The sequence below is a fragment of the Musa acuminata genome, chromosome BXJ2-8, assembly GCF_036884655.1.
Source record: "Musa acuminata AAA Group cultivar baxijiao chromosome BXJ2-8, Cavendish_Baxijiao_AAA, whole genome shotgun sequence".
Taxonomy (NCBI): Eukaryota; Viridiplantae; Streptophyta; class Magnoliopsida; order Zingiberales; family Musaceae; genus Musa; species Musa acuminata.
In genome coordinates, this window is record NC_088345.1 from 13,432,317 (window position 1) to 13,546,234 (window position 113,918).

The window sequence follows — 113,918 nt, forward strand, 5'->3', positions numbered from 1 at the left end:
ACCTCGGAACCAACCGTGCCGACCCCAGGGCCATGACTAAAAAAGTTACTGACCGTACGTGATTGGCGCTAGAAGGAGGGCCTCCGAATGTCAAGCGATCAGCGAATCCACTTGGGCGAACCCTAATACGTCGGGCTCCCCACCCCGGGGGAACATCCCCCGCACGATGAAAATCATGACGAGCGCCCCGCAGCGGCGTTAGAACGTTACTGGCAATTATTCAAAGACCCAGGCTTGTCACCACCCGACGGCGCGCCCATTGGCCCGCCACCCGTGCCCCCCGAGGCCTTCCACGATCTCGCTCATCAAGTCCGAGCCCTGACGAACATGGTGCAGACCATCATCCTGATCGTCTCCCAACGGGCCCCTCAGCATATGGCTCGGCTTTTGCAGCAACAGGAAACCCTTGTCCACCCTCACGTACCCCTTCCCGAGCTCCCTGGTACGCCTCGGAACTCGATAACTCGGCCCGGGAGTCGGGAGGCGGAAGACACGGCTAGCCGCCCCGAGCGCGGGGCTCCATCCGCCGACTCTACGAACGCCCTACGAGCTCAGCTGCGCCTCATTAGTCAAAGGCTCGACGAAGTACAACAGGAAGTCCGCAAGTCGAAAGAAGAGCTCGGGGTAGACGGACAACAAGGATCCCCCTTCACCCCTGAGATCCAAGATCATGCGATCCCGTCCCACTTCCACCTCCCCTCGCTAGACGCATATGACGGCGCCGCGGACCCAGCGGACCACGTGGCCGCTTTCCGCGCTTAGATGGCGCTGAATGGGACTTCCGATGCCTTGATGTGCAGAGCGTTCCCAACAACCCTGCGGGGTCCGGCCCGCGCGTGGTACAGTAGTCTGAAGGCCGGGACCATCGCCTCCTTTGACCAACTCGCCAAGGAGTTCGAGCTTAACTTCTTAGCTTACGCCCGACCAAAGCCGTCCGTGGCATTGCTCCTCGGGCTCAGCCAGGAGGAGGAGGAACCCCTCTCCCATTTTGTGAACCGCTTTACGACGCAAATCCGCGGATTGTCGGATGCTAACCCCTCTCTCTTGATGCAGGCATTCATGACAGGCTTGCGGCCCTCCAGGTTCTTCTAGTCGCTCGTAGAGCGACCCCCCGTTGCGATCCCAGAAATGCTCCAGCGCGCCAGTCAATTCATCGCCGCGGAAACTTGGATGGTTGGGAAGCGGGAGGACCACAAAAAGGTCAAGTCGGAGCCACCCCGACAGCAACAGCCCGCCGCCTCCCGACGAAGGTTGGACAGACCCGACCCAAGGTCTCCTCTTCCCGCCTTGAATTCATCCCGAACTAAAATATTCCTGCACGAGAAGGGGAAGGGGCAACTCAAGGACCCTCACCCGATGAGGAGCTCGCGAGAGCTCGCAGACCGATCGAAGTATTGTCGATTCCATCGGCAGCATGGGCACGACACTGAGCAGTGCCGCGAGCTGAAGAGGCAAATCGAGGAGCTCATCCTCAGAGGTCACCTCGGCCAGTATCTCCGATCGAACAAAGAGCAGTCACCTTGCCCGGAGGGCCCCGTCGAGCGACACATCGATGTGATAGCCGGGGGTCCCGCATCTGGGGGAGGCTCGACGTCGGGCAGAAAGGCGTATGCCCGGGCCCGAGATTACCTTCCCAACCGGAGCTGCCGAGCGACCCGACCACGACGACGCCCTGGTAATATCGGCCAGGGTAGCCAACGTGCCGGTAAGAACGATCATGGTCGACACGGGAAGCTCGGCCGATATACTCTACTTCGACGCCTTCCAGAAGCTGGGCTTGGCCAGGGAGAGCCTGAGCCCGATGTGCTCAGCGCTCACCGGGTTCACGGGAGATTCAATATCGCCCCTGGGGGCTATTACTCTACCCTTGACTCTGGGGACCCCACCGAGGTCGAAGATGGTGATGACCACTTTCCTGGTCGTCGACCTTCCCACCGCTTACAACGTCATACTCGGTCGGCCGACCCTAAACAAGGCCAGAGCCGTCGTCTCAACCTACTACCAAACCATGAAGTTCCCGACAAGTGCTGGAGTCAGAGAAGTTACAGGAAGCCCCCGAGAGTCCAGGCGGTGCTACCTGACCGCCGTTTCTTTGCACAAGAGGGCCAGGACCAAGCCACCACTGGAAGATCCACGAGAAGCAAAAAAACCGGCTCCTCATCCCGAGCCGAGTGGATCCACCGTTGACATTCCCCTGAGAGAAGCTCGGCCAGACCAGACAGTCAAGATCGGATCAGAACTGCCCGAGCGGGAACAGGAACAGCTCGTTGGTCTCCTATGGGAAAACGCCAACGTCTTCGCCTGGTCCCCATCGGACATGACGGGCGTTGACCCGGAGGTCGCAGAGCATCATCTCAACATCCCACCTGACGCTCGCTCCGTGAAGCAAAAACCCAGGCGCCAGGCCCTTGACCGACAACGCGCCATACAAGAGGAGGTGGGCCGACTCTTAGCGGCGGGCTTCATAGAAGAAGCCAAATATCCACAATGGCTGTCCAATGTAGTCCTCGTGAAAAAACACAATGGAAGCTGGAGGATGTGCGTTGACTACACCAGTCTGAACGATGCGTGCCCTAAAGACTGCTACCCCCTCCTAAAAATTGACCAGCTGGTCGATGCCACAGCCGGGCACGCACGCCTCTCCTTTATGGATGCCTATTTGGGATACAACCAGATTAGGATGGCGCCCGAAGACAGAGAACATACGGCTTTTCTCACCGACCAGGGGGTATACTTCTACAAAGTCATGCCATTCGGGCTGAAGAATGCTGGGGCCACATACCAAAGAACGGTGAACAAGATGTTCGCCCATCAGATCGGGAGGAACATGGAAGTCTACGTGGACGATATGATTGTGAAAATCCAAGGGGCCGGAACGCACCTTGCCGACCTGGCCGAAGCGTTCGCCACACTGCGCAAGTTCGGTATGCGACTCAACCCCACAAAATGCACCTTCGGCGTCACCTCCGGCAAATTCCTTGGGTTCATCGTACACGAAAGAGGAATTGACGCCAATCCAGAGAAGGTTCAGGCGATAATCAACATGCAGTCCCCCCGGACAATCAAAGACCTGCAGCGACTTAACGGAAGGTTATCGCTCTGTCTCGCTTCTTCGCTCGATCGGGCGATCGCTGCCTCCCATTCTTCAAGGCGCTCAAAAACCCGAAGAACTTCCAATGGACGTCAAAATGCGAGGAGGCTTTCAAGTAAGTAAAGCAGCACCTGGCCAGCCTCCCCCGGCTCGCCTCTGTTTCTCCCGGCGAGAAGCTGGGTCTCTACTTGGCGGCCTCTCCACACGCGGTCAGCTCTGTCCTGATCAAGGAAAGCTCCGGCCAACAACTCCCGGTCTACTACGTCAGCCACGTCCTGGGTGGACCCGAGGAGCGTTACCCGCCGATAGAAAAACTCGCGCTCGGCCTGGTGCTCTCGGCTCGGAAGTTGCGCCCTTACTTCCAGGCATACACAGTGGAGGTCATCACCGACCAACCTCTTCGGCAGGTCTTAACCAAATTTGATGTTGCAGGACGGCTCCTCAAATGGGCAGTGGAGCTCGGCGAACACGATATAAGATACGTGCCCAGAACCGCCATCAAGGCTCAGGCAGTGGCCGATTTCATCGCGGAGTTAACTCAGATGGAGGACAAAGACCTCGAACAAACCCCCGAAGCTTGGACCCTACACGTGGACGGCTCAACCAACTCGAGGGGTGCTGGCGCGGGACTGGCCCTCCTCGCCCCTGACGGACGCTCGTTCGAGCGTTCCCTTCGCTTCGGGTTCAAAGCCACCAACAACGAGGCAGAGTACGAGGCACTCCTAGCAGGACTGAAGCTAGCCCTCGAGATGCAGGTGGCCGCAATACACGTCCTCACCGACTCGCAGCTCGTGGCCGAGTCGCTTAGTGGAGGATACGAAGCTCGGGACGCAACCATGGCGAAATACCTAGCGCAAGTAAGGGACCTAACCGCCAAGTTCCCTTACTTTACGTTGTCTAATATTCCGAGGGAGGAAAACGAGCGAGCCGACGCACTAGCCAAGCTGGCGTCGAAGCCGACCTCCGAAGCATGGCCAGAGGTTGAGGAACTTCCTGCTCGCGCCCTTGAAGTGGCGGCCACGGCCCCAGGTAGTGCGCCGACTGTTAGGATCGAAAGCACTAAGAGGGGGGGGTGAATTAGTGCAGCGGAAATCTTTCAGCGATTAAAAATGAAAGCTGCGTTCGTTCGATAAAAATGATTTCGATGTAAAAGCTGATTCTAAGATTACTTAAGATTGAGCACAGTTTACGTCTAAATACAGTTTACGTCTAAACACAGTTTGCGTCTAAATGCAGTTTGCGTCTAAACGCAGTTTTACGTCTAAATGCAGTTTTACGTCTAAACGCAATTTTACGTCTAAACGCAGGTTGCGTAGTTTATGTCTAAACGCAGTTTTACGTCCAAACGCAGTTTGCGTCTAAACGCAGTTCTACGTCTAAACACAGTTTGCGCAGTTTACGTATAAACGCAGTTTTACGTCTAAACGCAGTTTTGGAAAGATCTGAACTTAGAAACTCGTTTGTAAAAGCACAGAAGACAGTTTGCAGTTATAAATGGAATCAGAACGTAAACGTAAACTGCAATGTAAAGTTTGTACGAAAACACCGATTTACGTCTGAATGCAGATTCGGAAAGATCAGAACTTAGAGACTTGTTTGTAAAAGCGCAGAGGGCAGTAGCTATGTAGGAGGTTTGCAGTAATGATAAAGTGCTCAAAGTAAAAGCAAACCAGAGATTTAGAGTGGTTCGGTCAGTCTTGACCTACTTCACTTTTGGCTTCCTCCACCGACGAGGTCACCGACGTCAACTAGAGGCCTTCTTTCAATAGGCGAAGGCCAACTGCCCTTTTACAGTTTCACTCCTTTTGACGGGCTCAAGAGACAACCCTTACAGAACCTTTCTCTCCTCTCTTTACAACTCAAAACTTGAAGAATAGAGGGAGGAGAACTTTAGGCCTTAACCCCAATTTTGAGCTCTAAGAATCATAGAAAAGATCAAGATTTCGGTGTCTATCTGTCTTCTTTCTATGCTGAATGGGTCGGGTATTTATAGGCCCCAACCCAGTTCAAATTTGGAGCTCAAAACGATCAAATCCCGGAATTCCGGGATCAGGCGGTTGCACCTCCTGACTGGAGAGGTTGCACCGCCTGGTAGAGCTCGGAGACTGAGCCCAGGCGGTTGCACCTCTCTGTCAGGGGCGGTTGCACCGCCTAAGTCTGGCTCGGAGATTGAGCCCCAGGCGGTGCCACCTCCTGACTGAGGCGGTTGCACCTCTCCTGCCAGAGCTCGAAGACCGAGCTCAGGCGGTGCTACCTCTGTCAGGAGAGGTTGCACCGCCTAGTCTCGCTCGGAGACTGAGCCCAGGCGGTGCCACCTCCTGCCCTGGCGATGCCACCTCTTTCACTATTTCAGCTCACTTGGTTTGGCTCCAAACTTGGCCCAAACCAGTCCGAACTTAATCCTACTTGGCCCCTACTTGGGTTATAGGATTAACACCTAATCCTAACCTTAATTAATGTGCTAACTATGAATTTAAAGATATGTTCTAAGCTATTACAAAGTCCGCAAGTCAAGACTTCTTCTGGCGAGCTTCCGGCAAACTTCCGGCGGTCTTCCGATGAACTCTCGGAAACCATTCTACGGACTCCCGGCAAGCTCCTAGACTTCACGATTTGATCTTAGCGAGTTCCAATGAGCTTCTTCGGCAAGCTCCGATCTTTCTCGGTGAGCTTCGGTAGCATTCCCGACGAACCTTCGGACTTCCGTCGAACTCTCAAACTCGCAACAAATCCTTTGCGCTTGACTCCGACACTTTGTTTCGCTTTATGTCTTCATCGTTATCATATTTAATCCTGCACAATTAAAATAAAACTTCGATCAAGACAATTAATCCTAAGCAATTTAACCAAGTTGTCCGGCATGTCATTGGTCCCTCGACGCTTCGTTCGATTCTTCGGCGCATCGTCCTCTCCTGTAGCCTATTGCCCAATCGACCAGTTGACTCCGCAACTCTGATATCCTTGGCACAATACCCACTCTTCTTGGCCCGATGCCCGAGTCCACGACCCGAAGCCTTCTGTCGATACGTCGACCGATCCACCGGCCCGACGTCCAATCTTCTGACATGTTCCTCCGGCACAACATGGTGTTCCTGCTTTAATTGTCTCATCCTGATCGAAGCACCCTGCGTCACTCAAAACGCAGATTAAATCATAAACATATATCAAGTAGTTTCATCATCAAAATACGAGATACAACACCGACCACATGGGTGCAGGAGCTGCTGCGCTTCAAGCGAGATGGAACCTTTCCCCTCGACGAGGTCGCGGCTCGGCGCCTGCGCCGTACACACGCGTAGTACATCGAGGAGAGCGGGCGGCTTTACAGACGGTCCTTCACCTATCCCCTCCTGCGGTGCTTGGAGCCCGACGAAGCCCAGACGGTCCTAGCCGAAACACACGAGGGGGTTTGCGGCGAACACATTGGCGGGCGGACCTTGGCACACAAAATACTCCGCCAAGGCTACTACTGGCCGACCATGTGCTGGGACACGAAAACTTACGTACAGTAGTGCGGTTCGTGCCAGCAACACGCCCGCGCACCCCGACAGCCCGCGGTCCCGCTCAGCCCCATCGATTGTGCGTGGCCGTTCGCGCAGTGGGGCTTGGACCTGCTCGGACCCTTCCCACCGGCTTCTGGGCAGCGGAAGTACATAGTCGTAGGAGTGGACTACTTCACGAAGTGGGTCAAGGCCGAGCCGCTGGCAACGATCACGGAACATCAGATAGAGAAGTTCGTGTGGAAAAACCTAGTGACTCGGTTCGAGTTACCCAAAGCCATTGTTACAGACAACGGACCTCAGTTCGTCGGCAGATGGTTCCGGGAGTTTTGTGCTGGTCATAGCATCCAACTAAGGTTCAGTTCGGTGGCCCACCCTTAGACGAACGGGCTGGCGGAGGTAACCAACCGATCCATCTTGGACGGACTCAAAAGAAGAGTGTCCGCAGCCCGATCGACCTGGACGGACGAGCTCCCCAGCGTACTCTGGTCGCTGCGCACCACCCCCAAGGCTGCGACCGGAGAGTCCCCGTACAGTCTGACGTTCGGGACCGAAGCTGTCTTACCGCCCGAGATGGCTATCGCCACCCTCCGGACAAGGAGCTATGTCGAGGAAGTCTCGAACGAGGGACTTCGTGCCAGCCTCGACGTACTCGAGGAACGGTGCGCCGACGCGCACCTAAAAGCCCTCTCTTACCAAAGAGCCGTCGCGAGGGTCTACAATAGAAAGGTACGACCCCGACCGATCAAATTAGGCGATCTAGTCCTGCGGAAGGCGGAGGTCAGTGACCCGACCCGAGCAAGGGGGAAGCTAGCCCCCAAGTGGGAGGGACCTTATCGGGTCACCGAAATGGTCTGGCCGGGCACTTACCGGCTCACGACAATGAACGGCTCTCCCTTACCAAGAACCTGGAATGTCTGGAACCTTAAGAAGTTTTTTGTCTGAAGTAAAGAAATCCTTCTCGGAGGAAGCGTTTCGCCCGGAAGAGGAGAAGGCAGTAGTCGAGAGAGGAAAAGGTTTTCTCTTGCATAGAAAGCAAGCCCACTTGCAAGGCCCGACTTACAAAAAATCAAGAAGCTTATCGTCCGAAACAAGGAAGCTTTTTTTCAGAGAAGGGCCTTTTCCAAAGGAAAGAACCTTTTTGCCTAGGAGAAGAAGGAGACAAAACGAAAGAAGTCCTTCCTTTTATTGAAGAAAACAAGTCAATTTACAGGACCCGACTTACAGAACAGACCAGCAAAAACAGAGTACAAGGACCCCTTTTTCCTCACCGGGAGGCTCAAGGCTCCTCCAGACGATCGTCGAAGGGGACCTCCTCGGGCATGTCCACCCCTCGGTCCTCGGGGTGAGGAGCGAAGGGATTCTCCTCCACCTCGAGACTAGGGTGGCGAGCGCGGAAGCGGGACGTAGCAATTCGGTATCTATATTCGAAGGATACCCGTCCCGTCCGCGTCAGCCCGAGCTCGAACCCCTCCGACCTCTTGTACGCCTCGAGGAGCTCCTTGTCTCTCACGGGGCGAAGTCGGGCCTCCTCCACCAACACCTCCGAGGCCGTCCAGGCTTCAGCCCTCGCCTCCTCCAGCTTTTTGCCGAGGGTGCTCGCCTCAGCCTTCACCAGACGGAGCTCGGTCCGCTCCACCCTCATCGCCTTTTGGAGCCCCTCGTTCGCCTTCTGGGAGGCCTCGAGCTCCGACCGAAGCCGCACCACCTCCGCTTCAAGATCCGCCGCCCGCTGCTCGGCAGCCGCCACGGCCTCCGGACCAGCTTCGGCCCGGACCTCCTCGACCTGGCGATGGAGCTCGGCATTGCGGTTGACAAGGCCCCCAATGACGCGGCCGGCGTCGCGCACCCTGTCCATCAAGGCCGTCGTATAATGAAGCACCTGCGATTGGAAAGAACGGGTTAAAAAGGATGCAGCACCAGGCAAACAAGACTAGCCTAAACAAAAGAAGTACTTACCCAAATCAAGGATTGGGCGGACTTGTTAAGCAACGCCTCCGAGGGCATCACATATAAATCCCGAGCCATGTCGGGATGAAGCGTGCCTCGGAGGAACGTCACGGTGGGGTCCCCTCCGGCCCACACCCTGTCCCCCCGGGACAAACCACCCCAGCGGGCAACTAGGGGGTCGCTGGGTCTCCCGGGTGGAGCCTCCACAACCAGTCGAGTCAGGAACGACTCCCCGTCCCTGGCTGGTAGCCGACACAAATCACGTACGGAGGTCGGCCGCGGGTCCTTCCCAGCCGCACATCGGCTAGGCCCAGCCTCGACCCGACGAGGGCCTTCCTCGCCCCCCTTTGAAGGCACCACCTTCGCCTTCTTACGAGGGCGCCCGGCCTCGACCTCCAGAGGCACGTCCTTCGTGCCGAGCTGCACATCGGTCAGGAACGCTGGAAGAGAAGCCTGCGAGTCGACCGGAGGTGCTGAAGAAGGGGCCTGTGGCGCGTCGCTTCTGAGGAGTGACCAGAGGTTCACCATTTCTGCAAAGGATGAGAAAAGCGTAAGCGGCAAGAACCACACAAATACCCGAACCAGACGACAACTAACGTACCCAGAGGCACCGGGCTGAGGCCCGCCTCGACCAGCCACCCCTCAGTCATGTTCCGGAGGGCTTGAGACCTGGGGAGAATCTCCCTGAGCCTCCCCAGGTCAAGGCGCTCTGCTTCGCTCAAACATGGGGTGGTGTTGTCGATCACCCTCGCGGACCAACGAACTCCAAAACCCCAGTCCTGCGCACGGCTGACGTAAAAGAACCTCCCCTTCCACCCTTTATTATTAGAAGGGCCCCCCCCAACTCGGAAGCCCTTCCGGGCAGACAAAAAATAACCCCCCGAACCCTTGGTAAGGCGATAACAGGAGAGGAAAAGATGGAAGGTGGGGGCGATATTGGCATAGTGGCATTCCCCCAAGAACGCCACCAAATAACGCCAGGAGTTCGACGGCACTTGGGATGGCGAAATCCGCCAGAAAGACAGGCAGGATACAATAAGGGGGTGCAGAGGGAGGCGCAGACTCGCCTCCAGAGCGTCTAGGGTTAAGGCGAAGCCCTTCGGGACGGGGTCATACACCCGTTGTCCCGGCTCAGGCGCACCAAGAACGTAGTCCCCCAGGATGCCATAGCGCTCCCGGAGTCCGACCAGCGACGACTCACTCATAGAGGAGTCCTGGTCATGCAGCCACATCAAGGCCTCGAGGGCCCGTGCAACCTCCCCGTTAGAGGACTCAACAAGGGGCGGGAGAGGGCTTCCCTCCCTAGCTCCGGAGGAATGGACAGAAGAGGAGGAGGGGGAGGACACCATCCTAACTGACCTTAACTGGGGAGGGCGCTACGGGAGAGTGGAGCGACGCTGGAGGCGAGGAAGACGACCAGAAGGAAGATGGCGAGACCGGAAGAAAAAAACTCAGCAGTGAAGGACGGAGGGGAAGCCAGGCGCCCGCTATTTGAAGGGGGCGTACCGCCGGAACCTTCGCCTCTCGAGAAGTGGGCGGCAGCCCACTCGCATGCGCGCGTAACTGTCGCGTCGCATTGGAAAATACCCAAAAGCGCTCCACCTTAATGAAGGCCTGACGTGGCGACCCCGCCAAAAACAGCAGCGTCCAAACGCCTCGATCCCGGCACCCTAAGACGTGCGGCGGAAGCAATCAACTCCCCCTCAGGAGAGAAATTAAATGTGCAGCTCACTGACCCCCGCCATCGTCAAACTGGAGAGCACGCCCCCCGAGACCACACCAGCACGGTAACCCGCCTGCGTCGTGCTCCTCGGCCCTCGGCTGCACGCCCTCCGAGACCACACCAGCGCGGTCACCCGCCTGCATCGTGCTCCTCGACCCTCGGCTGTACGCCCTCCGAGACCACACCAGCACAGTAACCCGCCTGCGTCGTGCTCCTCGGCCCTCGGTTGCACGCCCCCCGAGACCACACCAGCGCGGTAACCCACCTGCATCGTGCTCCTCGGCCCTCGGCTGCACGCCCTCCGAGACCACACCAGCGCGGTAACCCGCCTACGTCGTGCTCCTCGGCCCACGGCTGCACGCCCTCCGAGACCACACCAGCGCGGTAACCCGCCTGTGTCGTGCTCCTCGGCCCTCGGCTGCACGCCCCCCGAGACCACACTAGCGCAGTAACCCGCCTGCGTCGTGCTCCTCAGCCCTCGGCTGCACGCCCCCCGAGACCACACCAGCGCGGTAACCCGCCTACGTCGTGCTCCTCGGCCCTCGGTTGCATGCCCTCCGAGACCACACCAGCGCGGTAACCCGCCTGCGTCGTGCTCCTCGGCCCTCAGCTGCACGCCCTCCGAGACCACACCAGCGCGGTAACCCGCCCGCGTCGTGCTCCTCGGCCCTCGGCTGCATGTCCCCCCGAGACCACACCAGCACGGTAACCCGCCTACGTTGTGCTCCTCGGCCCTCGGCTGCACGCCCCCTGAGACCACACCAGCGCGGTAACCCACCTGCGTCGTGCTCCTCGACCCTCGGCTGCACGCCCTCCGAGACCACACCAGCGCGGTAACCCGCCTGCGTCGTGCTTCTCGGACCACGGCTGCACGCCCTCCGAAACCACACCCGCGCGGTAACCCACTCGCATCGTGTTCCTCGGCCCCTTGTCGGCTCTGTGGTCGTCGAGTTCGACTTCGCCCGACCGGCCCACCGACGACATGCCCCTCGGCCCCGTGTGGTCAATTCACCAGAAGACAACAGCCATGCATCGAACCCCCTACAGGCAAGAACCGACGCATAGCTCCTTTCGGGGAGGGAATATGATAGGGGTAAAAACAAATAGGACATGAAACACTGGATTTGACGTGACACCGCCCGACGTCAGCCACCCCTGGATGGCACACTGCCCCAAGGGACGAGCATTAACACCAACGTAACGTGCACCCTCGCTCACGGTACCCCGACGACCTCATCATCTGACCCCGCACGACCGGACGAGGCAGGGCAGGGCGTCGACCAAGGCTCGCCATACCCTGCGGCGACTCGCCCTTCCACGCAAGGCCCACGACGACAATAGGCGCGATCAGGTGTACGACCCTACCGCGGCAGGATGGCGCATTAGGTAACATCGAACTCACCTATAAATACCCTTGGGGCTCCAAGCGGAGGAGGTAAGCAGACAAACACATGATTTCACCCCAAAACTCCCCTCTTCATCACTGACTTGATCGTTGGAGGGGTCGGGCCGAACCACCGACCCGACCTATGTGCAGGTACTCGACCGGAGCCGACCCAACACGGCGACACGAAGGATTCCAGCCCGATTCCTCGTAATCAACCGCCGCGAGTTCCCGAGAGGAACATCGCCCGATCCTGACCGTTCGAACCCCGGAACCAGCCGTGCCGACCCCAGGGCCACGGCTAAAAAAGTTACTGATCGTAACATCTCCAATAATTTCAAATTTATAACTCTTATATTTAGAATGCACACACACATATATATATGATTTTGATTGCTTCAAAGATATCAATTACAAGTTACATATAATTCTAATAATTTTAATCTTAATAAATACTAAACCACCATTGATAGATTGATCTTCATCTCATTCCTTATCTCTATGCTCACCCTATTGCCTATTTAAACGGGACAAAGAGATTAAGAATCTAATGAAGGGAGAGAAATGATGGGGATATAAATAGGAATAACCTTTGTATAGGAACAAATACTAGAAGACCAAAATACGCAGCGGAATAAAATGGAAACACAATCAAACAGAACACCATGATATACGTGGAAAACCCTTTTAATGTGAAGGGTAAAAACCACGGGGCAAACTAGAGATAATCCACTATGAGAATAATGAATGTACAAATCTCAATCTCTTGCCCAAAACCCTAGCAACAACCATAAGAGAATAACTAGGATATAAGGATCACGTCACTGCCCACAATATCTAAAACCTCCCAAGTAATCACAGCAAGAGCCTACTGTAGATTTGATCTAACCTGAGATGAGAACACTGCTAGATGATTTAGAACAGTCTCTCTGCATTGTCCTTGTCTTCTTCCCTTTCTTTCTCTTCCTTTTCTGCCTTGTTCTCCTTCTTCTCTTTGGAATCTCGTGGCTACCAAGATCTGCCTCGTTGCTACCTTTTTATAGCTTTAATCTGCATCTAAAACACAACCACCACACCCCCCTAATCTTAATTAGGGTTAGGTTAAGAGGGGGTGTGGGCTGTGGGCTGATAAAGCCCACATGGGTTGAATTTGGGCCATCAGCCCAACAACCTCCCCCTTCAGCCCATAAGGGAGGCTGTCACATGACTCCTCAATGTGAAGCCATGCCAACCAGCTGTCGGCATATCTCCTGTCTTTCTTTTGGTAAGGTCTTCGTCAACATGTCTGCTCCATTGTCATCTGTATGAATTTTCTGAAGCTGCAACTACTTCTCTTCAAATACATTTTGAATCCAGTGGTATCTGACATCTATATGCTTTGACTTGGAATGAAACATTGGGTTCTTACACAAATGGATGGCACTTTGGCTGTCACAATGCACCACATAATTTTCCTGTTTCAGCCCCAATTCTTGTAAGAATTCTTTCATCCATAACATTTCTTTGCATACCTCTGTAGTAGCAATATATTCTGCTTCTGTGGTAGAGAGAGCAATACACCTTTGTAACCTGGATTGCCATGACACAGCTCCCCCTGCAAAAGTAAGTACATAACCTGAAGTAGACTTCCTCGTATCTATATCTCTTACCATATCTGCATCTGTGTAACCTGTTAACACAGGTGGTCCACCTCCAAAGCTTAAACAAACCTTAGAGCTCCCTCTGAGATATCTAAAAATCCACTTCACTACTGCCCAGTGCTCTTTGACTGGATTTGCAAGAAATCTGCTAGTAACACCCACTGCATATGCGATGTCTGGCCTCGTACATACCATTACATACATTAAACTTCCAACTGCTGAAGCATAAGGAACCTTTTGCATTTTCTCCTTCTCCTCATCACTTGACAGACTCTGTTCTGAGCACAACTTGAAGTGACCTGCAAGAGGAGAACCAACTGGCTTAGCATTGCTCATACTAAATCTTTCCAATACCTTCTCGATGTATTTCTCCTGTGACAACCAAATCTTCTTGTTTTTCCTGTCACGGGAAATCTGCATGCCTAGTATTTGCTTTGTTGGCCCCATGTCCTTCATTGCAAAAGACTCACTCAGTTCCTTCTTCAACCTGTCAATTTTAGACATATCTTTCCCAAGAATAAGCATGTCATCAACATAAAGTAAGAGAATAATAAAATCCTCACCAAACCATTTGATGTATACACAATGATCTGAAGCCGTTCTTTTGTATCCATTTTCTGTCATAAATGAATCAAACTTTCTGTACCACTGTCTTGGAGCTTGCTTTAGCCCATACAAGCTCTTCTTCAACTTGTAGACAAAATTGTCTTTACCTTTGACTTTGAAGCCTTCTGGTTGCTCCATATAAATTTCCTCTTCCAAATCACCATGAAGGAAAGCTGTCTTCACATCTAACTGCTCAACCTCCAAGTCTTGGCTAGCAGCAATACCAAGAGCAACACGAATAGAAGACATTTTAACAACAGGAGAAAATATCTATTCAAAGTCAATACCTTTCTTTTGACCAAAGCCTTTCACAACCAATCTAGCTTTGTACTTTGGTTGAGAACAATATTCTTGAGTCTTCAACCTAAAAACCCACTTGTTCTTCAAGGCCTTCATTCCATTTGGTAGCAGCGCCAAATCATAAGTGTGGTTCTTCTGAAGAGCATCCATCTCTTCCTGTATAGCAACTAACCACTTCTCTTTCTGCTCACTCTCAACTGCTTCCTGGTAACTCTCTGGTTCATCTGCATTAGTAAGCATCACATACTCATTTGTAGAGTATCTTCTTGAAGGTTGACGTTGTCTAGAAGATCTTCTCAACTGAGGTTCTGCGGGAACTTGCTCTCCTACTTCTTCTTGCTCAACATGTCCTGCAGGTAAATCAACATCAGGCTCTACACTATTTTCCTGCACATCTCCCCTATCACCCTGATATACTGGAGGAATAACTGGGTCACAATCTGCTAATACTTCTGCAGAAGTCTTGGCTGGTGCATTCTTCTTCAAATCTTCAAAGGTTTGATCCTCAAAGAAGACCACATCTCTGCTCCTGAACACCTTCTGCTTTTCTGGATCCCAAAGCCTGTAACCAAACTGATCATGTGAGTAACCAAGAAAAATACATTCTTTAGACTTACCATCTAACTTGGACCTCTCATTGTCTGGAACATGTGTAAATGCACGACAACCAAACACTCTCAAATGCTTGTAGGAAACATCTTTCCCTGACCATACATGCTCTGCAACATCACCATCTAAGGCTGTACATGGTGATAAGTTGATCACATCAACTGCAGTCCTCAAAATCTCATCCCAAAATCTTCTGGGTAGTTTGGCCTGTGAAAGCATACATCTGATCTTTTCTATGATGGTGCGGTTCATCCTCTCTGCAATTGCATTATGCTGAGGTGTACCAGGAACTGTCATCTCATGTTGGATTCCATGTGACCTGCAATAGTCATTAAACAATCCCATATACTCACCACCATTATCTGATCTTATGCATTTCAATTTCCTTTCTGTCTCCCTTTCAACCCTAGCATGAAACTCTTTGAAGACATTAATAACCCGATCTTTGGTCTTAAAAGCATAAGCCCAAACTTTCCTGAAAAAATCATCTATAAAAGTGACAAAATAAAGTGCACAACTTATACCAAGAACATCAACAGATCCACCAGGAGTTTTTGTCCTCAAAGGACCACATACATCTGTATAAACACGGTCTAAGGCATGCATTTTTCTAGACAAAGCAGCACTAGCAAATGAAACTCTATGTTGTTTACCAGCCAAACAATCAATACAAGGGTTCAGATGTATACCTCTGAGATCTGGTAATACCTCTCTCTTGGAAAGAGCTTGCAGCCCCTTCTCTCTCATGTGTCCCAATCGCCTATGCCACAACTCTATACTGAAGTCTTTCTCTGTAGCATTTAACTGCTCACCATAAGCTTTAGCCTGCAACCTGTACAAAGTATGACATTTCTTTCCACTAGCTATAACAAGAGAACCCTTACTGAGCTTCCATTGCCCTCTGTGAAATCTGCTTTCATACTCTTCATCATCTAGTCTTCCAACTGAAATTAAATTCAGCCTCAAGTCAACCACATGCCTCACATCCTTAAGTACCAACTTGCAGCCAAGGTTGGTCTTTAAATGGATATCACCCATGCCAATGATGTCTGCTGTGCCATAGTTGCCCATCTTGACAACACCAAAGTTTCCAGACATGTATGTAGCAAAAAACTCTCTCCGAGGTGTAGCATGATAAGAAGCACCTGTGTCAATCACCCACTCAAGATCCTGACACACACAAGAAAAAATATCATCAGAAGGAGATAAAATCAAATAATCACCACTCTGCACTATAGCTGTAGTATTATCCTTTGACTCTGTAGACTCCACTTCTTTTCCCTTTTTCTTGTTCTTCTTAGGTTGCTTACATTAGTTCTTGTAATGTCCTTTCTCACCACAGTTATAGCAAATAATATCTTTTCTTGATCTTGACTTGCTCATACCCATACGTGAACTGCTTCTAGACTTTGACCTTCCTCTATTCTCTTAGATAAGTGCCTGTGAATCATTATGAGATGTTGCTGAATTCTTTCTTCTCAACTCCTCATTCAACAAATTGCTTGTTACTTGACTCATAGTGACAATACCATCTACCGCAGAATTACTAAGGGAAACCACCAATGTCTCCCAACTTTCTGGTAATGAATTGAGAAGTAACAATGCCTGCAACTCATTATCAAGAGACATTTTCATAGAGGATAACTGGTTAGTAATACTCTGTATTTCATTCAAATGCTCAGCAATAGAAGCACCCTCTCTATATTTTAGGTTCACAAGTTTTCTGATCAAAAAAGCTTTGTTGCCAACTGTTTTTCTTTCATAGAGACTTTCCAATTTTTTCCAAAGAGAATATGCAGAAATTTCGGTAGAAACATGGTGAAAGACACTATCATCGAGCCACTGTCTAATAAACCCAATTGTTTTTCGATCTAACCTCTTCCACTCATCATTTGTCATAGTTGTAGGTTTTGCACTATCCCCTTGCAAAGGTCCATACAAATCTTTGCAATACAAGATATCTTCCATTCTTGGTTTCCATATCATCCAATTATTTCCATTCAAACTAATCATGCGAGAAATATTACTGGCCTCCATGTTCAAATACAAAAATGAAATCACCAAAACCCCGCTCTGATACCAGTTGATGGGGATATAAACAGGAATAACCTTTGTATAGGAACAAATACTAGAAGACCAAAATACGCAGCGGAATAAAATGGAAACACAATCAAACAGAACACCAAGATATACGTGGAAAACCCCTTTAATGTGAAGGGTAAAAACCACGGGGCAAACTAGAGATAATCCACTATGAGAATAATGAATATACAAATCTCAATCTCTTGCCCAAAACCCTAGCAACAACCATAAGAGAATAACTAGGATATAAGGATCACGTCACTGCCCACAATATCTAAAACCTCCCAAGTAATCACAGCAAGAGCCTACTGTAGATTTGATCTAACTTGAGATGATAACACTGCTAGATGATTGAGAACAGTCTCTCTGCATTGTCCTTGTCTTCTTCCCTTTCTTTCTCTTCCTTTTCTGCCTTGTTCTCCTTCTTCTCTTTGGAATCTCGTGGCTACCAAGATCTGCCTTGTTGCTGCCTTTTTATAGCTTTAATCTGCATCTAAAACGCAGCCACCACACCCCCTTAATCTTAATTAGGGTTAGGTTAAGAAGGGGTGTGGGCTGTGGGCTGATAAAGCCCACATGGGCTGAATATGGGCCAACAGCCCAACAAGAAACCCATACATAAAGATATCAATGAGACAGGACGAGAGCAAGAAATGCTTCCACCATCTTATTTCGCCTTCTCATCTTCATCTTCATCTCATTCATCATTTAAATAGGACTAAGTGGGGATGAAGAATCCTCGTTGACAACGAAAAACCTACAAATAGGGATATGAATGAGGTGGGACGGGGAGAATGAGTGCATCTCTATCCATATTTAGATGAGACAAGGGTGGAGATGAAAAATCCCCATAAAGGTAGGGAATCCATGGATTTTCCAAATCATCATAATATATCCATTTCTATTTAAAAATAAAATTATTATCAAAATTAATTATAAATACAAAAATTTATAAAATTAAAACATAATATTGGTTTAGTGATTAATGTTAGAATGTTGAAATTAAATGTATTGGATTCATTTTTTATATATATTTTTAATAATATTATTAAATATATATTATATAATAATATAAATAATACGGGGATGGATAGTCTAACATGTGCTTCACACCGCCCGCCCCCACCCCCCCAACGAGGGGTGGGAGCCACAAAGTATATGTACTCTATGCGTAATTGACATTTAAAATCAATAAGTTTTTCATATTCTTCTAATTAATGTATTTAATTTGAAAAATAAACTTATAATCAAAATTAATTAACAATACAAAAATTTATAAATAATAATGATATTTTACCTATCATAACAATATTCAAATACAAATATCCAAATATAAAAAAAAACAAATAAATATATAGATTAATAATTTTCTTTATTAATCTTATTTTTTAAAATTTCATGCTCACATGTATGTGCAAAATGAATCCTACGTAAAAATGGAAATATATAAAATACCTAGCAATAAAAATTTAAAAAATATTATTAAAACTAAAATATATATTAATTATATCACAATCATCTTTATCCTTTTAAGGATGTGTCTATTAAATATTAATTAATTACATAAATAAGAATTAATATTAAATAAATAGAAGTTCAATTATTTTCACTCAAATTAAAATTCATATGGTGCATTTCATCACATAACCAATCTTGATGAAATATTTTATTTATTATTGTATTATTATTATTATTATTATTATTATTATTATTATTATATATATATGTATATATATATATATACAATGTTGAAATTATAGATATTAAGTTTAATTCTCAAATATAAATATATAAATATAAATATATAAAAATATATATATATATATATAATTAATAAATATATATAATTTATATATGATATGATAACATAAACGAGACCGGATGGAGAGTGGTCTGGTCCTCCGGTTGTCATCCCCGCTAATTATCCGACCCTCACACCACATTAAAAATATATATAGGAAAACGAAAGAAAATTATTTTTGACGTAGTGCCGCACACGTCGTGCCACGTCCATCGCGCCCGCGGCGCGTAATGGACGGATGCGGTTAACGGCGGCCTTCCGTTACACCCTTCCCAATCGAACCGCCTATAAAGTGCTCCTCCCTCTCCTCCGACTCACGCCTGCCGCTTTCCTCGTTCGTCTTCATCTCTTCCTTCGATCTCTCCCTCCTCTGTTCTTCTCGTCCTCGTTCGCGTCGCCTGATCGGTAGCCATGACGGTGAGTTCTGCATTCGAATCTTCCCCGATCGTCTGTTTGAAGAACCGTGTGTTTTATCCCAATGGTTTGATTCTTTTTGGTTGCAAATATATGGTTAGGGTTTCTGTCTTATTAGAATCTGATCAGATTGAGGTAGAATTTTATTTTCTTTCTCTCTTCCATCATTCTTTGGATCATTGGAGATTGACGCCATCAATTAGGATTATCGAGCACTTTATGGCTATAGGAATCGTACAAGTTGAGCTATTCTATTGAGATCGTGCGTTGTAGTTTGGCATTGGAATGATTGCTCCACTTCTCCGAAATTGACATCTTTGATCTGTAGATCATTTTTATGATTCTTTAAGCATTTAACCCAAAAGGAATTTGTAGTTTTTTTGGTCATATATCGATGCCGTCTTATAACCGTGCGTTTACCGCGGTATGCTAAGATCCGAGACACATTTCTGATCGCCGGTGTCTAATCTTGTTTCAAGTCACACCATCTTTGCGTGCCGGGTTCGTGGGCGTTCCATTTGTTGATGATGGATAACAATAGGTTGTTATTATGGATTTGTTGGATTAGTTTTCCCCTTTGCATGAACTTTCATGAATGAATTGAATGGCTATCAACTTTTCTGTTTTCCAGATTCTTTGTGTAACACCGATGACAACGTCTCCCCTCCCCGCACGAGATTGTATTCGTGATACACGATTGTTAGAGCTGATGAGGTGTCAAAAAGATGTCTGTGTAATGTGATAACAGAACATGCGATCTTCCCTTTTACTCTCTTAAGCAGAGTAGCTTACATTAGCTCCTTCAAGTTTGTTGTTTCTTCTACAACATCCTCTAATCTACCTCCTCGTTAACCCTACTTATGGAGCTAATGGTGTCTTTTAACTGCATTTGACCCATGATTTGTCTCCTAAACCTACCATGTATCCACCAATTCTCCAGATGTAGATACTAACTTCTCTATCTTATGATCAGTCTTATCGGTAGGTTGTTTAAACGTTTAAAGTAGTGTTGTTACATTCTCCTCTTGCCTCTCTTCTCTAATCCTTTTGTTCCCCTCCCACTTTCCATGCTTTTGGTCTAGCATAATATCATATATCTGTTGCTGTTTTCTCTTATTAACAAAAAGAATAGTTGCTACGATCTTTTGGTCAACTAGGTTACAAAGGAGGAATCTTATCATTGCACTAAGGTCCCTTCTCATATACCATCTCTGCTTATTATTATTGTATGAAAATATTGATCGAAGTATAATTTGAAAGGCATGCACCTTCTGATTTTACCTCAAACGAGTAGAAGAAGCACAAGTCGACTTCCAAGAACAAATTTTTTTTGGCATTTTCCTGGCCAATCTAATGAGTTTTGTTGATTTTGCTATGTTTGTCTGTCTGTCTGTCTGTTAATAGCTTCTTGACTAGCTGAAAACCAGAAAATGCCTGATCTTGCTACGCGCAGTAGGTGATCTTTGTTCTGAAATGTTTTGATTTGTGAAAATTTGCTGGATAGCCTTTTTTTAAAACTATTCTGCTTCTTTGACTCTAAAGCATTGCAACTTAGACCATCGAGGTTCTTCTTTCGATGCTATGTTCTTGGTATGTCATTTGATCATCGGTGAGAAAATAGTCCTGATCAGAGAGTAATTATTGCTTCTGCAGGTAAGTACGGTAAAGATTAGCAATGTCTCCCGCGGTGCATCAGTGCAAGATATAAAGGAATTCTTTTCATTTTCTGGTGACATCGTGTACATCGAAGTGCAAAGGTCTGTACTCACACATAATGTCCGTCATTTATGCACCTTTCTTTCTGATGCATATGCAATTGCTACGCTTCCGTTCCCTTTCTGCAGTGTAGATGAGTCATCTCAGGTTGCCTACGTCACATTTAAAGATTCACAAGGAGCGGAGACTGCGCTTCTTCTTACGGTACGTTTGGTATCTCCACATAGGTTACTCGGTTAAAAAAAAGAAAAAAGAATTTATTTGTAAATGATGGTGAATCTGGTTTTTCATTTATTGATCTCTCTGATAAGTAGATGAGATTTCCCTAACTGTTTAGGGAAATTTCAGGGAAATCTCTGAGATTTCCCTAACTGTTTGAGAGGATTTTCCTCAACAGAGTAAAGAGATTTCCTCGAACAATTAGAGAAATCTCATCTACTTATCACTCTCTGCCTTGGTGCTGAATTTCAATTCAGTTCGTGGTGCTTTATGAATAGCAGTTTCCATTAGAATCATGGTCATGGTCATGATCGCGCAAGGACATAACTCTTGTTTACAAAGATTTGGAATTGTGAAGTACTAGTTTTTTTTTTTTTGCCTAGGAAAGGAAATGTTGTTATTAGTCATCTTACTTGGGAGGATAAAATTACAGAGCTTTGTTCTTGGTTTTTCGTTTTGATCTTCTAAATTGGTTTTCATTTCAAAGTGCAGGGTGCAAAAATATGTGATCTAGTCATCGACATCACACCCGCCGTGGATTACCAACTCCCAGCTACCGTCTTAATTCCTCCTGCAGTACACTACGCCCTCTCTTTTCTTCTTCTTCTTCTTCTTTAATTTATACAAACTACTCGTAACATTCTTTTTCTGATGATCGCTTGAATAGTCGAACGATGGCGATGAGGGTGCCGGCGGCATCGGATCTGCTGTTCGGAAGGCGGAGAATGTTGTCACCACTATGCTGGCCAAGGGATTCGTCCTGGGGAAGGATGCACTGAACAAGGCAAAGTCTTTCGATGAGAAGCACCAGTTGACATCCACAGCTTCAGCCAAAGTCTCGGATCTGGACAAAAGGATGGGGCTAAGCGAGAAAATAAGCATGGGCACTGCTGCCGTCAACGAGAAGGTGATGGAAATGGATCAGAAATATCAGGTGTCGGAGAAGACGAGATCAGCCATTGCAGCTGCGGAGCAGAAGGTTAGCACTGCCGGTGCGGCCATCATGAAGAACAGGTATGTGTTCACCGGGGCAGCATGGGTGACGGGGGCCTTCGGTAAGGTTGCCAGGGTTGCTAGTGATGTTGGAACCAAGGCAATGGATAAGGCTGCGACGGAGCAGGAACGGCGCAAAGTTGAGGAGCAGTTGGCCAAGGGTCACGACGAATCGGGGGATCCCAAAGATTCGACCACATCTTCGAAAGATTCAACAACTTCAGACGATTCACCGACTTCAAAAGATTCACCAACCAAGCATCAGGACAAACCCGAACCTGCCCAAGGGACGATCCTATGATTTCTTTTCTATGCCTGCCAGTCTGCCAGCCTGCTGCCGTGTATAGCGTGTGTGTGTGTGTGTGTGTGGGGTATTATTATTCATGGTTTCTAATCATAAAACGTGTAATGAGAGACTTGACGATGGAGTTGAAGGATGTTAATACAATCCTCGAGAACATCTAAAAACCTACCCTTCCATGCTTACGCTCCAATTGCGTCAGAGTAAGATGCATAATCTTTAAGAATGGAGCAGGCCATAGTTTGCACATGCAAGCTAGATATATCTAATTCTTTGGTGCATTCCATGTCATTTACATCGGACGTTTACATGCATATACGGCATTTTAGATGTTGTATTCTCTATTTACACATTTGATTTCGATATGATCTTGAGGTGGGCTCCTATTGTGTTTGCTGGCGTAACTTGTCACATCAGACCGCCTAAAGAGGGAGAGTGCTGCCACAGAGGCGGAAGAAAGAGGCGTCGCGTCGTAGATGCAAGGTCGGCGAACACCGTCTGGATGTCTGATAGATAGCAGGAAGTAATAATAGTGAACGAGTGAAAAAAGCATTTTTTACGCCAAAATAAAATGGAATGGTGTCGAATGATAAAGCCAAGAATTAAAACTACAAAAAAAGAAAAAACATGACTGCTGCTAGGCTACGCCCACCCCGTTATTCTGATATATCTCTAGATCTCGGCAGGAATAGCAACACAAACACCTAATTGAAATTTCAGCTGAAACACCACCACCACCACACGTCCGAAAAATAAGCTAGGCTAGGGCGAGTCAAAGTCGACTAGACTCAGAAGACCGGACAGCCGTCCACTTGCACCCCTTTGGCTGTCGGACACGTGGCGAGCGGGCAGTGCTCATCAGTTCCCCACCAGTCGATGCTCGTGTTCTCCATGTTGAGCGCGAAGTATAGCAGGACGCCCATGAAGGCGACTCCCGCGTCCATGGCCGCCGACAGAATGTAGTTGAACCGCTCCCACCACTTCTTCCGGCGGCGGTACACCGCGTAGTTGAAGACGGTGCCCACCACGACCCACGCCGTGAAGTTGATGGGGCTGGCCGGGGGCATAATCCCCGTCGCCCCCAGCAGCACCGGGAGGTTGACCAAGGGGATCCACGACCGAGCCGGGAACGCCCTGTGCAGGCCCCACACCAGCACGGGACCGATGGCGCCGCCCAGGAAGAACCAGTTGAGGGATCCGTAGTTTCCCAGCGGCCCAAAGATGCGCCTGGGCCCCACCAATCCCCAGATGACCGAGGCGTCGAAGAAGACCCGGTCGCCCGGGCACGTCCAGGGGCTGTTCGGGGGCAGCCGAGCTCGCTCGCATATGTTATCGATGGATCCCAGCATCCAGTGCGCCACGGTGATGTTGATGGTTCCGGCGATGATGGTGCCTATCAGCTGTCACAGAATTGGCTCAGCGGACGATGACGAGTTGCATGTGACACGCGGTGTCAGTAACGAATTCACGAGTCGAGTGGTACTCCTTACCTGAACCAGGAACATGGATCTGGGTGGGATCTTCATGTAATGGCCAAGCTTAAAATCCGCCAGGAAGGACACGGCCTGGGCCATGCTCATGTAACCATACACTTTGAAGCAGACATTGGAGATGGGCTTCCCCGGTTGCAGTAGACCCATCATGTATTCGGTGATGATGTTGAGGCCCGGAGTCTTTTTCCCATCCGTCCAAAGCAGCAGCAATACCGGTTCAGATACAGTAGCGAAAAAAAAGAAAGGAAGAGATGCAAAAAAATATTGTTACCTGGTTGGTGGTGGCGGTAATGATGCTGATGGGGAGGGTGAAGATGAAGGCAAGAGCGCAGGCGAAAAAGAGCCCCCAGACTGGCAGCTGAACTTGATCTTTGAGCACCGTGCAGAGCACCACCGACACCGCCACGGTCAGTAGGAGCAGAGAGTAGAACCACCAGCCGGGGATGTCCGCGTACTTGTGCATCAAGCGCGTGTGGATGTCTGGCTTCCCTTTATAGGAAGCACGGTACCGATCGTGGATCTCCCTGCACCATGTGACAATTACATAATAGTTTGATTTGATTCTTCTCGAACCATTCTATCTCAAATGCAATTCTCAGAGAAACGACCGCCGATTATAGGTATGTAGATATTGTCAATAAAACATTCTCCGAGTGTACTCTGTTGAAAGTTTGCCTTTATGCTACCATTCGTTTGCAAGGAAAATAAATGGACCGATTTGATGTAGTAATTTTGCACGCTAGAAGATGATCTAGAGCAACAACAAGGAAGCCGTAAATTAAGTTTCAGTTTAGTAAGAAAGAGAGAGAGAGACAGAGAGAGAGATGCAAACGAGGAACATACCTGCCGTAGAAGAACATAACATGGGTGAACGTAGCTGCGATGGCAGCAAATCCGAAACCATAGCTTAGAGCAAAGAACATGCTCAAATTGATCCTTCCTTGCTTCTCATAAGCTGCCATGTCGATCTCGAACCGATCGTTCACGATGGCAGTGATATTGTACTTTCGGCCAGTCGCAGCGAACAGCTCCGAGGAGAAGATGGGAAAAGTCTTGGCATCGAACGAGTTGAGACCCCAATAGGCCACGGGTATGACGATGTATACGAAGATGACGAAGCCGATGAAGACGTTGACGATGGCGAAGAAAGGGGACACCAGCGGGCTGCCGAGGAAGGAAACGGCGGTGGACCAGTCGAGGGTGAAGGCGCCGATGGCCAACCCATTCAGGCCGGACCCGAGCTGCTGGGCCGTGACAGACTTGGAGAACAACCAGCAGACCCACGACATGCTGGTGATGGTCGGGAAGAAGTACCCTGGCACCGTGTACCAGCAGAAGCTGCAGATGAGCACGATGACGAAGAACTTGGCTCTCGAAATGCGGCGAATTCGGCCGTCTTCTTTCTCATGCAACGCTCTGCGATCAGTAGAAAGCTCGCTTTTAAATTTGCAATTTATAATAACGAAAACTAGGGTGGCCTTTTGTATTTACCCCCCAAGAATTTTTTTTTCCTTATCTGATGTGGCTGTAGCTCTCCTAGAGACATAGATAAGATGAAAAGAAGCGTTTGAGGTAGGGATCATAACGAGGAGTTAATTCAAAGGATCCATCTATGAATTCATAGATGTAACCAGAAAAGCCAATCCGAATCAATGTAACCGATTTGGTTAGTTTGATTTTTTTTCTTCTTAATAATCGATTCAATTCTGTTCCAAAAATTCTTAATTTCAACTAGGAAAATAAGGTATCATTTAAAACTATCATAAATCATGGTACATGATTCAAATGTGTATCTATATGAATGAGGTGTTTTCGGTTGAAATTATACGTGTGCATATCGATCAAATAATACCTAAAGCTTTGATTCTTTCTTGTGGGCTTATGGCTTATGATCGTTAGGTTCCATTTTAATTTGTATCAACGGCGGATCATCAGTTCTGCTCGGCCTACGAGACAGCAACAGATATACTAGGGGATAAGAAAGATGTTACTGGAATTAAAAAAAAAAAAAAAGGCATCCGTAACAAACTTGACATTCAAAACCGTTCATCTCATTTTTCCTTCTTACGGATGTTACGGAAACAACGGGATCTCCATCCGCGTCACATCGGTGGCTGCGGTGTTACGTCACCGGTGTCACGTGAACGGAGGTGCACAATACGCGAGGCCGCGTAGGATTTAAGGAAAAGGGAAGAATGCGGGAGTCACCGATGAAGAAGCGTGATCGCAACCGATCATTCAAAAAAGCAAGAGCAACATGGTCGGTGGATTTGACATGGGAGGGTCCAGATTCCTATCACATGCCCGACGGAGATGTGGCGTAGAAATGCGGATCCTCGGCACCGGTGGAGTCGAAAAATAAACTAATGGCAGATCAAGGATTAGAATGGTGAAGATGGAAGTTCCCAAGGCAAGAGGAGGTTGAGTTGGATGGAACAATGGCGTGTCTTGTACTTGGTATTCCGGGGTAAAATGGAAACACGGTGAATGACGAGACGGATTCGGCTGTGCAACAGAGGGATCATTCGGAGGAATCGAAATAGAATGCAGTAAGCGAGCTAGCGAGCGAGCGAGCATCAGGGCGAGTTGAAGGAAGGATCGAATAGCAAAGCGAAGGAAGAAGGTAGAAGAACAATTACCGGAAGAGCGAGACCTGCACGAGCGTGCTGGGCCACCACATGTGCGCCGGCTCCACCACGTACCGCCTCATCAGCCCCGCCCATCCGTACCCCAACACCTGCGCAACGCACGCAAACACAACCCATGAGTCGATTCGAATTGATCGGTTCACCGAACCCATTCCAATTCTAGAACGAATCAAATGAAGAGGAGGACATCATCGCATCGACGCTGAACCTGGGTGGTGATGATGAGCAGCCAGCCGGCGATTAAGCTGATACTCCGCTTGTAGAAGGCCCTGATGATGTTGACGATGCCGACGGCGTAGGCGGAGCCGTTGCCGAAGGCGCACCCGGCGTTGGCGAAGATGGAGATGAGAACGTGCTCCTTCATGTTGAAGGGCCCCGGGTTGAGGGAGAACTCCCGCTGCCCCAGCCCCGGCAGCCGGAACCTCCACGTGGGTAGCACCCGGGCCAGAAAGTGGCCCAGCGGCAGCGACGCCACCTGCACGGTGATCTGCGTGATCACCAGCGGCTCGCTGCGGTACGAGAAGAACTGGTTGAGGAACGACATCAGGCAGACGGACGCCAGCCCCAGGAACCACATTCGGAACGTCCACACCGGCAGCGTCGGGTCGTCCGTGTTCGTCACCGTCAGCCGCACCTGCTCGATCGGCGAGAACTCCTCATCCTCTTCCTCCTTCTCGGACGCCTCTTCGATCTCCATCGCTCCAGCCGTTCCTCTACCACCGCCACCCATCGTCTTGTTGCAAATGGGCTTTGGCGGTTTACTCTTCTGGGCGAAGACGAGGGATAAGAAGAAGAGGGAGGGAGGGGTATTTGTTTTGTTTGTTACTCACATTCGCTGGCGGTGGAGAAGAATTGGGGGGACTCTGTGACTGCGAACAAATATAGACACTTGCTGGTGCAGCAGAGTCCGGCCTAAAAAATAATAGATAAAAAGTGAGCAGGAATCTCAGTCTGTCATCCTTTAAAAAAAAAAGAAAAAAGAAAAAAAAAGAGAGAGGCAATTTTCACATTTAATCCTCCAAAAAATCATTTAATCTCTGTTACTCGGCTGAAGCGGATTCACCGATGAGAACCGAGGAGTGTGGGTGTGGTGGACCACGCACTTTTGGCTAAAGGTATTTTGGCAGCATTATCGATTGGACAGCGGCCTCGGTGGGGGTCCCTCCTTGATTAATTTTGGTATACTTGTTGTTTGGAAAATGGCAATGCAAGCTTCGTAACAGCAGTGACAAAGGTTTGTTTATAATAATACTTGGTCACAGCATGTTCGCTAGTTTGCCTATCGATTGACGATATGGATTGTTCCTTCACGATCAAGAGCACTTCAATCATGAAACGCTCAATTGGGTTCGGAGACACCCAGAGACGAAGTAGCGTGCGCGCTGTATTCATTCTTCTTCCTTTGGTGCACCGCTCGCCCTTGCATCCCAATCTCATCGTGTGCGGTAACATGTTTGAGGTTTGTTTTCCATCCAAGTTATTGGTGATCGTAGAACAAGAAGCTGCGCCATGGAGTCGGAAAACTTTTAACCCACCCTGTTGTTGTCAGAGACATATTTTGGTGGAGCTTAATCTGTCCTGCCCATCCGGCATACATCGACCTGTCAAACCGTTACGCTCCAGCCCAAGCTGATGAGGAACGCCGTCGTGTTGCTCTCTCCAGTAGCTTTTTTGTGGAGTAGCTGTCTCTGCTCCCATGCTCTCTTCTCTTTGTTATGCGTGGTTCGATCAATACTTTTGCTGTTTGTTCTCTAGAAAGCTAAACCATACATCGATCTGTTTGTTCTCACTCTCTCTCTCTCTCTCTCTCTCTCTCTCTCTCTCTCTCTCTCTCTCTCTCTCTCTGCTGCGGAGGCCAACAACCTATGGAGGACGTCAAGACGTAGCAGGGAAGAAGTATAGAGCCGAGTCTCGAAGGAGAAATCTTATCTAAAATTTGGCCTTTACTGAACCTGATGTAACGCAAGAATCAGCAACTAGTTTCCTTTCGAAAAGTCACTTCCTATGCTCTTCGCAAAATGTACGGCACAAGCTGGATGAAATGCTAGCTGAAACCACACTTTCAACTAGAAACAGTCGCTCAAAGTCGCAATGTCTCTTTGTTCTACGATGTTTCTCTTTTGAGAATACCAGTGTGTGAGGGTGATACATCCCCTCCCACCGAGACAAATTATTCTGGTCAACTTCTTGGGCTCCCCTTGTCCAACAAATCTGCATCCACGACCTTTTCGGTATGAAGGGTGAACCAGCCATGGCAAGCTGATTTTTATCAGACCATTACCGGCAGAAAGCATTCATTTTCTGCATTCCTACCGGACATGAATGGTAGGCTTGTGACGAGCACTGTCACATCCGCACGGTGTGCTTTACAGGACCTCACCAGGCTTGGAACCACCGGAGAGATCCATGGTAGCTTCCTGAATGCCGCTGATCGTCGCGGGGCAAGTCCAGTACTGCATGAATCGAGTGCGCCGAGCTTGCCTGCGTGCTCGGTGCAGGACCGTATGTACAGGGTACATGTTGCCACTTGCTGCCGAACCTTTGCTTCGAGTACCTCAAGTTGTACTGCTCAGCCTTCTCAGCTCCTGGTGTGGGCATCAAGTCTTCCGTGCACCGCTGCTCACTGCGTGCTGTCGCGGAATCGCATGGCGAGTAGAGAGGCTGCTGCTGATCGCCATGCTGCATGACTGGCGCATTGTGCTTCAACTCATGAAGCTCCGAGCTTGATTCCAGGTACTGCCCATCGCTAGGCTCATATTTCCATATCATGCAGTGCTTGTCACCGGACGTCAGGTGAGGCATCTGCTGGAAACTTGGTTGCGAGTCCAGATAAGGCTCAGGCTGAGGTTCCGAATTATAGCTGACTGAGTTGCTCCTTGAGCCACCGAGAGGCATAGATCTAAAGCGACCATTTTGCTGCAACTCCGCAAGCCAAGCCCGGAGCTTAGGAGAGGGAATCTCCGACTGATGATGCTGTTCCTCCTCCGGTTCCGAACCAAAAATAGGTGATAGCTGCCACCCAGCTACTAGGGGGACCGGTGCTGATTCTTGCGATCGTTCCTCCTCTGAGTTCGGTGAAGACGTTGAACCCCTTGGGATCAGCTGCCACAAGGGCAACAAGGCCTTCTCGGACAAAAACGGATATGCTCTGTGAATCTCACACTCCAGCTCAACTTGACGTTGCAATCGCTCCAAGGTCTCTTCGGCCCTTCTCTTATCTGCTTCGAACGTCGCAGCAGGATCCTTATCCCTCATGCTAATATTACCTGTCAAGGAAGCCATTGTCTCAACATCAAGCTACCTCTCCGACTATGTTTCCATCATTAGCCGGTAGTAGGAGCCGTGTGTTACGCTTAACACGCAAACAATCATCGAGCATTGCTAGACAAAAATGGTATCTATTCTAATCTTAAGACCATGCACGAGGCCTTTCGTAAAGCGAGTTTAACGATCAGGTGTTCAACATGGAGTTTAATCATGTATATTCCAAATTAAGAGCTCTTCCATTTTGCCCAAATGCTTGGCTCTTTAATTAGTTACTTTTGTACCTATGTGTCAAATCTACAGGAGCCAATCCATTTCAAGCATTTCATGATTAAAGGCTTCCCATCGTGTACGCCATTGAAGTCGCGCAATAATCATTCCACTATGCATGTGTGTTCGAGAGCAAAAGCGTATTTTGTAATCTCCCGATGATGATATCATTGCTTCTGCTGTTCTTATACTCTTTTTTATTTCTTATTCGCACTCTCGATATGATGATACTAACGTGGTCAATGCAGGAGACGATGCTTTGTATACACAAGAACACGCCGCATTTCCCTTAGGTTGGTGTTTCGAATTGAGCATAAGCAGTAAGACGTAGGTTCTTTCGAACGAAATAAGATACAGCAGGCAAAGTTAATGACGAGGGGAGGAGAAGGAACTCACAGCCGAGCGGCACGAAATCCCAAAGCTTCCAGGCGTCATTTGCTTTCTCCCACTGGAACACCGGTTCCTTGTACTCGACTAATGGGTCGCCGACGGCACGAACAAAACGATTCGACGATGGTATTCTCGGCAGTGACACCCTGAACGAAACAGCAAAAGGCGGATGCCAAGAACAAGAACCAAACGACGCAACCAACCAACCACGAAGCGAGGTAGCTAGCATCAAGTAGGTAGGCAACAACAGAAGAGCGACGAGGAGAGAAGCGTTCTTGGAAGGAGACGAATCGACAGGGAGATGCATGAATTGATGGCATTACCTCGATCTTTTGTGTGGCCTCGCCTTGACCTCCGCCGAAATCCACCCGCCGGGGGGTCGCTTCCTGTTCTCCTCCAAGCTTCGTCCTCTCCTCACGCCGCTCCCTCTGTAAACCTGGTGGATTCTAGATGGAGACGCAAGGGGAAATATGAGAGGGGGAGTAGCAGCAGGAGGAGAGGTCGCCATCGATGGAGTCGGGAGCCGCTGAAACATTCGAGACAGGCGGCGGCGACGGCGAGGGAGGTACGTAGGAGAACACGGAACAGTTGTACGGGCCGCGATGCCGGTACTCTTCCTAACCGTCTCTTTTGCGGAGGTTGGTGGTTCCGGAGAGGATGTGGGCCGTCTTCATCAGGTCTGTGGCAGCGGTACTCCGTCGTCGATTTTTGATCGGCTACTAATAACACGCTATATAATACGTGCATCAAAACAGTGCGGCATAAAAGTCTCGTGATGTTAAATGTTGAAGAAAGCTGCGTCTTATTTATTTCCCTGTGGAAGATTGAGCGTCCGCATTCTGTTGTTGGATGGAACGTCCCCGCTTGACCCTCTGTGTCACGCCCATCACCACAAAGACCCTGGAATCAATCATCAGTAACCGGACCAAATAAACGTGGTTAAACTAGACAAAGGATATCAAGTGAGTGAGGATCCATGGCTCCAACCTACCCATTGTATCGATCGTGCTTCATTGCATTGCATGAATGCTCGAGTTGAAATAAAACGAATGAATTAGACGAACTTGCAGTTCTAGTATCGTCACGGTACCAGCTGCTGCTGCGACTTCATTTACTTGCACCGCTCATTCACCCACTGGATCCCGTTGTTATTACGATGATGAGTTTGGCCATGTTCTTCTCGACGCAGCAAGTCCTCCGAACAAAGAAGAGCAGAGAACCTAAGCATGTGAGCAGTCACCAGGCGTCTCGCCATTCCCTCTTTTGTTCTCAACTGGCTGACAACACAGCTCATGCATCATCACAAAAATCGCACTATCCCTCTCTCTATCTCTGTTCGGATGACATATAGCGGATATCACCATGTGATCATCTATCTATCTATCTGCTGCTGTGGACTTTCAGAGGCATGCCACGGTCCCACCATCTCCCCTTCTCCTTCTCTGGTGGCTGGCCATGTGAGGATCACATCGGATGCTCGTCCCCATGTCACTCTGCTGCCCACAATGTTTGAATGCCAACCAACCAGGTGCAGCCCCGCCATTGATGGTCAATCTATCCAACAAGCTTGCTGCAGACTGAAGCTACATCATTTTGGCGCATTAACTCCGCGCAGTGGGTGGCCATATCGGAAAGGTGAGAGAGTTTGGTCGCAGAAGATGAAGAAGATTCACATCGCACCGAGAACTCCTCCATCGAACATCCCACCTTTTCAAGATGACGTGCTTGCTTGGCGTCATAGCACCTGATAGGGGAAATAATGGCGGCATGACGTGTCATGACGACAGCTCCACCTGGGCGCCACTTTGCCCGATGCGGAAGGCAATAACGCTGACTCGACTCGCGCTGACGTCACCCGCTATCAGGCAACGACTTCCAGCCCCTCACGCTTGACCATGGCAGGGCAGGACGACTATTGACCCTTGCCCATACCCTGCGACGATCCGGTTCTCCACGCAACGTCAGTAACGATGTCGGACGCCATCAGAGGTGCGACCCGACCTCACACAAGCGGGTACGTTAGGTAATGGTAAGCTTCCCTATAAATACCCATGCACTCTAAACAGGCAGGGGGGGGGGGAGATAACTCTCTACCGCATCTCCTAACTTGATCGTCGGAGGGATCGGGTTGAGCTCCCGACTCGACCTGTGTGCAGGAATAAGGGCGAGGTCACACCTTCCTGACGCCGCGCCAAGGCTCCACCCCCCACACTACATCCCATCCGGACAGCTTCGACCGACCACCCCAGCTGGCCCAAGGAGCACCGCGCCAGATCCCCGCACATTCGGACCCAAACCAAGCTGCGACGGCCTCGAGCCCACGGCATACAATTGCCCCTCGCAACAAATTGGTGCTAGAGGAAGGGCCCGAATGTCGACCGATCAGCAGACCCACTTCGGCGAACCCGCAGCCACGAGGTCGCGCCCGGTCAGGACCCCAGGAAATCATCCCTCGTAGGAGGAGCTCCGAGACGAACGCCCCGCCACAACTTCGGAGCGATACTGGCGGCTGTTCAACGATCCGGGCTTGTCGTCGCCCGACGCCCCCGTCGGCCCACCATCTATTTTGCCCGAAACCTTCCATGATCTTGCCCACCAAGTGCGGGAGCTAGCGGGCGTGGTACAGACTATCATCCCGCTCGTCTCCCAGCCAACGTCCCCACATGCGACCCGGCCTCTGCAACAGCGGGAACCCGCCCCCCGGATGTGCACGCCGCTCCCCGAGCCCCCTCTGTCGCCTCAAGACCAAACGGCACGCCTCGGGGACCGGGAGGCGGAAGACACGTCGAGTCGCCCGGAGCCCGAGCGGCCGTTCGCAAACCCGACGAAATGTAACGGACAAACTTCTAAACAAGAGATGCGCAGGTCGAAAGGGGAGCCCGGAGCGGATGGATACCAAGGGTCCCCGTTCGCACCCGAGATACAAGATCAAGCCATCCCACCACACTTTCGACTCCCATCTCTGGATGCCTATGACGGCGCCACTGACCCCGCGGATTACGTAGCCGCGTTTCGCGACCAAATGGCGCTATATGGGACTTCTGACGCCTTGATGTGCAGGGCATTCCCAACGACTTTGAGGGGACTGGCCCGTGCATGGTACGGCGGTCTCAAGGCCGGGACCATCTCTTCCTTTGACCAGCTCGCCCGGGATTTTGAGCTCAACTTCCTCGCCTACGCCCGCTCGAAGCCGTCCGTGGCATTGCTCCTCAAGCTCAACCAAAGGGAGGATGAGTCCCTCTCCCACTTCTTGAACCGCTTCACGACACAGATCCGAGGGCTCTCGGACGCTCACCCTTCTCTATTGATGCAGGCATTCATGATAGGCTTGCGGCCCTCCCGGTTCTTCTGGTCCCTAGTATTGGGCTGATGGCCCATATTCAGCCCATGTGGGCTTTATCAGCCCACACCCTCTCTTAACCTAACCCTAATTAAGATTAGGGGGGTGTGGTGGCTGCGTTTTAGATACAGATTAAAGCTATAAAAAGGCAGTAACGAGGCAGATCTTGGTAGCCACGAGATTCCAAAGAGAAGAAGGAGAACAAGGCGGAAAAGGAAGAGAAAGAAAGGGAAGAAGACAAGGACAACGCAGAGAAACTGTTCTCAATCATCTAGCAGTGTTCTCATCTCAGGTTAGATCAAATCTACAGTAGGCTCTTGCTGTGATTACTTGGGAGGTTTTAGATATTGTGGGCAGTGACGTGATCCTTGTATCCCAGTTATTCTCTTGTGGTTGTTGCTAGGGTTTTGGGCAAGAGATTTAGATTTGTACATTCATTATTCTCATAGTGGATTATCTTTAGTTTGCCCCATGGTTTTTACCCTTTACATTGAAGGGTTTTTCCACGTATATCTTAGTGTTCTGTTTGATTGTGTTTCCATTTTATTCCGCTGCGTATTTTGGTCTTCTAGTATTTGTTCCTATACAAAGGTTATTCCTGTTTATATCCCCATCAACTGGTATCAAAGCGGGGTTTTGGTGATTTAATTTTTGTATTTGAACATAGAGGCCAGTAATATTTCTCGCATGATTAGTTTGAATGGAAATAATTGGATGATATGGAAACCAAGAATGGAAGATCTCTTGTATTGCAAAGATTTGTATGGACCTTTGCAGGGGGATAGTGCAAAACCTACAACTATGACAGATGATGAGTGGAAGAGGTTAGATCGAAAAACAATTAGGTTTATTATATAGTGGCTTGATGATAGTGTCTTTCACCATGTTTCTACTAAAATTTCTGCATATTCTCTTTGGAAAAAATTGGAAAGTCTCTATAAAAGAAAAACAGCTGGCAACAAAGCTTTTTTGATCAGAAAACTTGTGAACCTAAAATATAGAGAGGGTGCTTCTATTGCTGAGCATTTGAATGAAATGTAGAGTATTACTAACCAGTTATCCTCTATGAAAATGTCTCTTGATGATGAGTTGCAGGCATTGTTACTTCTCAGTTCATTACCAGAAAGTTGGGAGACACTGGTGGTTCCCTCAGTAATTCTGCACCAGATGGTATTGTCACTATGAGTCAAGTAACAAGCAGTTTGTTGAATGAGGAGTTGAGAAGAAAGAGTTTAGCAACATCTCAGAATGATTCACAGGCACTTATCTCAGAGAATAGAGGAAGGTCAAAGTCTAGAAGCAGTTCACGTATGGGTAGGAGCAAGTCAAGATCAAAAAAAGATATTGTTTGCTATAACTGTGGTGAGAAAGGACATTACAAGAACCAATGTAAGCAACCTAAGAAGAACAAGAAAAAGGGAAATGAAGTGGAGTCTACAGAGTCAAAGGATAATACTACAGCTACAGTGCAGGGTGGTGATTATTTGATTTTGTCTCCTTCTGATGATATTTTTTCTTGTGTGTGTCAGGATCTTGAATGGGTGATTGACACAGGTGCTTCTTATCATGCTACACCTCGGAGAGAGTTTTTTGCTACATACAGGTCTGAAAACTTTGGTGTTGTCAAGATGGGCAACTATGGCACAGCAGACATCATTGGCATGGGTGATATCCATTTAAAGACCAACCTTGGCTGCAAGTTGGTACTTAAGGATGTGAGGCATGTGGTTGACTTGAGGCTGAATTTAATTTCAGTTGGAAAACTAGATGATGAAAAGTATGAAAGCAGATTTCACAGAGGGCAATGGAAGCTCAGTAAGGGTTCTCTTGTTATAGCTAGTGGAAAGAAATGTCATACTTTGTACAGGTTGCAGGCTAAAGCTTATGATGAGCAGTTAAATGCTACAGAGAAAGACTTCAGTATGGAGTTGTGGCATAGGCGATTGGGACACATGAGCGAGAAGGGGCTGCAAGCTCTTTCCAAGAGAGAGGTATTACCAGATCTCAAAGGTATACATCTGAACCCTTGTATTGATTGTTTGGCTGGTAAACAACATAGAGTTTCATTTGCTAGTGCTACTTTGTCTAGAAAAATGCATGCCTTAGACCGTGTTTATACAGATGTATGTGGTCCTTTAAGGACAAAAACTCCTGGTGGATCTGTTGATGTTCTTGGTATAAGTGGTGCACTTTATTTTGTCACTTTTATAGATGATTTTTCTAGGAAAGTTTGGGCTTATGCTTTGAAGACCAAAGATCAGGTTATTAATGTCTTCAAAGAGTTTCATGCTAGGGTTGAAAGGGAGACAGAAAGGAAATTGAAATGCATAAGATCATATAATGGTGGTGAGTATACGGGATTGTTTAATGACTATTGCAGGTCACATGGGATCCAACATGAGATGACAGTTCCTAGTACACCTCAGCATAATGCAATTGCAGAGAGGATGAACCGCACCATCATGGAAAAGATCAGATGTATGCTTTCATAGGCCAAGCTACCCAAAAGGTTTTGGGATGAGGCTTTGAGGACTGCAGTTGATGTGATCAACTTATCACCATGTACAACCCTAGATGGTGATGTTGTAGAGCATGTATGGTCAGGGAAAGATGTTTCCTACAGGCATTTAAGAGTGTTTGGTTGTCGCGCATTTGCACATATTCCAGACAATGAGAGGTCCAAACTGGATGGTAAGTCTAAAGAATGTATTTTTCTTGGTTACTCACATGATCAGTTTGGTTACAGGCTTTGGGATCCAGAAAAGCAGATGGTGTTCAGGAGCAGAGATGTGGTCTTCTTTGAGGATCAAACCTTTGAGGATTTGAAGAAGAAGGCACCAGCCAAGACTTCTGTAGAAGGATTAGCAGATTGTGACCCAGTTATTCCTCCAGTATATTAGGGTGATGGGGGAGATATGCAGGAAACTAGTGTAGAGCCTGATGTTGATTTACCTGCAGGAGATGTTGAGCAAGAAGAAGTATGAGAGCAAGTTCCCGCAGAACCTCAGTTGAGAAGATCTTCTAGACAACGTCAACCTTCTAGAAGATACTCTATAGATGAGTATGTGATGCTTACTGATGCAGGTGAACCAGAGAGTTACCAGGAAGCAGTTGAGAGTGAGCAGAAAGAGAAGTGGTTAGTTGCTATGCAGGAAGAGATGGATGCTCTTCAGAAGAACCACACTTATGATTTAGTGCTGCTACCAAATGGAATGAAGGCCTTGAAGAACACGTGGGTTTTTAGGTTGAAGACTCAAGAATATTGTTCTCAACCAAAGTACAAAGCTAGATTGGTTGTGAAAGGCTTTGGTCAAAAGAAAGGTATTGACTTTGAAGAGATATTTTCTCCTGTTGTTAAAATGTCTTCTATTCGTGTTGCTCTTGGTATTGCTGCTAGCCAGGACTTGGAGGTTGAGCAGTTAGATGTGAAGACAGCTTTCCTTCATGGTGATTTGGAGGAGGAAATTTATATGGAGCAACCTGAAGGCTTCAAAGTCAAAGGTACAGATAATTTGGTCTGCAAGTTGAAGAAGAGCTTGTATGGGCTAAAGCAAGCTCCAAGACAGTGGTATAGAAAGTTTGATTTATTTATGACAGAAAATGGATACAAAAGAACGGCTTCAGATCATTGTGTGTACATCAAATGGTTTGGTGAGGATTTTATTATTCTCTTACTTTATGTTGATGACATGCTTATTCTTGGGAAAGATATGTCTAAAATTGACAGGTTGAAGAAGGAACTGAGTGAGTCTTTTGCAATGAAGGACATGGGGCTAGCAAAGCAAATACTAGGCATGCAGATTTCCCGTGACAGGAAAAACAAGAAGATTTGATTGTCACAGGAGAAATACATCGAGAAGGTATTGGAAAGATTTAGTATGAGCAATGCTAAGCCAGTTGGTTCTCCTCTTGCAGGTCACTTCAAGTTGTGCTCAGAACAGAGTCCGTCAAGTGATGAGGAGAAGGAGAAAATGCAAAAGGTTACTTATGCTTCAGCAGTTGGAAGTTTAATGTATGCAATGGTATGTACGAGGCCAGACATCGCATATGCAGTGGGTGTTACTAGCAGATTTCTTGCAAATCCAGGCAAAGAGCACTGGGCAGCAGTGAAGTGGATTTTTAGATATCTCAAAGGGAGCTCTAAGGTTTGTTTAAGCTTTGGAGGTGGACCACCTGTGTTAACAGGTTACACAGATGCAGATATGACAAGAGATATAGATACGAGGAAGTCTACTTCATGTTATGTACTTACTTTTGCAAGGGGAGCTGTGTCATGGCAATCCAGGTTGCAAAGTGTATTGCTCTCTCTACCACAGAAGCATAATATATTGTTGCTACAGAGGTATGCAAAGAAATGTTATGGATGAAAGAATTCTTACAAGAATTGAGGCTGAAACAAGAAAATTATATGGTGGATTGTGACAGCCAAAGTGTCATCCATTTGTGTAAGAACCCAATGTTTCATTCCAAGTCAAAGCATATAGATGTTAGATACCACTGGATTCGAAATGTATTTGAAGAGAAGCAGTTGCAGCTTCAGAAAATTCATACAGATGACAACGGAGCAAACATGTTGACGAAGATCTTACCAAAAGAAAGACATGAGATATGCCGACAGCTGGTCGGCATGGCTTCACATTAAGGAGTCATGGGACAGCCTCCCTTATGGGCTGAAGGGGGAGGTTATTGGGTTGATGACCCATATTCAGCCCATGTGGGCTTTATCAGCCCACACCCTCTCTTAACCTAACCCTAATTAAGATTAGGGGGGTGTGGTGGCTATGTTTTAGATACAGATTAAAGCTATAAAAAGGCAGCAACGAGGCAGATCTTGGTAGCCACGAGATTCCAAAGAGAAGAAGGAGAACAAGGCAGAAAAGGAAGAGAAAGAAAGGGAAGAAGACAAGGACAACGCAGAGAAACTGTTCTCAATCATCTAACAGTGTTCTCATCTCAGGTTAGATCAAATCTACAGTAGGCTCTTGCTGTGATTACTTGGGAGGTTTTAGATATTGTGGGCAGTGACGTGATCCTTGTATCCCAGTTATTCTCTTGTGGTTGTTGCTAGGGTTTTGAGCAAGAGATTGAGATTTGTACATTCATTATTCTCATAGTGGATTATCTCTAGTTTGCCCCGTGGTTTTTACCCTTCACATTGAAGGGTTTTTCCACGTATATCTTGGTGTTCTGTTTGATTGTGTTTCCATTTTATTCCACTGCGTATTTTGGTCTTCTAGTATTTGTTCCTATACAAAGGTTATTCCTGTTTATATCCCCATCACCTAGTGGAGCGACCCCCCACAACGGTACCCGAGATGCTCCAACATGCGAGCCAGTTCGTCGTCGCGGAAGCATGGATGGCCGGGAGACCCGGGGGACACAAAGGGACCAAGTTAGAGCCGCCCCGCCAACAGCAACCCGCAGCATCTCGGCGCAAGTTGGACCGATCCGACCCGCCGACTTCGAGGCCCCCTCTCCCAGCCTTGAACTCGTCCCGAACAGAAATATTCCTTCACATAAGGGAGAAGGGATTGCTCAAAGAACCTTACCCGATGAGAAGTCCGCGGGCGTTGGTAGACCAATCGAAGTACTGTCCCTTCCACCGCCACATGGGCACGACACTGAACAGTGTTGGGAGCTAAAGAGACAGATCGAGGAGCTCATCCATAGGGGGCACCTCGACCAGTACCTCCGCCCAGACAAAGAACCTTCGCCACGCCCGGAGGGTCCCGTCGAGCGACACATCGACGTAATAACAGGCGGCCCCGCGTCTGGTGGGGACTCCATGACCAGAAAGAAGGCATACGCCAGAGCCGCCTCAGCCGAAGCTCCCAGACACGCGCCCGGGCCTAACGTCACCTTCCCGGCCGGGACATCTGAACAGGCCGAGCACGACGACGCGCTCGTGATATCAGCCAGAATCGCCAATGCGCAGGTAAGAAGAATCATGGTCGACACCGGTAGCTCGGCCGACATACTCTACTTCGACGCCTTCCAGAAGCTCGGCCTATCCAGGGACAACATGAAGCCGATATCCTCGGCGCTCACCGGATTTACCAGTGATTCAATCTCACCACTAGGGGCGATCACTTTGCCCTTGACCCTAGGGGCCCTGCCGAGGTCGAAGACAGTAATGACCACTTTCTTGGTAATCGACCTCCCCGCAGCATACAACGTCATTCTCGGTCGGCCGACCCTCAACAAAATCAGAGCCGTCATCTCGACCTACTACCAATCTGTGAAGTTCCCAACCCACGCCGGGACCGGAGAGATCACAGGGAGTCCTCGAGAATCCCGGCGCTGCTACCTGACCGCCGTCTCATTACACAAGAGGGCCAGGATCGAATCACCGTTGGCAGACCCCCGGGAAACGCAGAAGCCAGCCCCCCATCTTGAGCCGAGGGGGTCCACCATCGCTGTGCTGCTGCTAGAGGATCGGCCGGAGCAGACGGTTAGGATCGGGTCCGAGCTACCCGAGCAAGAACGAGGATAGCTCGTCGGCCTCCTACAGAAGAACGCTGATGTCTTCACCTGGTCGCCCTCTGACATGACAGGCGTCGACCCGGAAGTCACCCTACATCACCTTAGGGTCTCACCCGAAGCTCGCCCGGTAAAACAAAAACTGAGACGGCAGGCCCCGGAGCAGCAGGTAGTCGTGCGAGAGGAAGTGGCTCGACTCTTGGAGGCAGGCTTCATAAAAGAAGCCAGATACCCGCAATGACTATCCAATGTAGTCCTCGTCAAGAAAGCTAATGAAAGCTGGAGGATGTGCGTTGATTACACCAGTCTCAACAATGCATGCCCGAAGGACTGCTATCCCCTTCCGAAGGTCGACCAGCTGGTCGACGCCACGGCAGGTCATGCCCGCCTCTCCTTTATGGACGCCTTCTCGGGATACAACCAAATCAGAATGGCGCCCGAAGATCAAGAGCACACGACCTTTCTCACCAATTAAGGGGCTTACTTTTACAAAGTCATGCCCTTCGGATTGAAGAACGCCGGGGCAACATACCAGAGAATGGTGAACAAGATGTTCGCCCACCAAATCGGGCGAAACATGGAAGTATATGTCGACGACATGATCGTGAAGAGCCAAGAGGCCGGAGCTCACCTAGTCGATCTGACCGAGGCATTCGCCATGCTGCGCAAGTACGGCATGCGACTCAACCCCGCGAAGTGCGCCTTCGGCGTCACGTCAGGGAAGTTCCTCGGGTTCATTATACACGAAAGAGGAATTGATGCCGACCCGGAGAAGGTCCAGGCGATCATCAATATGCAATCACCCCGGACGGTCAAAGACCTGCAGCGCCTCAACGGAAAACTCGTCGCCATGTCCCGCTTCCTCGCCCGATCAGGTGATCGCTGCCTCCCCTTCTTCAGGGCACTGAAGAACCCAAAAGGTTTCCAATGGACGGCAGAATGCGAAGAAGCCCTCGAACAAGTGAAACAACACTTGGCCAGCCTCCCTCGGCTTGCCTCAGTATCTCTCGGGGAGAAGCTGAGCGTCTACCTGGCTGCCTCCCCGCACGCAGTAAGCTCCGTCCTGGTTAAGGAAAATTCTGGTGAGCAGCTCCCGGTCTACTATGTCAGCCACGTCCTCAACGGTCCTGAGGAACGATACCCACTGATCGAGAAGCTAGCGCTCACGCTCATATTGTCCGCCCGGATGCTACGCCCCTATTTTCAGGCTCACCCGGTGGAGGTCGTCACGGACCAGCCGCTTCGACAGGTCTTGTCTAAGTTCGACGTTGCAGGACGGCTTCTCAAATGGGCGGTGGAGCTCGGCGAGCATGACATTTAATACATGCCCAAGACAGTTATCAAAGCCCAGTCCATGGCCGACTTCATCGCGGAGTTAACCCAGATCGGGGACGAGAGCCTCGGACAGCCCCCCGAGACCTGGGTCCTGCACGTCGACGGATCAGCCAACTCAAAAGGTGCTGGCGCGGGACTGGTGTTGCAGGCTCCCGACGGGCAGTCGTTCGAACGCTCCCTCCGCTTCGGGTTCCGGGCCACCAACAACGAGGCGGAATATGAGGCGCTTCTAGCAGGACTCAGGTTTGCCCTCAAGATGTAGGTGGTCACCATCCACGTCCTCACCGACTCCCAACTGGTAGCCGAGCAACTCAGCGGGGGATACGAGGCCCGCGACCCGACCATGGCGAAATACCTAGCACAGGTAAAGAACCTGACTACCAAGTTCCTTCATTTTACATTATCTAAATACCTAGCACTAGCTAAGCTGGCATCGAAACCAGCCCCCGAAGTCAGGCCCGAGGTCGAGGAGCTACCTGCCCGCGCCATCGAAGTCGCGGTCGCAGCCTCGGGTAGCGTGCCTACTACTTGGGTACAAGAGCTGCTCCGTTTAAAATGGGACGGAACTCTCCCGCCCGACAAAGCGACAGCTCGGCACCTATGTCACACACATGCATGGTACGCCGAGGAGGGTGGACGGCTCTACAAGCGGTCCTTCTCGTACCCCCTCCTACGGTGCTTAGAGCCTGACGAAGCCCGGACCGTCCTGGCTGAGGTCCACGAAGGGATATGTGGAGAACACATCGGCGGGCGGACCCTGGCACATAAAGTACTCCGCCAAGGTTACTACTGGCCGACCATGTGTCAAGACGCAAAGGCCCATGTGCAATGGTGTCGCTCATGCCAAGAACACGCCCGCACACTCCGGCTGCCCGCAGTCCCGTTAACCCCCATCGACTGCGCGTGGCCGTTCGCGCAATGGGGTTTGGACCTCCTCGGTCCCTTCCCCCCAGCTTCGGGACAACGGAGATACATCGTCGTAGGCGTGGATTATTTCACAAAATGGTTAGAGGCCGAGCCATTGGCGACAATCACGGAATGGCAAATAGAGAAGTTTGTGTGGAAGAACTTGGTAACTCGGTTCGGCCTGCCGGACACCATCATCACAGATAATGGGCCCCAGTTTGCTGGTCGGAAGTTTCGGGAGTTCTGCGCGAACCACGGAATCCAGCTAAGGTTTAGCTTGGTGGCTTACCCTCAGACAAACGGCCTGGCGGAGGTGACCAACTGGTCCATCCTAGACGGGCTCAAAAGAAGAGTGTCCGCAGCTCGATCAGCTTGGACAGACGAACTCCCGAGCGTACTATGGGCGCTACGTACCACCCCCAAAACTGCAACTGGGGAGTCCCCTTACAGCCTCGTGTTCAGAGTTAAAGCTGTCCTCCCACCCGAGGTAGCCATCGCCACCCTTCGAACACGAAGCTACGACGAGGAAGCCTCGAGCAAAGGACTTCGAGCCGCCCTCGATCTGCAGGAGGAGCGGCGCGCCGACGCACATGTAAGAGCTCTCTCTTATAAAAGAGCGGTCGCGAGGGTTTACAACCGAAAGGTATGACCCCGACCCATCAAACTAGGCGACCTAGTCCTACGGAGGACTGAGGGTAGCGACCCGACCCGGGCACGAGGCAAGTTGGCTCCCAGCTGGGAAGGCCCTTACCGGGTGACCGAAGTCATCGGAGACGGTACATTCCGACTCACCACAATGATAGGTCACCCCCTACCAAGGACTTGGAACACCCAAAATCTCAAAAGGTTCTTTCCGTAAGCAAAGACTTGGCCAAAGACAGAGCCGTACCAAGACGCAGACACTCCATCGGGAAGAAGAGAGAGACCATGTCTATTCAAAAAGCACGTTACAAAACAAAGCAAAAAGTACAGAAGTCTTCATTCCTTGGGGGAATCTGGGCTGTCGTCGAAAGGAACCTCAGCCGGCATGTTAACGCCCAGATCCTCGGGGAAGGAACCAAAGGGATCCTCTATGACCTCCAAGTCGGGATTGCGCGCCTTGAAACGAGCAAGGGCAACCCGATACCCATACTCATACGAGACCCGCCCGGTCCGAACAAGGCCGAGTTGGAAGCCCGAGGAACCCTTGTAGTCTTCGATAAGCTTCTTATCCCTCCCCGACCTTTGGCGGATCTCAGCATCAAGGGCCTCGGAGGCCCCCCCGCGCCTCGGCTCGCGACTCTTCGAGGCGCCGGATCAGTTCAAGAGAGTCCATCCTCGCCGAGCAAGCCTCGGGCACCGATGCCCTCAAATGCGTCTGGAGCTCCGCATTACACTCCTCGGACGCCTCCAGCCGCGTCTGAAACTCCACGAGCTGCTCGCGCGGATGCCTGGAGCTCGGATCGAAGGTGCGTCACCTCTGCCTCCAAATCCGAGGCGCGCTGCTCGGCCGCTGCGACCGCCTCAGGACCCGCTCCGGCCCGAGCTTCGTCCACCTGCCTCCGGAGCTCGGCATTGCGGCTGCTCAGAGCGACGATAACTCGTCCCGCGTCACGAACGCGGTCCATCAGCGCGGCAGCGTAGTGGTTGCCCTGCGAAAAGGGCAAGGTCAAAACAAAGTTTGCCCACCTACAAGCGGGAGGATGAAACAACACTTACCCACAACAGCGACTTAGCGGATTTGTTAAGCAAGACCTCGGAAGACAGGGTGTACAAATCCCGAGCCATGTCGGGATGAAGCCCTCCACGGACGAATCTGGCCGCATAGTCTCCGTCGGCCCACACCCGGCTGCCCCGGGTGAGACCGTCCCACCGGCCCACTAACGGATCAGTGCCCGCGCCGCGCAGGAGAGCGCCCACCTCCCACGCCAAGTAAGGCTCGTCCACCCTCCCGAGCGGAAGACGGAGAAGCTCGCGTATGGAGGGCTGACGCGGTGCCTCCACCGCCGCATCCCCACTCGTGCCAGCCTCGCCCTCCCCGAGGCTCCCCGCTGACACGGACTTAGCTGGTTTTGCCTAAGTCGTGCAGCACCCTCGCATGTCCGTCCGCAAAGGTCAGCCTCCCCGAAGCCTCTCATTGTCCCTTAGGACCAACAAAAGAGAGAACGGGTTAAAGAGAATGCCTCAATCGGGATCCACAAGCAAACATGTCCGAAAAACACTTCATAGACAATGCAAATTACAAACAAACATTACAAGCTCTGAACAGTGGCACAACAAAGGGTAAAATGGTCCATTACAGACCGAAAAGCTCTCGCACGTGTCCACATGACACAACCTTTATTTACAAGCCTAAAGAGGCCACCAACCCAACTAACATGGGACTATTTAGCATTCGGCCGCCCCTCTACCTATTGTACAAGGTATAAACATGCCAAAAGACAACGGACAGACATAAGCATTACATCCAACATCTTGTTCTAAAAGTTTGTCCGTTGCATTCTCCCCCACTTATCCCTTCGACGTCCTCGTCGAAGCCTTTGTGAACACTGCAACTCTTCGCCTTTGCTGAGTCTTCAATCTTCCGCTCCAGCTGCAATGCGCCTCCTGGCTCCCAGCTGCTCTCCGCTGTTGTTTTTGAGTAGTCGAATATTTGATCCGCCATGCTGCTTCAACTCACCAATGACTCTGACTCTGGTGTGGGGTTGGCTGAGTTGTGTTGATCCTTGTCGATTCTTGCGGATCCACCAAATGAAAGAAAAGACCATCTTTACTGCACCAGTCTCTCAAAATTTCCACATGCTGCTTGAACTGGGTGGATGCTTGTTGGAGCTTTAACGAGCATCGCCTCGCAAACTTCTGAAGTTTTGGGTCCTTCCTCTACAAAATCTGCTCATTGACTCTTCTTTCAGTTAGTTGTCACATCCAAGTAGGTTCGCATCACTTCCGCTTTCGATTGGCATTTCGTTGGGAAATGAAGCGGACAATCTACTCTCAGTAGCACTGATCACCATTGGTGAGGATTTGACAACTGTTGTCTTCCATTATCTTCGAAGGGTCTTTGAACTTGTGCAGAGCTCCTCTGCTGGATAGATAAGAGAACTGGGGTACTCGATTTCGCCCATTCTCTTAAGAGATGAGAAGGCAAAGGTTACTTGACTTCGCCAGCCTCCTCGAGGTTGTACTTCATGCATCGAGCTGGTTACTGGTCTTCGCCTGCTCTTTGCTCACACTTCTGAAGCACTTGAAGTGTTTGCACTCCTTGCGTTGAGTTAGCTACTGTGATTCACCTTCTCAATGCCATCGAACTTCTGGAATGCGGGAAGTTTTCACCCCAACTTGGAGTAATTCTCTAATAGATGAGGTCGCCTCTGGGATTGTACCGTCTTCTCCATCAACCCTGTTGCCTACTCCACTGAGTAGCAAAGGTACAGCACCGCGTACTGCCTACTTCGTTCCTTGGTCGTGCACTCTTGCATGACCCGAAGTCCTTCACTTACGGCTATCTTGATGAGAAACTTGTTGACACCGGTCTTACGAAGTTTCTTGGCCTATGCCCTTCAGCCTTGTCTCAGTACTTGGAGATTGCCTCTGCATGCTCCACCTCCTTGGCCCCTTTCACGACCAAGCGCTCTCCCTCCGTGAGAGCAAGGGATCAATGACTTGTACGGAAGTCCCGCCTCTGCGGTACCATGGCACTGCCATGCCCATGGCCCTACTATCCATCGCCTCGCATCTGTATCCCTTTTCTGCATGATCAGTAGAAATGTCTCTGTGGCACTCCTCTGAGTCCACCTCCATTCTGACTGATGCTTGATTTTGGGTAGCTAAGTCCCTCTGGACTCGTCGTCGCTTCCTCGCCCCTTTCGACCCCCTGCTTCAATACCGCTGTGTTCTCCAAGCAGTCCGTTTGGTCGATGGAAAGACAGACTGCAACTCCCATGCATGGCCTCTGCCATCACGTTGTAGAGTTTGCACCGATTCTGTTCTCCTTAGCTTCCTTGGTAGCAACGTTCGCTTACTCGACCTTGTCCTCTAACTTGTCGGGCTCCCTTAAGCGAATATGAGCTCTAGAGCAGTCCAACTCTCCAGCTGCTTCGATCATACCTCTGTATGATCAAGTCCCTCCCATGGAACTCACTGGTACTTGCATTCGAACTTTTTCCTTGGTGGAACACAACCCCCATATGCTGATGACCAAGGCTTTCATCCGATGCAAAATTCGATGCATGCCCGGAAGACCTGCCTCTGCGGTACCATGGCCTTCACTCCTTAAATTCATAGCCCTTCTTGTCGTCACCGAAGTGGAGCTTCCAGTAACTCCCGATCATACCTCCATATGATCTCATCCCTCACGGGACTCAGTCGTGTGTATCGCATTGCCACGAACTGTTCCACCACGATCCGCTGCACCATGTCGCCTCCTGGTGACATCTCCATTGCATTCTGATCCTTGTGGAATAAACTCGAATTGTGAACCCTCCATGTGTGGCCTCTGCCAATACATCGCAGGGTCTCCTCCACCTTTGATTTTGTTCACTCCTTTGGCAATCGACCTTCATCCACCTACTCTTGGGTCACACCTAGATGAAGCACCGCTCTAGGACAATCTGTCGCCTAGTAGCGCCCGAAGTCCACCAACTTCACTATAATTTGTGCACCATTGTCTGGATCCTGGGCCTCTGCCCCTACCAGCACAATCTTCGCTGCGCACCGCTTCCTTCATAGCAACTCGAATGGCAACACTGTGGCATATTATTTAAGAGTATCCGCCTCTGCGTCCTCTTGCCCCGTGCTAAGGCCTTCTGAACCCAACTTCGCCTCCGCAAATTGAGTCGCCTTAGTTCCTCCATCAAATGCTTCTCCGAGATAAGGTGCATGTGCCCCGAAGCTCCCTTCGTCTTTGGCACCATGCAAGATGAGTCCGCTCCGTCAGAATGAAGGACCCATGGAACAACATGATCCTACTCTTGCCTCTGCAAGAGTTCATGTCATTGACCTCTGTCTAAGAAAAGCATTGTGCCTCTGCTCCATGTTCCAACTTCTATGCTGGCTCCCTTCATGCGGCTTGGGTATTTCGCCAAGTTACACCCAAGTTGCTCCGCTCCTCGTTTTTGCATTGAGTCGATGGTGGCTCTCGCACCCACCATTTCACGGGTCAGCCCTCCCTTGAGTCCGATCTCCACATCGACTCCAAGTGTACCTTCATAAGTTGCTTTAGGTCACTCCCCCACTTGATCTCGCAATGCATCCACCAATGCATTCTCTCAAGTGAGATCATGCGACGACTCCTCGCCGCTTGCTCAGTCCATCGAGCTTCGTGGAGTTGTTGTTTGTTGAGGTACTCCTCCTCAACATGTGAGGTCTGTCTCACATGATTCTCCCTCAGGAGAACCGGGACTTATCCCTCCTGGATAACTATCCCGTTGGAGCAACATCTCTCTTCGTTTCGGAGACTACCATCCCCTTGGACTACTCCGAACTGCTGAACAAACTGTGCATTGTTCTGCCTCTTGCAAATGCACTTGCTAGATTGCGACTTCATGTCAATACAGCCCCCGCTGCACCCCTCAAGGCCTAGCAACATGCTGAACTCGTTGCACACTTCAGCCTCCGACGGACGTATCCTTCACATGCCGAAGAGAAAGTTTCAATGCTCCATGGCGCCGAGTTTCGGTCGCCTTGGGATGGCCACGAACATTCCATCGTCCGCATACAAGCCCATGCATGAGTACCAAATTCTTCGAGTTAGCAATTCCTCTCACCTCTGTGAGCTTTGCATAACTCTTTTGGTCGTTGAGCAACTCATTCCACCTTGCATGGTCTCATTCTTGCCAAGCGCCTCGCTTGCCTAGAGCACCATCAAGTATAGTTGTCAACGTTGAGCTGTAGCTCAAACTCAGCCATCCCAACCTTTGTGCGCTCCAAATTCTTCCAAGCTTGCCTGTTCTCGTGGTGCCTCTTGCGCGAAGGGTTGGCCATTCCTCTGAATGCCAATCTCAGATGCTCGCTCCTCTGAGCGACTCTTTTCCCTACATCTCCATGCCCGTTTTCCCTCAAACGGTCGCGCGTGTGCTGACTGCCCTCAACGCAGCCCCGCTAGGTCCCCCACGTTTGCATGTCAAGTGTTTCTATGAGTGCTTGTCCCGCTCTGATACCATATGACACGGACTTAGTTGGTTTTGCCTAAGTCGTGCGGCACCCTTGCGCGTCCGTCCGCAAAGGTCAGCCTCCCCGAAGCCTCCCATTGTCCCTTAGGACCAACAAAAGAGAGAACGGGTTAAAGAGAACGCCTCAATCGGGATCCACAAGCAAACATGTCCGAAAAATACTTCATAGACAATACAAATTACAAACAGACTTTACAAGCTCTAAACAGTGGCACAACAAAGGGTAAAATGGTCCATTACAGACCGAAAAGCTCTCACACGTGTCCACATGACACAACCTTTATTTACAAGCCTAAAGAGGCCACCAACCCAACTAACATGGGACTATTTAGCCTTCGGCCGCCCCTCTACCTGCTGTACAAGGTATAAACATGCCAAAAGACAACGGACAAACATAAGCATTACATCCAACATCTTATTCTAGAAGTTTTTCCATTACACCGCGGCGTTAGCCGCCGGTGCTACGACGCCTTCCGCCGCCGAAGAAGTTGCGACCGCCTCAGGACCCTCGCCCGCAAGCACCCGCGGCCTCTTCCGACGCTGACCAGCCTCGACGTCCACAGGATCCTCCCTTGTGCCCGCCCTGGCGACAGAAGGCGAACGGCCCGACGCGACCGTAGAAGTTTTTCCTCCACGCAGGGCTTCGAGAAGCACCATCTCTACGAAGAAAGGCCATAACGACGGTCATTTAAGCAAATAGACCACGAGGAAAAAGAGAAGAACCCCTAAAAGAACCGCCCCTTAGAGCATACCTAGAGGCATCGGGCTAAGACCCGCCTCCACCAACCACCGCTCGGACAAATTTCGGATGGCGCTGGAGGCCGGGAGGATCTCTCTAAGCCTCCGGAGCTCTTGGCGCCCCTCGTCACCCAAAACTGGGGCGGTGTTGTCTATCGCACGTGCCGCCCAGCGGACCCTGAACCCCCAATCTCCCGAGCGGCTGACAAAAAAGAAGCGCTCCTTCCACCACTTATTACTGGAAGGAGCCCCGCCCACTCGAAAACCCGCTCGGGTGGACAAATGGTAGCCCCCCGACCCCTTACAAAGACGGAAGCAGGAAAGGAAGAGGGCATGGGTCGGGGTTATGTCGGCATAATGGCACTCCCCCAGAAACGCCACCAGATAGCGCCATGAATTCGGTGCCATCTGGGACGGAGAGATACGCCACCAGGAGAGACAGGAGACTATGACGGGGTATAGAGGGAGGCGCAGCCCGGTCTCGAAAGCATCAAGGGTGAGGGCGAAGCCCCTAGGAATCGAGTCGTACGCCCGTTGACCGGGCTCGAGAGCAAGAAGGACGAACTCCTCCGGGATGCCATAGCGATCCCGGAGGAGGCTCAGCGTCGATTCGCCCACGGTGGAGTCATGGTCGTGCGGCCACATCAGGGCCTCGAGGGCCCGGGCCGCCTTCTCGTCGGATGACGAGGTAGGACTCAACGAAGCCGTCGTCTCCCTGGCTTTTGACGAAGAAGAAGACGAATGGGAAGAGGGAGACACCATTCTCACTGACCTTTAGCAAGGAAAGAAGGAACGACTGGTGTGAGTAAAACTATGGAGTACGAAGTGGCACGATGAAACAGATGAAGAGGCCCCCCAGCGGCTAGCCTCATGCTACTTATAAGCAGGCCGCATCCTGCCAAAACGGCAACCCTTCCTCTCCCAAAGTGCGCTGCGAAGACCGAGAGTGTCACCTCGCCATAAATGCAGCCTGACGTGGCAGCCAGCTGCAACGCGGTGCAAAGTACGGAGGCGCTAATCACATCAGCCTCGGAAGCGCTAATCCAATCAACCTTAAAAGCGCCAATCGTTTCCGCCTTAAAACGCTAATCATATCGGCCTCGAAACCCGGCAACCCCTAGAGAGGGCGGCCCCTTGACCTTCCCTAGGAAAAAGAAAACCTGGCCGCTCGTGCACGCTTGAGCAATCAATCGCCGGTCAGAATGAAGTACCACCTCGGCTACCCGTCGCTCGAGGTCGTATCGCCCGAGGTCCCTCCTCGACCGCATAACGCCCGAGGCCCGCCCGCGTAGTGCCTCTCGGCCGCATGACCCACACGACCACGCCTGCACTGTCTGCCCGCCTGCGTTGTGCTACTCGGCCGCATGACCCTCGTGACCACACCAGCGCGGTCAGCCCGCCTGCATCATGCTCCTCGGACGCATAATGCCCGAGATGCACCAGCGCGATCAGCCCGCCTGCGTTATGCTTCTCGGATGCGTAATGCCCGAGATACACCAGCGCGGTTAGCCCGCCTGTGTCATGCTCCTCGGACGCATACTGCCCGGGACCCCGCCTGCATAAGACGAGCTCGACCACATGCCATCAGAGACCGCTGCGGCACCAGGAATGGAAGCCATGCCTCGGACTCCCTCCCCTGATTGCCACAACCGACGCATGGCTCCTTCCGGGGGTGGGCGCCACTCTGCTCGATGCGGAAGGCAATAACGCTGACTCGACTCGCGCTGACGTCACCCGCTATCAGGCAACGACTTCCAGCCCCTCACGCTTGACCATGGCAGGGCAGGACGACTACTGACCCTCGCCCATACCCTGCGACGATCCGGTTCTCCACGCAACGTCAGTAATGATGTCGGACGCCATCAGAGGTGCGACCCGGCCTCACACAAGCGTGTACGTTAGGTAACGGTAAGCTTCCCTATAAATACCCATGCACTCTAAACAGGCAGGGGGAGGGGGAAAAGATAACTCTCTACCGTATCTCCTAACTTGATCGTCGGAGGGGTCGAGTTGAACTCCCGACCCGACCTGTGTGCAGGAACAAGGGCGAGGTCACACCTTCCTGATGCCGCGCCAAGGCTCCACCCCCCACACTACATCCCATCCGGACAACTTCGATCAACCACCCCAGCTGGCCCAAGGAGCACCGCGCTAGATCCCCGCACATTCGGATCCGAACCAGGCCGCGACGGCCCCGAGCCCACGGCATACAGTTGCCCCTCGCAACAGCACCCACCACCCCCAAGAAGATCCAAACACACAACAACAAAAAACAAAGAATCATAGCAAAAACGAAGTGACTATCCATGCATGCATATGGAAAAAGCTATCCACCGGTAATATGAAAACCAAATCCTGTATGCGCCAACCATCGCCATTTACTTATTTCCTCCAAGAAGCTCCATTAAAAGATCCAAACGTACGCCAACCACCCCATTACATAAAATCAAGCTTCTCGGGCCAACCCAAAGAATCAACGAACACTATATGTGTATTGCTGCTGTGTATACCTCTACTGCACAAACTAAAACGACCCGTGAAGAAGAGCGAAGCCATGCATCGATCCTACACTCAACTTGTACGGTGCCTAGTCATAAACAGAGCCGTAAGAAAAAGAATGGAAGCATGCAGTAGTGGCCGATGTCGGCCTCGCGTTTAGGGTCTCCGGCTCTGGCGCCTGGCCCTCCGGCGGTCCCTCGGGTACTTGGTTTCGCCTGACTCAAAGAACCTGCTTTGCTCCGACGGGATGATGTCGCACTCGGGGAAGGTGACCGGGTACCGGTTGGCGTCGTAGCAGAAGGAGTAGGTCATGTAGCGCTCGCGGAACCGGCGCATGGCGGCGTGCTTTAAAGGGGTCATTTGGGCGAAGTCGGCCGCGAGGAGATCCTCGTTGGCCTCGGCGCACCGCCGGGCGGAGTCCACCTGCTGGATCGGGTCGACGCGGCATCCGCGGAGGACGAGGTCGGAGAGCTCCGCGACGAAGGGCGCGTACTTGTAGTTGACCTTGTACCTGCCGTTGGCGGTGGCCCAGGTGGAGCCGTCCCATATGGTGGCGTAGATGGACATGGGCTTGGACGGGTAGTCGCCGCCCATGGCGTCGCTGCGGACCACCTCTCTGATAGGGGTGTCGTCGATGTAGAATCTGCAGAGCAACGTCATGATCACACCGATTAATCCACCGATGCACGAGGACGTAGGTACGCACGTAACAGGATGAAGTAGGATGGCAGGGGGCGTACATGATGTGGTCGGAGGTCCACAGAATGGAGTAGCGGTGAGCCTCGGCGGTGGGATCGAAAGGGAGAAAGAAGCGCTCCTCGCGGCCTCGGCTGGTGCTGCCGTTGCCGTAGACGTTGGTCTGAATCCTCCAGTCCTTGCCTCTGATGTTGCCCAGGAACTCGAAGTCCAGCTCGTCGTGTGTCTTCTGGAACACATCTCCATTGGAAGTCTGCACCGCACATTCAGCACCACGAGACACCCGATCAATCATGCTGCAAGCTTCTCCATGATCAATACAATACAATACGATACAATACAATACAATAAATAGTTCGTTTGGTGCCCTCACGATATTTATCTCCCTCTGGCTCTTTTCTATGAACACATCCATAAAAATAGTGGCATCAATCAACATGTCTGCATTCAACAACAGGGTTCGTGGACTCGGACGAAATCATCATTAAAACTCGCATATGATTTGATTCGAAAGACGTCGTCAGTAAAAGGAAGGAGACAAAAAGAAAACAAAGGAAAACCCCAACTAATTGCGCAGCCTTTGGACTTGGCACAGCGAAGAAAAAGATGCGGCAGCAATCTTTGAACCGTCGGAGGAGTCGTGCAGGTCGGTGCACAGACCAAATCTGTGCGAGTTGTGACAGCTTAGGTGTCTTTCATGTGCTTGCTACACATTTTAAATAGCGCATTCAATTTCCTCACGACTACTTAATTCACTTCGATGGAGGTTTTTGTGGATCATTTAACTATCGCTCTTTCTAAAACGAAGTGGACTACTAGATTGCATCGACTCACGTAGAAGGCGACGACGACGCCGGCGGAGTAATCCGAGGGCAGCTTGATGGAGGCGCTGAAGAAGCCATGGTCGTAGAGATCGTTTGATATGAATCCCGATCCTAATTAACCAATAACAACAACACGCAGGCGTATGACACAATCACAAGGGAAGCGATACGTGAGCTTGAAGAAGGGGGGAAGGTCGCGGATTACCGGAGGAGCGGTCGAGGGTGAGCCGGGCGCCGCGGCCGTCTGGGGAGCGGATGAGGTTCTCATTTCCGAAGAGGTGGGAGAAGCCGTCGTCGAAGGATAACGTCGTCAGGTTGAGCGCCGCCGCCGCCGCCGCAGCCGCCATGCATGAGAGCATCAGGAAGACAGTCATCGCGGTGCCGGGAGCTGCCGCCGCCATTCTTTTCCGCCCCCGTTAAATCCCCCCGCTCCGAGCTCCCTTTTGGATCCCTTTGCTCCTTCCTGCTGATCTCTCTTCCTTTCCGCTTCCACCAATGCCCTGCTCCTCCTCTTTGGTTTTCGTTGTTGTGTTGGCTCTGTTGGCGTCTTCTTCTTATATAAGACAAAGCGGCAGTGCTCGAGAGGTGTTGAAAAATGCTTTGAATAAAAGGAGGTAATTAATTAGTCGATGGATCGGTGGATGGAAAGTAGAAGAATAGTCGGGGGAGAGAAGGTGATCTGGAAACCATCATGTGTTGGCTTTCCCACACCAGTTTTGGAGGAAAGCCCCATTCTGCCACTGCTGCTCGAGTTGATTCAACGCGCTTCATTCAGAACAACTCCTCCATGCACAGCGCTGCTATCTAGTGCTTTTGACCCAAAAGAGACAGCCGCGTCTCATAGCATAAGCATTGACTCAAGAACAGAGGAAGGATGCTTCGGGTTGGTTGGTAATAAGGTAGAAGAAGAAGCAGGGGTGCCATGGTCACACAAACCCACACCGAGGAAGCAGACGAGAACGCCAAGCTGTGACTTGCTGGGATTCATATGTATTGTAACCACCACCACCACCACCACAATAATTAGGCCTCATAATTTTCCTTTCTATATTCCATCCAATCATGCAGCATCGGCAATATAAAAAAGAAGAAGAAGAAGAAGAAGAAGAAGAAGAAGAAGAAGAAGAAGAAGAAGAAAACATGGAAAACAAATTATGATGAGCGAGAGACGAGTTTAGTGCGGGAGGGCCTTTGTCAGTGTGGGAGAGACATGGTGAAGACGTGGGTGTGAACCTTGAGGATGGATCCAAGACTAGTTTGAGAGCGGATGGATCGGAAAACTCGAGTCACATGCGATCGACAGAATCGCTCGATGTCACCGAAGAACATGTGATTGATTGCAAGTGTGTCTGCTGCTTCAGTGTTTTTTTTCTTTTTGTAATCTACTTGTCGTCCCACAGGCTTTGACGACTGATCACAAGTGATCTTCCCCTTCTCCGCCCCCGCGCCCCCCCCCCCCCCCCCCCACCTACCGAAACGTTTAGTCGTTCAAATCGTCCGTCGGGATGCTTCTGATGGCGTGACGAATGAACATCGTATTGACTGATCATATTGTTCATATTGCCGAAACGTTTGGTCGTTCAAATCGTCCGTCGGGATGCTTCTGATGGTGTGACGAACGAACATCAGGACAAAAGCAAAGTGACATACGAAGAAGAAGAAGAAGAAGAAGAAGAAGAAGAAGAAGAAGAAGAAGAATTAAATGGATAGCGGAAACAAGTTGTTGGGTTCACACCGGATGCCTTTGATGGATGGGGTTGCGCCAGCTCTCTCACCCGAGTTCACGGGAATCCACCCGCTGCTTGCTGGCAGGTGGGTGGGTGATCCACAAGGACATGCTCCCTCCTCATCGGCTGAAGCGACGGATGTTGATATCGTTCATGTGCATGCGATAGACAGTCTTGTGACCAATCGGAGATTTGAAAAAGAAAAGAAGAAGAAGAAGAAGAAGAAGAAGAAGAAGAAGATAATCCGACAATGCTGATGACCGGTGGAGTTGACCCGAGTGAGATGCCATCCACGCGTATCTCAGCAGCGACTGGCTTCTTCTGCCCACATGGACATTCATTCCCCACCAGCCAGAGTGGATGATGGATGGAAGAAAGTCTTTTAAAGAGTTTGGTATATAGCTCACCCCCACCACATGCAGCCGCTGTCCCTCTCCACATGCGACGGCTGGCCGGAGGAGACGACTCCAACCCCAGCCAGCAGCTTTCCAAGCAAAATGCCGGCGGGAAGGGAGCGTAAACGCTGCATCGCGTTTGTTTGTTTGCCTGTTGTGGGCTCACGGGAATCTCTCGAATGCTGTCTGTCTTCGAAAACAATATTTACATTTTTTTTTCTTTTTTGTACGGTCAAATAAGATATTTGAATGAATATCTTAAAATGATTTTATATCAAATCATAAGATCTTTTTGATTTTTTTTTTTAAAAAAATTATATTAGCAATCTCTAAATGTTGAAATGGCTAGTAAATAAAAAATTTTCAATATAAAGATACGATTTGAAATATATATATCAAATATCAAAAATTCCTAACGCACTCAAAGACCACTGTGACTTTTGATTAAAAGAAAGGTTTAGGGTGGTTGGCGGAGTGACCTAACCCACGATAATGCTTTCCCGTTTTCTAAGGTACACCATATAATACACATTTGTCTAAGCTGATTGGGGTTCAACTTCGGCCCAAAGTTGGTTGGTTGGGGTTCAGCATTCCATCATCTTGGATGAGTCTAATTATCAGGGTGGTCTGGCCCCCACACACAAAGCGTACTTGGGGTCCACCTTGAACAAATGTCATTCATTCTTAATCAAATCATAACAAAAGATGACCAAAGGATGATAGATAGATACGTATTATGTATGTCCGGCCGGCCTCTCACACACTATGGTTCAAATTAAGCACAAGCACACTGGAAAACCATGTCGATGAAAACTGAACCAAGTATGACTCACCACACATTCCTTCACGGTGCCACAAAGCATCTCCCAAGTATGATTCTCCACACATTCCCTCGGGGTGCCAGAAACCATGTAAATGAAATACTCGTTTTATCTTGCCACTTTACAATAGAAAAGATATATGTATCATCGATTCACAACAACAACAACAACAACAACAACAAAGCCAGATGACCAGAAATACTTCAGCATCATCGTTACATCACTAATACTCTTCCTTCGTTTGTAAGTTCAATATCATCATTATGTCATCATAAGACCGACCATCCTCATCTGCTCGAGTCCACTATGATCAGAACTTATACGAGAGCATGATGACGAGTGGAGAAAGCATATCGGGAATGCCAGAGTCATCATTTTCACCTTTTCCAGTAAGAGTAGCTCTATCGACCAAAGCTCTCTCACAATTGCACCCAAATATAACAGGTTGGCATGACCCACAACATTCGGCGGCGGCGATCGCTCAAAATGATGACCGGTTCAAAGTACATTCAACTTGACAGAAAGTGGAACTTCGATTCCACATAGCCCTCGGCTTCCCACAGAAAGGTCCCAAATGCAACTGCCTCCAAGACTAACATTGTCAGGCCAGAGAAAGTTATTCCCACAACTTCATCATTTGGAGTTTCCAGAGACCCATCATCTGCTATCCTTATGTCTGGCCTCCCAAACAGGGCCTGCGTCTGCTTCTCAATCAATGAAATAGATTCCTTAGACCTTATGGTTGCATATCTCTGCAATGTCTCCGCATCCAAGTACATGACATAGGACCTCAATCTATAAGGCTTTGTCTCATCACCATCAAAGTCATCATCATCTGATGAAATCTGCACCATAGACTCCAAGTCCCATAGTGGGTTAGGCTTCAGTTCGTCAAATATTCTCTGACCCCTGGGCTTCGTCGGAAGGGTCTTCATAGTCCTTTCAAGTTGGTATCTTTCATCTACTCTTTTGAGGAAATATCCGTACATGATAGAGGCTGCATAAAGCTTCCCGAGTTTAAGTTTGCTAATTTGGGCGACAGTATTCAGTGGGCCACCCACTCTTTCTCCGAGAATAAGAGTTAAATGGCTCTGTATCATCTCCAGAGCATCAGGAGAGTGCATGCTTTCCAATTTATGTTCTTGATTGGGCCATGAGTCCACCCGATATGTAGGATCCGTGGATGTAGTTACCGTGGGGATCATATCGATTTCCTTCTCCATGAATTTTTGTACAATCAAGCAGTAGATAATCTCCTCTAAAGCCTTATGCCTCTCTTTTTCTTTGACTTCTGCAATTCTCCTGGATGTTATCATGAGCTAGCTCAGTTTTAAGATATACTGAAACAAAATACATGCAACAAAAGAAGAATCTGTAAAAATAATGTTTCTTTTAACAGATTAACAAAAACTCTTGCTAGAAAGTCGATCGTTTATCCATAAAGCCCAATCGAAATCTCCCAGTCATGTAGCTAATCCTGCATACTTCAATCTGTTTGGTTTTGTCCTTGTTGTCATTTTTCTTTCATCCCCCTTCTTTTGTTCATTGTTCATGGTTTTCGTGTTGGTGATAGGCCACTAACAAGTAGCATTACAAAGTTCATAGTTTCTTCTGAGATTTGCATTGAGATATATCACTTGAAAACCATGGACGTCAAAAAATATGCAAATGAATAGATAAGCAGAAGCTCAAACTCGTGTAGGAACCAAGAGCAGTATCAACTTTCAACATGGAATTTTTAGAAAGACTAAATGACACCTCTGAAACTTAAACACAGAGGAGCATGACAACTGACTGAAGATCTAAGGAAATCCTGTTTAAACTTGCTGCATGTTTGCATTCAGAAAAGGAAATCTAGAATGATCTTGTAACTTACAAGCAATCAAAGTTTTGCTGCTTATGTAGCTAATCAGTACCACTGTTCTACATTCCATTTTCAAACAATATGCCATCAAATGCTTTTTCATTGAATTAACAAAAGAAAATTGAAAGACTTATGAGACTGCAACACACACGGGATTAATAATAAACATATTTACTAAGTACCTATCATATTTGTAGATTATATGTATGTGGTTGGTTTGTAAGGGTTCTTCCAGAGGGTTTTCCGCAGCTTTATGTGCTTATCGAAACACATCAGGGCAAAACTAGAGGCATCAGCTAAAGATAATTGTAAGGTCGAAGGTAAACAGGATATTGGCACAAACCTGTTTGAGTCCATTTGTCTTCCAACGTACACTCAAATGAGTGATTAACTAGGTATGAGGCTAAATTTATGAAAATAATTGCTTTGACAACCACAACTGGCAATGAATCTATATGGATGTACAAATCTACATATATTCATGGATAATCATATTATTCATCCAAATCAAATTGTTCCAAAGAGATCATTAGAATATAAACATCCAAGGAGATATGAAACAATTCTTCATAAAAATATAAGTCAAAAAGTAGATATTGCAGTGAGATTTTTATGAATGTATACATTGCGTAGATAATATAAGACAAAATGATCTGCTAAGAATATATAATCTATAGTTTAGGAAAAATTTTAAAAAGAGACATCCTGCGTAGTTAAGGCAGGAAAAACAAACTGACACAAAAGAGAGCTTAATGTACACTTAAAGTTTAAAAAATAGATAAAAGTAGATAATTAAAGACACTTATTATAAGTAAATTATAATTAAAATAATACCAGGATATTTGGATATCTAGATCCAGATCAGGATATAGACACATCTTGTGTATTCATTTCTATCCAGCTTTTTCTGTTTCTGCAGTTTCATAAGGATTTATTTGTTTGTACAAGTGCATTCAGACATGTCAGGAATCCAAAACCCTCACCTGACCACATTTTCAGTTTTCCATTTCTTATTTATTTTTCTTCTCAGGTAACTTGCATATTAATCCAGATGAACAGGGACTGCACATGTAAGAAGTATTCTATATTCTATTGCCAAAATAATGGACATCCAAGTACCATGGACAAAGCATCTGATATCTTATTTCAAAAAAAGCTTCTAAGTTTTGAATTGAAAAACTTTATTACAAATTATAAGTGTTTGGTAGTTGATGTGTGGATTGCATTATAATGAGCTTGAAATTCTAAGAATTGATAATTTTTTTTTTCCATTTTTTCTCATCAAAAATATTTTGTGAGATATAACATCATAGGACACAATAGGATAAATTACACATGAAATGGACTCTAATAGGGAATAGCAAAGCGAAATAACATCATAGCTGCTGAAGCTCACATCGACTGATCTTTTGATGCACAAAAACGAGAATGCCTCATGACTACTTATCTACGAATACTTCTAGTAGAGGTCTAAACATGAAAAACAAGCAACAGAAGTTAATCCTAGAAATTTGAAACTTGAGCAGATAAATATATAACTCCTTTGTAAACCTGTAAAGGGGGAGGTCTTGAGAAGCTACTGGAGTTTTTGCATTCTCAGCATCAATGTCAGATTGAAGCCTCTCAAGCTGCTGATCTATCGCAGCTGGGAGCAGATGGGGGTGGGTTTGCATTATTTGTGACAGAAGCTGACCAGTTGGAGATTCAAATTGAAGTGGGGCAATCGGTGTTTGGCCATCACTAGAATTTCCCAGTGCTCTCACTTGTAAGATTCTTGTTCGGTGATTTTCTAATCGGATACCAATCTTGGGCCAACCAATAGAACTCTGGAAAATGTAACAACACAGTACAGTAATAAGAACATCAATGCTTTCACTCAAATAATCAACACTAAATGTCTCTGAAAAAAAAAGATATAATAACTGGGATAAATTTATGAAGCCCAAACCTTTCATTTATAAAATCAGAGAGGCATGTAAAGGACGATGGTTACAAAAAGGAAGATGTTACAAAGCCAAATCCCTGCAGGATAGGCCCTCCATGCAAAATGTTCCATCCATCATCAGTATCGGAGAACCTAAAAACAGATTCCCTGTGCTTCTGCCACTAAAAAGCATCACAACAAAAACTCCCATAGTCTTTTTCCTGTCTATGTTCGTAAAATGATGTAGCCTAACTTATAAAGATACCATATCATTTTTAAGTCTCAGTGAAATTAAAGTTCAAACAATGTTGTTCACAGACTCACTTTTACTAGACAATCTATGATGCACCAAGGAAAAGCATCAAGAATTAAAATTTGACTTTGCAACAGAGATTTAAAGCTATTCTCTTTGGCACATTGGAAAATGATACTTCCATCATATGGGCTTCTATTGCTGATCCCTGAGACACTTGGGCCAATTTACCCTTTCCACTTTGTATACGTACAAAATTCAAAGTCAAATGACTAGATTGCTTAATATGTACATCTTTTTCAAATAATTACTGGAAATATGAAAATCTTCAAAGTAATGGTAGGCTTCATTGAACTCTAAAAGTTGTTGACGTTGTTCCTCACTCGTTTAAACAGAGCCAAGTAAACTTGTCTAGAATAGCTAGCAATACAGTGTCATCTAGACCTTTCTGTACCAGAGAAAGTACCAGGATTATTATCCAAGGCTTATAAATTGCAGCTAGCGAAAGGGTAGCTATATACGCTCTTCCTGTTCAATAAAGCTGCAGTGATCAGACAATTTGTATTGCTATGATTTTACCATTGGGATTTTTCAAGAATATGAATATGGAACAACTGGGAGAAAAAAGGACAATAAAAATTTTGTGAGGCTTCCACACAGGAATATAATATATTGAGGTTAAGTATAAAATGCTAAATCTAAATTTCAATTCAAATAGTAGATAAACCTAAGAAATATAAAACACATAAGAAAAGCTTATGGATTGGAAGTTAATACAATAATTGAGCAAAAATATAGTGCAAAGCACACCATTCTCTGCATGTTATGGAATTATGGAGGATTAGCATCTTCTGATAAGAATTTCAGCTCACAGATCAGCAACCCTTATAGGTATATTAGATAATTCCAACATTGTTTGGAAATTCTGTGTCATATCATATATTATAAGGGCCTTGTCAAGCACTGACTTCCTTTCATATAAAAAGGATGATAGGTTGGAAGGAAAATAAAAGGAGACATTCCAGTAGATGATGACACGATGGTCACGTTACAATGCACCAGTGACCTTCCAGTCCTAGCAATTTTGGGATGCAAAAAAGCAGTAATGGAACATAGGGATGACCTCCTTCATCATGCTCAATCTTTCTTCTGTCACAATTTTTGCAAGCCTCATTCTTATATGTTTGTGAATCATTTAGACAACTTATCAAGGGTTGGGCAACCAAACATATTGAATTTCAAAACAAAAAAAGTTCAATAACGCTCGTGAGTTCCTGAAATTTTGATTGGTCACCATCTAAATGTTCCATAGATCTAACCAACCAGCCTTCAAGCTCGATTTGCAGAGGCCCCTCTTTGAGTAGAACTTCTTGACAACAAATTTAAGTCCAACCCTTGTGGAGTTTAAATCATATTTAAACATTACCAGACCTAAGAACCTGCGCTTAAAGTAAGGTTTGCATCGCTGTCGTCCATAGATAGTACATAAAACAGAGAGAACTGTGTTATACCACATATCAGATTAAACGAAGCCAAGTAGCAATCAGCATGTTTAAAATTCTTGGACGGAATCAGAGTCGTCCGTCGACACCAATTCTTTCTCGTAACAAATACTTAAAGAAATGTGAAACACCATCTAAATCACTCGAACGATTACACCTCGCGCTTACTTACATCAAGGGTATATAATTTTCAAGAAATTTACCAGAAAAAAAAACAAACAAACAACATATATAAGATTGCTGATTTTTCGAGGGTTCATCGATCACCAGAACGTTCTTACACGGAATGGGCAACCAAATCAACCGAAAAACATAGCCGGTGAACACTTGAGCCAAAATCGACCCCGGAAGAAGCCAAGATTCAGCTCCGAGTTGCTTCCTCTGAGCTAAATGCGTAAATAATTGGAGACGGCGGACTCGATACGAGTTCGTCCAACAATATTCGAGATACTCATCCTAGTTCTCGATAAACCAGGGGGGAAGTCGAGAAGGTCAAAAAAGAAAAGGAAGGGCATGGAGATGGGTGCGGTTTACCTTGGCGGAGAAGGAGGGCCTCGAGTCGGGGTGGCAGAAAGAGGAGGCGAGGTGTCTGAAGTCCGCCGCTGGCGCCCTGAATCCGGCGGCGGCCGGCTGGAGAAGCACCGCACTGTCCGCTGCGACGCCCCAACTCCGCATTCTTTTCCTCCGATTATTTTTCGCTCACGTTTCGCCGATTTGGGGGTTAGAAATGCCCGAGGAATATATATATATATACATATATATGTATATATATATACATATATATGTATATATATATACATATATATGTATATATATATACATATATATGTATATATATATACATATATATGTATATATATATACATATACATATACATGTATATATATATACATATACATATACATGTATATATATATACATATACATATACATATACATGTATATATATACATATACATATACATATACATGTATATATATATACATATACATGTACATGTATATATATATACATATACATGTACATGTATATATATATACATATACATGTACATGTATATATATATACATATACATGTATATATATATATATATATATACATGTATATATATATATATATACATGTATATATATATATATATATATATATATATATATATATATATATATATATATATATATATATATATATTAGATCGAAATAGAGATCAGCACGATAAAAGTTGTTTCTGAAATGTTTTCCCTTGGAGTATGTTTTTTCCAAAAGAAAATAATCGATCAAATAAGTGGCAACTCTTCCATTTGGGTTTGGACGGAATAATAATGATTAATTTTATGTAAATAGTCGTACAAATGACGAATATTTAAATACTCCATGTGAAGCATGAATACTAACATCATCTCGACATCTTAATCAGATAAACGCTTTATCTGTGATGCATAGTCTGTTCTTCGTTTCTCGGTAGCCACGAATGGTTGCGTCAAATTATATGCCATGTCATAGCATAGTCAACATGACTACACTCTCCTCGGGTGCGTGCCTAAAACCACAAATTCCGAGGGACTCGAAGACTTCTTATCAACACATCTCTGGCCCTTGAGATGTTTAGAACCATCAACCTTCCGGATTCGTAGGTTACCCTCAACCCCCCCCTTTCTCCGCGGCCTCGTGTTGATCTCTCGACAAGTGGTATCACGAGCCTGCAGGCCTTTGAACCTGAGGTTACTCGACTGAAGTGACTAATTGGCTTCTATCAAAAAGAGCCTGGCATGCTTTCGTGCCCTCTTACAAGAGAAGAGGGGAGGGGAGAGTCACACCGGAAGAGAGAGAGAGAGAGAGGGGAGAGCATTGACAATAAAAATGACAGGCAACTCGATGGATCCATGATAAGCAGTGCACGAGACCGCGAGGCGTAGGTACACCGGACGAGATAGCTGCGGCTTCGCATCCCACGACGGCCATCCCGACCACCTCCCTTCTCCTCGTGCACAAATAAATACACACTTATATCTTCTGCTGCTCTTTTTTACCTTTTTGTTTCCACACGTAAACATGATCCCATGTGATCAATCGTAAGTAGATTGGTGTGAAATGCTGGTCAACCTATCACCACTCGCAGCGTGCACCGAATCATTTGATGCCTGAAGTTTCGTTTATATTCATCTCGGACGATGTGTGTTCATCTTTTCCCGCCGCCACCACAATCTCCGGAGAGGAGCAGGAGCACCACCTCTGACTCCATAAGTTGAAGCCTCCATGGCACACGACGGCGCTCGCTCATGGACGGATGCAGCTTTCCATGCGTGGCGTTTCCAAGAACACGCCCATCCCAGCGCTGCTCACTTCCAGATAACACAGCCCCATGTCTATTTATCAAAGTACCATGCATCCTAAGCTCTCCTTGCTCGGTCGGCTAGATCAGTCAGGAGCAGCAGAAAGCAGAGCTTCCTCATGGTCACATTTGATTGCAAAGAAAAGCAAGTCCCACCCACTTTACAAGTACACCAGCAAAACAAAAAAGCAATCCGCAGTAGCGTACCAACAGTCGGCATTGTTCTACATTAACCTAATACCACATCTTCAGTAAGTTTATCCACTGCCTACAAGAATTAGCAGAGTACGGATGTAAGAGAACCATCATACTTACTTCAAACTTAACCTCGCCATGTCAAGACTCGTGTGGCAAGTTGTGAGACCAGCATTTTGGGGGCTCTCGTCTAGCCATGGGGGGTAACTGCAAATTAAGGGCAAAAAGGTAAGGCACTTTTTATGTTTTATGCAAGTCACTGCCAACTAGCAACTCATGCTTCAGTTGTCACTTCAACTGAACTCTAGCAAAAACAAGTCTTTGTGCAGGCAACAAAGTCGATCAAAGAAAGAACAGTGATGACATAATTAGAATCGAAATGAACAAAAGAATTAACTGAACCCAACATAGTTAAGTTTTGTTCAGTCACAGAAGCATAGCGGCAATCAAAAACCGAAATACATAAAGTATGTGGCAAAAACAAAACAAAAGGTATTCATGAGCACAGCATTTGATGTCAAGCATTGTTTCGACTTGCATGAGAGAATTCATCAGTATTTTCTACAAAAACAAGAAGCAACAAACTAAGAACCAACCTGTGGATGCAGGTAGAAAGATGCTGACAACCATGGTTGCTATTCAAGTTTTAACAGAACTCTCTGAGCTAGCCAAAGACCCAAGTTACGAACTGGGACGAAATGGTGTACATAGCAAACAAGACGGCAAGTAAAAACTTCAAACCTAAATTCGTTCAATATTTGCATTACAGAATTCAATATTTTCTATTTGCAGCTTCCCTATAAACTAAAATCTCCATTCTGCCTCGAGCACATATCTGGTAGCATTTGCAGCATTTTAACAAAAGATCAAGAAGATCTAACCTTGTGTTGCAGCCTCATTATAGTAGAGACCAATAGTTTGTCTCCAATTATCTGCCTTAACTTCTTCACCAGGTCAATCCGGCTTATCTTTCCCTTCTGGCAAAACGAAAATAAAAAATATATATATACATATATATAGTCAGGAACAGAGTGGCTCAAAAGAGAAAACAACATGACTTGTCAATAAATCTTTAGGACCTTAAATTCATCATATTGAGTGTGAACCAAGTCCATGTCCTCCGGAGGCACTTTAGTTGAAATTGCTGCAAATAACATTGAAAACGGCATCCACGGTGAGGTTGGAATTCTTGGCATCGTTCTGGACACAGGAGCCTGAGCTTTATTTCCAAAGGCCAGAGATGGCTGAAAAGCCTTATCCTAAAGTATCAAATAATAATAATAATAATAGTTAATAATCCAAAAAACACACAATGGCAAAGGGCAAAAATTCACCTTAGATGCACATAATAGATTGCAATAGAAAATATAAGATCTGTGAATCACTGCCAATGAAGCTTATATATAAACTTATAAGATATTAAATTAGTTCAAACTTCCACATAATCAGATGTAATAGAAGATAAAGTTCTAGAATCAATTACATGGTCTAGAGAGACACACCAAACCGCTTTTCTCTGTTTGTCATTTTCACCACAATAGAAAAACCTCTCAACAGATGAGGTAAATAGATAATTGATCAAAAAGCAAACTACTTTTGAAAAACCTCATGGATTTTTACAACCCGAGCCTTGTTTTCTAGTTCAGCAATCCTATAAATTATGAAAGGAATCAGAAATTTGCAACACACACACCTGTAATAAGCTGTGAGGTGAACCAGAATTTGTGAGGGCAGATACATTAGATTTACTTTCTTTCCCAACCAGCCATTCTGCAGTCACATCAATATACACACTTTTCAAAAATTTTATATATAACTGTAAAAAAGTAATCCATGGATGTTGACTAAATAATACTACAACTACATTACCTTTAAGTTTGGAGGTCACCTTAAAAGTCACTATGTATTCTGCATATATATGGGTATACATATTCATATCCCATATAATATAATGAGTTGGCTTTTGAAGATCATCTACACCAGTGTCAAAGTTCTCATTACTAGGTTGACACTGGTTAGACCCAGGGTAAATGAGTTCCGCGTTTCCCATTATAATGCGGCACAACATTAGGTGTATGACACCATTTTCGTCAACATCAGAATAACTAGCACTGTAGATAACATGTGCAAACAAGTCATAGTTTTTCATAATGGACTGTTAGCTTAAAAAAAAAAGAAGCAAATAAATAACTGGCAGGAGCCACTAATTCAGATAGAAAACTGTTGGCAGCCTTCGCCAAAAAGAGATTAAAGTACTCCAATATGCACAAACATGAAAAACCTAGTATCAAAAGCAGGCCTCACCAGATTTTAGAACAATTTGCAGGGGCGAGATGAATGCCATTGCCATAAAGGCATTTCTGCTCAGGTCTTGTCAGAGTCCCATGCAACATCATCCCTTCCACTGCATCCTTTGATGAAGCAAGCCATGCGTAACGGACATTTGCATTGCCACGCACCTTTTTAGCAATTTCGACCTGCTCTTGGAAAAGGTTAAAACGAACTTGACCTAAATCATTTCTCAATGGGGTCCTAAGGATTCCAAGAATGTCTTTTGCATCAATGAGTTTGCCCAACCCTTGAAGTAACATTTCCTGCACAGCTCTATTAACTTGGCAACCACTTGCAGGTGCTTGACAAATTCTAGAAGCAGGGACATTTGAAGGTAATGCAGAACCTGACTCATTTTCTCCAACTGCTTCATTGACTTCAACATAAATATTACAATCACTAGCAGAATTCTTTTCACTCTTGACCCTCTTGACATTAGACATAGCCTCATCATCAGGTCGTGAACTTGAGCTTTCAGCTGCACTAATGGAAATCTCAAAATGGTCATTTGTTTCATGTTTCCTATTTGCATCAGGATTCATGTAGACCTGAATATCATTGTCAGAGTGATGGTATCTATGCAATACATAACATTCAGGACGTAATTCTGGAAAGAAGCATTTTCCATGATCATCAATCCAAGCTATTGGCTTCACCAAACCTGTTTCCAAGACTATACAAATCATGTAAATGTAGTCTAACAACAATTGCTGATTTCGAAAACCTGCCTCAGTAATCGCTTTCTTTGACCGAAAATCTTCCTGAACCAAACTCACAATATTCTCAGGAAAATCTTTCCATTCACCATTCTCATATGCCAGCACACGTTTTGGCAACCCACTTTTTGTGAAGTTGTAATAATTCTTGAGAATATGAGTCTCTGGATGGCAGCCTAAGTTAGTTTTACAGCCTTTTGTGATGGAAACCCTTCGAGAGGATTGGCCTGGAATAAGATGATCACCACATCCTACCAGGCCTTGGCCAACATCAGTGAAGTATAAGGCAGGATCTCTTTTCCTCTTGAGATCATGTTTTTCACCTTTATCCAATGCCTTTACGTTCATCTGTTCCATTTTTACTCACGATGATAACTGCAAACCACTGACTAATTCTCTCTGACTTACTTGTCTCCACGAAGCATGCCTACTAACTTACAGTATTTACAAATACTCATGGTAGAATAGCCAGAAAAATTCATGTCAGGGAAGTCTGCGATCAAGGATACCCTGATACAGTATACACAATATTTAAGATGCTCCTACTGAGTTTCTTACTATAGTTCTTATTATAAAATGAAAACAAATCTGGAAAGATACTAAAAGCTTCATCAAAAGTATCAAAAGAATTGTTACATCCCAGTAGCAAAAACCAAACTAGACCAAGCAAAGCAAGAAAAATAAAAGAAAAGGAACAGTTATGACACCACCCTGCACATGAAAAAAAAAAAAGACCTTATGTAAATAGGTCATATTAGAGAATAAACATTTAACCTAGATTAGAGCGCGACAAAGAAAAAACGAAACATTACTCACTATATAAAATGGACCACAAAACCCCCAAGTTTAAACGATAAGAATCCAATCCCCTGAGAAGCTATATCTATAGCTCAGACAAGTGGTCAATTTCCATGATTTTCGTGATAGTGTAACTTTATACCATATGAGAGTCGTTAGGCCTATGCATCTATTTAAAATTCATTTGTAGACCAGGAGATCATGAAAAACTTGAAATTTAATTCTGCAAGCATCCCAAACATAAATTCAAAAAATTCCACAATTGGTATTTATAAAAAAAAAATTATCAAGGAGAGGAAGGAGACATGCCAAATGTTTTCATTGAATAAGGTAAATTCAAAAAGATGGTGGATAACATCAAGAAACACAACTGAAACAAATTAGTACCTGGCCCTACAACAACCACAGCAAGAAAACTTTGACAGGAACACAAAGCAGCATTCACATGACAAAATAAAATGTTTAAAGAATTAACTAACTGGAGTGATTTTTGTTACCATGTTGCATTTCCATCAATAAAATTTACTTCGTTAATGAGGTGATTTATAGTTTTGAACACTTGCAAGGTTACACTGAGCCTTCTTTAAGTTTATCTTGAGATTTTTTTTCCTAGATAGGATTTGGCAGAACAATAAGATCTCCAAATGAAAAGCTTCTTCCATGCAAGTATTTAACTCGCTTAGGGTGAAAACAACATATGAACTCTTGAAAGGTGCATTATGTTACTGAGACGATTTAAATAGAATTGGTTACAAGTCTCGAGTCATCCAGGAAGCTGACCTGGTTTGTCTGGTATCCAACAAAAGCAAAGAGAAGACCTATTATACGGTTAACAACAAAGCCAGTACAATCTAGATAAATACTCACTGTTGAAAAGATATAAGCTAAGAACAATGAAAGCTTTTGACTTCTTCCATTGGTAAAAAAGCATTCTGGTGCCAGTATGAACCAACATTCCCAGAGCCAAAAGGGTTAACTACAGGTAGGATAACCACTGAGAAAAATTGCAACCAACCAGAGGCCATGTCAATCTGATTGTTGGCATGGCAAGCAACAAGGAGCAGCTTTTGGTTTGTCTGTCTAGCTAGAATCTAGGCAACAAAATTAGACACCTAAGAATTTGCACCAATAAATCAAGAGAACCAGTAAAGATAGAGATCAGTCTGAAAGAAGACAAACAGAGGTCAAGCTGAAAGATCTGTATACTCTCTTTCATTGCTGCCCTGTATCCTCCATAACTGATCTCCAAAACATCCTGAACATCTTGCAATCATTAACGAACAATGGTGTAAAGTTGAATATTCCACATTTAACTTTAAAAAGGGTGGCTTCAAAATTCCCGGTGGTGCCGATCCATGTCAGGCTGCTGCATACATTAAAATACTTTGGCTCGCTGCAGTTCTTAAATCCAGAGATATTTGTTGAGAATAAAAATCACTCCAACAAATCCTTGATTATACTTTGCAATCTTAACAGTCACAAGCAAATGGATCTGCTATATTCTTTTTGTACCAAATATTATACACCAACCACTAAATCATTGCTACAATTGTCGGGATAAAAGACCATCAAAGAAGCATCGTAAGAGGCAATCCGATACACAACACGAACAACCTGTCAAGCATCTAAAATTCGTGCACGCAAGCAGATACCTCAAGTTAACAATAATTAGCTGAATATCGTTTACAACAAATATAAAATACCGAAAAAACATGCAAAGTTTTTTTTTTTTTTTTTTGGTAGATAAAAAAATTCCAACTTCAAACATAAATAAACCATACGTTACTAAGGGTTTAAGTTTTTTCTGCAGAAAATCAAGCACCAAATATTTTTTAAAAAAAGAAAAGCAAAGTTAACTGAAATCGTTTATCGTTTTCCACGGATGGACAGCAAAAATTAGACGTGGAACAAACTCCAGCAGCACCAGCAACATCGACCGAACAACAACAAACACGAAAACGCAATACAAACTTCAGGCAATCTCAGAGCAGCAGGTAATCAATGATGAACCACGTGAAGTTCACAAGAAAATTGACCCTCTCGTTCAACATGCGTCATGATTATAGAAAAGATACCATCAAACATTATCAGATCGCTCGATTTCAACACGATCCTCGATAAAGACTACGGCTTCTCTTCGAGAACGGCATACCGAGTAAAATAAGAACCATAACCCATACCCAAAACCAATTCAACACATAAAAGAACCCGGATCAACCGAAAACACGCATAACTACAAACAAATCGAGGAATCAAGTCAAATAAAACGCCGATCGGATTCGAGACACATCAAAATCAAAGCTGAATCCCTCGAAAAACAGGGGCCAAACCTCGGGAACGGAGGTCTAGAGGCGAGATGCAGAGGATCGATACCTAAAGAGGTAAAGGTTGTCAATTAGGTGATGCGTCTCCGATCGAAGGCCACTGTCTCTCTCATCCGATCTCCGTGTTCGGGGGCGGCGGTTTTTGGACCCCTAGATTTGGGAGAGCGAGAAACGAAGAGCAAGCAAGCAACAAGGGCGTCACGCCGGGGCAGAGGCGGACTACAAATAGCGGAGGACAGTCGGCGGTCCGCCCCGCTTTCTTGCGAAAAACGAAGATGACGCACAGTCACCGACATACCTCGATCCGACGGATGACCACCAAGTTTAAACGTCGAATCGACTGTGATCGAACGTGAACCGTTGATCAGATTCGATATTTTGAGGGACGAGGGGATCGATCCAGGGCGCATTGGTGTCAACTGAGGTACTAACCGCTCCAGAAACGGACACGTGGCGAGCCTGTGCGTAAGGGTTGACCCACGGGAAAGGAAACAGGAGCGAATGGTTTGGTAAGTTGGATCAAAGACTATACAGGGCCACAAATCGATTTGGGGGTGGAGGTGATCGATTGTTGCAAGTCCTCTTTAACTACGTGGCTTAAGCGGACTTGGCGTGCCGGTGAGTGTGGCCCACGCAGCGAGTGTACCAAAGAAATCGGAGATAGATTTGGGTAGAGGTTAAATTTGCTTTCCATTAATGAGCGGTTAAAGGTCCCACAATAAAGGAAAAAAGATAATTATTGAAACTTGCAATGTGAACTACTGCTCCGAAGACCACACGATATTATAAATATACGCCTACTTGTCGACCACGCGGGGCTTCCGTCGGTCAAGCAATCACATATGTTCCCACAGTATCTCTCTCGCTCTCTCTCTCTCTCTTCTCTTCTCTAGTCGAGGAAAAAGAAACGATAAGCTTTATGTAAATAATATAATATACGTAAGCTAAATCTTGATATTGGATATCAAATTATCAAAATATTCACAGCCGTAGGACCGAAAAAAAGCAGACAAAGAACTGTTATCGGGAGTCTCCAATTCAAGACATACCAAACGATGGTTACCTTCCACCCAAGGACATCAAGGAAGAAGACATCGAACCAGTATTCAATCCAATCCAATCCCCAGCGCTCGTGTGTCTCCGTTCGCGCCAATCGAAGACGGAAACGCAAAATCAGTGCGGCTCGAGCTTATCCGCCTCCGTTCGGCGGCGCACGACCGCCACACGTCTCCGCCCATCAAAAGTCCCGTGTGCGTCCAGCGTTTGGGTCCCTCGTGCGAAGGCTGGAGGGCGGCCTCCCTGACGTGCAGAGCTGGGACCCACCTCATCCGTCTCCACGCGCGTGTTCCGACGATGAAGGGCAGTATGTTGTTCCCGCGAACCGACTCCTTGTTTCACCGTAACGTCGGAGCTCAAAGAAGAGATGTGAGCGAGTTCTCGTTTGGTTTTTGGGCTGCTGAGAAATGGACTTGCGGACTAACGTCGACTCGAGCGGCAGCAGCATTTCTGCAAATGGTGGTTTTTGCAGCGCGCTCATTCGATGGGGAACCTGTCGTCGTCGTCAAACAAACCAATCGGGGTGGGTCGGCACAAGAATATTTTTGTGATGCTTGGAATCTAAAAAACAGCTCTTGGTTTGGGAGAAATAGGATCGAGCGATGTTTTTTACATGATGAACAGAAGAAAGAGGAAGGTGAACTTCAGTTTGGGTGGAGGGGACACCTCGCTCACATCTCAGAGCTGCTGGCTGCTGCCACCGGAAAATTTAATTTGTTTTGTTTGTTTTAGGTTGCGGAATCCAAGGGAGGGAGGGAGATATCCCTGACAAGCCACCTCTTTCCAATCAACTCCCCTTGATTGTCTAATTTTAAGGCCTCCGTTGGCATCATCCTTCCTAAATTAGCCCTCCTTCCAACCTTTCCCGTCTCCTCTATCAAATATCTCTTGCTTTTTTATGTCCCCCCTTCCCTTCCCCTTCTTTATGGCGAAGCTTGTTTACTGTCCATTTAAGGCTCCTCCCCTTTCCTTCTTTCTATCTTCCCTTCATATACCAATACCCATCTCGCATCCTCATATCCCATCTCCGCAATCAACTCTCTTCTGCTTCTCCTTCTCCTTCTCCTTCGACTTGTCTTCCATATTTTTCTCCATGGATTAATTCCCACCGAGCACCATTCTCCTCGGAGGCGTCCCCCACATCTCCTTCTTTTGTTATTATGGTACATGTGCGTATCTTAATGCTAAAGCTTCTTTTATGGACCCCATGAACTGAAGTGCATGGTTTGTTCCTTAATGTCTTGGAGATTTGAAGGACTTGCTCTCCTTCTATGTATTTATCTGAACCGGAGATGGACGAATCATTAAGGTGAGCTCTTTGTCCCAGATCGACGTCCTTTTCTTGTATGCTCGACCCCTCTCTGCACCCCTTGCTTATGTTTCTTCTCGCATGAATGAATACCTCATCTCCGTAGGTGCCCCCTCGACAAGCCAGAACACTTGAGAAATTACACCGCCTGCTGCTCAACCGGCTCCGTCTTCCGCATTCCTTCTAGGGAAGAGGACGCCGTCAGCATGATCTCAGTGGCAACCACCATGGCAGCGGGACGCGAAGGATCCGATTCTAACAGCATCGTTAATTTGGTTAGCTTTGCCCCCTGCATGGCGACCACCTCCAACACCTCCACCCGATACAAAGGCGTCATGCTGCAACAGAACGGACACTGGGGCGCGCAGATCTACGCTCACGGTCACCGCATCTGGCTCGGCACCTTCAAGTCGGAGCAGGCGGCGGCAGCTGCTTAGGACAGCGCGGCTATCAAGCTCCATCATGGCGACTCGCACCGCAACCTCCCCGCGACCCCGCTCACCGCCCACGAGCACAAGTTCCAGGAGACGTTCACCACCGACGAGGTGCTTGACATGATCAAGATGGGATCGTACGAGTCACGGATGGAGGAGTACGTTAGGCGACACGCCATTGCAGCAGCCGCTGTCAAGGCGGCGCCGAGGCCGAGCCTCCCTCACGCTGGCACAAGCGGCAATGTGGCTTTCCTGGAGATGTTCCTCAAGGAACTGACGCCAAGCGACGTCGGGAAGCTCAACAGGCTGGTCATACCGAAGAAGCACGCGACCAAGTACTTTCCACAGGTGGCTTCGGTGACGGCCGATGAGGTGATGGTCGAGTTCGTGGACCGAGAAGACCGCTCGTGGACATTCCGATACTGTTACTGGAAGAGCAGCCAGAGTTACGTCTTTACCAAGGGCTGGAATAAGTTTGTGAAGGAGAAGAGACTTCAGGCCAAGGACACGGTGGCATTCTATAGGTGTGAGGAGAGGGATGGACTCCGGAGAACGTACTGCTTGATCGACATCATTCGGTGCAGTGGCGACGGTCATCGCACTAGTGGTTTTAGTTGGAGCAAGAACGGGGCGGTGGGACTGGGACTCAGCTGTAAGAGGAAGCCGGAAGAGGGAGACGAGGAAGGCAATCGCACTAGTGGTTTTAGTTGGAGCAAGGACGGGACGGTGGGACTGGGACTCGGTTGTAAGAGGAAGACGGAAGGAGACGAGGAAGGCGATCGCAGCAGCGGCTATAGCGGGAGGAGCGGGAATGGGGCAATGGGACTGGGACTCGGTCTGAAGAGGAAGACGGAAGAAGGAGACGAGGAAGGCGATCGCAGCAGTGGCTTCAGCGGGAGCAGGAGTGGTGCGATGGGACTGGGACTTAGTTTTAAGAGGAAGAGGAAGGAGAGAGATGAGGTAGGAGAGGTAGTATCAGGGTTAGCGGTGACTCAGAAATCATCGGAAGCACGACAGCAGGAGGAGGAAGAGGAGCAGGAGAAGAGGAAGAAGAGGTTGAGATTGTTCGGTGTCTCGATCACTGACACAAATGATAGGGGATGAACAAGAACACGCTTGGGCACGTACCGATCATAAGATCCTCCTCTCCCCTCTGTCGATTACTCCATGGTGTTTGCTGCTTAGGTTATTGCGAAGCACCGACTTGCTTATGGTATGGTTTAGATGGAGCCTTGTTTCATGTTGTTACTTCCTTCAAATGTGAAGGCTTGTAATAGGCTGTAGTATTTTATGAAGAACTGACTTTGTTCTTTAATCGAACGTAGCTCCTTTTGTCCGTCCTCTATATTCGATACTTTTTATTCTGTATGGCTCTATTATGTCTCGGGAGGACTAATAAGACGACATGTGTTATTGTAGCAGTGTTTCTTTCTACTACAAATCATGTTTGACATTTTGTTGGGGAAAGACGGTGTGCAATAGTCGTCATGTTGTGGGATCGTCTATGATTTGACTGATTTAACATTTTCGACTCAAACTGTTGGATATTGATTTTATAAAACCTTGAAATTATCTCTCAGTCATATGATTTTAACTCATTTACGGATCACGTGGTTGGCATGTGTCGTCGACATACGTCATCAACACCAGACCGGCTCATCTGACCCACCCGAATCTATCTATCTAACCCGGTCGGACCCAATCTAGACCGGGTCGGGTCCAGTCTCGTGAGTGACACAACGAACCCCTCACGACTGGCGGATGCGGCGTCCAAAGTACATGTACGGGAGGAGGGCCGGAGGAGTGCATCGCTCGCTGCGCACCGGTCCTGCGCAAAGCCGTGTCTGAGGTGCTCTCTCTGTCTCCGGTGAATAAAATCGCTGGTGTTCCCGTTCCTTCTTACGGCATTGGGGGTGGGTGCGACTCGTGAAGAGCGACGATGGAAGTGTGAGTTCCCCCGTCACGATCCGTTTGCTTCGATTTGCTTCGAAACGTTGCCCTTCTATTCCGAGAAAGGGTTTCTTGATGCGACGCAGTTTTGGGGTTTCTTCCCCTCATGTCGGTCGGGTCTCAGACTCCTCTTTTCTTGTTTGGATAGAGTTGTTTCGGCCCCCGGAAAGGTTCTGATCACTGGTGGATACCTGATTCTGGAGAGACCCAACGCGGGGCTCGTTCTCAGCACCACGGCCCGCTTCTATGCGATCGTCAGGCCTCTCTACAATGAGATCAAGCCCGAGAGCTGGGCGTGGGTCAGTGATTTCTTTTCCTTTAAACCTTCTGTGACGTTTCTTATGCGAACGAAAAGATTCGAGATTTTGGAGCAATGGAAAAATAGAATCTCGATCAGCGAGGAGTAACCTATTTGCTCGAACCATCGCAGGAGCTTTCTTATATTAATCAAACTGCAAAAAAGATAACCCAATGGTTGTTGTGACGACAATCTTTTGGATTTGTTGTTTCTGTTAGCTTCTTGTGGGCGTAATGAAATAGGGTAAATGCAAAGCGAGGAGTGCCCAAAGCCAGAGGCCTCTGAAAATAATGTCATTTCTATGATGAAGATGATGCATACCTGCGTCAGGGCCAGATTGAAACATGTTCTGGAAGGGTTTATATTTGTTCAGCAGCCCTTTGGTTTTGTCTAAGGCCCGACAGATAGACTAATTCCGAGCTCCTAACATGTCTGGGGTGAAGTTTGGATGAAAATTTATTTGCAATTGTGCTTTTTCGCTCCCCGAGGTGATCCTCTCGTTTCAATTGGTGATTATTGAAACATATTTATCAAAAATAAAAATGGAATAATTAATTTTAATGGTCAAGTAGATTTTTCATGTTGGCACATAAGACTGTTAAAATTCCCTAGTCCTAGCTGTGCAGATTTAAGATAGAAAATTTACCTTCCCCTTTGTATATGTGGAGAAAAATTATCACAAATGTAAAGAGCCAGATGATACAACATAACAACAACAAGCATAATGTCCCAACTATTCGGGTTAGCTGCATGAATGTTTTTCTTTTTTTATTTTTCTGCAAATGGCAAGTGGTGATGATGGGATTCGATCCTTGTACTTTGCTATCAAACAGTCAAAGTCTTAACTAGGCAGCTATCATTCTCATGTGGATATGCTTTTATTCAGCATTTTCTTTTTATTGTTCCTAGCAGCCTTCTTAGTTTTTCTTCTTTCTCTTCTTATATCACTAATATTGATCCAGATTATTTCACCACATCTATAAGTTTCCTTTGAACATGCACATACCATCTTAGACTCTTTGTCATTTATGTAAAGAACGATATGACACAATCTCAATAACTTAGATATTCTAGATTTATTTTTTCTTATTATGATCCCACTTGATATGATTACTGATCCAACAACGTGGTGGCCTAATAACATAAAACCCAATAAAATTGAAGCCCAAGTTAATATTGGCAAGTCCATTTAGTCCTATAAGCCATCACAACATCTCCCAATTTTGGTAAAAGATTAATTGGGGATGTCATAATTTTTCTATCTAAAGGCTTAGGGTGTGTTTGGGAACACATTTGAAATGTGTATTGAGAACCCAATACATATTTCAAGTGTGACTTGGTGTTTGATAAATTTTTGTTTTTAAGTCACAGTGGACCTAAATGCTGCAATGTAAATGCTCAAATGCTGATGCTACCTTAAGGTATTATAAGCATAGAGCATTTGCGGGATGCTAATGAATTTTTTTAAATTTTCCAATGTATCATATAACATTCTTTAAAATAATAAGATTACCACTATATTATAAAATTCCTAACCCTCATTTCCTCTCCCCTTCTATCGATTTCTGTCGTAGCCGACTCCTCTCACATGTCTTCTATATGGTAGAATTTTATTTATTTATTTTGAAAGGTTATTTTACATTCATTTACATGATTATATATTTTATTTATAATATATCTAAGCAGTACAATTTTTTTTTGTAAGATTACATACATTTATTTTTATTTTTACTTTTTAATTTAAAAAAAAATATGTATTCACTTTTGAATAAATATGAAAAATGTTAGAAGGATAAATTTGTCACGTAATATTTAATGGATTTTTAGAATATAATCTTACCAAAAAATACTTACGTTAATGCACATTTAAAATGCAGTCTTCATCAATTGTTTTCCAGATACTTAAGGTATTCCATAATTGCATATTCACTCAAATCTCTTTCTCCAAATGCCTATTAAAAATACGAATGTGTTTCCAAACGGACCCTTAATGTTCTCATATTGTACCCCATCACATAGCTAAGAATCATTTCATAGTAGGCAGCTAGGAGGCTCACAACTCAGCATTGTGGTGACTCCATGATTTGATAATTGATATACCTCTGACCTTTTCCCTGTGCAACTTTTTCCTGCTTGAGTTTGTACATGATTATTAAGTCCATTCTGAGATGATTTATGTTAAGAAGTGATTTGATAAAGTGCCAAAATGATTAAGCACAAAGTTACTTCCTTGCTTAGGTATCGGGATTGGTGGTGTCTAGTCTCTGTGCGTGAATATTTCACGTAACCGTGCATACCTTTGTGGTTTGATCTTCCTTTTTTTTTTTTTGAAATATTTGATGCCTTAATTGAAAAGAAACGAATATATCCTTCTTTCATGCTGTATTAAGCAGTGAAATAAATCTTATTGATTTCTGATGAAACTATTCATGTATTTTAATATTATGTACAACTTGTTGGGCTTATTTCACTGATCTATACTTGTTTCAGGCATGGACAGATGTTAAAGTAACATCTCCTCAGCTATCTAGAGAGTGCACATACAAATTATCACTTAAAAACTCAACCTTGGAATGCACCTCCTCAAGGCAAGTGCTTGATTGAATGCCTACTTTTTGTGATTGAACTCAATATATGTTCAGCAGTTGGCTTATGGTTTTGGGCAACTCATGAATTTACATTTATACATTTTATTGTATAATCATGCACATTGTCTTTTGCTGCTCAGGATCACCCTCCTAAACCAAAAGCCATATTGAGTTGCGGAGAAGCTGCAACTGAACTATAAAATATATGCTAAATTGTCTTAATATAAGGTGACAATGGAAAGGTGTTATGCGTGATTTTGACAAGGAACTTGGATATCCTGAATATAAGATTTGAAATTCTGTGGAATTGTTCATTGCAAGTGCAGCTTGCACCCTTCCAAGAATACTTTAGGCCTTGGAAGTCCCTTGATTTTTGCAAATGGAGGCATCTTTAGGCCAGTGTGACTTGGGATACAATCTTGTTAGTTATGTTAACTGATTCTTTGTCATTCATCTTTTCTTTTCGTCAGATATGGTCATTACTATTCTTGTGCTGGAAGAGCTTGTGACTTGTCCTGCATGTATTATTAGCCTTCTGAACAAAGATGCATTGTACATGAGTTTTTTTCCAAGCATATGGGAAAAAGCTCACCTGACTGATCATGGTAATAGCATTATAGACACCCTCCCACCACCCACCCATGCACATAGATGTACATAATGTTAATCTTATATTTATAAAATTTAAGGATAAAATCATTTGTATGTTATTTTGAAGAGAAATAACATACAAATGTATTTTTCTGACCACACGAGAGATTATACAGATAATATAATGTTATTTTGACATTGTTGATCTAAGAGCTTATTAGATTCAGTGATTTCAAAAGGCGCTCGAGCGAGGCGAGGCTCGAGCGCCTCGTTTAATGTCCAAGCGGCGTGTTTCAAAGAGGCGTCGCTTGGGCGCTCGCCCGAGCCTAGGCGTCAGGTGCTTCGGGCGAGCGTCCGGTTTAAACCAAGCGACTGAACCACTTTTTTAGGTCTGGTTTGGTCGCATTTGCGTTAGTTGGTTCGAAGCCTCCTCCTCGCGACTTTCCCCAACCCCAACAGCACTCGCGATTCTGCCACCGACATTTCCTCTCTGCTGTCGCTACTGTTGCCTCTGCCTTTCTCCGCTGTCGTTGCCATTGCTCTCTGCTGCCACTATCGCTGTCGCTGCCGCTACTCTCTGATGCTACTGTCGCTGTCTGTTGCTCTCCGTTATCGTTGCTACTTGTTAGAACCCTTGCAGATTCTAAACTTGGGGTTGATCTCTTTAGGGGATCGGCCTCCTTGGAACTCTATAGGGGTTCCTCCCTCCAAGTTGCTGCTCAAAGGTTGCAGAAAAGATTTATCCATTGCTTATGAAAAGAGGAGGAATACATGACTATTTATAGGACTTCTAAACCCTAACTCCTAATAAGACTCCTACTCAAAACTCCTACTTCTAACCAACTCATAATATAACTCCTACTCAAGACTCCTATTCCTTTACAACTCTTAATTCTTCTCTAAGAAACAACCTCCTAACCCTAGCCGGTCTCTTCACCTCTTTAATAGGGGTCGGCTTAGGTAGGTTTTACATAAATGTCCCTCTCAATTAGGACTCTCCAAGCTAGAGTCCTAACAGACCCGCCCTCTTCAAATCAGCCTTGTCCTCGAGGCTGATGATTCATGAATTTTGAGAATTTGATCTTCAAGTCATTATAGTTCTCCCAAGTGGTATCTTCTGTTGGTAGGTTCGCCCACTGTATTAGCACTTCATTAGTGGGTCGTCGTCGTCGAGTCACGATCCGTCGATCAAAAATGGCACTTGGCTGGGTCTGGAGTTCTCTTTGGGTAGTCATATTTGGTGGGTGGCTTTATGATGTCTCCAAGCACCTATTTACAACTTCCGTCTGGCTGTTGGTTTGTGGGTGATATGTCGTACTCCTTTTCAATTTAGTACCCTACATATGGAATAACTTTGTCCAAAATCTGCTCTTGAAGATACAAGTAGAATTTGTCAAAAGCACAATGCGTCCCTTATAACATAATTCTTTTGAGTCCCGATTGTAATGAGCCATGGAGCTTGGTACTTTCTCTAATTTTTTTATGATCTTACTTGTCTTCGAATCTTCTTGTCATTCCATCTTAATATCCTCAAGGAAGTCGCTGGTCGGAAGTGAAACGGCCGAAAATTCAGCTTGCTCAGGTAGCTGCAAAAGTGCATCTGCAACAATATTCTCTTTCCCCTTTCTGTAAGTTATTTCATAATCAAATCCAAGAAGTTTTGTTATCCATTTTTGCTGCTCGGGGGATGATATCTTTTGCTCCAAAAAGTACTTGAGGCTTTTATGATCGGTTTTAATTTGAAATCGTCGATTGATCGAGTAGGGTCTCCACCTCGTTGCTGCATGCACAATGGCGAGCATCTCCTTATCATATGTTGACATATTTTGATGGGAGGGAGATAATGCATTGCTAGTGTATGCGAGTGGTCGACCATCTTGCATGAGAATGGCTCCGATTCTGACTCCAGATGCGTCGGCCTCAATAATGAAGGGTTGGTTGAAATCTGGTAGTGCTAGCACCGGCGTCGTCATCATGGCTGCCTTAAGTTTGTCAAAGGCAGCGGAGGCTTTGTCCGACCATTGGAAGACATCTTTTTTCAGTAAGGAAGTAAGTGGTGCACTGATCTTTTCATAGTTTTTCATGAACTTGCGGTAGTAGCCTGTTTAACCCAGAAAGCCATGTAGCAATTTTATGTTCCTCGGGGTCGGCCAGTTTTGTATTGCTCCAATTTTGAAGGGGTCCATTACCACACCTTCCTCTGATATGATATGCCCAAGATATTCCACTTTCTGTTGGAGAAAGCAAAAATTCGTAGTGGTTGTTGTGTGTTCAAAAGGTGGTTTTCGGTATGTCTTCTTCGCACACTCGTATTTGATGATACCCGGATCAAAAGTCCAGCTTTGTGAAGATTTGTGCTCCCTTTCATCTAGCAATTCATCTATTATTGGAATAGGGTATTTGTCCTTGGCGGTTATGCCATTGATAGCTCGATAATCAACACACAATCGCCATGTTTCATCCTTCTTTCGTACGAGGAGCACCAGTGAAGAGTAGGGGCTGCAACTTGGCCGAATAACTCTATGTGGGTTAAGGCAACAATATGTGGCTGAAATTTTCTGCAGCACAGGTTTTCAAGTGTAGCAGATTGGACATAAAAGATCAGTGATTTATATTAAGAATTTTTTGACGAAACCAAAGGAAAATCCACTTTAGGAAGTGTCAAAGCTATCATAAAAATTTCAGAGAGATTTGGATAGAAAAAATGTTGTATCAAGATCAAACAAATAGTGCTGCGCGGCTGAAATTTTACAATGCAGATTTTCAAGTATAGCAAATTAGACGTAAAAGATCAATGGTTTATATTGAGAATTTTTTGACAAAACTAAAGGGAAATCTGCTGTTAGGAAGTGTCAAAGATGTCATAAAAATTTCGTAGAAATTTGGATAGAAAAAACACAGTAGCAAGATCAAACAGACAATACTATGCGGTTGGAATTCTGCAATGTATCTTTCGTCGTAGAGATGAAAACTTTGTGACGAAAAGTTTATGCAGCAATATAAGAACAATTTTTTTTTGGATTTTCGAATAAGGATAACTAAATTGCAACAGCAGTAAGGTAGGAAACCAGAACCTGTTGCAATTCACAGGGAGATCAAAGGATGATCCGCGGTGGTGGAGATGATGACAGAATTTGGCGACGATCTTTTAAGCAATTGTGGGAATTGCTTTGGGCGGTTGTGGAGGGCTGATGGATGGCTGTGGAAGGGCAGCGAGATGCCAAGAACGTTGCTCTGATACCAGGTGTTAGAACCCTTGCAGATTCTAAACTTGGGTTGATCTCTTTAGGGGATCGGCCTCCTTGGAACTCTATATGGGTTCCTCCCTCCAAGTTGTTGCTCAAAGGCTGCAGAAAAGATTTATCTATTGCTTATGAAAAGAGGAGGAATGCATGACTATTTATAGGGCTTCTAAACCCTAACTCCTAATAGGACTCATACTCAAGACTCATATTCCTTTACAACTCCTAATTTTTCTCTAAGAAACAACCTCCTAACCCTAGCCGACCTCTTCACCTCTTTAATAGGGGTCGGCTTAGGTAGGTTTTACATGAATGTCCCTCTCAATTAGGACTCTCCAAGCTAGAGTCCTAACACCACTGTTGCTACCTCTCTCTGCTGTCGCCCGTTGTTGCTGCCACTCTCTGCTACCGCCCGATGTCACTATCGCTGTCGTTGTCGTTGCCACCCGCTGTTGCTGCTCTCAAACAATAGCCTCCACTCCACGATTGAGTTCTCACCGTGACTCAGCTTCTCACCTCAGTCTCCTCACACTCTACTGTTAACAATAGAGAATATTTTAAGATATTAAAATATATTTTAATAATTTAAAATATATTTTTTTATATATTTTAATATTTTAGAGCATCTCGCTTCACTCGGGCGAGCACCTGGACGAGCACCTGGCGCCTCAGGTATTTTGGGACCCTGGCGTCTTTTGGCGCCTAACGCTTTTTTAAATCACTGATCAGATTCTGTTTTCATTGGCCTCGTTGAAGAACTTAGATCCACAAAGGCATTCTCTTGGCTAGAATATTTTTCGTTTGTACTGCCGCGCTGCATTGGCATCATAAACTGATCCATCAGAAAGTGGTATTAACCCAATGGAAACATTAGGCACGTCCAAAGTCATTCAAGAAGAGTGTCTCCATCCAGATTTGCAATCTTATTTATCATGTTTCTTGCTGGTTAATATTTGCTGATCAACATTATGTTTTTCTTTATAATTGACAAATTATTGGAAGAAGTCTTGCTGCCTCTTTTTGTACATCAAGCATAGGGTCAGCAGTTTTCCTTTTTTCTGTAATTCTTCAAATTGTTGATCATTACAGTTATCTGAATTGTCCTTTGTCCATCGTTCAAGAAAAGAACTTTTTTCTTCAACTGCATATTTAACATGATTGCTTTACTATTGTTGAAACTTCCAGAGATTTCACGAACCCTTTTGTGGAACAAGCCATTCAGTATGCCATAACTGCCTCCAAGGTGATACTTGTTGATGAGAGCAAGAAGGATAAATTACAAAGACTACTTCTACAAGGTAGTTTCATTGTATCATTTACATTTTCTTTTAGTTCCCCCACTTATACGTTCATTAATATTAATTATGCTCATATCTGCATTTGTATTTATATTTTCCATATTCAATGTAGGTCTTGATATTACAATATTAGGTGCCAATGATTTCTATTCTTATCGAAACCAGGTAATCATCCTTTTTTTTATACAAAAGCTTTCTTTGTTTGCATGTGCTGATTGTCATATTTCCTTGACACATGATTGTTATATTCTATTTACTGGTCTGCCTTGTAAGTTGCTATATTGCCATTTCGATGTTCAAGCCATAACTGTCAATCTTATTATGTCATGCTGTTTTACTTGATGACTGTTTAACAATTAAGAAAACTAAACTGTATCTCATTCTGTTATCAGATCGAAGCACACGGCTTACCTTTGACTACATATGCACTGGCTTCACTTCCTCCCTTTTCCTTGATTACATTTAATTCAGAAGCTCCTAATGGAGTGGCTACTGGAGAGAAATGCAAACCTGAGGTTGCAAAAACTGGACTTGGTTCATCAGCTGCAATGACTGCATCAGTTGTTGCAGCATTACTTCACTACCTTGGGGTTGTTAGCCTCCCATTATCAGAAAAAAGTTTGGGTCATGGGAATGCAGCTAATTCAGATCTTGATTTGGTACACATTATAGCTCAAAGTGCTCATTGTATAGCTCAAGGCAAAATTGGCAGTGGTTTTGACATCAGTGCTGCTGTCTATGGCAGTCAACAATATGTCAGATTTTCTCCTGCAGTTCTTTCCTCTGCTCAGGTTTCTTCACTATTGTGCCATCTTTCTTTCTAATTGATATAAATGTGGTTCCTATGTATAGCTGTTCCATATAAATTCTGTTTACTTGTTTGGAAACTTCTTGGTTCTGGGCATACTAGTTATATCATCACTCGAGCAGTTGCTAAAAACTTTAGTAGTATAAAAAGTAATTCTTGATTGTATGAGATCAATGTCTTTTATTCTGAGGAAGATGTAATTTGGATGTTCTACATATTTTTCCCTTAATGTGCTTAATTTTGCTTTTTTGTTGGTGTCTGCTGTTTGATCTAGATTACAAGATGAGACATAATTAAGGCACTAAGATGTTTTCAGCTTCTAAATCTTAATTGAAGATCAATTTATGTTGACAAAAAAGTCAGAACCTTAATTTATTGATAAAGAGATTTATTACTTAGAGTTATCTTATTATGAATTTACAGGTAACTGGAGAAAAGCATTTGCTGGATGTAGTCACTGATATTTTGCAAGCAAAATGGGATCATGACAAGTCTCATTTCTCCTTACCTCCACTTATGACCCTTGTAAGCCTACAACTTCCTTGACGCCTTCGACTAATCAACTATGTGACGTTTCCCAATTGATAAAAAGTCGTGATAAAATTTTTCTAGCATTCTTCCTTTGGGAATGTGCTTGGAAAGTTTTTTTTTTTTTTTTTCCACAATGATGAGTTGAAATGTCAAGGAGCAATATGTATTTTTAGCATATTTTTTATTGTACATCTTCATGTTAATTATGCTGGTTCCTTTGAGATTATCTTGTGAGTTAGGTTATTTTGTCCAAAGCTTCTTGATTTTCTCTGTATCTGTATTTTATTAGGCATTTTATGAACTTTTTATGTGGTTAAATTGTCATGTCAGCTACTAGGGGAACCTGGCACTGGAGGTTCATCTACCCCCTCGATGGTTGGCTCTGTGAAGCAGTGGCAAAAGTCTGATCCTCAGAAGTCCCAAGAAACATGGAAAAGAATTGCATCTGCCAATTCAATGCTTGAGGAGCAATTAAAAAATTTAAGCAAGCTAGCAGCGGATTACTGGGATGCATACAGCCATATTATCAGCAGCTGCAGCCGGCATGCCCATGGAATGGTATTTAGTAACTTCTTACATCGTGCATTCACTTGTTAAATGAAAACCAAATTAACAGAAAATGGTAACTGAAAAGAATGATGCATATCTTTTAACCCAATTCATGTAAATAGGAACCCTGCTTCTGTTCCTGAATGCAGAGTCTTCTAACATTTGATTTCTGGAAAAGAACAGTTAAGGAAGGAATAGTTAAAGACAAACATGTCCCAATTATGACAAATTAGCAGTTATGGTTGGAGCTCGATGATTTATTCATGGTATTAGAGTCAAGAAACCCAAGCAACCACAAGCTAGAGCATGATTAGTGCTGACCATGGGGCATTATGGTGCTGTGGTTCTGATTGGAGTTAGAAGTCTGACAAGGATGTCTTAAGAGCAAGGAGAACATGCAGATTTGTATTAGCATTGGAATTGGTGTTGCCATTTGCATGCATTTAATATCCATTAAATACATGTATGAAAGATTTTTTAATATTTATATGATCAACTAATAAAAATGAAAAACACTTTTATTTCTCAGTATATAACATTTTTATATTCATGACAAGTTTTAAATTTTATGTTTACTGACATCTTTTCCTATTTCTCTTTAGAATATAAGCCCTCAATCATTGAAATTTCTCTTTGGACACAAAGAAAAGCTTAAAGCTTGTAGATTTTTCCTGGAGATTTTTAATATTTTAATATTCATGGCAAGTTTGAAAATCTATGTTTTTCTTGTGTGAACATTTTTCCTGTTTCTTTCGAGAATATAGATTTCTGAATGTCATCTTGCATCTTAGATTTTTCTCTTTTATTCATAAATAATTTTCATATCCCTAAGAGATAGGCAATTTTTGGTCCAAAAAGATAGTATAAATTATATAAGATATTATAATCTTTTGGAGCATCAGAGTCAGTGCATCAATCTATTTGGTGAAGTGTTACTTGCTGTGAAATACATGTCAATTTTCTATGATTGTTGTGTTTTAATTATGTTTTCTACAGAATCTCTGTTACCTCTCTTTTTGTTTATGGTGAATCATCCTAATATAAAAGAACCTATACTTGTCCAGTGGATGCAGCTTGTTAATGATCAATATCAAGAATTTGTCGTCAAGTCATTGATAGGAGCAAGAAATGCTTTTCTAGAGATTAGGCTTCATATGCGAGAAATGGGCAAGGCAGCTGGTGTTCCTGTAAGTTTATTTTGTTCCAAGTCTCATTATGGGTTTTGTTCAGGACAAATCTTCTAGGTTTTTGTTATTATGTAGTTTATATTGGAGAATAAAACGACTTGATTACTTGTTAAGACAGTTTATTGCTAAGATATATGCTGCTACCTGCAGTAACTTGTGGAATGCAATTCAGATTTGTTCCAACTAGACAAGGCATGCCTGTGAGCTCTTAACAAGTTTGTTAAGGCTTACAGGATCTTGTGGAAGTTTGGTCCAGTGTCTAGAATATTCTGTATTCTGAGAGAGCTGTGCTCAGGCTGGACACGAAACGTTTCTGGTTGTAGAAACTAAAAACTCATTGCCTGTTGAGTTTCAGCCTGATAACATGATTTTAAGCTATTTTAGAATTTAAATTGATTGTCCTTTGCCTGCTTAATTCAAATGGTACTGTAGCATTTCATGAATGGTATCGAATGCCTGTCCAATTCAACTAGGTATCTTTTGATATAGATTAAGATGAGAAAAAATCGTTTAAGATTGTATGAGATCTTCAGATACAGTAATCAGAAGAGGTGAAATGATTAATATTAGTGGCACGAGAAAAAAATAGAAGAGCTAAAAGGACTTTAATAAAAACTATAAATAAAGATTTAAATACTTTAAACTTAACTAAATATACAACTTTTTACAAATCTTAGTGACGGCAAAAGATTTATGTAGCCGACCCCAGATAATTCGGATTTACGGCTTTGTTGTTGTTGTTGTTATTGTGTGACCTTTTTATGAATGATCTATCTTTTTACAAGGCAGACTTGATTCGTAAACTTATAATCAATGTTCTATGTAATGAATTAAATAGGCTCAGGAAGCAATTCTATATCTTAGGAAATTTTTTTGTGCTATAGAAAGTTCTGTATATATGCAATTACAAAGAAGAAGCTTTAAATTGCTCTCTTCGGTCAAGTGCATGTATCTCGGTAACAAAGACGTGCTAGATCACTCATCGTGGATCCTCATGTCTTAGGCCCCGCTGCACCTCTAAAGCTAGTTGGTTCTGACAGTATGAAAATTTATGTAAAGTCAGTTGAGAAGGCGATATGCCACTTAATGGGGAGATTATCTATCATCAGAACTGCACTCACAAAATCAGTTGATATTTGTGAACAAGTTCCTTTCCTATGATCCATATGTAACATACTTCGCTATTGAAGCATATCAAACAGTGATATCTACAAGTGTAAGCAACTTTTTGGAGAGGTCATATTTTTTTTGTTGGTCCAGAGTTCGCGGTGGTGGAGGAACCGGATCGGAAAAAAGAGGGATTTTAGTTGTAAGATCTCATTCAAAGAGAAAGATAGTTAATATTTGGAGTTTCTTTTTTTATCCTATACGGATGATCCGATCCACAAGGACCATGATTGGGAATTGTTTGATCGTCTTTCTCCGAGGAAGAAACAAAACATAATCAACTTGAATTTAGAACAGCTATTCGAAATCTTAGGGAAAGACTTGATTTGTTATCTCATGTCTGTTTTTCATGAAAAAAGACCAATCGAAGGGGAGGGTTTCTTCAAACAACAAGGAGCTGAGGCAACTATTCAGTCAAATGATATTGAGCATGTTTCCCATGTCTTCTCGAGAAACAAGTGGGGTATTTCTTTGCAAAATTGTGTTCAATTTCATATGTGGCAATTCCGCCGAGATCTCTTCGGTGGTTGGGGGAAGAATCAGCACGAATCGGATTTTTTGAGGACGTATCGAGAGAGAATTTGATTTGGTTAGACAATGTGTGGTTGGTAAACAAGGATCATTGTTCGGTTTTATATGATGTGAGGGTTGGTTCTGGTTAACTATTGTTTGACAATCACCCTTTCTTTTCGTCACATGGTTTTTATATTATGTGATCATTCTTTGGAATGCATGACAAAAGGAACTTGTATGAATTCTATAGAGTACCCATTGATGCAATTAAACTGTTATGTAATTATAGAATTTATGTTATTCTTGGCAGATTAGTTTAGATTAGCTCATAGTGGAGTCACTCGGACTTGAACACAGAAATTTTCCTTTTGGCTCTTGCAAGACCTGTTTGTGGTGTTATCTTCGATATGATCTTGTTCTTTTTTTCTTCCTGATCTTGTATGTCTGAGCAAAACACGTGATGCAATCTACTTGTAACCTTAAAACAAAATACCAAATAATTAACACCTCGACCCAAATAATAATAAACACCTAAACATTAGATGTTCTTGGTTTTGCAATAATGACTACAGCTAAGGTGTATTCTAAGAACAATTGCATCCAACGGATTCATGACACATTCTCTTGCTTGCATTAGAATATCATCGGTGATCATATTGTGGAGTTAGTCATTTGCATTTGTAAATGCTGGTACTTAGCAAATCGTAAGTTGTCAGTAAATTGTCCATCTTGTCCGGTCTCTTTAATGTAAGTATCGTGTCTTCATATTCTTTTTCTTAATTGTGTAGATCGAACCAGAATCACAAACCCGACTTCTGGATGCCACTATGAATTTGGATGGGGTTTTGTTGGCGGGGGTTCCTGGAGCAGGTGGTTTCGATGCAGTTTTTGCTATAATTCTTGGAGAAGCAAGCGATTCAGTAGGCAAAACTTGGAGCTCACATGGTGTTTTGCCCCTTTTGGTGAAAGAAGATCCACGTGGTGTGTCATTGGAAAGTGGTGACCCAAGAGTTAAACAAGTGTCAACTGCAGTTTCTGGATTGAGGCTTGTATGATCGAGTTGCCCTTATTATTGTTGAGGCATATCAATATTCCGAACAACATCTAAACATTGTTGTATTATTATTGTTATAGCATATATCAGAACCAGAGAGAGAGAGAGAGAGAGAGAGAGAGAGAGAGTAGTAGTAAAAGTATTCTGTCCGTGGAGGCCAGATTTTCTATGTTTGAGAAAAGTTTGTTTAGTATTTTTCCACCATCAGGGTAATATGGAGCAGTGGGTTTTTTTTACTGAAATCCCAAATTAACACCTTCATGTTGCAGCAGCAGCATACAGCAAGCAGCACGACTCATGAGGTAGAGAAAAAAGATTGCCAAAACAAAATAGCAAGGGTAATTTGTTTTGTCGTCATGTATAATTTAATTATCTAACTCGAGAGAGAGACATTATTGGTTAAGAAGAAGAGTCTTTTATTTTTTGTGTTTTCAGGAGAAGGAGTGGACGTCGACCGCTGCTCTGCTCTGCTGTGCTGCCTCCCGTGTTTCCTTCACCAGTGATCTCCACACGTGCATACCCCTTGCCTGAAGCAGTGGAATCGGTTTCGATCCCTGACCATGATCTCCCGCTCGAAGATTGTCGATACGAGTGCGGCGTAGGTATGGCATTCCTTCCCCATTCTCAGGTTGGTTATTATGCGGATCGGACTTCCCTGGCTCGTATTCAGCAGAGCGAAGGCGATGGCAAGCTTCTGACTCTCTGCACCACCAACCATCCGCCTCTTCTCTTCCGGTGTGTAACCCTCCAACCGCAGCTGCCACTCCATCTGATACGCCATCTCGTACACTTGACGCCTCTGCGGATGCCTCTTATCGTTTGAAACAAAGGTGTGCATCTTGCCCTTCACTTCTACCCTGCTGTATCCTGGGGCCTGCACCAGCCCTCGGTCCACCATTTCTCTTCTTGTCATCGCTGCGTCGCTCCATCTTTTAGCTTCGGCATACATGTTCGACAGATTTATGTAGTCTCCGCTGTTACGAGCATTCAACTCCTCGAGATTCCTACTGGCGCGCTCAGCCACCTCCAGCTCTCCGTGCGTCTTGCAGGCACTCAGCAGGCACCGCCAGGCCGCTTCCGTCTGCGCCGCCGGCATGCTCTCCATCAGCTCATATGCCTCTCTCAGCTTCCCGGCGCGGGCCATGAGGTCTATCACGCACCCGTAATGCTGAGGGCTGGGCGGGATGCGATGCTCGACCCTCATGCGATCGAAGCAGCGGAGCCCCTCATCGAGCAGCCCCGCATGACTGCAAGCACTCAGAACTCCGACATAGATGGCCTCGTCTGGTTCGTGGCCTCCGTGGAGCATGTCTGAGAAAACCTGCAGCGCTCTTTCGCCTTCCCCGTGCATCGCCAACCCTGAAATCACGACGCTGTACGCCCACGTGTTCTTCTCGGACATCGTCTCGAAGATGGCAATTCCTTTCTCGAGGCATCCGCAGCTGATGTACATATCGATCAACGAAGTCTGCACGACGACATTGAGTCCGGTAAACCTCCTGAGCAAGGAACAGTGGATGCTTCTCCCCGTACCATACGCGCCCAAATTCTTGGATGAGGAGAGGGCACTGACCATGGAGCTCTCGTCAGGCCGCAGGCCTTCTCTCGTCATCATCGCGAAGATCTCCAGGCATTTGCCCCACAACCCCATTCTGGTGTGAGCCGCCGTCAGGGCGCTCCAGGAGACGACGGTCCTGCAGGAGCCCATTTGCTCGAACGCCCTGCAAGATCGTTCGACCTCGCCGCACTTGCCGTACATGTTGATCAGACTGTTCTGGACGAAAACGTCGCACTGGAATCCATGCTTTGCTGCATGCCCGTGGATCTGCAATCCTTGTGCAAGAGCTGACAGCTGAGAACATGCCTTGAGCACCAACGGAAACGTGAAATTGTCCGGCTCCACGTCCCTCCGCAGCATTTCCGGGTAAAAGAGGAGTGCTCCCTGTGGATCACCGTGGACAAGCGAGCCTCTGATCATGGTGTTGAAATCGAACGTTCCGGGGTCGTCGAGCCCCAGGAAGATTGAGCGGGCGTAGTCCATGCTGCCCCATTCGGACAAGCTGCAGGCCAGAAGAAGATCCCCGGCGTGGCGGGGAACGCGATCCAGTCCGAGCTTAATGAACCGAGCATGGAGCTTTTTGAATTCTTCCATGGTTTTGACCTGGTGCGGTGGGGGGAGGCACGACAACTGCTCCCTCGGCCGATGTTCCGAAACATGGGATGCGGGGTTCCGTGATGGTGGTGGCGGGATGAACGGTTGGGTCTGATGAAGGGCTAAACCTCCTACCATTTTTAATCGTGAAATTGATGGATAGAGCGATTAACACAACGTGAGACCGCTACTCCTCTATCTATCGTGTCACAGAGCAGTTGCCCGAGTTTTGTGCAATGAAGGAGCCGCAGACATAACTGGTCATTCATCAACTTGGAAGAAGCTCTTCTAATTGATGGGCAAGTAAACAAGGCACACGATGGAGGACTTTGAAGCGGGAGAAGAAGCCACGCCAAGGGAGTGGGCCGTCATCTTCCCCGCGAGGGTGGAGGCTCGGCCATCCCCCGGCATTGACCATAAGGCAAAGAGCGGGGGGGGGGAGTTGGCTCCTATTTTCTGAGGCTCTCGACGCTTCGAGTCGTTTGTTGAGGGGGAACTCCTCCAGGTGGTGAAAATGAAACCGGATAAGGTTGGGGACGGGAGACAGATTAAGGCCCCACCCATCCATGCATCGCCGGCCAATCTCATTGGAGGATTGAGATCTTCAAGCTGATGTTTGTCGGATCCCCAGACCGATGATTGGGGTGCATAACCATCGTCCACCATCCAGTCGCCTTCCACAGTATCTCACCATTTTAGTCCCCTAATTCCATGCCCACGCATGCTACGTGCTAATATAATCCTACTAAATATTATCACGATTATATATATATATATATATATATATATATATATATATATATATATATATATATATATATATATATATATCTCTCTGCTTTACATTTCTTATATATCTATATATATATATATATAGATAACGAAGATTTGTTACTTCTGTCACAGTTGAGGCACCCGGTGGAATTCGGAAAGTTCACCGAGGCATATCCAGATCGTCTTCCAAGTTGGTGTTCGGGTGTCGGGTCGAGTCTCGCAGACCGGACGTCGAAGATCTGAATGCCCCCCAGTATCGTTACCGCTTCCCACTGCTGGCATGAACTACCTCCAAAATAATAATAATAATAATAATAATAATAATAATAATAATAATAATAATAATAATAATAATAATAATAATAATAATAATAATAATAAAACGCAGCAAAATCTTCCAACTTGCGTTAGCTTATTCTGACTTGCCGTGATCGGACCCTACCGCCGATGCGTCCGCAACATAATTAAGACCGATGTCGGAAGCAGTCGGGCATCATTAGAGATCGTTCGACGCCGGCCTTATGAAGTCCGATATCCCTTCTGGCATCGTCATTTGGCGCTCCTCGGTCAGCAGGTGCGAGAAATCCCATTGCTTTGCGTCGTCGATGTATCCGTTCGACGAAATGACATAAAAAAAAAAAAAAGACATGTACATGTCTGCGGCTTTCTCCTCTTCTTCTGTTTTCTGAGTCGGACGCATTTCTTATCTCCGCGGTCGCAGACGTGTTAACCGTACGTGGTTGCTTGCAGAGTACCAGAGAGCAGCAGCTTTGTAGGCGCATTTGGTCGAGCACCATCTCACCGCCTCGTGACTTGACGGTCTTTCTTTCATCTCCTAACGGATCGTTCTGACAAATCGATGGAAGCAAAAGCTGGAACACGGACTGGGCAAAACGATGGAAGCAAGTCATCCTCTTGTAGAATGAGAGGTAAAAATAGAAGCAGAAGCTTCTTTGGCGCATTTGCTCGAGCACCTGGTGGTTTGATAGTTCGAAGCTCCCCCAAGTGGATCGTGCTTTACTTTAGTTCAGCGAACGCCAATGTTGGCGAAGCTGCGGAAGGAGAGAAGGCATGAAGCAGAAGAGGACGAGAGTTGTGCGGACGGGCCGAGCGAGATGGATTCGGTGAAGTCCGTTAATGCTAGATCTGTTCACCGTCGGTCACCATTTTGTGATTTTGGCACCATTTAATTATTTTCGGAGGTCGTCGATGCCCCCCAGTCGCATGCGGTAAGTTCACCGAGGCGTATCCAGATATTCTACTGCGAAATTGATCCAGCCCATGCGGTCTACGGCCCGGATTGGCGTAGTGGACGGGTTAATTTGTTTCGGGCCGCATGTCACAGCCCGGACGCAGATCTGAAGACCTCTGGGTTTTCTTACCTTCGCCAGACGGAGGTAGGAACTACATCCCAAAAAAATTAAAACGTTAAAAAATTATGAAACTTGCGGTATCTTATTCTGAACTGCGGTGATCAGACCCAATTCTGATTGATGTGTTCCTAATATAACTACCACCGTTTACTGGAGGCATGAACTAGCTTGGAAATAATTAAAACAGTTACAAAATCATCCAACTTGCAACATAATTCATAGTAGTAGCAGATAGATAGATAGATTACAAAAGCTGGTCGACGGAAGTAGTAGTAGCATTGCAACATAATTCGTGTTGACTGCTTCAGGGAAAAAAAAAAAAAAAGAAAGAAAAAGGAAATTAGGATTTCACAGGTTGCCAGGGCTGGTAACGGGTCCAATCCCTTTGTCCAGGGTTAAGAGCGTGGCCTTTGGAATGGTAGATATACTCATCGCCTTCTCCTGAAAAGTTCTCTCTATGTTCCACTCCGTACCTTCTGGGTTTCAGCATCAGAAGCTGAGGAAAAAGAAATACTTAATGCCCCAGCAATAACCGGTAAGAGTTAGGCATCAACATCAGTTACGGGTTAGCACACAGAATTTTTTGCATGCTCCTATTTGCAGTATCAGACGGATGTTCTATATCATCGTAAATTGTTTAAACACATACACTATGATGTTAATCAAGCTCATGAGTATGAAAAGATCTTACTGTAGCAGTGATGATGATGCCGACGACGACAACAACAACGACAACAGGCTAGGAATGGCTGCATGGATCATTTGCCACCACTTTCTATTCATGGTGATCTCACTAGTTGAACTAAAAGCAAATCAAATCTTTGGTTCCCATTCCTAAGAAAGCCTTCCCATGCCTCTTATCATAAGTGGTTCATCTTGCTACCCTTTAGATCTCCTTTGGATATGTCCAACGTTCTTAGATGCTGTTCTCTTGATTAATCCTCCAAAATTATTTCCATTTGTTCTCAAACATGAATGGTTCTTCTTCTATCTTTTTCAGTAGTTACAATTAAGTCTTACTAAAATCTGACAGGGATGCAGATAATCAGCTGGGCAAGACTACACAAGTGACATTAAGACATGAACTTACTTCGTCGCCTGTATGGTCAGTTATGTAGTGCAGCCAACCATGCCATTCGGGCGGCACTTGCGACGCATTATAGCGGCCTTTCTCAGCATATTCAACCCATCTGTGTCGCCCTGCAGATTAGTCGGTAACAAATTTATTTAAATAACTTTAGTGCTTGCACATATGAAATAATAAGATATAGATTAGTAGTTCCAATACAATGTGAATCATCTAATGAGTGACAACAAAAAAGACGAGAATCTGTCTGAAAATAATGAGAACAAGTCATTTACAAAACTCCGCTGCCCCTAGACAACAAAGCCAAACTCTCTCTTTAGTCCTTTTAACATGAAAAAGAATATAAAAATAATCTAAGCATGTTGTGTCAAACCAAAACTAGTGGAAGATAATCTAATTCTATCATGCATGCCAAATTTAATCAAAACTCAGACTGCCTTAACGTAATTGATTTAAATCAATTCAGAAAAACTTACAAAGCCTTTGTTCTCTGATTGACGGATAGATATAACCAATTTTAGGATATTAAGTTGTCACAACATGCTTTTTTTTCATAACATGGTTGGTCTGGCACCCAGCTGTTTTCTGAAATTCTTGCATTCTTATTACATAGTTGTTTGCCCCCAGTTGAAATCAACTGACAGCTTATACAAATTCATTTAAAGAGCAAATTCTTTTAGACACAATTAATGCATGTATACCAATTCATTTCATGCATTAACTTATGAATACCAACCCACACTAAAAATTTTGTGTACATTAAAAACTTTTGATACCATGAATAAGAAAGGATCAAGATTGTAATGAATTATCTCCAATTAGGTGGAAAAAGGAACAAACATCACTCAATAAGTGTACAAGAATAACAAATAATAAATAGCAATAAGTGTTCAAGAATAACAATGATATTTTTCAAATGAACCGATTCAATTCAATTGGACCGAATCGGAATCTTGGTCTAATTGAGCGACATGACAATATTTGTGAAATTAAGCCCATGCTATTTGTAAAATTAGACATTCGAGATGGTTTGATTAATCGGTTTGAACGGTTTAAGGGCTTAGGGCAGCAAACTCAATTGGAAAGATATCTCTTAAATTAAAATAGATTCGGTTCAGTTCGAATCAGTTAATCAAACCCCCGAACTAGAATTGTTTATAGCCTTCAAACCAAACCATTGGTGAACCTATTTGGTTCAAGTTCAGTTTCGATTTGGTTCAATTTTGTAGTTCAATTAGAACGCCCCTAGCTGAAATCAATTCGTATCTTATACCAATTCATTTAAAGAGAAAAAAATTAAAAAGTAACTTCTTTTACCTAGTAGATAAAAACATCTAGATGCATTTATAGTGGCAAATGCTAATAAAATATTTTTTTATTATGAAAGCCATGCAGTACCTTTACTGAATAACTTGTGAATACCATTCCACATTAAAAATTTTGTTCATATAAAAACTTTTGAATACTATGAATAAGGAAGCATCAAGATTGTAATGAATTATCTCTAGTTAGGTGACAAAAGGAACAAATAGCTCTTGCAGCATCAACTCCTTCCCCGTGAATGACACAACCCATAAATCAAATCAAATTGTTATTTCAAATATGGAAATAACATCACTATTCTCTGGCCATGACTTGGCAAGAAAAACATAGACCAAGTTGGGAAGGAACCTTGTGTTGTCAATATCCATATTCAATTGATGTCTCACCAATTTTTTATCATTGCCAAGCATCAAATCTGAGGGTGACAAGTGAATGAAGTTAGTAACTTCGCTAACAATGTCTCTCTAATTAGATCCAAAAAAATAAGTTGAGTTAGCATATATAAAGCAAAGCTTCCTCATCTAAGGTTGACATGTTACTCAATTGCAATTGTCGAAGATTTATCTTCAAGTCACCATCACGTATCTAATTTCCACTTTTAACTCCCTCTAGTATTTGCATATCTTGCAAGCAACACCCAACTTTTGGTTTAATACGTGAGGGATGGAGTAACACATGTCTCAACGATTTGGATTTTCCAAAATGAATCTAGTATACTCTCGATTGAATATGTATATTCTGCCTTAAAGATCAGCAGATGATAAAGATTACCAATAGTTCTCTTATCTCTATAAGTGATAGGTTTATGTACCACAATATGGTCAAGTCCTCAATGTTATTTGATAAGCATTGGTTGCGAGCATCCTCCAAGTCCTCGATAGGATCAAGTCCCTAATGATATATCCTTGTAAATTCCTCTATTGTTTGACCCTGCTTTGGTTGAATGAAACCCTCAACCACCCATAAATGTATTAATCTCTTTTATCTAATCTTATAAGCCTTCAAGAATATAGCAAAATAGAGGAAGCATTGCCCGTAAATGTATTAATCTCTTGTCTCTAATCTTGAGCCTTCAGGAATATAGCAAATCAAGGAAGCATGGCTTTAAATGATATAAAAGATCATGGTAACTAAGAGTTGTATCCTTCGAGTTTTGTCTTCATCTTTTCTAAATTCATAAGAAATATTTTCTTCGTAGGATCTCACCAAGAACCAAAATTACTAAAGGTAATCTACTATATTTTTGGATGATCTCCTTTCAGAAACTACATAAATGAGAAAGGCGCCTTGAATTGAGAAAGACTTTTCTACATAATAAATTCTCTCTCTCTTCCAAGCTCAAAAGTTGTACCTTGTATGGATGAGTAACCAGATCTACAAACTTGGCAACATTAACTTTACATATGGTAAGCAACACTATAGATCTAATCCATCTTTTTGGAAATGTTGTCTTGATGGCATTCCAAATGTTTATCTCCCAGACTTCATCCATCACGACCAAATATTGCATCTCTCTTAAGTGTCATTCCATCAGCCTACTCTTCATCTATGTCTCCTTTATATCCTTAATATTGGTAAATGGATGCCATCGAAAAAATTAATAAATGGATACCATCGAAAAAATTGAAGATACAAGGAGAGGGCCTTGGAACTGTTACATGGGAGGATGGTTGTACCTCAATTGCATGTAGTGCATCAACAAAAGGCTTCAAGAGGTCTACAACTAGGCTTCGCAACTTGGTATCCATGGCCTCCCATTGTCTGTCTCGTCTTCCATCCATGTCGGCACAACTCTTGCTTAAAGGTAAGTGATTGATTTTACCTTTGTTTTCTCTCTCTGTTTCTATATATCATATCTTCAATTTTTTCGATGGTATCCATTTATCAACTATTTTCTGACCCCAAATAGTTGAAATGACTTTGTTATTGTTGTTGTTGTTGTTGTTGTTGTTGTATCCATTTATCAACATTAAGCATATGGATAATACAAAGATGAAGAGCAGGCTGATGGAACAACACTTAAGAGAATGGACTGATATTTGGGAGGTAAAAACTTGGAATACCATGAGGCAGTATTTCCAAAAGAATGGACTGAATCTAGAGTGTTGCTTACTGCACATAAACTCAACGTTGCCAAGTTTGCATATCTTGATCCGTACGAGCTACAACTTTTGAGTTTTGAATAGAGCTGAAATTTATTTTGCAGAAAGGTCTTCCTCAATTCAAGTTGTCCATCTCATTTGTAGTGTTTTTGAAAGGAGATCATCTAAAAATGTGGTAGATTACCTCTAACAATTGTTGTGCTTAGTGAAATTCTATGAAGTAAAAAAGATCAAATCTGTAATATCCCATTAATCCCACATCGGAAGTGGGGAATGGGGCTTGATGAGTGTACTACGTTAATTCCCGCTTAAGCATTTTGGTCCGTGGTTGAAGGACCAAAATGGAGTTATTGGCCAGTTAGCTCATCAGACTCGGGTCGTGACATTTGGTATCAGAGCCAGATTTCGATCCTGGGACCTGTGGGTTATAGGCCCACCACGCTTCCGCTGCGTGGTTGAAATTTAAATTTTGTTTTCCTTACTTGCCATCATAATTTAGGAAATCTTAATCTACTTCCTTGTTTGTTGATATGAATTAAAGAAATAATTATTAAGTATTCCAAATATGATGATATCATATTTGTTAGTATATTAAATGGAAATAATTTATATTAAATAAATACGAAAATTAAAATTTATTTCCCTTAATAGAGGCTCACCTCCTCCTATTTAAAGGGGAGGGATCTCTCTCCTTCGTTCCTCGCCTAGTCGAGCCTAGCAGCGGGAGGAACGAGGAGTTACACCCTGTTGACAAGAGAACGAGGAGTTACACCCTATTGACAAAAGGTAGGTTTCCCTACCTTTATTAAAAGTTTTATCTTTTATTTTGATTTTTTAAATGTTGAAAGTTTTATAGTTTGAAAAATGTGTATCAATTATTTAAATGTCAATTTTTTTTATATTAAAGTAATCAGTTAAAGTTTTCATAATATTCTTTGACCCATGATTAAGGTTTTTATTGTAGAATTAAATATGTTAAAAAGGTATATGTTTTATATGATATATTTTCTGTATTACAGTTTATCTTTAATCTTATCTGGATTAAAATCTTGTTAGACTAGAATATGTTATCTAAAATCCCTTTTTTTGATATTCTTTGATCTGAAATTAAAATATATTATTCTGAATGATTTAAAATATGACTAGAATATGTTGAAATTTTATGTGTTGAAAACATGATTTTTATTTGAATTTAGAAAGCTATTTCCTTGTGTTAAAACTTATCTCGTAGTCCCTCTTTTAATGTCATATTATTTCTAGTCAAATTGAGAATGTTATTTCTTTGTATTAAAGCTTTTCTCCTCATCTATCTTTTAATGCATTATTATGTTTTCATTTATGTTGTTAATGGGTATATGCTATGACTAGTCCATGGGCCAGGGCTGGGCCAGTTTTATGTAATGCATGCTCAATCATGTATAATGCACATGACCAGTAGATGGACTGGCTCAATCTAGCACAATATTATTATTGAACTTGAGCCCAAATATTGATTGAATTAAACTAGACTTGATTAGTCTAGATCAATTCAGGGTGATTCCGAATTGATTGACTTATTCAAGTTAGTTTAACCTAAATTGAACTTAATCTAGTCTAAATTATACTAGTCTAGGGTGGTTCCAGACCAGTTAAATAAGGATTAGAGATCAGTTCAGTTAGGCTCTAGTAAATCGAGTTCAATTGAATCGATTAAACTAAAGTTCAAATCAATTGAGGGTTAATTTATATTATTTGATGTTGATGATTTTTTAAAGCGATGTTTTAAATATGTTATTTCATCCCGAAATGGATATGACCAGTGTGAGATTATATTCCTGCCGAGAGCAGGTAGGGCGATTCCCTTTAGGGATTAGCGGGCCGTCAGACGTGGCGGTTGGACAGTTCCTCCATCCGCTGTTGGGAGGAACGTGTCCCCACTTTGGCGGGTGTGGGACACCACTTCATCCGCTGTTGGGAGTGTGATATGAGTTTGCCTCCATCCGCTGTTGGGAGAACACAAACTCATCCCGTAGGATAAAGCCTCTCCATCCGCTGTTGGGGGAGTGCACCTTCGGGTACTTGATATACGCCAATGGGATGATTGATTGAATTTTGATCATGTATTTATTTTGATTTGACTTTTGGGGTTCCTACTCAGCATTGCTGAATTTTCTTTGTTTTTGATTTTCAGAGCAGCCTCCCTCTAGTACTAAATCGGATTCCAGTGGAGAGCGAACCTTCCTCTACCGCTAGGTCAGAGCCACTTGGATGACTCTTGAAGTTAACTTTTCTATTTGTAATTTGATGAATAAATGAATTGTAATAAACGGTTATAGATGATGAATAAAGTGATGTTTATTTATTTGGCCTGTGTGAAAATATATGAAAAAAAAAAAAATCCAGGATGTGACAACTTTTTAAGGTATCAGAGCATGGTCTAGGACCTGTAGGTGTATTAGGTCCCTTGATTGGCTTTAACCAATGATTGTCTTTAACCTATTATAAGAGTAATAGAGCCAATTCCAAAGATTAGTAGTTTTATCACTCGGGGTGCTCATGGTCGCAATGCTACTAGTGTACGCACTCGGAGAGGTGTTCATACAAATAATAAGTTGGAAACTCTTTGACAGTTGATCAGATATATAGAAACTGTGTTATTACTATTAAAGGTCATGATTTGCTAGTAGATCTTATTATACTAGAATTTCAAGATTTCGATGCTATCTTGGGTATGGACTGACTTTCAACATACCATGCAAGTGTCGATTGTTTCCGGAAGGCTTACTTTTTCACCCTTAGATCAACCATCTTTCAAGTTCATTGGGATTCAGGAAAAATTCCCTTATATTATTTCAGCTTTGAGTGCTACCCAATTATTACTCAAAGGATGTCAGGGATACTTGACCTTTATTTTTGGAGAAGAATCTAAGAAGCCAATATTAAAAGACATCCCCATTGTACAGGATTTTCCAGATGTTTTTCCCGAAAATCTACTTGCACTACTACTAAATAGATAGATTGAATTTACAATTGATCTTCTACCTGGCACTGTACCTATTTTTAAACCTCCGTATAGAATGGCACCAATTAAGTTGGAGTTAAAGAAACAGATCCAAGAGCATTTGGACAAGGGTTTTATTCAATCCAATGTATCACCTTGGGGTGCCCCTATCCTATTTATGAAGAAGAAAGATGGATCTATGCGACTATGCATCAATTATAGACAACTCAATCAAGTGACCATAAAGAATAAATATCCCCTTCCCCGAATAGATGACCTATTTGATCAACTTCAAGGTACTCAGGTATACTCGAAAATTGATTTAAGATTTGGGTATCATCAACTGAAGATAAGGGAAGGAGACGTACAAAAAAAAAAAAAAAACAGCTTTTAGAACAAGATATGGTCATTACGAATTCTTAGTAATGCCTTTTGGACTCACAAATGCACCGACTGTCTTCATGGATCTTATGAATAGGGTGTTCCACCCTTATCTTGATAAATTTGTAATTGTGTTCATTGATGATATATTGATCTACTCTAAAAGCATAGCAGAGCATGAACACCATCTTAATATAGTTTTGGAAGTCCTAAGGCAAGAGAGACTATATGCCAAACTAAGCAAGAGCAACTTCTGGCTCAATGAAATTATGTTTCTCGGTCATGTAATTTCAAGTGCTGGTATATCTGTTGACCCTCATAAGATTGAAGCCGTGATAAAATGGAAGCAACCTTCTAATGTTTCAGAGATTAGAAGCTTTTTAGGTTTGGTTGGATACTATAGAAGATTTGTAGAAGACTTTTCAAAAATAGTAGCACCATTGACCAGATTGACACAAAAGAATATAAAGTTCATGTGGGATGATAAATGTCAACAAAGTTTTCAAGAATTGAAGAAGGAATTAACCAGTGCTCCTATATTGGTGATTCCTTCGGGGGGAGAAGGTTTTGTAGTGTATAGCGACGCCTCACTACAAGGGCTTGGTTGCGTTCTAATGCAAAACGAGATGGTAGTTGCTTATGCATCGAGGCAATTAAAGCCTCATGAGAAGAACTATCCTACTCATGACTTAGAGCTAGCAGCTATCATTTTTGCACTGAAAATTTGGAGGCATTATCTCTATGGACAGACTTTCGAAATCTTCACAGATCATAAGAGTCTCAAATATATTTTCACACAGAAAGATTTAAATATGAGACAAAGAAGGTGGTTGGACTTTCTAAAGGATTATGATTTTAATATCAACTACCATCCTGGGAAAGCTAATGTAGTTGCTGATGCCTTAAGCAGAAATACCTATAGTCTTGTAGCCTATATAAATATTCAAAGGAATTCTATGATGACGGAGTTGGTAGACTTAAAAATTAAACTTTTATCGGAGACAAATAAAGGTTTTCTTGCGTGTCTGATGGCACAATCATATTTGGTGGAAAAAGTTAAAGAAAGTCAGAAGGAAGATACATATCTTCAAATGATAGTTAAGGATATAGCTCAAGGATCTAGACCTGAATTCCTCCAAGCCGAAGATGGTTCTATTACATTCCATAATCGACTTTGTGTTCCTGAAAGCCATCCAGTAAAGATGCAATTATTGGATGAGGCATATAGATCAAAATTTAACATCCATCCCGGGACTACTAAGATGTATCGAGATTTATGCCAAAACTTTTGGTAGCGTGGTATGAAGAGAGATATAGCAGAATTTGTTTCTAAATGTTTGATATGCCAACAAGTGAAGATAGAACATCGAGTACCTACAGGAAAATTACAAAGGATTTTGATTCCTGAATGGAAGTGGGAGCAAATCACTATGGATTTCGTGACAGGATTATTCAAGACTGTGAAAGGATATGACGAAATTTGGGTAATAGTAGACAGACTTACTAAATCTGCTCACTTCCTCCCTATTAACAAGAAGTATTCATTGGATAAACTAGCAAGCTTATATATTAAGGAAATCATTCGATATCATGGGATGCCAGTTAGCATTATCTCAGATAGAGATCCAAGATTCACCTCTAAATTTTGGGGAAGTCTACAAAAATCTTTGGGCACGCAGTTAAAATTTAGTACAGCTTTCCACCCCCAAACTGATGGCCAATCTGAAAGGACAATACAAACTCTTGAAGATCTCTTAAGAGCATGTGCTTTAGACTTTGGTGGGAGTTGGGATATGCACTTGCATCTAATTGAGTTTTCTTATAATAATAGTTACCACTCTAGCATACAGATGGCTCCATTTGAAGCTCTTTATGGAAGAAAGTGCAGACCACCTGTATATTGGGATGAGGTGGGAGAACGGAAGCTTTTGGGGCCTCAGTTAATTAAAAAAGATGCTGATAATATTCGAATTATACGCCAAAGATTATTAACAGCTCAAAGTCGTCAGAAAAGTTATGCAGATCGAAGGCGAAGAGATCTAGAGTTCGAAATTGGTGAGCACGTCTTCTTAAAGGTGTCGCCAACCAAGGGAGTTATGAGGTTTGGTCAAAGAGGAAAGTTAGCCCCAAGATTTATTGGCCCATTTAAGATCTTACAAAAGGTTGGGCCTGTAGTATATAGATTGCCATTGCCCCCGGCTTTGGCTAGCATCCATGATGTATTCCACGTGTCAATGCTTCGAAGATATATCAGGGATCCATCACATGTCATTTCTTACGAACCTCTACAACTACGAGATGATGCCACTTTTAGATAACAACCAACCCAAATCTTGGAAAGGAAAGAACATGTTCTAAGGAACAAAATTATACCTTTGGTAAAGATTTGTTGGCAACACCATTCAGACTGAGAGGCAACATGGGAAAGAGAAGAAGATATGCGAGAGCAGTATCCTCATCTATTCTATTAAAGTAAGCTAAATTTGGGGACCAAATTTCCTATAGGAGGGGAGAAATGTAATCAAATCAAATATTTGAGATTGAGATTTAAATTTTGTTTTCCTTACTTGCCATCATAATTTAGGAAATCTTAATCTACTTCCTTGTTTATTGATATGAATTAAGGAAATAATTATTAAGTATTCCAAATATGATGATATCATATTTGTTAGTATATTAAATGAAAATAATTTATATTACATAAATACGAAAATTAAAATTTATTTTCCTTAATAGAGGCTCACCTCCTCCTATTTAAAGGGGAGCGATCTCTCTCCTTCGTTCCTCACCTAGTCGAGCCTAACAACGGGAGGAACGAGGAGTTACACCCTGTTGACAAGAGAACGAGGAGTTACACCCTATTGACAAGAGGTAGGTTTCCCTACCTTTATTAAAAGTTTTATCTTTTATTTTGATTTTTTAAATGTTGAAAGTTTTATAGTTTGAAAAATGTGTGTCAATTCTTTAAATGTCAATTTTTTTTATATTAAAGTAATCAGTTAAAGTTTTCATAATATTCTTTGACCCATGATTAAGGTTTTTATTGTAGAATTAAATATGTTAAAAAGGTATATGTTTTATATGATATATTTTCTGTATTACAGTTTATCTTTAAACTTATCTGGATTAAAATCTTGTTAGACTAGAATATGTTATCTAAAATCCCTTTTCTTAATATTCTTTGATCTAAAATTAAAATATATTATTCTGAATGATTTAAAATATGACTAGAATATGTTGAAATTTTATGTGTTGAAAATATGATTTTTATTTGAATTTAGAAAGCTATTTCCTTGTGTTAAAACTTATCTCCTAGTCCCTCTTTTAATGTCTTATTATTTATAGTCAAATTGAGAATGTTATTTCTTTGTATTAAAGCTTTTCTCCTCATCTATCTTTTAATGCATTATTATGTTTTCATTTATGTTGTTAATGGGTATATGCTATGACTAGTCCATGGGCCAGGGCTGGGCTAGTTTTATGTAATGCATGCTCAATCATGTATAATGCACATGACCAGTAGATGGACTGGCTCAATCTAACCCAATATTATTATTGAACTTGAGCCCAAATATTGATTGAATTAAACTAGACTTGATTAATCTAGATCAATTCAGGGTGATTCCGAATTGATTGACTTATTCAAGTTAGTTTAACCTAAATTGAACTTAATCTAGTCTAAATTATACTAGTCTAGGGTGGTTCCAGACCAGTTAAATAAGGATTAGAGATCAGTTCAGTTAGGCTCTAGTAAATCGAGTTCACTTGAATCGATTAAACTAAAGTTCAAGTCAATTGAGGGTTAATTTATATTATTTGATGTTGATGATTTTTTAAAGCGATGTTTTAAATATGTTATTTCATCCCGAAATGGATATGACCAGTGTGAGATTATATTCCTGCCGAGAGCAGGTAGGGCGATTCCCTTTAGGGATTAGCGGGCCGTCAGACGTGGCGGTTGGACAGTTCCTCCATCCGCTGTTTGGAGGAACGTGTCCCCACTTTGACGGGTGTGGGACACCACTTCATCCGCTGTTGGGAGTGTGATATGAGTTTGCCTCCATCCGCTGTTGGGAGAACACAAACTCATCCCGTAGGATAAAGCCTCTCAATCCGCTGTTGGGGGAGTGCACCTTCGGGTACTTGATATACGCCAATGGGATGATTGATTGAATTTTGATCATGTATTTATTTTGATTTGACTTTTGGGGTTCCTACTCAGCATTGCTGAATTTTCTTTGTTTTTGATTTTTAGAGCAGCCTCCCTCTAGTACTAAATCGGATTCCAGTGGAGAGCGAACCTTCCTCTATCGCTAGGTCAGAGCCACTTGGATGACTCTTGAAGTTAACTTTTCTATTTGTAATTTGATGAATAAATAAATTGTAATAAATGGTTATAGTTGATGAATAAAATGATATTTATTTATTTGGCCTGTTTGAAAATATATGAAAAAAAAAAAATCCAGGATGTGACAAAATCAGCAATGGATGGAAGTGCTGTAAAATATTTCCTATAAATTCAGAAGATGTGAAGACATAACTCGAAGGATATAGATCTCAATTCCCATAATATTTCATCACTTGAAGTCATGCTTCCTCTACTTTGTTGCATTCCCGGAGGCTCGTAAGATTATAGATGAGAGATTAATACATTTATGGATGGTCGAGGACATCATTCAACCAGAGCCAAATAAAGGAATTTGTAAGGATATATCTGATAAAGCTAATGGAGAGATCTCTTATACAATTGACAAACAAGAATTTGACTGGAGATATGGCAAGTGTTCATATTCATGATCATCTACTAGACCTGACTCGGTCAGAAGTTGGTAACCTCAACTTATTTAGGTTTATTATCAACATTAATGACTCAATTGGTATATGATATCTCAGTATCACAAATGCTCAAGGTATCAATAAGTATATGTCATTGAAGCGCTATACTCCTAAACTAGTCACGTATAGGAGATATATACAAGGCAAAAGAAATTAGCTTCCATGGAACCAAGTTTCTCAAAATACTAGATTTTCAGGGTGTTCCCATCCAATACTTAACAAATAACATTGGGGACTTGATCATATTGAGATACATAAACCTCTCCCTTATAGAAATAAGGAAACTATTGGTAATCTTTGTCGTTTATTGATCTGTAAGATATAATATACATATTCCATTGAGAGTATACTAAATTCATTTTAGAAAATTTAATCGTTGATACATGTGTTTCTCTATCCCTCATGAATTAAACCAAAATTGGTGGTGCTTGCAAGATATGCAAACACTAGAGGGAGAAAAAAGTGGAGATTGGGTACATAATGGTGACTTCGAGAAGATGACAAATTTTCGATAATCGTACTTGCATAACATATCAAGCTCTAGTGAGGAAGCTTTGTCAAGGCCTTCCATATGCTAACCCGACTTATTTCCTTGTATTTAATCAGAGAAACATTGGTAGTGAAGTTACTGACTTCACTACCTATCACCCACAACGTCGCTACTTGGAAATGATTGGAAAATTGGTGAGACATCAACTGAATATGGATTTCGATAGCATACAATTCATTCCCAACTTGGTTCATGTTTTACTTACCAAGTCAGGGCCAAAGAATAGTGATGTTATTTTTATATTCATAGTAATTACTAAACTTGATCATTTTGATTTATCGATAGTGTCACACCCTAGACTTTTAGAAAAAATCATCATTTCAAAATTCATAATTTACAAAAGACTCTTTTTATTTTGAATTCAAAATCTTTATCATTACAACACTAAATATATTTAACTATAAAAAAGGACTGCATCTTCTTGGTAGGGTCATAAGTGATGAAAAAATCTCTTCCACCTAAGTCTCAAATTTATTACAAACTGGTAAATTACTCTGAAAATAAATATAAGATAACTCATTACAAGTTGTGTCAAAGGCTGGTTCCATGTCTCCAAGAACTACAAGAGCTATGGAGATAACTCATCACAATTTTGATGCTTTCTCATTAATAGTATTCAAAAGTTTTTTATATGAACAAAATTTTTAGTGTCAACTGGTATTCAAAAGTTATTGCTTGACTTTCACAATAAAGAATGCTTTATTTAGCAACTACCACTATATATGCATCAATTGTATTTGGATGTTTTTATATGTTAGATAAAAGATATTAGTCTTTAAATGATTTTTTTCCCTTTAAATGAATTGGTATAAGTTATCAATTGATTTCAACTAGGGGCAAACAACTATGTGATAAGCATGTAAGATTCTCGAAAAATAGTTGGGTGTTTGTCCAACCATGAAGACTAAAAGAATATTATACAAGTCTTTAATGAAACTAGAGAATAAAACCTACAAAGCATGGAGTTATATTATTCGATCAGAAATCATCCTTTGTTGTATAAGACAACCTACTACACCCCAGCCAAGCCACAAAACTTTACCAACAATAAAAATTTGTATTGAACGACATGACAAATAAAAATTCATGAAGAAGCAACTGTTTTATATCTAAAATCTTTGTTAAGTGCTAATTGATAGTTGGAAGATGGTCTATGATATGAAATGAAATCAGACAGTACACCTAATAACTTATCATTCTGTTATTTATTAAAAGTAGTTAAAGAGTTTTCATATTTATGAGGAGTTTATATGTTATATATATATATATATATATATATATATATATATATATATATATATATATGTTTTGCAAGAAACATTATAAAACAATTTTTGAAATAAAATATCAGGTGTTACATTATATATCAAATGTGATAGTTATGACCAGGAATATTTAAAGTTATTTATGTTGTTTTTATACTAGAAGTAGAAGCTCTCTTCTTTTTAAACTATCTCATTAGAATAGGTCAAATGAGGAAATTGCTATTTGTTATTTGTTATGCTTGTACACTTATTGAGTAATGTTTGTTCCTTTTGCCACCTAGTTGGAGATAATCCATTACAATCTTGATGCTTCCTTATTCTTAAGATTCAAAAGTTTATTATATAAACAAATTTTTTAGTGTGGGTTGGTATTCACAAGTTATTCATGAAATTACTTTATTCGTGAAATTACTGCTTGGCTTTCATAATAAAGAATGATTTATTTAGCACTTGCCACAATACATGCATCAATTATGTCTGTTAGGTAAAAGAATTTACTCTTTAAATGAATATTTTTTAAAATAAATTGGTATAAGTTGTCGATTGATTTCAATTACGAGCAAACAACTATGTGCTAAGCATGCAAGATTTCCAGAAAACAACTAGGTGCCTGGATAACAAAAAATTCAAATTCATGCATCAAAATGCCAAGAGAATTATCAGGGAAGAACACAGTATTCGAAAAACAAAGAAGCAACAAGATCACTGACCATATTGGACATCCAATTTCTCATAATACTTGTTTCCAAATTTATCAATTCCAACTACTGTTGCACCAATGTTGTGAATCTTGGTTTGCCTAAAAAATCAGACTATTACTTTCAGAAAAAGAAAGCATCAAATGTGCAGAAAACATGCCCTGAAATAACTTGCAGAGAAAGAAGCAAAAGTTTAATATGTTCCCTTGATTGTAACACGTAATACATTTAAGACATAGGACTTGGTTGGCTCCTAAATCCAAGGTAAACCAATATGTATCACAGAAAGAAAAGAAAAGCATATATGGCACACCAAGGCACTTACAGCAGATTCCCATCCAAAAGGCAGTTCCTGTAACAGACAAGAAATTCTATGCATCAGAGACTTAGTTATCCAAAATAAAAAAAAAAAAAAAGCAAAAATCATCCCCCCATCCCCCCCCCTCCTCTTTCTGTCGAAAAGTTCTATTCCACAGACTACATTCAGATAGTTTATGATGGTGGTAATTCCTGAAATATGACATTATTGACCACAAAATGCATAAAGAAACAAGAAATATATGGCATTATGTTGTTTGACTACAATGACAATTTCAATGGATATCTATGTTGAGCGGCAATTATTTCTAAACATCACAAGAAAGTTAGACATTTACCTAAGCAGATGTGAAATAAAAAACAAAGGAGATGCAAAAGTTAACCCTCCATGACTACGACCAGATAGTTTATCATGGGAATTCCTGAGTTACGACACTATGATGACCACGAAACACATATTACTAGCAATTTCAAGGAATAGCTATATCGAGTCATATTTCTTCCATACATGATCAGAAAAAGGGAATTGCCAGAACATCTACAAGAATTTCTTTCTATCTAATTGCCACCTCAGCTTGATATCACTGTCTGATAAAAGCATGTTAACTTTGATAGCAACTTGAGTATCAAGTATGCATAGCAAGAAAAAAAAATTCCAAAAAAGCATGAAGACATAAGGTTATTGGTTCAGAGTGAACCTTTAGGAAAGAAACCAAGCAATATATGCATGATAGTCCATCCATCCATGGAGGAAGATGCATAATCTTGTTCGATGCTGCTGAACGTTTGCAAACAAAAGCTCTAAACAATTTGGGTCAACTAGAGAAATCGGTCGAGTTTCCATTAGAGGTAGGCGTAGGTTATCCAGGATTGTGCTGATGGAGAAAATGAAATCAGTAAATAATTTCAGCATCAACCTAGAAAATCAAGGGAGCCAATTTGCAGCAGTGCAATAGGAAGACTCTTGCTAACCTAAGCATACACACAAGACCACTTGCATCTTCTTTTTTGCAAATTGGGCGTATTATACGATGAAAAGAGAGTGCTTAATTGAGATGGCATCCGATATTTAAGATTTATCGCATGAACAGAGATACGCCTCGATTTAAAGACGATACAGATGCAAGAATGGATCTGATCAAAGTATGAGCATCCAAGACGATAACGTAGGAGCATCCAAGAATGGCCCTTTTAGGGTTCCTACCCGAGAAATCACCCTTGCTAGGTCGCAGAAGAGAGAAGAAACAAGGTGATGGATTCGAAAGAGAACAAGACTGACGTGTAACCCTCGTCGCGGAGATGTTTGAAGAAACCGCCGATGCCCTTCTCTTTGATCGTGCGGAGGACGCCCCTCACCACCGACGCCATGTGCGTCTACTTCCGCCCTTACCGAACCAACCCCACGACTTTTTCTTTCTGCGATGCTGCGCTTCCTTTCTGCCACGGCAGACGAGAGGAGAGGATAGCCGTACTCCTGGACACGGCAAATGGGATTGCCGGCCCAGTCCCATGACCTCTTAACGGATGTGCGCTATGGGCTTTGCGGTCCGTCAAATGTTTTGGATAAGGCTGAGTGGGTCTGTAATTTATGATTCATACATACAAATAGTTCCCCGAGGGTAACAAAAGAATACCTTTAACATGCGGCTGTCACCTAGGAATGATATCATCACTAGAATTCAACTTGTTGAGACTAATATGCTGCTGGTTCTATAGCAGGAACAAGAATGGTGTGAAGAAAAAGATATTCGAGAGCCGCAAAGATTTCTTCAGAGTCGCGACAGACAAACGTACTCTCGGAACCTGATAAAGTATGTGATTGGAATATGTTTCGAGGAATTCATGCATGTGATGCCAACTCGATAGGAAAATGACATGGCAACGCTAGCAGCGTTGTGTGTTGTCGATGGTGATGATGTCAGGTGTCACTTGCTACAGGGTGGCCTCCTGCTGCTCTGCAAATTGGCATCCATGTGTGGCGAGGCTTTGCCCGACAGGAAAGTGTCAGTCCATGGCCATGTTCTTCCTCCCTCCCCACCGCCTCTCGGCTGCATGCATTGCTGCTCGTCCGAAGCCATCATTCCATCTGGGAAAGTTTTTTTCTTTTGGTGTTTAGTGGGGGAGGGACGGCACTATATTCTGCTGCGGGAGGGAGGAAAGAAAAAGGAGGGAGAGAGGGGAGTAAGAGAGGTGTCAGCTGCCTTCTTTTGCTTTCGTCCCCTGATACATCTTATCATATCGTCATCCGTATGGTCATGATCATGCGACAGTAGTGCGTGACGATCGTCGTCGAACAATGCTCTTCTTTGCGTTCTTCATCCTCTCTTCCATGATGAACTCCGACCACCGGGCATCGGACAAACCGGCTGAACTTGCGAATCACCCCATTCGCTCCTTCACTAAAACCTCATCTACGACAACAATCATCAAGCGCCTCCTTCGCTAAAACGGCATTGCTCATCGATTAGATCGATGGGTGTAGAAGTTTAGTTCGTCGACTTATCCAAACTCCTCGCTCGATTATCTCGTGGGATAATCTTTAAGTTTAAATTAACCCTTTGCCCAGCGACACTACGGAAACTGAGGATGCCATGGTTTGCTCTGCTTATCATCACGCACTCTGGCATTAGATGCATTGCGATCCAGTGGGAAGGAGGAGGATTCTGAGCCTTCTCGATTAGGTGGGCGGTGGGTACCCGAGATGCCTGTCTTCTGCATTAAGGCGGGATGTGCACTCAATGATCGCATAGGCATATGGGCCCTGGCACAGCACTGCAGCAGGTCATTTGTATAAGAGTAAATGGAAGAATGCTTCTGATTCCAATTCTTGGAGAGCAGCAGCCTGTGAGAGGAGGGAGAAAGAGATAGAGGTGTCGTGTTCCCTAGTGGGAATTTTCATTCATGCACCAACGTGGTGGTGTGTTCTCGTAACTAACCAATCGATCTACAGGCATCGATCTAAGAGCTGTATTTTTTGGGACTCTGGAATCAGTCAGGACTGTGATCCTCGACTCGGCACGCTACTCCAGCATTTGAGAAACTATTACTTTTCGTACGTGGAGAAATATGGCACATCATGCGAGTCATCTGATGAGGCTTTAATTACAATCGGAGAAGCTTATGCATCATCAACACGTACACCAACATTAACATCGGTGGAATCATATCATATTGCCGGGTTTCTTAACTAGTAATTCTCTCTGTATCACGCAGCTGTAAATTACGCCCTCTACAGCTACCAAGGAGGAAAAGAAGTAGGTGGATCATGTTCGGAGGTTGGTGAAATGATGCATCTCTCTCTCGCTCTCTCGCTCTCTCTCTTCTTTGCCCTCTAGAGATCTGGCAAAGAGATGGAATCATTCGAGCAGAAAGGATATGAACTTGGGAGAATGTGAGCGGCCACCGTGAGTGATAAATGAGAAACGGGAGACAAGATGTGTTTCGAATGGTGTCCAATTCCCGGATAACAGTGGACGCAGAGAGAGAGAGAGAGAGCAGTACCTCATTTTCATGCCCATCAAACAAAAATATTAACCTCACAAATAGAACTAACCTTCAACACAGCTTTAACAAGCATAGAAAGGACAAAGACACTTGACCTGAAGTTGCATCAGAAGCAGTCCTTGAGAAAGCTCAGCTCCCTCCACTTCGTCGGTCCTTAATTTGCCCCTCACCGCTCTTACGCTGGGAAGTCTTTGGTGTTTGTCCATTGAGACCTTTAGACATGTCCGAAACCTCCTTTTCGATCTTTGGTGGTGGTCTAAAGTATCTAGGCAGATGAAAAGCATGCTTCGGACACACCACACGCAACAAAATCACTTGGTGCTTGCTACACGTCTTTCGTATTTCTTCTTGTGCAAAATGATATTCGAATAATTTTACTCAGTTCTGTGGTAGTAGAAATGGGAGGAGGAGGAGGAAGAAGAAGAAGAAGAGGGACGGAGGGAGAGACTCAATTCAAATTGCCGAGTCTTTGTCTTGAATTTACAAAGTACAGACGTGTATAGCATTCATGGAATGCTGCAGGACACGAGGTTTCTACTTCGCACAGCCTGTTCATAATGATTTGTCCTGAAACACTGTATCCGAGTCTTGTCACTTTATGCACTCGAGATTCTCTGCCTAATTAATTACGTAAAATAGGAGCCAATATTCACGAGAACAGCACCAGCAATTCGGACTCGATCTCCATAGAAACTCACTCGTAATGCCTCTCTCTACCGTGTAGGCAAAATCGATGCTCTTGAATCTTCTGTCAGTCTTGATTAGGCATCAGCTCAAGTAGAAACATGTTGAGCTGAAAAGAGTAGAGCCGACCACCCGGGGCAAATTCTGCCTGCGAGCACTAGCAGGGATGCGAGGAGGAATGGGTTGCATCCCCCACCTCTCCTGTTGATGTAGAACTTACATCAAGAGAAAGGAACCAATTCAAAGCCGCGAAATGCGGCTGCTTGCCTCCCCTTCTCTCTCATCCTATTACACACTGAACACACCACTTTTTGGAGGTGTCCCTCCGGAGAGTGCCAACCGAGGAAAACGAAGGAAAACTGAGGTTTTTCTTGAAGGAGTTTTAGTCGGGAAAACGAAGGAAATGTGAGATTTTCTTAAAGGAAATCTGTATCTTCGTCACATAATTTTTTTTCTTAAAAAAATAAATATTTTATTATGAAGATATTTTTTTATAAGTTTATATAGTAATTATAAACTTATTTGACTTACATTTTATCTTTATTTTAGTGTTACCTATTTCCTTCTTTATTTTAGTGTTGTTAGCTATGAGTAGTACTCAAAATATTATAAGTCTTGAGTTTATAACTTTGTCAATTATACGAAGGATATAATCTTAAATTCATCAAATACTATCATTTTTAGTTTGTTCTTTTGTTAAGATATCAACTAATGACTTATCAAAAAATTTAAATTGATCCTTAGATATTCTTATACGCTAATTATAAATT

The 113,918-nt window shown here is 44.4% G+C and overlaps 8 protein-coding genes and 1 pseudogene across 17 annotated transcripts; 3 read left to right on the forward strand and 6 right to left on the reverse strand.

The window, feature by feature from the left end:
- The first annotated feature begins 18,967 nt into the window (after positions 1 to 18,967).
- Positions 18,968 to 22,619, forward strand: LOC135619269 (binding partner of ACD11 1-like). The gene is made up of 5 exons (XM_065121130.1): positions 18,968 to 19,103; positions 20,754 to 20,857; positions 20,945 to 21,020; positions 21,528 to 21,611; positions 21,703 to 22,619. Exons 1-5 carry the CDS (start codon positions 19,098 to 19,100, stop codon positions 22,327 to 22,329), a joined length of 897 nt encoding a protein of 298 aa, XP_064977202.1. The 5' UTR covers positions 18,968 to 19,097; the 3' UTR covers positions 22,330 to 22,619.
- A 251-nt stretch (positions 22,620 to 22,870) lies between these two features.
- LOC135619268 (oligopeptide transporter 4-like) lies at positions 22,871 to 27,342 on the reverse strand. The gene is made up of 6 exons (XM_065121129.1): positions 26,679 to 27,342; positions 26,462 to 26,559; positions 24,666 to 25,238; positions 24,094 to 24,346; positions 23,820 to 24,002; positions 22,871 to 23,729 (listed from the first exon to the last, which is right to left on the reverse strand). The coding sequence occupies exons 1-6, from the start codon at positions 27,198 to 27,200 to the stop codon at positions 23,118 to 23,120; spliced, it is 2,241 nt and encodes a 746-aa protein (XP_064977201.1). The 5' UTR covers positions 27,201 to 27,342; the 3' UTR covers positions 22,871 to 23,117.
- A 24,494-nt stretch (positions 27,343 to 51,836) lies between these two features.
- LOC135619270 (probable xyloglucan endotransglucosylase/hydrolase protein 30) lies at positions 51,837 to 54,375 on the reverse strand. 2 transcript variants are annotated; one of them, XM_065121133.1, is made up of 4 exons: positions 53,567 to 54,375; positions 53,372 to 53,472; positions 52,582 to 52,833; positions 51,837 to 52,484 (listed from the first exon to the last, which is right to left on the reverse strand). In XM_065121133.1, exons 1-4 carry the CDS (start codon positions 53,627 to 53,629, stop codon positions 51,998 to 52,000), a joined length of 903 nt encoding a protein of 300 aa, XP_064977205.1. In that variant the 5' UTR covers positions 53,630 to 54,375; the 3' UTR covers positions 51,837 to 51,997. The 2 variants fall into 2 exon arrangements, with proteins under 2 accessions (XP_064977205.1, XP_064977204.1); XM_065121132.1 differs by having other exon boundaries at positions 52,582 to 52,790; positions 53,567 to 54,346.
- A 2,020-nt stretch (positions 54,376 to 56,395) lies between these two features.
- On the reverse strand, positions 56,396 to 62,574 carry LOC135619271 (UV-B-induced protein At3g17800, chloroplastic-like). Its single transcript, XM_065121134.1, has 3 exons — positions 62,382 to 62,574; positions 59,720 to 59,994; positions 56,396 to 57,606 (listed from the first exon to the last, which is right to left on the reverse strand). The coding sequence occupies exons 1-3, from the start codon at positions 62,520 to 62,522 to the stop codon at positions 56,814 to 56,816; spliced, it is 1,209 nt and encodes a 402-aa protein (XP_064977206.1). The 5' UTR covers positions 62,523 to 62,574; the 3' UTR covers positions 56,396 to 56,813.
- A 1,701-nt stretch (positions 62,575 to 64,275) lies between these two features.
- On the reverse strand, positions 64,276 to 70,817 carry LOC103994575 (inactive poly [ADP-ribose] polymerase RCD1). 7 transcript variants are annotated; one of them, XR_010489360.1, is made up of 9 exons: positions 70,596 to 70,817; positions 66,682 to 67,934; positions 66,247 to 66,488; positions 66,071 to 66,147; positions 65,457 to 65,636; positions 65,259 to 65,354; positions 64,974 to 65,036; positions 64,498 to 64,584; positions 64,276 to 64,416 (listed from the first exon to the last, which is right to left on the reverse strand). XR_010489360.1 is itself a non-coding variant. In XM_018830376.2 (8 exons), exons 2-7 carry the CDS (start codon positions 67,779 to 67,781, stop codon positions 65,013 to 65,015), a joined length of 1,719 nt encoding a protein of 572 aa, XP_018685921.2. In that variant the 5' UTR covers positions 67,782 to 67,934; positions 70,596 to 70,817; the 3' UTR covers positions 64,276 to 64,584; positions 64,974 to 65,012. The 7 variants fall into 7 exon arrangements, 5 of the variants coding, with proteins under 5 accessions (XP_018685921.2, XP_009413221.2, XP_064977208.1 ...); XM_018830376.2 differs by having other exon boundaries at positions 64,276 to 64,584; XM_009414946.3 differs by lacking the exon at positions 64,974 to 65,036 and having other exon boundaries at positions 70,596 to 70,815.
- Positions 70,818 to 72,894: 2,077 nt separating this feature from the next.
- LOC135620369 (AP2/ERF and B3 domain-containing transcription factor At1g50680-like) lies at positions 72,895 to 74,449 on the forward strand (annotated as a pseudogene).
- Positions 74,450 to 75,121: 672 nt separating this feature from the next.
- Positions 75,122 to 89,328, forward strand: LOC103994574 (phosphomevalonate kinase, peroxisomal). 2 transcript variants are annotated; one of them, XM_009414943.3, is made up of 10 exons: positions 75,124 to 75,292; positions 75,444 to 75,594; positions 78,084 to 78,181; positions 83,200 to 83,312; positions 83,425 to 83,477; positions 83,705 to 84,103; positions 84,544 to 84,645; positions 84,982 to 85,209; positions 86,265 to 86,387; positions 88,856 to 89,328. In XM_009414943.3, the coding sequence occupies exons 1-10, from the start codon at positions 75,285 to 75,287 to the stop codon at positions 89,120 to 89,122; spliced, it is 1,542 nt and encodes a 513-aa protein (XP_009413218.2). In that variant the 5' UTR covers positions 75,124 to 75,284; the 3' UTR covers positions 89,123 to 89,328. The 2 variants fall into 2 exon arrangements, with proteins under 2 accessions (XP_018686106.2, XP_009413218.2); XM_018830561.2 differs by lacking the exon at positions 84,544 to 84,645 and having other exon boundaries at positions 75,122 to 75,292.
- Positions 89,329 to 89,451: 123 nt separating this feature from the next.
- Positions 89,452 to 91,752, reverse strand: LOC135619272 (pentatricopeptide repeat-containing protein At1g31920-like). Of its 2 annotated transcripts, XM_065121138.1 has the most exons (2): positions 90,695 to 91,752; positions 89,452 to 90,589 (listed from the first exon to the last, which is right to left on the reverse strand). In XM_065121138.1, exons 1-2 carry the CDS (start codon positions 91,409 to 91,411, stop codon positions 89,615 to 89,617), a joined length of 1,692 nt encoding a protein of 563 aa, XP_064977210.1. In that variant the 5' UTR covers positions 91,412 to 91,752; the 3' UTR covers positions 89,452 to 89,614. The 2 variants fall into 2 exon arrangements, with proteins under 2 accessions (XP_064977210.1, XP_064977209.1); XM_065121137.1 differs by having other exon boundaries at positions 89,452 to 91,752.
- A 1,832-nt stretch (positions 91,753 to 93,584) lies between these two features.
- On the reverse strand, positions 93,585 to 110,451 carry LOC135619273 (probable NADH dehydrogenase [ubiquinone] 1 alpha subcomplex subunit 12). Its single transcript, XM_065121140.1, has 5 exons — positions 110,240 to 110,451; positions 108,968 to 108,994; positions 108,655 to 108,743; positions 94,511 to 94,620; positions 93,585 to 93,916 (listed from the first exon to the last, which is right to left on the reverse strand). Exons 1-5 carry the CDS (start codon positions 110,326 to 110,328, stop codon positions 93,761 to 93,763), a joined length of 471 nt encoding a protein of 156 aa, XP_064977212.1. The 5' UTR covers positions 110,329 to 110,451; the 3' UTR covers positions 93,585 to 93,760.
- Between the last annotated feature and the right edge of the window lie 3,467 nt (positions 110,452 to 113,918).

What these genes read in the sequence shown, in the direction of transcription:
- LOC135619269 (XM_065121130.1), top strand. An exon ending in GTGTACATCGAAGTGCAAAG is followed by an intron (nt 20,858 to 20,944) that starts GTCTGTACTCAC and finishes CCCTTTCTGCAG; the next exon opens with TGTAGATGAGTCATCTCAGG. An exon ending in CCGTCTTAATTCCTCCTGCA is followed by an intron (nt 21,612 to 21,702) that starts GTACACTACGCC and finishes TCGCTTGAATAG; the next exon opens with TCGAACGATGGCGATGAGGG.
- LOC135619268 (XM_065121129.1), bottom strand. Translation starts at nt 27,200, where the DNA reads ATGGGTGGCGGTGGTAGAGGAACGGCTGGAGCGATGGAGATCGAAGAG. An exon ending in GTTATGTTCTTCTACGGCAG is followed by an intron (nt 24,347 to 24,665) that starts GTATGTTCCTCG and finishes CACATGGTGCAG; the next exon opens with GGAGATCCACGATCGGTACC. An exon ending in TTACCGCCACCACCAACCAG is followed by an intron (nt 24,003 to 24,093) that starts GTAACAATATTT and finishes GATGGGAAAAAG; the next exon opens with ACTCCGGGCCTCAACATCAT.
- LOC135619270 (XM_065121132.1), bottom strand. Translation starts at nt 53,762, where the DNA reads ATGGCGGCGGCAGCTCCCGGCACCGCGATGACTGTCTTCCTGATGCTC. An exon ending in CACCCTCGACCGCTCCTCCG is followed by an intron (nt 53,473 to 53,566) that starts GTAATCCGCGAC and finishes TTGGTTAATTAG; the next exon opens with GATCGGGATTCATATCAAAC. An exon ending in GCGTCGTCGTCGCCTTCTAC is followed by an intron (nt 52,791 to 53,371) that starts GTGAGTCGATGC and finishes TGTGCGGTGCAG; the next exon opens with ACTTCCAATGGAGATGTGTT.
- LOC135619271 (XM_065121134.1), bottom strand. Translation starts at nt 62,522, where the DNA reads ATGCGGAGTTGGGGCGTCGCAGCGGACAGTGCGGTGCTTCTCCAGCCG. An exon ending in GGCCCTCCTTCTCCGCCAAG is followed by an intron (nt 59,995 to 62,381) that starts GTAAACCGCACC and finishes TACATTTTCCAG; the next exon opens with AGTTCTATTGGTTGGCCCAA. An exon ending in CAAGACCTCCCCCTTTACAG is followed by an intron (nt 57,607 to 59,719) that starts GTTTACAAAGGA and finishes GATAACATCCAG; the next exon opens with GAGAATTGCAGAAGTCAAAG.
- LOC103994575 (XM_009414946.3), bottom strand. Translation starts at nt 67,781, where the DNA reads ATGGAACAGATGAACGTAAAGGCATTGGATAAAGGTGAAAAACATGAT. An exon ending in GCAAATTGTTCTAAAATCTG is followed by an intron (nt 66,489 to 66,681) that starts GTGAGGCCTGCT and finishes TGTTATCTACAG; the next exon opens with TGCTAGTTATTCTGATGTTG. An exon ending in CTCAATATGATGAATTTAAG is followed by an intron (nt 65,355 to 65,456) that starts GTCCTAAAGATT and finishes TCGTTTTGCCAG; the next exon opens with AAGGGAAAGATAAGCCGGAT.
- LOC103994574 (XM_009414943.3), top strand. An exon ending in AGCCCGAGAGCTGGGCGTGG is followed by an intron (nt 75,595 to 78,083) that starts GTCAGTGATTTC and finishes TACTTGTTTCAG; the next exon opens with GCATGGACAGATGTTAAAGT. An exon ending in TTGGAATGCACCTCCTCAAG is followed by an intron (nt 78,182 to 83,199) that starts GCAAGTGCTTGA and finishes TGAAACTTCCAG; the next exon opens with AGATTTCACGAACCCTTTTG.
- LOC135619272 (XM_065121137.1), bottom strand. Translation starts at nt 91,411, where the DNA reads ATGGTAGGAGGTTTAGCCCTTCATCAGACCCAACCGTTCATCCCGCCA.
- LOC135619273 (XM_065121140.1), bottom strand. Translation starts at nt 110,328, where the DNA reads ATGGCGTCGGTGGTGAGGGGCGTCCTCCGCACGATCAAAGAGAAGGGC. An exon ending in CTCCGCGACGAGGGTTACAC is followed by an intron (nt 108,995 to 110,239) that starts GTCAGTCTTGTT and finishes TGTCTGTTACAG; the next exon opens with GAACTGCCTTTTGGATGGGA. An exon ending in GAAATTGGATGTCCAATATG is followed by an intron (nt 94,621 to 108,654) that starts GTCAGTGATCTT and finishes ACTAATCTGCAG; the next exon opens with GGCGACACAGATGGGTTGAA.